The sequence below is a fragment of the Gavia stellata genome, chromosome 27 (assembly GCF_030936135.1).
Source record: "Gavia stellata isolate bGavSte3 chromosome 27, bGavSte3.hap2, whole genome shotgun sequence".
Classification (NCBI taxonomy): domain Eukaryota; kingdom Metazoa; phylum Chordata; class Aves; order Gaviiformes; family Gaviidae; genus Gavia; species Gavia stellata.
In genome coordinates, this window is record NC_082620.1 from 7,236,139 (window position 1) to 7,356,564 (window position 120,426).

The 120,426-nt window shown below is 39.1% G+C and overlaps 3 protein-coding genes across 3 annotated transcripts; 1 reads left to right on the forward strand and 2 right to left on the reverse strand.

Annotated features, from left to right (window-relative positions):
- Positions 1–16,605: 16,605 nt before the first annotated feature.
- Positions 16,606–22,605, reverse strand: TMEM52 (transmembrane protein 52). The gene is made up of 4 exons (XM_059829935.1): positions 22,447–22,605; positions 21,578–21,622; positions 19,437–19,606; positions 16,606–18,777 (listed from the first exon to the last, which is right to left on the reverse strand). Exons 2-4 carry the CDS (start codon positions 21,607–21,609, stop codon positions 18,458–18,460), a joined length of 522 nt encoding a protein of 173 aa, XP_059685918.1. The 5' UTR covers positions 21,610–21,622; positions 22,447–22,605; the 3' UTR covers positions 16,606–18,457.
- A 5,989-nt stretch (positions 22,606–28,594) lies between these two features.
- CFAP74 (cilia and flagella associated protein 74) lies at positions 28,595–77,145 on the reverse strand. Its single transcript, XM_059829974.1, has 38 exons — positions 77,002–77,145; positions 75,932–76,022; positions 74,397–74,543; positions 73,526–73,624; positions 71,557–71,661; positions 70,197–70,370; positions 69,529–69,639; positions 68,191–68,293; positions 67,289–67,446; positions 65,119–65,329; positions 64,026–64,208; positions 62,789–62,962; positions 61,529–61,647; positions 58,253–58,319; positions 57,702–57,791; positions 55,610–55,783; positions 53,537–53,711; positions 52,111–52,223; positions 51,154–51,276; positions 49,893–50,014; positions 45,815–45,943; positions 42,602–42,689; positions 41,853–42,026; positions 40,356–40,489; positions 39,458–39,734; positions 38,863–38,970; positions 37,999–38,153; positions 36,605–36,739; positions 36,102–36,211; positions 35,677–35,732; positions 34,828–34,947; positions 34,402–34,554; positions 33,395–33,524; positions 32,697–32,851; positions 31,502–31,640; positions 30,561–30,688; positions 29,923–30,057; positions 28,595–28,710 (listed from the first exon to the last, which is right to left on the reverse strand). Exons 1-38 carry the CDS (start codon positions 77,123–77,125, stop codon positions 28,597–28,599), a joined length of 5,103 nt encoding a protein of 1,700 aa, XP_059685957.1. The 5' UTR covers positions 77,126–77,145; the 3' UTR covers positions 28,595–28,596.
- A 9,905-nt stretch (positions 77,146–87,050) lies between these two features.
- GABRD (gamma-aminobutyric acid type A receptor subunit delta) lies at positions 87,051–105,220 on the forward strand. Its single transcript, XM_009808095.2, has 9 exons — positions 87,051–87,118; positions 96,557–96,669; positions 97,255–97,322; positions 98,224–98,444; positions 99,273–99,355; positions 101,646–101,783; positions 102,703–102,858; positions 103,459–103,670; positions 104,921–105,220. Exons 1-9 carry the CDS (start codon positions 87,051–87,053, stop codon positions 105,218–105,220), a joined length of 1,359 nt encoding a protein of 452 aa, XP_009806397.1.
- The last annotated feature ends 15,206 nt before the right edge of the window (positions 105,221–120,426 follow it).

Here is a 120,426-nt window from a genome sequence, read left to right on the forward strand (position 1 = left end):
AGTCCGTGCCATGATTTTATACTGTGATACAATCTTACAGTGTGATACAAGTATGTAATTTTGTATTCTATATTTATACTTGTTCAACAAAATAACAGAACTTCTCTGCTGGTAGTAAGCTCTGTTCTGAAGTTTTCTGCATGTTCATCTTCCAACCTCAAAACATATATGGGTGTCTTAAGGTTGGTCCAAACCTGTTTGTACACCTACCAACCACTTTCTCCTCTTTTTTTTTTAAATTCTATTCATACAACCCATTTTGAGAGAGCGAGAAGAATAGGTATGTGGTGCTTTTTTTCCTACAATCAAAATCATATCAGAGCTTTTTTTCATGTGCTGGGGGGGGATTGTACAACATCTTGTTCTGTTTTTCCTTCACATTCAAGTGTGTGTTACGTGTTTACTTTTTTTGCTGTACCTTTAAACTCGGCAAGCCATAGTTCAGTTTTTAAAAGTCCTTTGCTGCTCCTGGCAAAGAGGCTGCCCTACCTGGGCCAATGGATATTTTTTCAACATGATGAAATCCCTTAGTGGCATGGAACAAATATAGCTGGCTTTGCAGTGGCTTGAATCACAGCAAACATTGCTAGGAACAGGGGAGAATATAAAACAGGGCACAAACATCTTTTTCAAGATCTCATATCCTGTAGTGAGCGTAGGTTGTTCAGAGCTGAGGTGGAACTGAAGGAGTAAGTGTACAGATATTTAGAAGCAAGTAAATGGAAGTATGTTTTCCTGTGTGGACACCTATCCTGCAGCTATAATAGCAACAAAGGGCATTGTTATAATAATCTTAGAGATCACATTCTACAGTGGGTGTACATGTATATATAAATACACACGTGTGCACACAACCAACTGCACACCTGTAGGTCGTCCTTTGAGTAAGTAATCTTTTAAGTAACATTTCAGTTGCATGAATGCTGATTAAGCAGTTTGAGTAAAAGCTTAAAGCCTAATATTTCTGTATTTAAAGGGACTTTCCTCAAGGGGATCGCGGTCTTATTGAGCAACTAACAGAAAAACAACTAGTACCCTGGAGATGCTGAGAATTTAGAATACACATTGAGAATTCAGCATAGCTACTAAACTTTCCACGATGTCAGATGCATCAGACTTGCAGTGAAGTTTGCCTGCGAGAAATACCTCCAAATATAAGAAAGAATTTTTGCTTACCTAGCTATGTGTCAGATTCCTATAGAACATTCTTCCATCCTTGACATATCAGTTCCAGAAAGCAGACACAGGTGTGTCCTAGTGAAGTTACCAAACACTGGAATTAGTGATGAGAGCGCTGTTCTTTCAAAGAGCTTTACCTTATTTCATTGCTGCAGCTGCAGGAAAGCTTCAGTGCTGCTGCAGGTTCTAGAAAACAAAAACTGCATTCATAAAGTAAAAATACTTGGAGTAGCGGGACTTGTACCACTGTCCTTGGAGTATTTATGTTTAGTCAAAAAAAGCCTATTTTTGATACAGGAAAGGGATAAGGCATGCTTAGAAAGTCATTAATTTAATTGCAATAGGTAATAAAATGAGTAGAATCAATAATGGTTACATCCTATACTTCAAAAGTAACCATTTATTTGTGAAAGTGTGCTGGGACTGAGCAAAATACAGTGATGAAAGATAGGCTGAAAAATGAGTAGACTTCCATCATCCATATCAAGCTAAACTGGCAACTGAATTCAGCCCAACCACTCTGTTCTTGCTGTGGAAGAGAACTCAAAGAACGAAAAATGCATGCTGATCTTACTATTTCAGAAGCAGCTCCAGAAAAATCTGTGTGAATGTTATATAAGGGGTGTAGGGGTTAATCATAGACTGTATGACAATATAGGTTGTTGCTTAAGTGGCCCTAAGAGCTTTAGGGACTGAAGATACAAAATGGTTAAATGACACGGCTGGGCATGAAGTTGTGAGAGAAGCAAAAAGAATCACCGGTCATGGGGTCCCATGGTGTGTGGGTCTAATTTTGTGTACTCCCTGCTGTGCCGGTCTCAGACAGGAAAGCACTGCATGGAAAACTTAGAAGAGAAAATTGGTTTTAATGATACATTAAACCACAACCTGAGCAGGATAAATGATACAGTGATTGTGAGATAGACCTGTGTATTGCATTTCCTTACTCATTGCAGCAAAAGGAATTAGTATGAGAAATTCATGAAGATCATGGGAGGAGCAGAAGGGAGTAAGTTCCTTTCCAGAATTGAGCTGCAAAAACCCAAGCTAACGGAATCAAAGTGAGCATTCAGGACCCCCATCTACCTTGCTGTTCAGTTGCTGCTACGAATGAAGGAACTTGCAGCAAAGGTCTACGCTTATTGTGTGTCTAAAAATTCATGTTCTTTGAACAAGAGAGTGGGGTGAGTCTTCTAATTTACGAAAAGAGACCTTTCTTGTGACCTCTGGGATTCTTTTACAGTAAACATCCCAAATCTCAAACCACTTGTCAGCAAAGATCCCAATTCTGCAAAACCCTTTCTTGTGAGCACCTGTTAGAAAAAAAATGTGCTTATAAAATTCATGTTTCCAAGCAACAAAACAAAGCATAAAGTGAAACATCTCTCAAGCCACTACCCAAGGGAACTGACAGAGATAGTTGCCTAGTTAGTAGAGTCTGAGTTTCAGAGGCCGAGCAATACTATTCTAAGAGTTCAGACGAGATTTTTAAGTTACATGAATACATGATATGCAGGAGTTTTACCCCTGTCTTAACAGCCAGAATTTCACTATGCATGCTTGAATGCTTAACCTGGTTATAAAAAAAATAATACAAGAGCAAATACTGTCATGAACAGAGAGGTAAGCATACACTCCAGCCTAACTTCCCGTGAGCTGGGCAACTTCAGTTACTCAGCACTGAATAAAAAGGAACATGCATAGTTTCTCATAAATTTATTTCCAAATTTATAAAGTGGTTACATAACTTTCTCATTTCATTCCACCTTTTCCCCGATATCCACAAATTGGCTTGATACAAAATTCTGTGTTGAAATCCATAAAATGTACTTTTGTTTTTCAGGTGCTGGCTTGCATTTCGTAGGGAAATAACTCTCACTGACAACACTAGAAATAGGATGTGGGTAGTATTGTTTTTATATACAATATAGACCTTTCCATACTGTGCATTTCAAGTACTGTATCTTAGCATCTCCTTGGTGCTAACTATTGTTTATGAATATTGTCATTTACTTTAAAGGAAATCGAACTTCATTTTTCTTTTTATCCATGCTTTCACTATCGTTATAACTCTGACTCCCTCCAGGGGTGTCAATACATGGTTTGCTATCTTAGTTGGTTTTCTTGTTTAAAGAAAAAGCCGTTTACAGTTTATCCTGCCTGCAGAACAGTCTTGTTGACCAATAGCACAGAAGAAATGGGTTATGGCTGCTTCAAAAAGATGGGCTTGAAATTCCAGAGTGAGACTCTAATCTTTTGAATTTTATTCTTGGCTTAGCTGTGGAGGCTGATTTTGAATGAATTATTTAGCTCCTTTGCTTTATGTGTGCCAATGGGGAATGGACATAGTAATACACAGTGGTACTGCAAAACTTAATCCAGTAATGCTTTCTAAGTACTTCAAGATTCTTGAATTGGAAGAGATGAAAAAATTGTAAGTATTGTTGCTGCTGTTACTGAATTCTATTTCTCAGCTCTGGAAATAGGATTCAAAATTCATTGGCAGGGATATGGGATGAGAAAAGTTACAATCCTTCTCCTGTATTCTGCGAGATTTACATGTGGAAATATCTGTGTGTGTTTGAGCCAGTAGGAAGTTTCTCTCTTGGGAAGAATTAACATTTTAGTAAATAAACAGCAAGCAAAACTGAGTTTTTATACAAAGACAATTACATGTAATGGAAAAAAAGTAAGCCCCTCTACATGTATATTTTTGCTTAGTCAAGCCAAAATATTTATTGAAGAAATAATTTTGATGGGAAATATTTTGATAAACCTTAAAACACAAACAGATTTGTACTAAGAAGTTCTAAAGGGTCAAGGAATGCACTCAGAAATATAGATAGTCAAAGTAATATAAACCACCTCCTTTCCCCAGTGGTAACAGGTCTCCATGAACAAACACAAAACTAGGAGGAAAACCCATATGAAGAAACAGTGTTGTCCAAAAACCTTTAACTTTTAATTAACTGAACAAACTAGTTTCAGGACTGATAATAAATTCTATTCATAGGTGATTATTGTGTGTTGAGTTTTGATGCTTGATTAAAGACACTTTTACTTGAGAACTGTAAGGGCTGGAAACCAGGTTTTATATTATACTGTGACCAACATGCTGACAAATTTCTTACCTACAAAAGCTCAGCAACAGAGCTATAATATTGCCTATGTGTGTTAAGGCTGAGTTATGCTGTTACATTACTGATGTGTATTATGCTAATCTAATAAAACATAAAGACCGTTGTATCTCTTGTGAATTCTACCACACTGGTACCAGTAGGGATTTGCATTGGTAATACAACAGCAGCAGAACAATCTAGAGAATTTTTGATGCATCCTTTTTTGAGGTTATGGATCCTAGCCTGCAAGTAAGTAAAATTCCCCGCTAACTTCAGTGACTCCTGAAAGCTTTAGAACATCCTACAAAATATTCAGCATTATGAAGGACTGACATATCAATATGCTATTCAGCACTTAGTTGAAAAAATACAAAAAAAATATGGTGACAATTTCAAATAAGTGAACTTACTGCAGTACTTTGAACAGTTTAGATTACTGGATAGTACTTTAAAGAATAGTTTTGTTTCCTTTGGATTTAGTATTTCAATAGAGTAATCAAATGGTTTCATTTCTCCATGTTCCTACCTTTTATTTAAGTTTTTAGTCCTATGGATTATGGGCTACCATCATAATGTACCTATAGATAATTTAGCGTGCAAGGGATTTAAAAAGAACACATTAGAGAAAAAAATCATTGAAAAAAAAATCCTATCAGTAACACCTTATGGTATCAGAAATATAAGAAGTGAATGTACTTCTCACTATTTAAAATGTGAGTTTGAGTTTCATTTACTTTTATGATCAGATTAGTCAATTTGAATTTTTGCATCTCCCCGTAGTTCTATATTGGGGTTTAAATCCTCATAACAAATGTGATACGAATAAAGATGAATGACATTTTCAGTACTTTTAATAAAACCTCTTTCCACTGACAAAATTATGTTGGAGTCGAAGCTAAAAGCACTCTGTGGTTTACTAATATGCACTAGTCAGCAGATATGCATCTAGATACATCATTACCCTTTGGCATTTGTTATTGACGGTACTGCTATTTATTATTTATTAATCTCTGTTACTTTGAGCATCTGAATGTGTCTGAAACTCAATGATTATTTTTGTATTCTTTATTCGTCTACGAATAAGCAGGTGACGTGGTATGGGTTTTAAGCACTCACTGCTTCCCAAAGCAAGCAATTGCATTTGGCACTGAGGTGAGTCCCCTTTTTATGCTCTCAGATTTTGACTTTCTGCCAGCCTTGTGGTAGGCTGCACGTTAGTAACATGTGTCTCATAAGAAAGCTGTCAAATAGGATTTCAAGGGCAGTATTCTGCTCCATCTGTATGGGCTGCATTAGTTTCTTTTCAACACTGCACTTGCTCAACCTGTGCTACAGCTAAAACCAGATCTGTGTACTTCTGCCAGCACATGTATGGCAGTGAGAGAAGTGAGGGGAGATCTTAGGACAGAAAGATTCAATCTGGGGAGTGGTAAATGAGCTATAGCTCTCTGCCTGTCCTCCTCCTAGTATAACTACTCAGAATAGTCTGCATTCTGGATCACATGATGAACAATTGGCTGTTTGGGCCTCTGTCCCTCTCTTCACATTGCAGCTGTACGGATGTCTATTCTAGCTGTTCTGGTGAAAGGTACTGAAGCAGGTGCTGCTACTGTTCTTTTCCTCAGTATGGCATGTCCTGTTCTGGAGATAGGTTGGTGATGGAATAGACTATGCTTCGTAGAGCTTAGTCATACATGCTCTGCAAACACAGCATGCTGGTTTTGTTATACCAAGAGAGCATTCTTGTATAGAATATGTACACTGTACACTGAATCACTAGTAGCATAGCCACGCATCCCAGAGATAGCTCAACAGGCAAATTCCAGAACTGAAAGCATTATAATTGTTGTGTTGCCATACTTCAATTTAGCCCTGGGGTACAGCACTTCACTACCATGGCTGTATTGCTTCTGTGATCCTAGCGAGGATCTTTGCACATATACATATATACCACAAAGTACTGCCAGTTTCTACAGACCTAGCTCAGAGGACTTTAACATTGTGTCACACTTCAAACATCATCATTTTCCTAGCATACTTAACATGTACTTCTAGAGCTTAGTTATAATATAGTTTGCATTTTTTTCTACCTATTTCAGTTTGAGGCTCAAACTGGACAACTGGACTGACTGGCCCTCAGCCTGGAGTCTAACAAGTAGTTTTTAAAGGATGCTTAAGCCTAGATAAAAATCTAGGCAGTGAAATTATCCTATTAAAATTAGCGATAGCTTAGGCGTTGACTTTATCCGGGCCTGGTTTTCCATAGTTTTTCTTACTCTGCAATTGTGGCAGATTTACGTTAGAGCTAAATTCCCCACTGTCATCAATAAGAATTTTGCCTAATTCACTGTGGACATGAGATTGAATAAGAGTAAGAGTCACCAATATCACCAATTTTGATCATATTTGCTTTAGGGACTAGGTGCAGCTTAGTGTGCAGTTACAAAATGCAGCTCAACAGTTCAGGGTATTTTGGGGATTAAGTCTTGTCATTAAGAACTACTGTCTTCTGTGCTGCCTGTCTTGAACACTTCAGCTGAAGGTATTGGGTATAAACACAAACTGCTCTACAATCGTAAGAGCTTTCACTCAGCATAGGCAAGGCTTAAATATGTTCCCTGCTATTCTGCATATAAGGAGGTGGAGGAAGGAAATCTGGAGAGGAAGCTGAACTTCCTGTGCCAGAGATTTTACACTGGAGCCTTCCCTGAATTCAAGACAATGTAGCAACAGCTTAAGATATGAATCACTAGAACTGCAGACATGCGGGATTTGAAGAAAGACCCTTCTGCATCCACAACTGCAATTAGGGATTCATGTGTTTCTTCTAAATTCATAAAGAACAATCTGACTAATTTTTGGACCTAGCAGTTGCCTTTTCCATCCCCCACCCCATCAGACTGATAAGAAACTCCCTCTTTTTTTAGTTTCATTTCTCTGAATGTTGTTTCAGACTTGTGAAGTAACCAATTTGGGCATCTGGATTAATCATGGGTACATGGGCAAATGACTGCACAAACTGAGATAGAAAAGAAACAGGCACCAAATGGCCATCTTGAAGGACTAGGTCTAAGCAGACAAGCAGGCGAGGTGAGAAGTAAGAAGGGCTGTACGTAATAGAACTATCAACTGATTAGCCACATGTACACACTTGCAGTTTTATAGTTATAAACAGATGAAAAAGTCACCAAACCAGTCCCACAGATGCTCAAATTATCCTTATCCTGATTTTTTTTCTGTTGTTTAATTGAGTTAACATGTGTTACCTAGCATCTTGCACATTGATTAAAGCTTAGAGATTTGGGGGTTTTGTACCTACAATAGTGGAATATGTTAGGAAATAAAGAGGTAGGAATCGATCAGAAACTTTGGGTTTTCTTTATTATTATTATTAGCATAGCACTGAGCAGTGGGTTTACAGTATCACTAGCTACAGTTCACATAAGAAAACAAGGGCAAATATTTTTTGTCAATAACCAATCATTTTAATTGAAACGTGTGGGAGCAAGGGCATGTTCTGATGAAATACGGTTTTCTTGTTGGTGAGAATGAGATAAACTAGAGAAAGGAAATATCTCTTCCTTTTCTGGCCTGGAAGAGCATCATTACTTATGTTCTTTTTTTAATCCAGGCAATTTCCTGTGCTTCAAAAGCATGATCTCCCACAGGAGGGGTATTTATATAGCATCTTCCACCCAAAAGCACCATGCAAAGCAGCAGGAATATTGCATTTATTTTTCCTGCTTTCAAGCAGCTTATCCATTTCTGATTAAACAGTTCATGCAGATACATCTCCTCTCTCTCCTCTGCTCTTTGTCTGATTTCATCTTGCCAATTTTCTTACCATTGGGACACAAATCAGCAGCATACTGAGCTGACCGCTGTAATCACAAGCTTGTGTTGAACTCTCACTGTATGAGATGATGCAATGTCAGTCTAAGTAGTGCAATAAAAAACATTGCATAGGTAGCATCAGCAAAGCTTACAGCCTGCCAGCACAGTATGAGGAGGTAAACAGAGTGATTAGGTATCCGGCTCACGTGATATTTCCCATGGTCTGCTTTATGCAACTGTTTATTCTAGGCCCACATTCAGTAGAAATACACTAAAGATCACACCTAAATTCAGGTGAAATTCCTGAACGATTTAGACAAGTTGGACAAAAGATGAGATTAAATATTTTTATGATTAAGGGATTGAAGCATCTGACATATGATGAGAGGACGAGCAAGCTGGGATTCCTTGGTCTCAAGAAGAGATGGTTCAGGAGAGATCTTATCAATGTGTATAAATACCTGATAGGAAGGCGTAAAGAAGACATAGACAGACTTTTCTCAATGGGCACCAACTGACAGGGTGCAAAGCAGTGGGAGCAACCTGAAATATAGGAAATTCCACTCATTCAAAAAACTACTTTTACTCTAAGGGTGGTCAGACACTACAAGTTGCCCAGAGAGGCAGTAGCATCTCTTGGAGAATTCAAAGCCAGAGTGGAGAGGGCCCTGAGCAAGCTACTCTAGTTGACCCCCTAGTGAGCAGGGGGGTTGGACCAGATGATGTCCAAAGGTCCCTTCCAACCTCTGTCGTTCTACAATTGCTTGCCAATGGAAAATAGAGGCAAAAGACAGTGAAAGTGGTAGGTGTATAGATGCTCAGGATATCTGTGGTAGAGCTGGAGTCTATCACACTCCAGGGTGTTTCTTGATTAAAAGGTAGCCCATCTCATTATCACAGAATTTTTCTTGACTATTACAGTGAAAATAACAGAACATATGCTTTTTTACTTCCCATATGGCCCAAGTCAGTTGAATTTTGGTATTTTACAGCAGGTGTGGGGGACTTTTTATCAAGATGAAAAAGTCTACTCTATATGTGCAATTTTGAAGTAAGGAATAAAAGTGTAAAACGTTTTTTCCTCCAAATAATCTTCCCACAAAATTTAATTGACTTTGTGTGTGTGTTGCCTTCCAGCACCCGTGTCTGAAAAACCGACATTCACATAGGCCGCTTAGGCTCACTTATGCCATCTTGTGGAAAAAGGCAGTTTAGCCGGAATAACAGCAGCGGAGGGACGAGTTTTACAAATACACATGGTATATTTAGCTAGCCAACGAGAAGGCCATAAAAACAATCACAATTATATTGCCTTTAAAAAGAGCTGAAGTGACCTTATGTACAGTGCGGAACAGCTTCCTTCTGCCTTCTTCACAGAACACTGGTGTCTCTCTGACAACTGCCTTTTGACAAGAGATGCAGCCACTTGGCAAGTGCTGTCCGGGGGTAAAAAGGATAGCATTTCTTGCCCCATGGAGCTGAACAAACCTTCCTGCCTAGTCTGATCTGATAAGTGTGGGGAGGGTGGAAAGCAGACTACAGATACTTCTGAACTAGACCAAAAGATTACAGAACAAAGGCTGAGTTTCAGCAAGAGAGAAATCAAAGTTATAAAAATTAAGTGCTTGTACAAACAGACAAAGAAGTAGCATTCTTTTTCATGTTTACATCTGAGGTGGTATCTCTCAGGACATTTGATGCCCAACAGGTCAGCAATCTTGCAAGATAAGCTGCTGTCTCAAGAGTCCTACCGTCATCTCATCAGGCATCTCACACTGATCCTGGCCCTGTCTTTTAAACTTCTCTCCCCTCTGCTTCTTCCTCTGGTTAGGAATGTTGTAATGATGACTGGATTAGGCACCTGAAGTCCAGAGGCTATTTCTAAATCTCACACTGTTTGTTTTGCCTGAGTTTCTTCTCTAGATTCCACCCCTTGAGAGGGAGAGGGAGCAGGGAGTTTTTTTCCTGAGCTTCATGTCTCGCACAAAGTTCATCATGCTCTGACTGTGTATCTGTATTTCATTATGACAGCGCAGCCCACGCTCAACATATTCATCCTCAACATTCTTTACAAGATAAGATAGTGCTACAGTCCCTGTTCTACAGACCAGGAACAGTGGCCAGCAGAGACTAAGTGACTTTCCCAGTGTTATATGGGAAGTCTGTGGCAGAACAAGTAGCTGAGCTGGGTTTCCCAGGTCAATATTTCGACCTTGGGACTATACTTCCTTACTTGTGGGAAGGAAGTGGCTTTATGCCATAAACTGTTAGCATGGAAAGAGAAAAAACAATGCACACAGAGCTCAACATCAGGCTCTTACTTTTTGTTTACTTTTTGAGCTACTTGGGTAAAAATTAAGCACTTCAATGCAGATTCAGGCATTTCTAGATTTGAAATAGAAATTGATTTTCTCCTTTCTTCAAGTAGCCAAAGTGAGCTTTGTTATTCTCAAAAGATGTGAAATATCTTTGAAAGTGTGCATTCTTTTCTACAGCCCCCTTTTTCCCCCAGTAAGATAAGATCACCTCTGGCATTTTATAGTCCAAATTTTGACTGACCAGAACAAAATGTTTTCCCAATGATGTGGTTTTGCACTTAAGCTTTTTTTGTGCATTGGATTTAACCTTAGGATGTAATATTTCACAAAACATTTATTGTCTTCTCCATTTTTATAGAGCACAATTCCCCTATGATACTTTGTTTTCATAGTCTGCTCTGAATATGATTCAAAGGCTTCTCACAGTTTGAATTTTAGTTGCGGGTAAAGGAAAGAACCTCTGCTACTTGCAGCAAAATTAGTAAGTGTCTCCCTAAGCAGAAATCATTGCAACAGGTAAAGATGATTAGAATCAGAGCCAGGAGACAGCCAAGAGCAAGAATCTGGAAAGTGATTTTGTGAGAGCTATTTTATTCCATAAGTGAACAGGTTTTGCACAAGTGTCTAAGTGTCCCACTCATCAGTACTGGCAACAGCAGTGATTCTCTTCCCTCAAAAACTGCATCTGATCAAGTTGAAATACAGTTAGAAAACAAACCAACCAAACCTTCTTCCAAGCTATTTGGGGCAGCAAGGCAGACAAAGGCAACTGCATGGCAGAAAAAGAAACGTTTTTTTCCTCTGACTTTTACTGTATCCAGACCCTATTGATGCTTCACTCTGGATGCTGCAGTTTTACCACTTAATACTCTCCAAAGACTGTAATGCATCAATTATAAAAGCTATTATAGATGTAACACTCTACTTATATTGTTAACGAGCTTGGCTATAAAGGGATTTTCAACCTGAATTTCATGACAGAGCCAAGGTATCATTTGCTCTAGGCTATAAAGCCTATGAATTATTGAGGCAATTTACTTCCAAGTCTGCATTTTCTTTCTGAGCACAAGTGCTCATGATGAGTGCATGTGTGTGTGAGAGGAGAGAGACAGGACTGCAAGCTGCTGACAGTGATGTGAGCAGTACATCCCCCCATCATAGGCTCTTTCACCCAGCCAGCAAAGAACATCAGAAAATAACTGGCAAAACAATCATTTTGGACAAATGAAAGAAGAAAAATTGCATGCTGAACAGTGCCAAATGAACACCAAATTCAAATCACAATTAAAAATGCACTTTGGGTAATTACAGAGAGGGGCTTTTCCCTCAGAGATATCACAAAGCTTGTGTGGATATAATCAGACTTGAGTGGATCTAGTGATGATGAAAAACACTAGACTGACAAATGAGAATTCTTAGCTCCTCCATCCAGCTGAGCATATAACCTGCTGTGGGACCAAGCCTCCCGCTTGATGTTCTTTTTAAACGTGGTTTCTTATGGAAGTGAGGTTTTGTAATCACACTGTCCAATCTGTGTCCTTGTCTTCCCTCCTTCCACTCTCCACACCCAGCTAATAACTTCTGAATCAACTGACCAATTTCAAGCAAGGTGATAGAGAACTGGAGGTTTCAAAGACATGAAGCTTCTAAATGTTTCATGAAAACAGGAGCTGGGTAGAGAAAAGGGATCTTCTAATGCCCCCATTGCAAGAAAGACTCCAGCATAAGCTCACCCTTATCAGGCACTGGAGAATGCACACAAGGAAGATCTTATGCATGTCCTAACTACAAGGAAAGCTTCTATTGAAGGTTACATATTCTTAAATGTTAGGGAACTTTGTCATAAGATTGAGAAATCTAGAAAACCAGGCTCCGTTATTCCACTGCTCAAGGAATTCAAAGCAGTTTTGGAGAGGTTGTTTGTGGGTTTCAGGTTTTTTTCACCCTCCCCAACTGTGGGTAATATTTGAATATGGAGAAGATCCCTCTATGACCAGATTCCCACTATGGTAGGCACTGTGGGAGAATTTCCTGCACCAGAGAACATGTGTCTTAAACACCAGACTGACAGGCTGGGAAAAGAAACAGAGACATAAGAGAGGAAGTGACTTGATGGAGGTCACCTAACAGACTTCTAAACAGAACACATCTCAATAGCACATACACAGGCAGCTGCAGGCAGATTTCCTTAGCCAGGGAGCAGAAGCCTTCAGCATTATAAAGGGGAATCGCTTCAATAGCAATGTTGACAGGAGTTCACACTTTTCAGTGCCTTGCCACAACAGGTGAGAGCAACCTGATAAAACCAATAGTAAAACATAAGCACTTGCATCAACATGCTGTCAATGTAGCTCTAGGTAAGAAAGACGCTGCATTCAAAAATCACCAAGTTAACTGTGCTCCTCAGCAACCTGTCTAGATTATGGCTTCCAATACTGCTAGGATCATTGGAGCTGATTTAGTGTAAGCAATCCTGAGAAGAGTTTGTAGATTTCTTCAGTATAGACGAGACTAATGTTCGGTATGTTGTTGCAATAGGCCTTTTCTTACCCCTGCAAGTGGTAGAAGTACTTTTTATGCCAGCTGAGTACCAGGGGACAATCAGTATCATGAATGGATTATTTCTTATTACTCAAAAGGTTAAAGGAAAGGAAACATCCATCACATGTTTTCTCTTAATCTGACTTTCTGAAATTCCTAGCAAGTGTATCTATAATACTTATATTTTATAATACTTATCTTTTAAAATACGTGGTTTAGGAAGATGCATCCTTTGGACACGTTAGACATAGAGCTTGGCTGTGAGCTCCTGTCTCAAGCAGACAGTCAGAAGCAAGCCTTCCAAAAATAGGGCTCTTAGTCTGAAGCTCTTGAAGCCATAAAAAGTGTTCAAGAAACCCTGTCCCTAGATGACTAACCACCTAGCCCCCTTCTGCAATATGAGAGTTCATTTTCCATTTGGGGCCAGCACTTAGCAGTAGATTAGGGATCTTCTATCTGAGCAGTCTTCAAAGATACTGAGAACATGGCAAGTATATTGCCTTTTTTTGCTGTACCACACTGTAACACCTGCAGCTTCTTTATGTGCCTGTAATATTACATCTTTCATACAAATGGTGTGGGACTTGTATGAAAAATGTGTTGTGATACACTCTGTCAAAAACAAATTATTTCAGAGTAATCCTGAGCAGATCTAACAATGAGTGAAGTCCTGTTTATTTAACTGACTAATTTAAAATTATTTAGACATTCATTTAAAATTATTTAGACATGCTTGAATGACTACCTTATTAGAAAGTAATTGAATTTTTTTAATCTGTCCATTTAAATTCACTTCTCTGTTCTGGAAAACTTTTTTTAAAAAACTGTTTAATTATTAAAGCATTTTTGAGGGGGAAAAATGTACAGATGAATTCTTTATGAGTGGAAATATGCTGATCCTGGATATTCCAGAGAGGCTATTCTATACTACCACCAGGGATAGCACATTTCTCATGAAAGGCTTCTGGTTTAGACATTCACAGTTTAGATGACCATAGCACTAATAAAGAGTATCAGTTATAGTGTCTTGTTTTGAAGCTTCAGAGTACTTTAAAAACTGGCTATAAGAAATACATTCATAGAGATCACTTAATTTCTCACTGATATACACCCACCTCTGGATGCTATTTGATGGCTCTTAAAGTGCCTACAGCAACACTGTACAAGATTCTGACCAGAAGTTGAGACATGTCGTACCTGTTTGGAAATACAAGAGGGAAGGTATATATGGCTAAGAGGAATAAAACTGAATGTAAACTGGGCTCTTTTTCTGCAGCAGAATCTCATTTTGTTTACTCTGACTTTAATAGTGCAGAATCCAAATCTAAAGGCAAATGAATCATTTACATACCAAGTACTTTCACTGACAAAACCAGGGACCCAGTCATCATACCTGGTAAGAACAAGTAAAGTTTAAGAATAGTCCTATCCCCCCTTTCCCCTTTACACGCTCAATAGAATAAACACAGCAGAACACCACGTCTACCTAGGTTGGGAGCTTTTGAAAGCGTCCCACTTGCTGTTTGAGCCTCATTAAGAGCATCAACAACAAAACAGAGTTTTCTAGGATTGTAAAGTCAGATCCCACACTGAGACGTAAACAGAGCTTTTCAGAACACAAAGCAAAAGTCAAAAGAGAAACTTTTATGGAAAACAGCAATAGACATGAAGACAGCATTAATCTCCATTCCACAATTTTAGATTTGGTTAGTGAGTTTTAAAACATCAGTTAAAACAAAGAAGTTCATTTTAACCTACCATGCTGTAGGGTTAGAAGCTCATAGTGTCCTCTTCCTAGTCATATTGCAAAAATGCACATTGAGTGGAAGCTAGCTACTAGGCCTATTTTTATAGACATTAACAAGAAGAAAGTCTGTCTTTCTCTGACTTGTCCAATTAAACAGAAAAGACCCAGGTCTTTCAATGGACACTCTTCTATTCTACTTCCGGCTATTCAGCGTTATGTAAAGCATACGGGAGCAACATTTTCAAGCTGTTGCTTGTGTAGACCAGGATTCAGGAGACCACCCATTTAATTCTTTTTTCTGACATTAGTTCGTTAAGGGGTCATTTTCTCTCACTGTGTTCCTACATGCAACAGTGATTCTAACTGATGAACTGGACTTTCTACACAAATATAAACTGTTCTCAAGATGGGAAGAGAGCTCTTTCTTTGCTGCAGGAATTTAAATGGAATTTGTAAATCCCCTAGTCATGATCTTTCTGTCTGGAGGGATGTAACTTCTGCAATGCTGTTGAGTTGAGAAACCTGTGGAGATGTAAATAATGACCAGTTGTGGGGGTAATCTGCCTCCTCAAAGACAGAGGGCCAGGGACAGCTTTGATTATCAGCTTTCTGTGAGGAGTCAGATGATTTTGATAAAGGGCTGAGACATCACTATTAAAAACATTGTGAGGAGCAAACTGAGCTGCTTTTGATGTGCAAAGAAAATTCTGTGTTCCTGCAGGCCGATTAGGTCAGTAGCTTATGTTAACAAATCGTTTACGTTTGAATTAATGAATCATATTATAAGGCAAGAGCCTGGGCAAAACACAAGACTTTTCCTTAGGTGTCAGAAAGAAAACACCAGATTATGCCATTCTTCCTAGGAAGTCAGGGAGAAAACTAAGTGCTTTATTCACTATGCTGTGTCAAACAACACTTGCTTCCTACATACACACATGGAAACTCAGTTCCTGACGCGTTACTCTCTTTCTTTGCCTACTCTGTACTTTTGTAAAGAAGAGGCAAGTCCAGTTGTTTTCTTTTAGTCTGGGTAATGATTTGTGGAAGTATGCAATTAAGCAACAGATTACTGCAGGGCAATTCTCACTGGGCTAGATTGGCCACAGAGGTGCTCCAGGGTGAGACAGGTGTTTCTATTAATCCAGGTGGTAACGGAGTCAGATCTGCTTTGCCAGCACTGCATGGGCATTTAGGGTTTTGACTGGGGTCTTGCAGTTAGAACTATCCTCCCCCTTAACCAAATGGAAACAGATCTCCTTGCGGTTTGGTAGTCTGTCAGGTACTGCTGGCAACTCACAAGACAGAAGCGTTGCGTGAGCAAAAGCATGAAGGGAAGGGAAGTCAAACTGTTGTGATTATTCCCCCGTCCTCCTCAAGCAAGCTCAGTCCTTGCACTGCAGAGTAATTGCAGAAGAACTGAGCAAAGCCGAGCCTTAGGAGCACCCGAGCCTCTTTGCAACACCACAAGCTCGTCTCTTACAAAGCTGTTCACAGTGGTGGTATAATGCAATACGCTGAGAAGTGAAGGACTGCCCTCTTGTGTCAGTCACTATTTTTTCATTTGCCTGGTTTTACATTCTTGTTTCTATTAGTGAGTGAGCACTCAGCCATTTCCCTCGAACACATATTTCTTCTTTGGAAAGGCATAGGATTTGTTTCTGAGTACTACCCTGACGGAAAAGTTCAATAAATAAAAATACGTCTGTTGTATTTGTGACTTGGAGATGCCCAGGACTGGGCATATATTGCTCTTCCAGCTAGAGACATCCGAATAGCTACACTGGGTTATGCCTAGCCTCCATCTTGACATAGAAAAAGAAGGCAGAGGAGAGAATAAAACAGGAGAAGTATAATTAAGGACAGAGAAGAGACAGAAGGGAAGCAGATTTATTAAACCAATCTTTGCCTGCAACCCTCATAGTAAGCTATATGCAAGTTAAATATAGAACCAACACTCCTCTAGGGAGCTGGACTCATGAACAGCTCACACACCATGAATGTGTAGCAGAGATTCTAGTCTCAGTCCTGTTGGCTGGCAGAGAGGTCTTCATTTTTAAATCATTAGTGCTCATTTCCAGGGTAGTTCTTGCAGTAACGGTTATCAGAGATTCGTCTTCTAAAAGCTGGGCAAGATTTTGTGCCCACCACTTCTACTGCTTATTAATGACAGACATCTAAATATTTGCAGAAGGTAGCCCCTTTTCACAGCTACCAAAGCAACTTCAGCAAAAATGAAGACGATCAGTCATATTCTTGTTTGTAGGTCAGTCAACATTAACTCTGACCTAGCACTCCACACCGGATGTTACATTTGTTAATAGCACCTAGTGCTCATGCTTTCATCCCTGCTGTTATCCCGTAGATAATCCCATAGCAATGAACAATCCTGTAGATTTCTCATGTTCTTAAAGGTAGCAAAATTAGCACCTTGCTAAAGTGGATTCAAAGAAAATCAGTACTCAGGAGTGGACAAAATTCATACTATTTGGAATATGAGAAGGGCAGGAAAGGGAAAGAGCTGTCATTTAAAAAAAGGCCTCTCATAGCCCGTATTTTTGTTTCGGCTGAGACCGCTGTAATGAACTCCAAGCTCCCAGTTTTAAAATTATGCATAGCAGTTATCCTTGTTGTCAGTACTTCATGAAGAATCATCCCCAGAGAGTAACTTCTTTGGACTATTGCCCAGCCTGTACTATGGTATTTTGTATTTATAACTTATTCTAAATGGCATAGCTAGAGCATGCTTTGTTTCATCCTGCACATTACTAAGCTCATCTACGTACTAAACTGGCGAAAGCTGCCAGGAATCTTTGATTTTTTCTTTTCTGTACTGACTGAGACCCTGACACCTCAGCAGATAACAAAGTACAAAGGCATCTTTGAAATATTTGATGAATATTTGAAACACATTAGTAATACTTAACCATGTGTGCAAGAGTTTCTTTGAGACTAATTTGTACTTTAACTGGCAAAAGTAAGTAGTAAAAGGATCCCACCCACAAGTCAGCTCAGCTTTAAAATAGAAGTTTAAAGATTAAAAAAACCTCAAAAACAATCCCTTCAGCTCTCATGACCAACAAAAAAAGAAGTATCTTTTCTTATCTGTCTCATTTCTTGTCTCTAGTTGTGAAACATAACATAATGTATTTCCCTCCACACACTTTCCTGTCCTTGTTGGCAGTCTTCCTGCAGTTTAAGGAACGTGTGCCATTATGTAGCAATTTGCACTCCAGCAATTTGCTGGACAGTTAATGTTCTCAAAAGAAGAGACTCTACAAAGGCTATTCAGTGTGACTTGCTAGAATTCCCTTTCAACTCCAGCTTGGGAAGCTTCTGTTCCGGAACAACAACTTGCTGTTTGTACTGTTCCAACTCTTCGTGTGTGTTCCCAAGACGCCAAAATTCCCCTGACCTTTTTTATTGCCATATGCTGGACACAAGGAATATATTTTTTCTTTTTTAATCAGATGAACAAGCACTCATGTCCCACTTTTACAGGCATTTTTAAACTGCTGCCCTTCTACTTCATTTCATATCCTTGAAGAAGCTTTACCAGGAGATTACAGCAGTCACAGAAAACATTTCTTCTAACTGACAGATCATTACAAGGGCATGAGAGGAAACATCTTTCCATCATAACCTGCCTATAAAACCAAACTCTTCATGTCTTCTTTAACTCTTGCAGTCCTTCTCTTCCTTTATTCCCCATCTGAATTGAGTCAGAGCTGCGGCTGTTCTTGTGTTGCATCTTCTGAATTTTCTGAATTTGCCTGTGTTGCTGGATCTCTGTCGATTGTATCAGGTGAATACTGGATGGGACTCAGCCCGCCTGGTGTCACCTGTCCAGGGATGTCATTGAGTTTCTGGCTTATCCGTGCTACTTCAATGTATTGTTTACCCATTTGGACAGCTTCGTCATAAGAAGGTGGCAACTCCATTGCATAGAGACTGTAAGCTGGAGGGGACACAGTGTTCTTATCCATATCCACAAATATCGAATGAATAGGGGCGTTTAGAGGGTACTGCAACGAGCTATATGCTGTGAAGGAATAAAAAAAAAATTAAACATTTGCATAGAATGCTGATATATAAAGGGCTAATCTTGCTTTTCTCCAAGAAATTATGGGCTCATTTTTGTGGTGTCAGAACATATGCACTATATATTAAAAGCTATCGGTATAGAATTATCTGTGATGAAACTATACATTCTCCAACAGAAAGCAGTCAGAATAGAAAATGTCTCTGCGTATCACCATCCAGTAATTATTGTGAAATACCTGACATAGTACACGTATGTTGTAACAGAGGTAGTTTCAGTCAGGTTCATACATGAGAAGCTGTGAACAATTCCTCACATTAGAGATAACTTTGTCGGGAATAGTTGGACAGTGAGGTGGGCACAAAAGTTAAAAAAATAAGGGAATGATGATAAGAACAGATGTGGGAGATGACATGTAAGAGGTTAACCCACTACGGACTTTATTTTAACCTCTATAGTGTTAAATTCTACTTGTCTTCTGCACTCACTGTGTTGCCCTGATGACCTTCCTTTATCTCTCTTGACCGTCCTATGGGGCTGAAAGTTGTTCTGGGAGTACATCAGAAAGTCCCCGTTGCTGCACGGGCTAGACACAGAATTCTAGGCACACGTTCAATAGCAAAGCGCTGTTGAATAGTTGACTGCCAGAGGATACTTACAGGTCACTGTGCTATGGGCAGTGCTGTCACTGTCAATTGTGATAGCTGTCAAATCATAAGGGTGCCTAGAGAAGGTCTCCACTGGAGGCCTCTTCTTCCGGCAGCAGAATTTGATGCAGCTTGCTGTGATCCCACAGAGCAGGAGCAGGAACACGGTCAGCAAGATTAACCTTAGAGAAGGAGGGAGAATACCATAATTTCATTGCTTATGTTTTACTTCTTCCAGAACATAATTTCACTCTAAATGGGTGAAGACAGGCCAAACCTCCTCGGTTTAGTTCTGAATGGGTGCTGGATCCTGAATTAGAAAGCTGGATTACAAACACTTAATCATAAATTGAAGTACTGCTGGCTATTGCTACAATCCCTTCTGGCTCACAGAAACTGTGATGTTAATTATCTTTGTATTTTCAACTTTTATGCAGTGAGAATGGCTCCACTTTCAACAGTAAGAGTGGGTATGTACTTGGAGGGAAATACAAGTACAAACTTTCACAAGTCCAGGACCTATATTTATAAACGAGCACAGAAATGATATTTTGCAATATGTCCTGAAAACACAATTCTATCTCTAGCTATTGTTTAACCAAGTTTATTGTTTAACAATTCGTAGCATACCTAGGTCGACATGCTAGTGTTTCAGGTTCTCCTCTCAGTTGAAACTCTACCTTCCTGTCCCCCAGTTTCTCAAACGAATCCACTCTCCTCATGAGCAGTAAGACATGTCATGAGATGAGGTAATAAGAAATGCTTGGAAGTCCTGTAAAGAAGTAGGTCCAAGGACATTCATAGTGGCTTGACAGGAGTTACTGTGTGACACATCATCCTCCTGAATTTTTTGTTAGCATTATATTCCACCCTAAATATGTATACAAATGGCCTTGGTAGCATTCTGTTCTTTTTTCCAAACTGAAGGTAGTACTTGCCCGTAAGAATCATGATTCCAAAATAAAAATTTCTTTAATAACTGTTTTATTTAGTTTTAACAAGAGTATATTCCTGTTAGTATGAGGGTCAGATACACACAAAGACTACACTCAGTATAAAGGTTGGATTTGAGGGCCTCAAACGTCCACAAATTTAACGCATTTTCTTTGAAATTATTGTTTTAGAAAAACACTTTCAGGAAACTTAAAACCCTGTGTGAGAAGAACATGCTGCCCTGCTGGAACTTTGCAATGAAACATTCCTCCAGTGCGAGGAGTATTACCGCACCGCTAGCCAGGCAGCATTTCCTGACACTCCACGAGCTGCTTGCTAAGTGTGTTCTGTGAAACCATCATGCCTTCATGTGCTGCTGCCGCCCTCTGATGAAGGCAGAAATCACCTAGGTAAAGGCATCTCAGCAGTACGAATCGCAGCACTAGCTCCTTAGTTTTCATGATTTCAACGCTGCCTAATTACAGAAGCCTTCTTAAAATATTTCATGTAACTATGTATTTTTAATCAGTTCTATGTATCAGCATGTTCTAAGAAAGCAAAAATATCAACCAAAATTAGTCCAGACTGAACAACAGCTTAAAGTAATACACTCACTCTGCATGCTACCATCAAAGTTAATATATTGACAGAATGCAATCTATAAAAATAATGTTAGGATACCTCTATGTGTTAGGCAAGAGACGAATCCACTTGTGACAAGAGCTTACCCTTCTACATATCACTGGTTTCCCCCTTTCAGTCATGCAAACAGCCAGTAAACAGGTTTGTAATAAGCTTGAGTTTGAAATGAAAACGCAACACTATGAGCCAACAATCTCTGGTCCCACAAAAGGGAGAGAGCTGAGGACTGCGCATTAGGCAGCGCAGTGCCGAGCCCCGACAAGTCCATGCTGTGTAGCTGGCACTGTCTTCAGCAAAGTTGTCTATTTAGGAAGAACAAACAAGCCCTAAAGTTAAACTGCAGTGTGCTCAGAAAGGAAAGATGACATATCCCTAGACGAATGCTGTACCCTGCCTGACACCTTATCTCCCCTGTGGTCTCATCTGTAATACATTCCACTGGTAGCTTTCCTAAAACCGAGGAGAAACCCTTTCCTCCATCCTGTCTGAGCAAGGAGTGTTTCCATTACCTTACTACAATTACTGTTCATAACAACTTTGAAATTATTCTGTGTTAGTAAGATTAATAAAGAACTTACCAGACATACCACAGACTTGTCCAGTCAGACATGTTCCGAGGGCATCTGTGAAGGAAGGCAGATGATTCACTGATTTAAATATCTACAGTCAAACAGTGAACATATGACAGGGAATAAATTTCACATGATTTCTGAGGTGAAAAAGGGAAAGCAATCAGTGAGAGGGCGGAGCAAAAACCCTTTAGAGTTAGTTTCAGAGGACTGTTCTTTATAGTTGTAAAATTACTCCAGCTGAGAACATGCAAATAATCCCACTGTAAAAGCTGGCTTCTGAGTCAATAAGTGTTCTTCCAAAGTGGTACTTTACTGTTGCTTAGGAGAGAGAGCTACACATGCTGGATTCTCGAGAAACGTATCAAAGAGTTATTTAAAGTTATCAGAGGTGAGGTATCTAATACCACAGGCCTGTCTGACTAAGACAGCCGCCTATGTCCCCCAGTCATTTTTAAATTACTTTTTCATAGCTCCAATGCAACCAGAAATGTTTTTTTCAGATCTACTTACAGTACAAAAAAAGGAGAACAGCTTCTATTACATTTCAGGAGTGCAGCTGCCACAGCAGTATTGTATGTAGCGAACTGGATGCAATGGGTTTCATGTAACAGAACAATGCTTTTGGCCACAGAAGAGAATCTGCAAACCGACTTTTCAGAAGATGACACTTCAGAGTCATTTTGAAAGAGAGGATTGTTCACTTTAGTCTACAGCGCAAGGCCAGCCAAGTCCAATTTCTAAGTTGGTAATGATCTTAGAGATAAAAAAAGTAGCAGTAACGGATGGCCGCCACTAAGTCATCGTTCTGATAATGTCCCTCGATCACGACGGGAGCAGGTTTGGTAACAGACATTTGAAAATTTTTGATTACTCACTGATCAGAGTTCTTGCAGTTACTCTCAGAAGAACGGAGCGATGCCTAGGACAGGGGGAAAAAGAGACTCGGCGAAGCGGGCGGCCAACAGAGAAGCACCTCCTTCATCCGATGCATCTGCCTGGCAGGGTCCAGCGGCGCGGGGTCCCGTGACGGCGGCGGGCCGCAGCCGCCGGCGCTGCTGTAGGAAGTGCCAGCCGTGCCAGCCGGCCCCGCTGGAGCGGCGGGGGCGCAGCCACGCGGGTTTCTTCAAGGACGAGCGGCCGGAGCGCCCGAAGCGCCCGAGCCTGGCCAGGGGACACCCGAGTCCTGGGGGAGCCCGAGCGCCGCACCCCGCGCTCGGGGCCGCCTCCGGCGGAGGCAGCTGCATAAATAACCGTCGGTTATCACGCGGGGTGCCGTGACCGAGCAAGCGCTGCCCGAGCTCGTCCCACAGCGGCGGCGACGGAGGGGGAGGCGCGCCCCGGCGGGGGCGAGCGCCAGGCAGGGCCGCCCCGGGCCCCGCCGCAACCCGCGTCCGGCTCGGCTCGGCTCGGCTCGGCCCGGCCCCCCCGCCGGCCGTCCCGCCGCTCGGGAAGCAAAGCCGCCATCGGCGCGGCGCACGGCCGGCCCCGCCGGGGAACGGCGCTAAGCCGCCTGCCCCAGCGGCCGCTCCGAAGGGCCCGGCCCGCCCGGCGGGGGGTAGCGGGGCAGAGCCGCCGGGCTCCCCCGCCTCGGCCCCGCCTGGCAGCCAGCAGTGCCCCTCGCCCAGCCTGCCGGCGGCCGAGGAGTTAGGGAGGCGGTGCAAAGGGAGGCAGCATGGAGAGAATTCGGCTGTCAGAGGTCTCCCTGAAGCGGTTTGGGACTGCTGCTCAGTGCTCTTCTTAAGAGACGACAACCTGCCAGGTGTGCTGGCAGTTCAACACACCGATGCAGTGTCAGAGAGATTTTGAAGGGGAAATGAAAAAGGAATGAGAAACTAGGTATGGAAAATATTAGAAAGAAACAAAGGTTTGGAAAAGAAGATCATTTCCCTTCTTAAAAACAGTCTTGCTAAAACACCTGAAACATGAATGAAAAGTTACTGACTGCTCTCTGAAGATGGGGTTGCTCCAAAGTAATTTAACTATGATGTCCCACGTTTCAAATGCAGAAATTGAATTAAAATATCTGCATGTTGTTTTATGGTTATCTTGCACATCATTATCCTAAACCCCTGGTGCTGATACTCTTGGGTAGAAATTTCATGGAGAAATGTTTCACTGCTGTGATTATACGGATCATTATAGCAATTTGGCCCATCTGTAAGTGACAGCTTTCCTGCAGTTCTCTTCAGGGTGGAGTCAAGCTATTTTAAGAGGACTGTATGTAGCCCATAGTGTTAAAAAGCTCCCCAAACCCATTTAGCAGTTGGGACTTGCTATGAGTTACAGAAGTCTTGCTGTCACCAGGGAAGAACAAACATGTGCCAAAGGTCAACCGTATCCACCATATGAATGAGCAAGGATTATTTCTGCCTCAAAGTAGAAGGTGACTTAAAGGTTGGACAGCTTTGAAGCACTAATATAGCAGAGGTCAGCTACATGGCAAAAAAAAAGTTAGTCAGTATAAGAGATGATCAGAATCAGGGCAATCATGATACATGACTGGGTAAACAACAAACAGAAAGGCATCTAGAGCTGAAAAGCAGGGGTGATAATTAATGGATTATAAAGATTTCAGCTGGAGAAGAAAGGGGAGGATCAACTAAAAGAATGGCATTTTGACGTATCTGTCGAGGTCCCCGATATTCTCAGAGGTGTGTATGTGGGTGCATATATAAAAGCTCCTCCAGTAATGAGAATGGGACAAAATACAAGGTTGGTTTTTTTTTTTTTTTTTTTTTTTTTTTTGAGATTTTAATGCAACAGGAGGAGAATACATTTGGACTTGCGTTGCCAGAGGTTTCTTCTATAAGAAGCATGAATAAGCTCCAATACACTGGGGGCAATCATGCTCTTGGGAGCAACAATGGACACAATAGCTTGGAAGTATCGGGTTCGATAGACCGTTCTCCAGATGACATGCACTACTTTGCTCCGTAAGGCTCAAAACCAGTGTTTCACGGCTCCGTAATGGCGTGGGGCATACTGACTAAAGTATTTTCCTGCAGGACTGCTCAGGGTCATGGGACCGTTGCTCATCTACGAAAAGCTGCATTCGTAAGTGTGAAGCAATTGCTGAGGTCACTGGATAAGCAGAATATGTATTAATAAAGATGTGTATGACACTAGTGTTTATTCTCTCACTTCCTTTCTGGTTTAGAAATGAGCTAGATATAGCTTTTAAGGATTATAAAGATCATACACGGATGTGAATTCCTTGCTTATTAAACTAGAGCTGAATCAGAGCCAAGGAGTAGACGTTTGCATATAGACCCAAATCTGAAAGCACAAGAGTTTGTGTCCCGTGACCCAAGAGTGACCACAGTTGCAAAACTCAGTCTGAAAGCATAATGTTCAGGAGTGCAGTTGTAGCAGCAGAAAACTTAAGCTTCTGGGAAACTTAGATTTCTGAGGTTACATTTTCCATATTATCCTCACATTTGGGCTCCATCCCTATTGGAGTCCTATAATATGGAAACCAAAACAGCAGATTACTTGTTTAGAATGTTTAGAATCTCCTGGCAATTTTAATATCAAATATGCTATGATTGTTGTTGGAAGCACAGTACTGAGCAGGATTTTTTGTTTCTTCAAGAGATCAGCTCGCATGAAGGCTAGAGCTGCTGTGTTGAGCTGCTCCTGGTAGCTGTGAACTCGGCATTAAGCCGTGCAAGTAGAATGCAATAGCGCTCTCAGCTCTCAATTCCTCAAGAAATTACCTACAAACCCGTGATTTCTAGTTCAGCTTGATGTGTCTAGTTTAGCAGGAGAATTGTTTCCAGAAGTCAGTCATCTCAGTCAGTTTTATGTTTCCTGTATTGGAGAAAGATCAAGAAGCTATTTTTGTATACATTATACATAAAAATTGTTTAGGTAGAGGCATCCATCCACATAGAATTCCTAAATTTTCTGTAGACTGACAGTGCGCATCTTGGATCATTGCAAATTTGCATTGTGAAGATTCTAAAGAGGCTCAGCACCAATTAAAAATACAGCAAAAGTAACTATGTTAAGCTAAATGAAATTATTTTAGTTGTTTATGTTTTAGAAGTCAGATGTTTTATTGAATCCTTGGTTTGCTTGCTCAACATTAACACACATAAGCGAGAGGTTTTAGGCAAGTGAAGAGTCCCAGCATACAACTGTCACAGGGTTTAGGCACTGACTTTTCCACTTCAGTCAGCTTAGCCAAAGAAACAAGCTCTGTCAGATGTCTAGTAAGGGAAACCCATTTACTCCACTCTTCTATACATTTAAATGCTAAATCAAGCCCCAAAATTGAAGCAAATATATCAGAGGAGTAGTTGTTTCTTTCTGGAAAGGATCCCACTGTTTTCTATCCCTTGGTGAAATGTGATCATTCTTACTTGAATGATAGTGGAACATCCAAGGGCTACATTTTGCAGAAAAAGTAACTGTGCTTTTACTTTTTAAGTTTTAGTGGTGTTCCAGATGAAGAAGCGTAGTCTGCACACTTGTGTTAAGTTTTACAATGGATCTGCTTTCCCACGTCAGGCAATTTGTGTTTCCCTTTCACATCAGCTTGTCTCTCTCATTGCTCAAGTATTGCTTCACGCAAGAGCTGGGCACATTGAACTACGTATGCCAAAAGAACAAAACCAATCCAATAAGAAAGGAAAACCCAGTCCTGCAAGGATCAGCCATTATGCCCCCAAGAAGTCAAATACGATTACTTTCAAGGCCCGAGATAAAATAACAGGCTTTTCTCTCATGGAAGAGAATTTTAAAAGTTCAGATTTCCATAGTGCTTTACTGGATGTCAGCTGGTGTATTGCAAGCATAATTTTCTTTATTTTCAGTACTCCAGAAATAGCACCCTATTCTTATTATCATGGTTCACCACTCTCCCTGGAGAGAATGAATACACATTTAGCTTTAAGCATGGAAACTTTGACCAGTGAAACCCAGAACCTTACGCTCACTTCAAGTCTGTGAAATTATTTATGTAAGTTTTCAAGATCAAGTCCAAAGAATGCAGTTAAAAATGGATCACACTCTTTGCTTACCTTTTAAGCTATTCAGTGCAGACAATGACTTAAGCCAGTCAACGGCAGCTGCTCTTTATAACCACCTTAACCTTCTGAATGCACTAATGTGATGCTGTGTGCTTGACCCTCCAACTTCTACACCCAGAGGTCTCCGAAGTTATGACTCTTTCAGATATCGTTGTTTGGACCAGCTAGTCCTTCCATATACACCTTCTTTCTGCTTATTAAGCCGTCTTATTCTTGCAAGCAACCTCCACATTTTTTCAACATTGCCACAGCCTTTTAATCCTTTGGATGCTTTTTCACACTACCTGACCTCTACAAAGTGGAATATTCCTAAGACACGGGTGTTGTTTCCTGGTAGATAATTTTAAACTTATTTTCAGCACATTATATGGTTATGAGAGTCTGGAGACTAATTTTTTCTCAGCCATTACTTTTCAGTTTCCAAGAGTGAAAGCCAAAGGATACACACATAATGGATGCCCCCCAATTAACTGCCCTAAATAAAGCTTCCACTGCAACATGCTGTGCGCTTCCTTGCTTTCTGAAAAATTCCCTATTATTAGGTAACTGTCAACTGTGCAGTACTATTTGCAATAGTTTCATTTTATGTAGCGGTATTTAATCTCCCTCTTGGGGCTGCAAAGACTCTAAGAATCAGCACATAAACTTCATTGTCCTCAACTTCAACCCGACTGCCCCAGCTGTGCCAGCAGAAATACTCAGTGCTTCTCTGACGAAGGCAGAGCCGTCTCTGGCTAGCACTGCCACCCCCTCCCAGCTCCTGCCTCCTCCCATGGTGACTGTTTATTGCTTCAGCATCTGCAGTGCTTTAGACTGAAGAGTTAAGTAACTTCGCAGCCACTTGATCCATTATTAAATGAGAACAGATCTGAATGGATCAAACATACTGTCTTTGGAAAAACAAGGAACCCCTCTTCATCAGTTACATAAGCTTCCTCTATAAAAGGGGGAAACTAGTTAAAATATTTCTTGTGACAATTGCTTTACTTTTTCTTGCAGTCCAGCTAGCTTGACACATCTCACCTTAGGGATATTTACAAATAGTCTGTTTCCATTTTCTTACTGCATAATCTTAATAAGCAATTTTAACAGCCACACAGGGCCAAATAGCAACACACCTTTGGCGTGGTGGTGAGGGAATTTTGCCACAGACTTACTGTGATTCAAGAAAGAGTGTGGTATGAGATGTAAAAGATTATCTATGTTTCTAGATCTCTGCTAACCTCCTGGTCCCTTCATTCTCCGTAGTGTATTGCCTCTGTACTTTTCTCTTCCCTGAACTAGCTACTGCTTCCTGACAGAAGTTATACCTGCAGGACACTCCACCTTCCCCAGTAACAGGCAGAAATCTACTCTTATTCAGAATTCGGAGGAAAGCAAATGTAAAAATACCAAGTTCCTGGACAGCTACGATCTAGGGCAAGTGTCTAACCATATCCAGCGATTCAGTGAACAGCATGGTCACTATTTCCTCCTTGACCATGTGTCATCAGGAAGATTTCCCAGTGTATTGTAAAAATGACTGCCCAAACGATTTGGAGGAGACTTGAATAAGAAGCTTTATTCTGGTCTTAAGAGGGAAAAAGCCAAGGATTTTCCTAATCCATTAAAATGCATCTGAAATTAAAAAAAAGATACGTTGTCTGAAACTCACCCATTGAGATGTAAGAAAGATACTCCTCCTGAGGGAATGCCCACCTTTGGAAGACACTGTGATTAAAAGCAGATGTATCTACTTGGCCCCTCATTAATTCTTTCTTCTACCACAAGATTATTGTCACAGAGTCAGCTTGAAAATTAATCTAGTGGAACCAGAGTTTACATAGAGTTTTTTTTGGGGAAAAAGCAGAAATATATGTCACTTTCCTTCCTGCTTCCCTGCTCCCCTCACATATTTGCAACAACCTCAAAATCTTTCCATGTTTCAGCCAAGATCCACTGATTTCCCAGTGATACAAGCCTCCATCTTCCTTTCCATTTAGCTTGGGTCCCTCACTTAGTGGGAGCATATGCAGACACAACTTTTGCCATGAAGAGGATTCGGTAAGATTCCTTAATGTCACCTTTTAAGGTCAGGAGAGCTGTCACAAGCAGAGGGTCATCGGCCTACAAAAAAATCCACACATAAAACCAACCTATTGATTTTGTACATAGAACAGATCAGTTGATCAAGTTCTCAACCATGTATTTTACATCTCAGTTGTAAGATGTACCAGTTACAGCTATAGATTACCCCTCTGTGTTGGTTCTTTTATATTTTCATGCAATGCTCATACTGCAGTAAGTAAAGTAGCAATGACTAAGCATTCTATCTCCAGAGTGCTACAGATATTGTCACCACACTACAACCATGACAACTGGGCACAGCAGCAACAGAGTACGCTGCAGTGAGGGTTGGGAAAGAAATGGATTCTGTTAGCCATCAGTTAGTGTTAAAACTTGTGTAACAACCAGTGGTTACCAGGAGGCACGATGTCAACCTGATACATCATGCCAGGAACTCCACTTCCTTCTTTCTGCACGTGATAGCAGCAATCTTTTAATTTTGGAACAAGCTACTCATTCTACCATCCCACACAAACAGCTCACAACAAAAAGCTGGGGAGTAAATTTTTTCAGCCCCCACGAATGTCCAAGATGAATCAGGAAGGGCAATCACAGCCCTGTAGAGATGTTTGGACCTCATACCTAGACTCTGCAATACAAAAAGGCAGATGTAGCCAGAAAAACAGGGTTCATAAAGCAGTTCGTGAAGTGGAAAATCAAAAAGGCCCCACTGACTTCCAGGAATATACCAAAGGAAAGGCAGCCCACAGCCAAAAGAAATGTGAACGCTGTAGCAGAATTATCCATGTAAACTCAGTTGTGTGTCAGCAGGACTGCAGGTTTTCTTGCAGAGGGGGCATTAAAAAGCCCACTTGAGTGTGACCAAAGCTGTGCCTTTTAGTTAACAGCAGCAGCATTTTGGCCTATTGGTGCTATACAGTGCAGTGACCTGTTAGAAGTTATTCTAAGTTCTGTAAGATGCAAGTGACTAATGCTTACTCTTTTCATCATACAGATGAATGGAAGTCCACAGTAAGGTAGCAGGCCTCCAAAACATACATATTGTTCCTGGCTTTTATTTGCGTATCAGTGTTTATACCAGCCTATACTCCCTTTGGCAACTACATGTGTTCCGTCATCCTAAGGTGTCAGAGCAGCCTGTACTGCTGACATCTTCAAGATCAGGGTTTGTACTGCTCCTACAAGTCGGTGGAAACTGCTGCCACACGTTTCCAGTTTAAGCAGCAACATGCTGTAGCAGCTGCAACTTACAGGGACGTCAGCAGGTGGCACCCAAGAAACACCGATGCATTTCACTTGACCGGGCTCAATCGTTCCCCCCACAGACTCGAGAGCGAATCCCTTCTGCTGCAGGAGTGGCAGGCTATCGAAACTGAACTCCACGTTCTACGAGAGACACACACAACACACCCTCATTACAGCCAGTTCTGCTCCTTCAAGCACAATGACTGTTTATGAAAGGCTGCATTGCCAAGATGCTGTATGTGGGCCTGTTGCTTGCCAAATTGCTTCTGCCCTTTGAAACGACACGTATTTATCTTGTTCGTTGTATCGAGTTGTCACAAAGTACTATGCTAAAATAACACGATCAGACCCGTAATTCAGTTCTGTGCTCAGACTTCTGTATTTCAGAATTAGGGAAGCAAACTGCTAAATTAATTTTGTTGCTGACTTAACACGATAATGTTAATTCCTCATATTAACCTCTGAGAAATAACCTTTTCTTTTCAAACACTGATGCTTTTATACACTGAAGTTCATCAGAAACCCTGAAAGCTGTATTTTCTCATTTAGAGACTGAATTTTTGTTAGAAAGAACTAGTAGCCATTTGTACACTGTCAGTATTCCTTACAGTGTCTGACATAAAACAGCACTTTGTTTTCTTCACCTTCTTAGATGCAAACTGATCTGTCTGTATAGCTCCAACTTTCAGTTCTGCCATTGCTGGCACTGGAGAACTCTCTCCCTCGATGTACTCCAGAATGAGGAGAATGGACTTCACTGGTTCTCGCAGCTCTAAACAAATATGAATCAAGTAAACTTTGAGACAGTCAAAACTGAGTGATTATCAGTTTGGAACAAGCATAAATGACACTGGGATGGTTTAAAACAAAGTGGTGATGTGGCAAATTAATGAGTTGCAATAGATAAGGAGATCCACCTTACAGAGTTAGTGAAGAATTAAGCAAAAGGAGGTTTTGCATAATTTGCAATTGCAAACTCTAATTGTTAATTGTTTGTCAAGTTTCATGCTCGTTTTCTAGCCTCATGGCATATACATTTTGTAGACTATACTCCTACTTGTGCATGGTATGTGCTTGGATTTATTTCTAGCTCAGGAGCTAGGAGTTGCTTATATACTGTCTCTGAACACAGATCCTGTCCAAAGAAATTAAGGAAGGATAAACTCAAATCCCTGAAAGTGTGTTTGTTCCATAACAGTACAATCAGGAGAGCCCAGGATATATTATTATATATGAAATAATTTTATAAACATTTAATGCAAGTCAGAGAAGTGGCAGAAAGCAAATACATCTTAATACTTTGTAGTAGTATTAAATTATAATAATTTTACCTTTTGCAAGGTAAGTTGCAAAGATAGAAGATTGTCATTAAGATATAACTGCATTAAAATTAAGAGAAAAATCTTTCCTTAAGAGAAAGTTTCCTGCATTTTTTTGGTGTTACAAATATAGGCTATACCATAATACTTATTTGTTCTGATTCTGGAAAAGTTATCTTCAATTTACTTTTTCTTAAAGTATGAGGAACATGCCCATGTCTTATCACTCACTGTTTCATAATAAAGTGTAAGCGGTAGCACATTACCTCCTTTTCGTGCTTCCTGCGATGACACAGGTAATGTTACAGCCAAGGACTCAACGGGCACATCAAGTGGAATTCCCCCTTCCACAAACATCGGATGATTTCTTGCTGCACCCTTTAGGTGGATCACGTGGGCTATTTTCTATATGGGACAAGAATGCTTCAAATGCAGGTTACAGCTTAAGGACCGATGTAACTGCAATACTGACACAACAGCATCAGTTACATAGAAATTATTACATCATCTGCATATATAAATTCCAAGAGGCCCCGTCCTCTAATGCAAGAATCCTGCATCTTCCCCTTGGTGTGTTCACTCAGGCACTTCTGTTTTAAACAACCTTTCATTCTTGGGCAACGTGCCTCAGGAGGGGACTGGATAAACTGTTTATACTAAAGCCACTAAAAGAGGCAAAACGGATCTGCCGTCAAAGTCAGCTAAAGTTTGTGAACTAGTACCTGTCTCCGTTCACCTTCAGTTTATTCCAATTTGCATTCTTAACCGCAATTCCAGAGGTAATCTGGAGATAAAACTCGCAAGGAGAGAAACAGTACTTGCTCACTACCAGTTTCTGCTCTGTGTTTGTAGTGCCTGCTGATGGTCATTAGCTGGCACTCTTCATTAACTTTTGGTCACTCTGTTTTGGAACACGGCATAAAGCCACCTGCCGTGCCGCCAGCCTGTGTATCCTGACTTGGGCTCCATCTGAGCTCAGCTGCTGCTCTACAGATGGAAACCTCCTTCCTCATGCTGAGTGACTGCAGAAGCAGCTTCCTGGTGCTCAGTGTGCCTGCCAGTTTGCACTGTGCAGGTGTAGCTCCACTCTCCACTGCCATGAAATGCTACTTGCAGAGAACCCACTTGGAGCGATGCTCAGCAGTCTGGCAGCAACCTAGCTTCCATCACCTCTCATTTACACAGTGCGGACAGCTGGGCAGAAGATAGGACTGAATCCCAGGTCACTGTTGTTATGAATTAATAACTGAGTATTTAAAACCTGAAAAAAAATCAGTGGGCCCCAAACCTGCAATCTCCTATCTATATCACTTAATCTAATAAAGATAATAATTCTGCCTACAAGTCCTGTGCACTAGATATAATTATTTGAAACTCTTACTAAGACGCATGCTGATAAAAATCACTGTAGGTCATATTTAGACTTTGAATTCTTAATCCAGGTTATCTTGATTGTCTCACCTTGCCAAAGAGCACAACCTTGAGACGGTCAGAATAGTACAGACTTTCATGATCAGGACTGAAAGTGACAATAAATTCCTGACTCTTCCCAGCAACAATTTCTCCTTCTGTTGGAAAGATGCTGAACACACTTAAGCCATTATAGTTCTGTGTTCCTGGTAAATAAAAATGAGGATATGAGTAAGAAAGGAGGACAACTCTGTTTTACTACTTCTTATATTTTAAACCTATTTAATTTTTGTTGGAACAGCAAATAAAAAAGACCTGCTACATGGTTTTGCAGCAAAACAGGTTGTTAGAAATACCAGATAAATCCACCTATCAGTTTAATGCATTCTTCTCTACAGGAACTGAAGAAGCATCACCAAACTCTTCCTATATTCTAACACGTGGTTTTACAGAGATGGACATACCTAAATATAGTCTTTAATATACAATTACTGTGTGGGTTTATTTAGATTCAAACACTAGTATCTCCTTACTTGCGCATATTTGCTCAGGCTGCATAAATTTACAGCTACCCATATTGAAATAATTAGTACAGCTCCTACTGGGTAAACAAAATTATGTCTTTAATTTCAGTGATGTGATGCCCCAGGTTTTGACAGTTGTGTAGATCTAACAGGACAAAGTAATGCTGCTTTATACTTCATGAGTCCTTAACAAAAGAAAAAGAGAAAAGAAAAAAACAAGTTTACCAACAAACTCTGTTCTTTGCAAAGAAGATGTAATAAAGGATGGAAGTTTCTGCTGATCTTTGTCCCTTGTTGATGAAAGCGAATCTAGTTGTATGGAGTATCGCAGGGTCAGTGTGGAAGTGTTCTGTATCTGATGACATTAATTTACACAACAGCATTTTCATTAAGAAAATTTATTCTCAAGCCTGTAGGATCCATAGTTTGTGAACTGGCTGAATTTATTTTGCTGCATTACTGCACTGCTGTGTACCCAGATGCCACCGAAAGCATGCGTTATTGCTACCCATAACGTGCCATGTCAACCCCTGCCCCCCAACAACAGGGGCCAGGCTCCTTTTAGGAGCCTTGCAGCAAGTAATGTATTTTGGTGATTGACATACTTAGGCAAAATCCGAGAGGAAAAAAATTATGCCTAGATCTTGGCCTGTTTCTGAGTCTGTGGGTATTTGCAGTACATGAACGAGTGAATCGGTTAAACTTCCCTAGACTGTACCACGGCAGACCCTCACACGCTCTTTGTAGGACCAGTTTTGCATCTCACCCATGTACCTCTGTCACTGCTGTGTGTGGACACAGAGCAGCCTCAACTGTGATAGCAGTAATGGACAGAATAAAGAAAGAGGGCAGATATTTCTAACGTTGGTAAAAGCAAAGCCATTTCTGACTTCACATTCCTCTGTGTACTGGCTAGATCTACAGAGAAGATCATGCAGGCCATTTCTCTTTTTCTTTTATAGAAGATACTGGATTTCTGGGGTTTTTTTTTGTATAGGCTGCAGGCAGGCCAGAAGCAGCTAACCAGATCCTCCCCTGCACAGCTTTGTTACCTTTGGCCTGAAACTGTCTCAGCATCAAATCACTCCACCGGACGTGCTTTAAAGCTATGTTCTTTTGCCTACAGTTTGCCACTCAAGACTTCTGTTCTGCCGGACTATAAACTACAGAACTCCTCTTCCTCCCTACAAGAATTGCTGATGTGCTTTCCAGTTCAGCATAAAGAGATTTACCTTGAATGTGGAAGTCACCTTCTCTCTGGCTATGACATATCCCATATGGAGTACTTCTTCCACAGAGCAAACAATTGATGGCATCACCCCACGACCAGTGATACTTAGGGTTAGATTGTTTTTTGCCGTCCGGATGTCCAGCGTTTCAAAAAACTGCCAAGAGGATGTCTGTGTTAGCCCATTTGCTGAAGGAAAACATCCCCCACCCCTCCAGCTGAGCCCCCTCCCACAAAAGGGCCATTACTACAGAACTTCTGGATTTAGTGCATAGACAAAGATCCCGATGTTGGGAGGGGCTATGCACAGGCAACAAAATTTTTCCTATTATACAGATTCATCCCAGTCAGTAATATGTGTATATTACACAGCCCATTACATCTCTGTCTCTCCTCTTTTTCCCCATTACTGTTGTTATCTCTTACTCACCCATTTATTCTCATTTGGACAAAAAGAGATGATGAGGGTTTTATTTTCACCTGGCTCAAGCATTCCAACTGGTCTGACCAACAGGAAGGGACCATTGGGATTCAGGACTGAGAATCCTAGCTAAAATAGTGCAACTCAAGGAAAAAAGTTTATAAACAAAGATTGGGGGAAAAAGATATAAGAACAGCTTCTAAGTGTTGTTCAGACCAAAGATGTATAAACCAACTATCTATAAGCTTTTTCAGAGATCAATAACTAAGAGAAAAGAAGAAGTAATTCCATTTTTTTTTCTTCCACAGAATTCAAATATCTGCAAGACCCTTTTGCAGTTAGTAAGATCCCCATGTCACTCCATTTTCAGATTTTGCCTGGAATGGGTCATTAACACCCTAAGATCTGGGACATGCCTTCTCCTATATTATCCCACACAGCTTAACCCAGACAAGCCAGTGTAGCAGCCTCCTCTTACAAGGCATTCAGAAATTCAGAGAAGCATTCTGCAAAAATTTAGTTGTTAGTTCTGTTTCACACGTACGTCATACTGTACTGAAACTAGCTTTGTCATCAGTACCTTACACTCTAGAAAGTGGTTAAGTGCTTCTCAAGTTTGGTTCTATGCAGACTTATTTCCAGTTAAAAGAGTGGCATGGAATTAGCTTTCCAGTAGGTCACCTATGCTCGTCCAATATATTCTTCACATCACCTCCTGCCTCACTCCGAAAGATGTGTATTAAGTCTGAAATCTGCTACCTCCTCCTTGCTTTAGTGTCAAACAGTTTCTACAGATAAAGACTCAAATTAAACAGAAGCTGAATGGCAGATTAAGTTGCATGTTCCAAACAAGGATACTTCCAGCTTCTCTGGGGAGATATTTTGTATTGTAATCCGCTTAATCATTCTGTGGCCTGACAGGAACGAAAACATTTCAAAAAGTGATGATGCTCACTCACACACTACCATTCCTCCTTTTCACGCATGCTTCTACCTGGGCCAAACATTCATTCCTTTTCTATGGCTAATTCAAAACTCACCAAAACACTTTCAAATTTGTACAGTCACTTGTAGAGCTCCTGATTCCATGTTTTGGGATCAAGTCTGCTTTTTAAATGCCTCAGCTGGCCAGATAGGTACTTAGGTGGAAAATTAGGAGCCTATTACAGGGCTAATTTTTATACTGACTTTTGAAAATCAACTAAACCATGCAAAAGAAAATGCAAAACTATGCTCAGAACGTCAGACAGAAAATACTCAAAACTTGAATTCAAATTTCATACCTACTGCAACATCACCAAAATTTACTGTGTTTTTTCCATTATCTGAAGTGACCACAACAGATGGTGCTACAGCTGGACAGTGCAACTCCAAATACAAGGTGGTGTGAGGGCTAGAGAGATAGTAAAAGGATATTTGCTCTCGGATCATACAGAAATAAAAACTATCTGTTCTTATTCTGTTCATATCACAGGATATCATTAAATCGGTATTACAAAACAATACATAATTTTTGGTGGCTGGCTTTTTTGTGTATGCCTAAGCAGAAAGATGAAATACATCTGGCTTAATTTTTTCATACAATTATTCTTTAAGTGGCTTTGATATTCATGTGTTTGATTCTTATCCAACTAGTGGGTTGTAAGCATAAGTTTCTACCACTGACCTATGAAGTAATTAAGATCAGAAAACAAATTTCCTCCCCAAATGAATAAATTACCATGCCCACCATTTCCCCCTCATATTTCTGAACTATCATGAATTGCACATATCTAACTGCAAATACCTGCAGCTTAGGTTTTCAGAGCCTTTCTTTTCATCGATACCTCCACTTGCAACAAAGCACGGTATGATGTATTTTTCAAACCTCCCACTGAAATTCCTCATCAGGAAAGCCTGGGCTGCCATGTAAGCATCAGAACTAGAAAATCCAGAAATAAGAATCATCTTAGTCACAGAGAGAGCAACTAAAAAAAAAAAAAAAAAAAATCAAGGAGAATCTACTGAGCTATTTGTGTTTACTGTTTCTTAGTCACACATTCAAAATTGAACATAACAGTGAAAACTAAGTGACTGTCTTGATGCACAGTAATGGACCCACCCTACTAAGTGGTTTGCTTTTCATGCCAGAGAGAATAGAAATTATAAACCCAGATAATAGATGTTATACTAAAGATTGCAAAATCCTCAATAGGATTTCCTTATGTTGAATATGTTAAGTATTCCAGTGTCTTCCAGTACTTCCACATAATTTCAATGATATGAAAACACACATGATCACATTTCTGTACTGCAATATGCCAAGCAATACTTCATAATGGGAGTTTTCAAATATAAGTTTTATGTTTATGACCTGTACTGAAAGTATGTAAATATTATAATTAATGGATTGCAGTGAACATGGGATTTTAGTCAAAAATATGTAACATCCAGTACAGCCAAATGCCTGGTGTTTAGGCATGTACTTACTTCCAAACACTTCTAAATTCCTCAGATTAGGCAGAAGTGTGGTTCTAAAAAGTTGAATTATATGCTAAACAAGGAACCTCAAGTATCAGATTTTGCGTCTAAGTATCCAAATTTCTAGACAGCACATGCTATTAATGTTAATACTCACTGAGTGACACGTATTATAAAATGACTATTTAAAATGCACATTTTGCAGCATCATTACATTTCCAGGACTGAAGATGACCATGACGAATATGACGGACTATGTAAGCCCTCAAAAAAAAATAATTTACCCATAGCCTTGGATATGGGCCATCAGATGGTTTCCATCTGGGCTGAATGTATTCAGCTCTGTTAGACCTATTCAGAAAAGGTATATTATTAGTAGTTTCTTTTGGTAACTAAGTTCAGCTTTTTAATTGCCCTTTTAAATAATACCCTTGTTAGTTCAGCCAAATTTACCCACACAGCCGCATCTCTGCTTTCTGATATATTCTTTGAAGTCTTCAATCCCTCTGATGCATAAAGGGATTCTTTGCCTTACATGAGAGGGTACAGCTGTGTGGCTTAAAAGCAGTACTAATTTTGGAAACAGCCTTTGCAACATAGCTAAAGCTGTTTCTTCTCTACAGTTTGCTTTCTTGTCTACCTATAGATTTTAGTAGATTTATTAAACCACTTATAAGGAGAATGTTGTCTATGTAGTACAAGATGCTTTTGCTGACTTACTCAGGCTTTATCTCTTCGGATTTTGGTTGTTCAGAACTATATAGAGAAGTCAGGAATTTGCTGCCTTCATCCCTTACAAGCTGCCTGGAAGACTGCTGCCTGGTAATGGAAACGCTTAATTTCTTTCCCTCTCTCTTTTCATCTTTCTTCCTTTTCTGCAAGTACACACACACACACACAGACAGACATTATACAGTGAGGTTGATCACTGGTAATCCAATCAAGACATCAGTTTACAAATACAGTCCCTGGCCCAAGGATACAGAACCAAGAGGTTGCAGAGTGCATGAAACGAGATAACAGCAGTAGGATTAATTATGGTGACAAGCCATAGACACAGTAGTTGTTACATGCATTTCTAATAATGTAAAATTAAGTTGAAATGCACATATTCTACCCCATCTTACAAAAAAGAGTTCCCCCTATTGGAGCAGATGAGTAAAAGACTATCTCTCACGGGAATGTTACCTATTTATCTCATAATTAAAGACAACCATAGGTGCTCACATAAATTAACTGACCCACAGCACTGCATAAAAAGTCCATGTATGCTGTAAATCTGCAAGAAGTGTAGAAACTTTTTTTTTTTTTTTAAGAGTACTTGCAGTTAGCATTTGCAAGAAAATCCTATAGGAATGCTTTTGAAATTGTTAGCATGAAATTAAATTATTGCTCAGTGAACAGACTACACATTAAGTGCAACAGTACGGTCACACTCTTGTCCTTTATAGGCAGGTCTTACATGGATCATGAGTTTGGGCTTCATTAACATGCAAATAATTTTATGATAAAAATACCATCCAGAGACACAAATATCTGCAAGTAACAGACCAACAGCATGTGCTAGTTCTTAGCATTCCTTACTTGTATTTCTGCCCCTGTCACAGCTGCTCCGCAAAGCCTCCGAACTGCCTCTTCTCTGATTAGCTGATCTGACAACGCTGGTCTGAAGGACACTTGAATCAAGCTTTTCTGGAGCGTGAGAGCATACACAAGAACGACAGGCAAAATTCAGCCCTCATACATGTGTTATACCTACAAAGCTCAACAGGAGCATATACACAACAGCAAAAAATCAACAAATAAAATACATTTTTTTTTCCAAGTGAATAAGATGATCCTAAGCATAAGGTCACTTGCAGCTTTTCTGGAAGTCCACTGTGTTGTGTGGGCTGGTTTTACAAGACCAATATTTTTGATATTTAAACATTCTTCAAATAAATCATAATGACAACACTGGGGAAAGAACATTCAGGGTGAAAACTCCCATAAAGCATTAGCCAGACCTGATGGCTAACCCCACATGTCCAATTTAAAACCTTACTTCAAACAATGCAAAATATTCCAGCTATTCTAATATTAATTTACGTTTTGAGCTTCATTTACAAGAGACAGCATCTGTAGGTTTGTAGATGATCAAAACATTTGGCAGAACACTTGACGTTTAAAGTGAATTTACCTTCCCAGGCAACACAGTTCCAACAGAAGGTGTAATTGTCACCGGACAGTCTTCTGGCACACGGAATTCAAATGAAGTGGGTCCAACAGGGGCCACTTCCCCATTGCCAATTCTTGGGACAGCATGAGTAAAGTGGTTGACACTCACATGGGAATTCATTACATACAGTGTTGCTGTAGACACATCATTTAAAGCTGTTGCAGCAAACTGAACTAAGGAATGAGACAATTCAAGAGGTGGGTGGACTCCAACTGCTTTGCATGACAGCTTGAATTGTCTAAAAATAAACACATGATAAATTGTCTCAGCATAAAATAGTCTCTTAATCAGCCCGGAAAATAGGGAACTAATCCTGTAGTCCCTATTTAAGCAGAATTTCAAGCTTGCAGTAGGAATTTTGCCTCAAGATGAACAATAATACTATCTATTTTTAAGGCACAATTGGCTAGAGTCCCTACTTGAATTCTTCCTCTGTGAACTTCTGGAAATATATCCAGTCAAATCAAAGTTTATACCATCATTATTTTAGTAGCATTAGCTTAATGTATGAAGCATTTTTACCAAAAAAATCCTTCAGTAATTCTGCTGAAAAAGCAAGCAGAACATCATTGCAGGTTAAGATGACCTGGGGCAAAGTTGCAGCTTGGACATGTGACAAGGATAAATTTCAGGTGGGACAGGAAAAGTCATCTCAGTAAAGACAGGCACGTAAATGAAGGATGAAATGGCATTGACCATCTCTTGTCAACTGGAGAATTCCTATCTGCCTCACGTTTTTATCCCAGCCTTACCTCTTCAAAGTAGACAGGGATTTAATTTCTGAACTAGCTAAACAGTGGAAATCCAGTGTGATTTAGACTTCTAGATTACCTACTACTCAATCAGTTTCTTAACATACCTATTAATCTCTGACTTGCAGGTTAGTTCAAAGCTGTACTCTTTTGCCTTGTTAGCTTTAAAGATTATGTCCAATGTCAGGCTTTCAAGGGGAAGAAGAATTCCAAGTCCATCATTGGGTTGAATTTCAACAAACTTCAAAATGGCAGGATGAGAAATTATTGTTATGAAAATAAGAAATTATTAGTTAAATTATAAAATTATTAAATAAATTAAAATAAGACATTACTGGCAGGATAAGAAAATTTTGTTATTAAACGTACAAGTGTCAGGAAAAGGAAAACTTCTAGTGAGAAGCTTTCATTTCAGTTGGTGACTAGTGTCTGACTGACGTGCAGATTTCTAATCTCAAAGTAACCTGAAAGGCATTAAATTCATTAACTCAGACTTCAGTAGCATCTCTTCCCCAGCTTCTTATCATCTATGACAATCACCTTTCACTAATAATGTCTATTTACTCTTCATAGACAACTGAATGAAATAGGGTAAGAATCTCAACAGTTTCCCCTGTATCTTCTATGATACATCCTGTACGATGTGTAGATACCATAGTGACAAGTACCAGTTTAATATCGACAAAATGTGTATTAGTTTGTGTTTATGAGTTGATGATGATTCAAGAATGTCTCCCCATCACATTTTAAACTAATCATAAAGCTTTACTTCACAGCATGTGTTTCAACGAAGCTGAAGATTCCAATTTCTTTTAGCTAACTCCTTGATTTGCAGAGGTCTGCAAATCCCTAAAACAGCAGAGAAAGGGAGAATGCCTAATTAAATGTCAGGTTCTTCTAGCTCTGATTCCCGTATGCCAAACCATTTCACACTGTGATCATCATGCTATTATGAAGCTTGAACAGCTAACATTTTACAAAAAAAGACCCCAAACCCCAAACTAATTCAGTAAACCTAGCCCACACGAAACTGGCAGCTCCTGTGATTAATTCAGCTTCCACGTCAACTTACAGTCAGTCAGGAAATACCTAGGCATGGCTCAGGGGCTGATTCCCAATAAGCAGTTTGGACATGGCCATCCTGCTTTAAAGCAAAGTGTTTAGGCATTTGGATGCAAACTGTGTGACATTCCTCAGCCTCAAGGCCAAAGCAACATCTCTAAGCCTGTTTTATTTAGTATAAGCGACCTGTGAGTCTGAGAGAAAAGTGCACCAGGTACTCTGTTAGTAGATTTCTTGGTGTAAAAAAATAGGTATTCTAATAGGACGAAGTTACCTTAATAATGTTATGTAGGTGAGAATAGTAAAATCTCTGCGAAGATGTTTATACTGATTGGAAAATGCTTAGGGTATACCAAGATGAAATTTACACAAACCAGTACCAGAACTAATCTGTGTGTTTCCACAGTGCTGCAGGCAGAAGTATTTCCATGGGTTTGCAAGAACCAGTCATGATTTACTTACACTCACACTGAAACATGTTTGCATAATAATTAAATATATTTTGATACAAGAAGAGGTGTGTGTGTGTGATAACTACATACCTCTGGGAGTCCCACAAATCCAAACTCTTGTGGCAAGATGGATTTGTTTGTTAGCATGACGTTTGCTTGCACAGCTTCATAGATTGTGCAGTATCCAAAATTGATTCGTGCTGGACTGATTTCCAAATCAGAAGTAGTAACAATTGCATGGACAGTAAAATTAACTTTTTTAGCCTGAAACAAATGCAAGAGCACAGGATAAAACCCTCCATCTGTGGTATTGTAAGGACAGGATTTAAGTGAAATGTCATCCAAAAAGATAACTGCAAAAAAGTTACTCTACTCTATTCCTTGAGAATAACATATGTAAAGGTAACATATCTATCTTGAACTTCAGCCTCATTGTTCTCCAAAAATAAGCAATAGGAAATGTATCTGGTAAGCAAAATTAAAAAAGAATAAGATCTTTATCTCAAATTCCATATGCTAGAATGGAATCACACCTGCATCTCCAGGAAATGTAAACACTAAGAATATGCTACATCTGCAGTACAGATCAGAATAAAAAGATTGTGCTGTGTTATCTGATAACTTTGTGGTACAAAATAAACTCCTAGAGAATAGATGAGCACTGTCTAGAAAGGATTTAACTTTCTGTATTGCAAACATGCTGACAAGAAGAAACTGTCAAATCTAGGACTTCAACTAGTAAAGAACTAATCTAAGATTAGGTATCGTTAAATGAACATTCACTAAAATGATTTACATCTATTGTCAGTCTGATAACCAGCATAATAAAAATCACTAACCTTATCCACAATCAGTATTGTCACTGGAACTTCCAGAACTCTTGTCTCTTCATTAAAATAGCTCCCCGCATCTTCAGGAAGAGAGTGCCTAAATATCAAAAAGTACATTCAGTTTCATAAAAATATTTTGACTATTTTCTAGCTAAGGGGAATAATAAACTTTTGATGGAAGTATTTCTGAACAAAAAGAAAATCTGTTACTTAAAGTCTGAAAGTTTTATTACTCACAGCTTTTAATCTTAACACGGTATTTGTGCTCAAATAGGAGTATTAACAAATATAGTTGATGAAGCATCAACTCCAATGCTTCACTGAAGTGAAGTCTAACTAAAATCTTGTATGTAAGATATATGCAAGTATTAGGGAAAACGGTGGAAGAATGGTGGAAGAAAATGCCAATCAAAAATTAGTGACCTATGAAGTTCCACCTTCTGACCAAGAAGAAGAAGAAGAACATGCAGTCAGATCAGAAATGTTATGGACTTGTCACAGATTTCCTACAGAATGGCATACCTCCAGACAATCCGCTCTGAGCAGGTATGCATGGTTTGCAAGGGTATCTAGCAATGAAGTTAGAATAATTGACCTTGTAGGTTAATGTTGGATTTTTTATTTTTTAAAGACAGGATTTTGGACGCACAGGAATTTAAGGGAGTTATTTGCAGAGGTCTGCATCCATTTATCCTTTCTTAAAATGCCATCCAGTCATTTAAAATTCTGAAAAACTTAAAAGCTTACTTTATAATCAGAATATAAGCCCTCTGCATCTTTGCTGCAACCACAGCACATAACCAACCCAACCTAGGCAATCGCTTCCTTTTGACACTGATGTTAGTTAATTACCAGCCAGTCTGAGGCAGAACCAATTGTATCAGAAAGCACAGAGACATAAATCAAGTGAAACAAACTTGGAGACCAATAGTGTCTGATTATACACCAGATCAGTCATTTGTAAGAAATATGTGGGTTTTCTGTAGCTGAAGCATCTTGCTATCATAAGCTCAATTTCAGAGCTTCAAGCCAAGACAATACAAAAGCTCTAGCATTTTTAGCTCTGCTGGTCTATTTATAGTGCCTTATAGCATCAGAGTGAATTGCTTCCTGTTCTTAGGTCTCCACAGTGATAATGTTCCTAACTACTACTACTGGAATGACATGCAATTTTTTAATGTATTCTTAAAGAATAGTTAATGAATAAATAGTACCCGCTCAGTCACCATGGTGATCTGAAATCTTGCTGGCTGTTATTTTGCATGTCTCAAATGTGACTTTAGAAGGTGATCTTCAAAGGTATTGCTAACTTGTTTAAAGATAGGAACTGGAGTTAAATACAAGGTAGAAATAAAGTATCAGCTTTCACTTTGTCACAGGACATTAGACTAGCAGAAGAAATTCATGTATTACAAAATAATCCAGAGGGGAAAAAAATAATTGTACATAAACAGCGATGGACTCTCACTTAGCTGTTATGCCTCAAGGAAAAGATACTGAAATCCTTCAGATAGTTCTCTGAAAATGGCATTTTCATGCTTAAAAGCAATTAAAGAGAAATATAAAAGACAAATCAGATTTAGACTGCCAGCATCTGCAGGACTAGTTCCAAATGCAGAAAAACTAAAGTATGTGGTATTTGGGAATTCCGAACCTCAGCAGATTAGAAAATGTGCCTTCAAATGAACAGACAATGTCTGCTTCAAACACCCATAAAGTTATGAGTATTGTAACGTCTGACCAAGCATTTCAGTGCGCACAGAATCCTCGGGAGAGCTTCCCAGGCCTTCAGTCATCTATCTGCTCACTTAGTACTGCTGAATGAGTGTTTCTTTTTACTTTTGTGTTACTTTTAATATAGCTATTCTTCCTTCTGAGAAAACCAAGCTTATAATACTACGTCAATGAGGAGGCATTTACAGAAGTGTGTCACTAGCTCAGTACTTCACACCAGCTTGTAGCGAGCTCCTTTTTCTGTCATACACACACTCCCCCCCTGTGTTAGGTCTTTTAAAACTGACCTGTACACTGAAACAGCCAGATACTTATTTTGTGTGTCAGAAATGCCGTAATCTCATCAAATCTCCTTTCTGAAGCTTCCCCACTTTTCAAAGGAAGATTAATGCCCTAAATCCAAGCTATGCTTCTATCCACTCCACAAGTCTAACAGTGCTTTACAGCATCTGAAGTTCAGGAACTGAAAAATGTCATAATAATGGTTACTGTTGTTGTTGTAATCTGATAGGATTTGAGATGTTGGAAGAACTGTAAATACTTTTAGTTCTTTGAGTATTAACCTGGTGAAAATTTTGAAATCAGTGATTAGACTCTCAATTTAGAATGCAGAGATGCTGAGCACATCAGTGAAAATCCAAATATACTTACTCCAATGGGACAAGATAGCCTATATGAAAAAAGCAGCAGGTTTGCAGCAGCAATTAATGCAGAAGCTGCTGAAGTATTTGGCTGTACGCCAGAATGAAGATCTATTTAATTTAATTTATATTTGGAAAGTAATGTCCTGCTAAATTCTTTAGGATGGCAGTGATGAGGTAAATAAAATTAACAGTGGTCAACAAGAGCTCTTGAATTTAAATTTTTTAAAACTGGAATTCTTTGTTTCCTATAACTGAGTTATGCTTGTATATGTAGTTTTATCATGAAACGGAGAAGAGAAACTTGCTGGGGTAAGGCTTTTAGCATCTTAGAAGGTGTTCTATAAAATGCCACATGAAATTCAAGATCAATACATTCATATTTTGGAGAAATATGTACATAGGTAGGAGAGATATAAACAGGAAGCCCAACCATTCTTACCTTAATCAGCAAGCACAGGAGTTCTTGTCCAAAAATTATTTAATCACTGATCCATGAAGTAGCCACCTGCCTAGATAACATCTCACTTGTATAAGAATAGCTTCCCCACAGAAACGGGAGCAGCCTACCAGGAATGCAACTGCTAACATTTTCACACTACTGCTGTCACCACAGGAAAAGCATTTCCTCACAGGTATGTGATCCAAGTTAATTTCCTCCTTGAGCATCTGGCAACTTTTAAGGGGGAGAGAGGGGGGAGACTAGGACTGCATTGACACCAGCAGTGTCAAGTCCAGCCTACTACAGTGCGAGGGAATTAAAAACTTTGACCCGCTCAGGTTTTCTACTGACAGCCTCCTGGAGATATTGTCTTAAATACTGAAAACATTAATGTTGTTATGTTACCTGGGCAGAAACTTCAATTGCACAGTGAAGGATGACTGAGCTTGAATGTAACCTGTTTTTGGAAGCAGCTCCATGTGCTTACTCAATGCTTTGCATACTTCAAACTTCAAACGCAGCGTGGCTTTTGCTCTGCAAACAGATCAGAGGCACTCAGGTGGCTTCGAGGCTGCTGCCACTGCCAATCTCAGCAACATTTGCTCTTGGAGCTTGGTCCCCGCCCGCCCCCACCCTTGAGTCTCTACTCTAACATGACGATTACAACTATTCCAAGCTTCCTTTGAAAATGATGGGCATGTAAAACTGTTACAGCAAAATCACACAGTTGTATTCTCTTTTAAGATAAGTATAGAAAACAAGATTTTGGAAGTACTGTAAGTAAACCCAGCTGTATTTCAAGCAAGGTACACAGCTGATTGGAACATAATTATCAAAGTGCAGCACAGTGGTAAGTCAGGTCAGGAGAAAGGCAAAGCCAAAATATCAGCTAATTATTTGCTCCTAACAAACATTCCCTCTATCTGAATCAATAGGAACGACTCCCGTAATGTTTGAGAACCCACTCAAGATGGAAAAGGAGTAGTCCTCTTGTAATGCTGGATCTAGGTTATGTAAGAATTGGTGGTGGGTGGGATGCAACAAATAAAAACCTGTTATTCTGCCTGAAAAACAGAAAAATAAAGACCAGTGACCCCTAAGCAGGGCCAAGGATACCTAGATGCTGCTTAAGTGGCTAACAAGCACTTAATGTCCCAGCCTGTAGTCAGAAGAATCAAAAGACTGAACCTGAAAGAGCATGATACACCTAAAACATCAACATGTACCCAGTTTGTGAATTCCATTCATCCTCATTATCATAATAATTATCTCAAAACCTTCAATACCAAAAATTAAGCCTGTACAGGCAGGAAAAAACTCAAACTCAGAGGGAGCAGGGGGCTATCTTATGCCAGAAATGCACTGAGAGCACTGCTGCTTTTGGTTTTTCTCCCCAAAACCGTGGTGACTTCTTTTAAATAGATGTGAATTCACAGATGTCTTGTAACTTCTCCTCTAACAGCAGAGATTCTACAGGGCTAGAAGTCATAGTGTGGCTAAGGTGGTAATGCCAGTTCCTCCGCTAAAACTTGTGATCAGTTTGCCCTAAGAATGGCATATTGGAAGCTAGGAAACATCTCACTGTTTACTGAATTCTGGCCATATTATAATACGGCAATAGCCACAGACCATACCCTGCTTTGGAATTTTATGCCTATGTGCAAAATTGCCAAGCAATTTACAAATATTTCAGCTTGTCATTTTGCTTCTCTTGGACCGGTTTACAAGCTGTCAGTCCAGATGGTCTGCTCTAAATCAACCGCTATAGCATGTGGTACTGGGAGCCTGGAATGATGTCTGACTGTTGACAGTCTAAGAGAACTATATACTACTTCATCAAATCAGTGCAGATTATGACCTGCCAAAGAAATTACTTTTCAAAGTGATTTATACTGGATAGGATTCTGATAAGACACTTTCACCCTTTATGTTGCTTATTTATGCTTCCTTATTACTGTATTCTATATGATCAGAAAAAAAACCCACAACAAAATCCAAACCAAAACCAGTATTAATTAACATTTGCAATTCTACAGAGCTTGCTGGGGCACTTACATGCCAGAGCTGTCTAACTAACTTGAAAACTTGATCTTCTACTTATGTTATAGGCTAAAGTGTCATGGATTGCAGCAGCAATAAGATACAAAGTTCTTTCTGCTCTGCTTCTGCCAGATGTTTGTGTGTACTGGTGGTGAACGAAAGGCTATTATAACACATCATCTCCTGCAGGTCTGGGTCAGATTTTGCCCCGAAAATCTAAAGAATTCTCTCACGATAGTTTTAGGGTTTGTTGTTTTTTTTTTTTCTATAACTAGTTAGGGATTGGAGCAGAAACCTCTAAGAAAATTCCTGAATAGAAGGATTATTTAAGTATCTAATTAACATTTAATTAAAGGATCTGTGTCCTAGAAGTTATGCTAATAAGACCTCACATCTACTGGATCTGAACTTTAGTGCTCAGCAGCTAAGGTATTTCAGCAGTTGTTAGACAAGCAGCCTTTTCAGCGGGGCTGTGGTAACCCTACCTTTGGTCTCCTTTAGTTGCTATGAGCATTATTTCACAGACAGCACTGTAGTAACTCTTTAGCTGATATACAGTTCACACGTAAAGCCATTGTAACAAACTGCTATCCTTGTTTGTATGTTGACAGCAGTTTGGACGCTCCTTTGCTAGCCTGATAATTGTCCTTGGCTCTGGATACTCTGTTTGTGCATAGTTCCAGACCATAGACCTCAGCAAGACTACCTTTCCCCAGTTTTTCACTATTGCAATTAAAATATAGCTACTTACTAGTCAAACCTAAGAAATTGTTCTTGACTGATAGTAATTTATAGCTATTTTCAGCAGTTTAAATTCATTCTGTTTGAGAAGTGGTTTGACATGATACACGCTACAGAAAAATTTCAATAGCTGCTAGAGGAAGGAACTTCTCAGGCACCACAAATAACTGAATGATGAAATCTATTTACTTTTGCAGGATAAAAATTTCAGACATGATATTCCTGCACATGAAATACTTTGAATTTCAGCCCAAATGACTGTATAACAAAGACAATTTTTCCTAACTATGAAGAATTGGGTGATAAATCAAAGACTTGATTTGCCAGGGTACTAAGGACAGTATTAAGTGCTCTTAATTTAGAGAAACTTGGCAAAGGATCAGCAGGATCTTTCCCTCAGTTAAGAAGTTTTGCCGAAAGCAATTTGATAGCTTCTATCTTTGGGATCCCCTTGAAATCTTAAGTTTTCATTAGGAGAGTTATTCTGCTTCTATACTTATAAGTTTTATCCCTGGGTTATCCAGACCAAGTAAAATCACTTACATAACAACTTGTGCTTGTCATAGCTGTAAGCTGAATTTCTGAGATAACAGCTTTACTCATTTCTTTCCAACTGTGAAGAATCTCTGCAGTCTGTAATTCTGGTAAGAGGTTTAGAATGGATGCCTTCTACAGAACCAATCTCTCCCCCACCCTCCCACAAACCCACCCCAATCCTATTGAAATAAAATCCAAGAAATGCAAATTGTTAAAATAAGCATTCAGTAGTGACTGCATTAGGCAGAGGGAAGACACCCAGCACCTGAAGACAATTAAGAGAGTAAAAGTTCATGTAACCACTCTCTAATAGCACGAAATCTCTGGGAGCCGATAAGCTGTAATATTATCTTTATATTACAGCGCAAACAGAACCAGCCTTCAAACATTACTGACTTGGACTACAGAAACACCCAGATATTTTTTCCCCGGTAAATTGGTATTTGGTCACTATCTGTGTACTTACAAGGTGTCTGTCACTCCAGTGCACTGCTTAATGCCTATATGGGTTAGGAAAAGTTGTACCCTTCCCATTTTATAGTAAATGCAAAAGGACTGACATGAATTATCCAGCAACATATCCCAAGTCTGGGAAGACTGGTTATTGACCTTCTCAGTAAAGAACAGATGGCATGAGGCTGGCTTCCAGATCATAAGTCTCCCATGGACTTTAATTAAAGGTAAAATAGCTGAGAAATAACAAAATATTCTTTCATAAAATTTCCTGGCTGAATCAATTATACCTAATGTGCACTTAATTTTACACACATTTATCTCCCTAATGTTTAGTGTGCAATTCCACATGATGAAACTGTGGGGTTGTTATTACCTAGGGAGTTTACAGTTACACCACAGAACAGGTACCACACAGGCAATCTTGTAGGAGTGTAAAGGCATGTATTAACCCAGATACGTCATAGCTACAGCTGGTCTTGGAAGTCTGGGATAGTAGGATACCCAAGTCCAATTTCCACAGAAGTGTGGGACTCAGAGGGCTTGTAATCAGGATGTCCTCCTGAAATGCCAAGGAAAAAACCAAACAGATCTTCAGCTTCCTACGATGACAAGATGGGTCTGGCACAATGGAACCTCAAGACATCACCTAGTGACTTAAGATCTCATTATTTAGCTATAGAAGGCAGCTGATAATGAACGGGTAGCTCACCTGCTTTGAATGACAATGCAATCCTGATAAAGTTGGTCATACATACAGATCTTTAAATCAATGTTGGGATTGGGCACCCAAACTGGCACATCAACAGAAACTCCTATGGCACTAAAGCACAGCTGTTAATACATAAAACAAGAGTGTGATTACTTTTATTAGTCTCAAATTCTTACTGATCTAGACAGAGCACGAATTTCTGCTATAAACTACAACTGAGTAAAATATTTCATTATTTGTATTGCAACATGTTCTTTAATTAGGCAAAGCTACGAAAATAATTTGTAAGATAAAGCCTAGATGTTATGGTGTCCCAGCAGAAAAAAGAATTATACTTTGGTTTGGATTCTTTGACAGAGAACATAAAGGAATAGCATGCTGCCCATGATACTGAAAAGAAATATTTAAAGTGCACCTGGCTTAAGTGATTGTGCCATAATTCAGAAACTCAAGAGACTGCAGTTCGTTTAGCCAGTAAAGAAACACAGTAATGCCAGCACAGTGCTGAACTTCCTATAATGACCTTAGGTCTGACATCAGTGACCACATAGCTCAGACTTGGACAAAACGGTCCTGAAAGAGAGGGTACCCACAGGAGCCTGCAGCATGCACCTGCAGCTCCTTCTGTAGACTACTCCATCTGTAGACCCTGGGGAGAGCCAAGACTGGCCTACTGAGCTTCTTGGAAGTTTGTCTTCATTTTTTTGGCAAGCTTCTGTGAACTGTTCCCAGGCAGAATTTGGCTTCCAATAAAGTGTGGAATCAAAATATGCTGAAGTGGTAACTAAAGTTGTCATCTCTTCCAGCTTTCACACATCAGTTTCACTACCACGTCCTAAATAATTCCAATTCTGATATATCAGAAAGGAAATAAACTACGTAGGTTGGGAATAGAGAAAAATACTTTTGTATTTGTTTCCAAGACATTAGATGTTTTACAGCACCATGTCTGATAAAATGGGAATATCAGGATTATTTGCATAGAAATTTAAGAGAATCAACACGTTTAATAACCATACTGCATCAGAAAGAAGGGCCATGATTTGCAAAGCTACCTCCCATCTAACCACATAATACATAATCATATGGTACCTCATTGTTTTTTCTTACAATGTTCATAAACGTATCTTCCTCTACCTCCTTCTCCTGTTTCTAATACAGGCTCCTAAGCAATTTTAATTCTTGGGAAAAACAGAAGTAGGAGGATTTTAAACTCTTTTTCCACAGTGTTTTGAAGCAAGTCTTGCACAAAATCACTCACTGGTTTGCAGTCTGAGTTGTCAAACATGATCACAAACTCTGCCCGCACATCCCCAGGGACAGCTGGGACAAATATAATCTGAAGTTTGACTGAGCTGAAGGGTCCAATTTCACCTTCAGTAACCTAAACAAGAAGTAACATGTTTTTAATGAAAATCTGACTGTATTACTGTAGTTGGCTATAAATTGTAGGGAAATAAAGAAGCAGTATATACTCACACTATACAAACACTCTATTACACCTAGTTTGTAACTAGATTGAACACACTACGCAAGGGAAAAACCAGTATCAGTAGCTCCCTAAGAGGTTTAGTGTGGGGAAAAGACTTGGAACGACACATGGTTTCACAGCCAGGCATGGTCAGAATTTTACTGAGAGTCTCCTGCAAGACTCTGTATGACAGCTAGGTAAGGTGGTTCAAAGTGTACACGTAACTAAAACATGGATAAGCTGTCTTGTGCTACTATTTGAAGATCTGCTCTACTGATTTTTAGCATTAAGTCCACCTGTCTTTTGTATGCATAGGTAGAAGCCATAGATGCTAGTACGAACTAGTATCTGGACTCTCATACCCAGATTTCTTAATATGGCTGAAGTCTGACGTTTCCCAGACATTCTTCCTGCCCCATCTTTTGTGTTGTCACTGGATTGTATAACCACAGAACGACATAGCAGAAAAATCAGTTTGACAAAAAACCCCAGACAAAACAACAACAGTTAAATTATGGGGAACATAAATCTCTACAGAATCTTTCAGCTCAAGTAAGTCTTTATAGATCAAAAGAAAGGGCAAATATGTCATGTGATTTCATTTTAAGAATTAACGGTGATACAGTGAAGTCCAGTGGGCTTGAAATTGATCACGTACTTAAGCATTTCCCACCAGAGCCAAAGCAATTTATTTGATGTAGGCTTAGACTAGTGAAAATCTTGTCTGTATCTCAGGATATTCATTACCTTTCCAAGCATAATTTCGACTGGTGTTTCTTCAGGAGAAAGTTCCACTAAGTTATGTGCATTGTCTGTGTCTAGATCTGATCTGTAATTTAACACATCTTGACCAAGTTGTTCTGGGGAAAAAAAAAACAAACCACAAACAAAACCCCAGAAAATGCTGGATGTGTGCATCTATTCACTAAACAAAAATATCAAACAGAGCAGAAGTACATTGATTTTGGTCAATAGTTGCAAATCCAATAATGTATAGCAATGATGTGGAAATATAAATGTCTAGAAGGAAATTCCTGTTTGGCCATACATCTTTGCCCTAGTCCAAAAGTCCACCTTCGGCACCTGAGCCTTTTGCTACAGAATAACAACGTTAATGTTTCAGTAGGATAAAGTGTATGTCAGAGATTCTTACATCAATGAATTCAGCTGCAAGCCTGAACTGAACAATTTCAGGGGGACAAAGCAATGCAGTAAGGAGGACCTGCAAAGCAAGCGGAAGTGCTGCTTCACTTTATTTTCAAATCAACTGCAATAACAAGTAGCTTTTAATTTAACAGTCTCCCACCAGGGCTTCAAAGTGCCTTAAACTAATGCATCATGAGAGAGACGAAGCTAACTCTCAACTGTATGGCAGTAATCAACTGGCAGCCATATGCTTCACATTAACCAGGAAAAAGATCAAGGTGTCATGAGATATGTTAGTGTGCCAAAGCAATGGATTTTTTTTTTTTTTTTTAAGGTCTGAAAACATCTTTAAAGTATGTGTTCTGTGGAGACAGCTACCGTGATTTATGGAATCACTCTATTTCACAATACAGATCCTAGATTTTAAAAAAAAAAAAAACACCCACAACCTTTTCGTGGAACTTTTAGTTTCCTGCAATTGGAATGATCAATATCCAGAAGAAATATTAAAGAATACAGATAATAAAGAAATTAAGAAAGTCTTTCTTCTACAAGACTGGATTTTATTAAGCACATAGTAAACATTAGGAATGAGATGGAAAATGTCTGAGGAGGTTCATCTTTCTGCTTCCTTGTTCCTAGAATTACAGACTATAAAAATAAACCTGTCATGTGGATTTCTATTCTGAGAAGTGGGTATTCAGTTGCTGAGACAAGAATGATAACAATTTTGCAGTTTCTGTAAGCTAGTTGGTTTCTGTATTCTTCTGAGACTGAATCGTTGATCACTAATGAGAAGTGAGATTCTCTGCTGCTTTTGATGTAATGGTGTCAGTACATTATTTTTAGTCATTTTTTGTGAGGCAGCATACAAAGGAATATAACATTACTACTAGAATGATGAACTACTTAATTTACTGAGTAACTTTGCAAACTGAATTCCACAGTTCATTACAAAAAACTCTATAAATGGATAACGCTTAGCCTGGGAAACTGCACTGCCAATTTTCTAAAACAGTCACCTCACCTGTGGAACTACTGCTCAGGCTTGTCTCAGTCTTCCGCTCCTCCACCTGGGCTACGCAGTAGGTCATTTCTTCTCTATGGTCAGGAAAAATTCGATCCTTCTTTTCAACTACAAATGTCACAGGACTCTTGCTGCCTTTCTTTTCAGGGACACAATCACTGAAATGTTGAATAACCTATTAGAAAACACAGAAAAAACATTTTCTACTGGGACTTTTCGTCTAGCTTGCGCCAGCTCCAATTTTACCAAGCAGTTGCAAATCAGACTTGTGTTTTCTTGCAACTGTTCCATGGCATAAATGGAGAAATGTGTTGCACTTTCTGAAAACTGCACATTCTACTAGACCTTTATCGATGAGCAGATACAATTTTTGCTGGCTGCCCAAAACTGGTAAATAATGTAATGGGAGCAATACAATATAGCGTTAGTTATTTTACAACTAACAGAACTAACATTCTTCTACTGGAAATACAGGCAGTTCTATGTCAAAACTAAGTCTGCTAAACCTAGACTTCTGTTTACTGCACACCTACAAAAGACAGAATACAGAAGGAAAACCATGGATACAGACGGTGTTATTTCACAGATTCTTTATGTAAACCACAATTTTAATGTAAGGATAGTATGAGAGTTGAAAACCACGGCAAACAGCTCAGCAGTTTCACTGTACATACTATTTAATGTAGTGTTTCAAAAGAGAGGTCAACCCTTTTCTTAGAACTTAAAACTGGGTTAGATTATCAAGTACAGAATTTTGAAAACCATCCGAGCCAATTGCTCTTCAACAATTAAAGAAATTAAAGACTGCGCTGATGGAAGAAAGATGAAGTATCTGCACTGTGTTTGAAAGAACACGTAGGCACTTCAAAACAAAGATATGCAACCTAGTAGTGATATTCTCTCTGGTCAAGGACCTGTGAAAGCTATCTATTTATGGGTGCTACCTACGCAACACTTGAGGAAAAAGGAGCATTTATGATAATGATATTAACCGACACAGGAATTACAAGCATGAGTTCCTACCACAGTAGGTGGCTATTTGTTGGTTGGTTTTTTTTTTATCTGAAGGATTTCTCCACTTTAATTCCACAACTTATTTAAAAAAGGACCAAGTATGTCTTCAGACTTAAGCTGTTCAATCTTCTCAAAAATCTGCCCCACAGTACTGACATGCAAAGACGATTGTATGCATACTTTCTTTGTAAGTGTTTTTCACTTAAAATTACCTGCTACATGGAGGAGTACAGCTGTTAGGATTCCTCAGTTTTCCGTCAACTTTGAAACTGGTATACTGTAGGAGCAATCAATATCAGGTCTAACACCACACATTTTGTCAGGTCTGCACCAAGTGTCTGAGTTTTGGTACGTTTCTTCAACAGTCTCTGCTTCATTCCCACCCAGGACATTCCACAGGACACAATATTACAATCATTTCCATTCGTTTCACTATTGATTTGAGAGATCTTCCTTCAATGCTTTTAACACTATTTATTATTATAGTTTTCAGGCAACAGCTCTCAATGTAATTCTTAGTTTGACTAAGATGACTTTCTTCCCTTCTAGCAACACCTTGTCAATAACTGTGACTGTCCTTCTTTGACAGGAAATGTAAATGAACAGCTCTGGATTTTTAAAGGAAGATCACAGGCTAGCGCTCCCAGTTCTCATTACTTTATTGCTAGTTTTGCAACAGTTGGCATTTTTCTGAAGTCCAGGAGCTGCGATTTTAAATGACTCTGTCAGAATCTCCTCTTTTAACTAAAGTGGTTTTTCCTAATTTTCATTGATGTGAAGAAAATAAGAATCATTACATAAATGACTAAAATGTTAAAAAAAATTTTCATTGTTGGTTTCCCCCCTCTCCCCCAGAATAATTGTTTTAAAATTTGTCTTGTGGTATTTGGGGGTCTAACAGATTATATTAGTCTATGCCAACCCAAACATAAACAGACTGCTAAAGGTTGGACTGGATGATCTTCCAAAGTCCCTTCCAACCTGAGCTGCTCTGTGATTCTACCACACTTTGCAAAGCAGAATGTTTCTATCAATTTAGGGAGATGCTTTTGAACCTACCATTCCTCCAGGAGAAAATTTTGCTGTTGCTCTGCATGTACTACTGTCACCTGCTGACATCTGAACTTTGAATCTTGTTCCCAAAGCTCCACTATTTGTCAGGTTGATGGTCCGTGAAATTGTCTCCCCCACCACATGGCTGCCAAAGTCAATGAGCTCTTTATCCAGTGCCAGCTGTGAGAAGATAAACCATTAATTACTACTGTCCTAGATAGTCAGTAATGTCAATTGAGTAAGCATCCACCTCTTCAAGAATAGGACTTTAAAGTTCTTATTATCATTTCAAAGTTGGTACCAAATAACAACACGAGCTGTGGGTATCTTTCTGCCTTTTTGTAGAAGCCAACTCATTAAAACAATGTCTTGTTAAACTGAGCCGCTTCCATTTCAGTCCACTATATGACAATGGAAAAAACAGGTCCGATGCTGTTCATAGCAGTAGCTTGCATAAGTCTTCAGGTAGTTACTCTGGAAGCAGGTAATATTTACATACCAATTCAACATTGTTGCTCTCGTGTTACAGTAAAACGGTTGTACTAGCATCAAGCTGAGCAGCAAGCAGCATCTAACATCATATAGTGACTACACATCAGTTTGTAACACATCCAGTCTTGTTTCTTTGAGCTAGCATGGTTTACAACCAGTTTAAAAAGTAATACAGTACTTAATATAGAATTTTTAATGACTTTTTAACTGGGTATATGGTAACGAACGGCTTGTAATTCAAGCATCAAAAGGACGAAGACAACTTCGTTGCTTGCTAGTATCCTGCTTACAGCTGAACTCTTCCCACTTTCAGGGCATAAAGAACAGGAGTTCCTGCATGTAATTAGTGCACAATGATGGTATGAATTCTCTAGCTGCAAAATCCTGCTCTCTGATCAATGTGCTGGCTTTCCACCGCATTGTGCATTTTCATCTTCACGGTCTTTTAACTGAAAACCATCAGAGAGTCCTATACACTGTCAGATTTAAGTATGCAATATCAATGTGATATCATTCTAGCTTCCTACAAGTGCTTAAAATTAAGCACATCCTTAAATACTTCGCCAGCTTGCTAATGTAATAATTATAGTGCACTACCTTTCAGTTACTCTCCCTTCTATTTTCTGTGTAACAGACTATTCTTGATTCATTTCCCCACGCACAAACGTTTCAATGTACAGTCCAGTAAAGAAACTTCACATGCAACCTTATTCATACAATTTACTGAAATGTAGTATCACAAACTCCAGAAAGACATTCATATGTCTAAAGCTTTTTAAAAATTATTTTTTAGTTTTTGTGAAGTATGCTCCCAGTATATCTCAAATTTTGCATTTGCCAGTCTTGTTCTGATACTGGGTGTCTCCTTGCACAATCTTTTTCCTCTAGTATTGTATATTCTCATCTGTAATTTCTTTTGGCCTGTAAAGCCAAAGCTGCTCTTAGCTGTAATGTAAAAACAAAGTTGTTGCTTTTATCAAATACTTTCTTCAAGTTAGCTCACAGGAAGGTAAGGTATCTAAAAGTTAGTGCTGCCTGTATTTTCATCTCTTAATAGTAAGAAAATTATGTTCTTTGCTTAAAATTTGGTACAGAATTCTCAAAAAGATTTTGAGATGCTGAAAGAAAGCAGAGATCACATGCTTTTTACAGATGCCAGAAAAGACAGAAAGATATTGTGATATTTTGATTTTTGTCTATATAGAAAATAAAAGTTAGGAATAAACTACTGCAGGTCTGGGATGGAATTTCCAAAAATTACAAGGAGAAAAAGACAGCTCATTTCAGCCACTATTTCTCATCCCTCCATTCACAATGTAACAATTGTGTCATCAATTTCTAAATGGAACTACTTCAGCTAATTCCACTCTGAAGTTAAAGTTACAGTTCATAGTTAAGTAAATCCATCAAGATAATTTTATATAAATCTCAGTGTAATCTGGGAAACTAACGAATTAATCATTTTCTGGAAAGAGGCTCTCCTTTTAAAAGGAAAAAAAGAAATATAAAAACCTCTTGCTAAATATTTTTAAGAACGTTTATGCTAGCTCCCATTTTCTATTACTGTTGTTATACTGACTCTGAACACTTACAAAAAGTCACTTACAATGCATCTCTTGGTTGTACATTTCAATGGAACAGAAAAAGAACCTGTCTGTGCCATAAACATGACTTCTCCCTCCAGAGTTTCATTTATCTAGAAAACAAAACAACAAAAACAACCCAAACAAGTAATTTGCAAAGATGTAGCCTGTGTAGTCTGATGAAAAAATATTCTCACTCATTCTTTGAGTAACACATTAAAGTGTATCTCTACAGATTCTACCTTTCCGCTTTAAAACAGTCTTTGGTAACCTCCTGGCTAACTTTAGCTAGGCAATATTATAAATATTTTCCTTTGGAGCAAGTTTCAAACATACTCCAAGAACACTTAGTGACAGGCATTTTTCTAAAAGGTGCCCTTAGAACGTGCCTTGTTACTATTTAAGAGAGCTTGTACTTGGACAACTGTGTGCATCTTCAAGAGTACCTGTTCTAGAAATGTAGTTTGTTTCCTTGTTAACAGTTAAGAAATTAAATTAATGATGTTTTTAATAAGACCAGTGGATTATATTAGGATTGTCATCATTGCATAATTTAGCACTCAGGTGCACTTACCATTGGCTTAAATGTTACCACTATTTCACAGGACATTCCAGCAGACATTTTGCCAGGTGGGTCAAAACTATGGAGATAATTAACATAAAACTCCAAATTAAAGCTATGTATGAAACATCCAGCTCCTATTCTGGTAACAATGGCAGATTTTTTTATCCCCCCCCCCCCCCCCCACTTGGATTAATTACTTGGAAAAGTCAGAATGAATGACAGATTAATGAAAAACTACAGAACCCTGCTGCAATTGTAAAACTACAAAGGCTGATTCTTTATTGAGGTTTTACTCAGAAAGTCTTAAAGTGCTTTTAAAAGGCAAGAATTATTGCCTTCATGCTACAAAGAGACTATAGCCAGGTGAAGCTCAGGTGAAGCTGAGGCTCAATAATATAATCAAGAATAGGGTGGGCCAATCACCTATTCTAACAGCGAGGGAACAGTCTTCTCCCATTATCCGTTTTGAGTGTTGCTCTGTAACACCTCCCCCGTCCAAGCAGAAAATGAAGAGGGGGAAGAGAAAAAAAAAGGTAGCTGCAAATGATTAGAGAATGTGCTGCTTGCTGCAAGCTGTATCAAAATTATCTTGAATAGAAACTGCCACTTATTTCAATGCCTCATTTCATGGTCTCTGTGATGCAAGCAAAATGCCCATCAGAAGACAAGAAATCTCACAGCTGCACTCTAAACGAAATTATTAAGGCACTACTGGAGACCTATTCTGCCTGACAGAAACAGAAAGGAAGCTATACAAAATAGATAACTAAATGTTGTTAACCATGGGAATACCTAAGCAAACTGAAACACAGAACATACATGCTAATCACAATTTTATCAAAACAAAATTAAAACCAAACAAAAGCAAGACACAACTTTTTCAAACAGAAAAAGGAAACTGTTCAGAATTCAGGCGCTTAAAATGTGAATAGGGAAATAAGCATCTGTACACTGACCTTCAGAACAGATCACTAGCACTTTCTCCTGAGAAAGACTTTAAGGAATAGCTCCTTCTATTTCAAATGTTACCTTGATAAAATATTTATGATTTAGAGCATAGGCTGCCAAACACACACAGAACCACTATGCTAAGAACAGACTCCCATTGCATGGAGGTATAATAACGCTCATTTTAACCACTAGAATATAGCTTTTTATTAGCAAATATAGTGTCTGTCACTGATAAGAGTTCTCAAGCATTATGTCTGTAAATACCTGTGCAAGTGATTTAGAGGACAGCTGATACTGTGACAGTTTAGATGTACTGGGTATTTTCAAAATACTTGGTACAACTATTTTGTAACAAACAATTTATGTATGGTTCTACTTGAGAAGAGAGAAGCATTATACAGTAAGATCAGTGTCTACAAATCTGATCTGTGCTGTTCAAGTTGTTAATAATATGACAATGGATAATAAGATCTATATATTATTTTTGCTATCTATCTGGCAAATGTATGGGTAACCAATTTATTTGAAAAAATTGAATTAATTCATCAGACATCATTGAAAAATCACTGACTCATTCTATTCACAATACTTGATGTTTAATTTGTATTTGGAGAGTACTTTAAAAGGCAGTTATACCAAGAAAAGACTTAGGCCTTTCAGAAAGGGTTGTTTCATTTTTGGTCACAAGTCAGAGATGCCAATTTAAAATATGTAATTGTCCAACATACTAAATGAGAAGAGCAGAAAAAAAAAAAAAAATCAATCTCTGAGAGCAGAAAGAAAACTCACTTTGTCAGAAGATTAATAGCTTCAGACATTGTAACAGAAATTAAACATGTATTATAAGTGGGTCAAAATTAAATCCACATACATGATTTCAAAACAAGCAAAAAACTACATTCATATTCAGCTGAGCACGAGAGCAATTTTAAAAGCTTAAGTGCTCTGCTGTATTGCGGTCAATTATCCATCTCCATTAGTCTGTGACTAAAGCGCTAAACATCTTTACCAAGATCTTCTGCAGCAGCTGGATTCAGACTTTATAGCTCTCAAGTGATTACATTCAGTCAAGAACTGTAGTATGTTCACATTCCAATGTACTCTTAGAGGGACTAAGTGGGCAAGGAATGGCTTAACTATGCACCGTAATTTTTCTTATCAAGCTAGCTAGAAATTCCAAGTGCAATCTATCACTACGCAGTGGCAGTGGGTCGTGAGCTGTAAAATGATCTCTGGAGTATGAAATCAGATACTGCGGTAATACCACTTGTTTATTTCACTGGGGTATGATTAAACAGTAGCAGAAATGGTTTCTTCAGGTCAGTCAACCATAAGAGTTGAAACCTGAACTTTTTATGTAAGCCAAATGAATTTGCTCTGATGTCTCCTATTAGTCAATAAGCCTCACTTACACATAAACAAGAGCTTCAACATTTTTTCCACTTTTAGGCTAAACTACAATCATTTTTTGTGTGTTTCACAGAGTTCCAAGTAAATACATTATTTTCTTTACTTCATTTTTCAGATAAAGGCAAGTTGTGAGAAGCAGTCAGTATTCAGTATTTTTAAAGGCTTGAAAAATCTCCAGAGAGAGCTTGTCTCTGAATTATTCTTAAAAAGAAACATTTTGGGGATACTTCCATTTGTTTATTTACAAACAGTCAAATAAAATTATCAAGATAGTTCAACTGATATTAATTTGCAATCTCTCCCAACTGGACAGAGTACTTCATTATATAACCTGTCATCAGGATTATATGAATGCATTGATGGGAAAGACCACAGGATTTCAATTTAAGTGCTCTTTGCTCTGAGATTGGTTCCTTTATTACATCAGCTTCTTCACACTTAAAATTCAGCAGTAATCTGGAAATTAGTGTGAATCATGCCATGAAGGATGGCAGCTGCTGAAAGAGGTTTGCCTAGGTTTAAAGGCCTTTGTGGTGGCCTAGAAAGGACCTTCGGTCCTCTCCTACTTCTCTGTACCTACAAAGAGATCCTTTTCCCCTTCTTAAAAGGGTCTCACATTTTTGGAAAAAAGCTTTCTGCTAGTTCAGGGCTGGCAGTTACCACGGGTCTATATTGCTCTCCACAGATTAAGGACCGGTCCCTTGCTATCACCACTACAGAAACCAATGGCATGCAGCTCAGGCTCAGTAAACCTCTTGCTTCTCAGCTCTGAGACACAGTTCCTTTCCTCATCACACAAGAATGGAATATAATAATCTAGATGTATTTACTGAAATCTATTTAATTTGCTACAGAATTTGGTTACATCTCCTGCTGTGGTACAAACATAAAACAAGCAACGAGTCTACAGTTAAATTTACTTACTGAATACTGATGAAGTCCTTGAGCCATTCACTGATTCCCACTAGTCTGCAGAAATTAACGCTGTAGGATGCATTTATCAAAACGATCTTCTTTTTGTAGATTTGACCAACATCAAAATCCTTGGAACACCAAGAGTATCAGATGGTGTGAATTACAGGAAGTAGCATTTACACATGTAGTGACAAAACCAACTACTTTTACCACAGTTGTGCTCACAGTCCCTACTGGGATCGCAGGCCTGTGTGCCAGGTGTTGCATAGACCCATAAAGCATTGCCTTGCTCCAAACAAACCCTTTTAAAACATACAGCCTATAAAGCCAGAAACTCACACTTCACGGATGGGGCAACATTATCCGGGTTTGTGCACAGCTAATGCACCAAGCTGCTCTGTCTTTTCCTGCAGTGAATGTCAAAGACATTATGTCACGTTCACGGTCTAGTTGTTAGCAATTTAGACTGTGTGTGGCAAAGACAGTACAGATTTTTTGAACGCAGAGCTAGGCACCACTGTCTTCCAATGGAGGTCTGCTGTTTCTGTGCAAGGCACAGGCTCCCAGCTCCTCATGAAGCCAGAAGGCTGTGAAAGCTGCGTACCAGGGCACGTTCGTTAACACACAGACAAGAAGAGTCCTGCAGGCTGACTGGCAGCATGTTTCTCTGACACAGTTTTGACACTTGTCCGATGCGCCACACTAGCAACCTTCTCAAGTACAGAGAAGAACTAGGCATAGTGTTATACTTTCTCACAGTACACTTGTTAATTACAATGCAGAGATAATCTGCAGCCAAGTTTCCCCACAACCAGTACAATATGATGGTCACTTGCAAACTGAAATCTTAACTGGATTGTAGTCATGACTTCTTTAAGGACATTATTTTATAGTAACAATGTATGTACAAACAGTATGTAAGTAACAGTTACGCTGCCTTTTAGAAAGCATGGAACACAGTCTAACAAGATGTTTCATCATTTGCTCACCTTTCTGACAGTATTTAAATTCCCCTAAGTAAAGGAAGTATTTTATAATTTAGACTTAAGTAGTAAATCTAAGTAGTTTATTTAATCTGACTATAACTTACCTAAGAGATTGCTAGAGAAAAAGGCAAGTACTGTTTCAGGTTTGACTAAAGACCTATTAAAGACAACAGAATTTTTTTTTTTCTTCCCAGTGCAACAGAATTTTGATCAAGACATCAGTATATACATATAGGAGATACATACATCATCTTCATAGATCCTATGCACAATGGCCACTAACCTTGAAATGAATGCAGCTTGGTTTACTATAGAAAGTGCGTCCCTTACATTCACGACCAGACACTACTTGCTTGTGAAAAATTCCAGTTTGAAATTCCTCTGTTTTTTTCTCAAAAATGTCTTTTTTCTCTTCCCTTGTAGCCAGCTGCTTTGGATCCATTTCTTCTTTGGATATCTGATAAGGAACATCAGTAAAAAACACCATGACTGTAAGTAAGTGTGAACACAGAATCCATAACTCAAAGAAAAGTCTGCGAAAGGATTCTTTCGGTATCTGGCCAGCCTTTGTCTGTTTCTCTCCACATCAAACTCAGCCTCCCAACATCTATATGAAAAATTTAATTTATTCTCAGCTGACTGTTCTGTAGCTTATCATCATCCCACACAATGACATAATGTTTTTAATGGCAGTATTAGCTCTTCTGCACTTAACGGGTTTTTTCCCCCTCAACTTCTTAAACAAATACTCATTCAGAAAAAAAATCAGCTAACTTCATTGGAACATTTCTGTTATGGCCCAGTGCTTCTTTCATGCAAGTATATGAATATGTACTGACATTATTTCTTTTTGACTGATTATAAAGTTTGCTCTTAAAGGTCTTCTACATCTCAAAAAAACAGTACATACAAGTATACCTTGGAATAACTATACAATTCTACTCTATAAGAGCATATTATTTACTTCTGTTTAGAGTACAGAATACTATCACTTTGCTAGAAGATACGCTATTCTTTGCCTAGTATGATACAAAAAAAAGTTGTTTCCACACAAAGCAATCTGTGTTGCCAACTCAACAGAAAGTCATGTTTAGGTTTTTTAAATTCAGACAAGCGAACATGATGTGATGTATGTCTTCCCATATCTCTGAACTAAAATTGAAGTATTGTTTTCTCTTTAACAGAACAAACACTACAAGAATAGTGAGAATATCATCAGAGTAATTGCTGTTTGACACATCTGAATCTCTGCATCTATGTAATAAAGTCTGCATTTTAACTACAAAATAGATGATTATTGTTTTTAAGCAAGGTTCCTAAAACAGCACTTGCCAGTGTCATTACTTCAGATATACACAACTACTAGAGAGGCAAATGAAACTTATCTAATCCATTTAAATACTTTTATGGATACTATAAAAATTTTGTAAATACTAACTTTACAATGAGTCAATTACAAAAGGATCTCATCCACATTTTTTTCCTTTTCTATTTCTAATAACAGATATCACAACATTTACCTTGTGCAAGACACATTCCTGACTCCAAAGTCCCGGGAACTCTGGTTCTACTAGGGTCTTGTCCCTCTCTTTCTCATCTTCACCACTTTCACAGGGCACATCGTGGGGTATTTTTTCAGAAATCTCTTCTACAGAAGATGTTCTCTCACCAGCTGAGGAATAAGCTGTCGGAGAGCACCACGACTTTTGGGAAAGAACATAAGTTTTGAAGATACAATTAAAAATTACTAGAGGACAGTTAATTCAACAGTTAACAGTTTCTGATGAGGTCTTTTAAAACAAAAATGACAGGTCTATAAATCTCAGAGGCCAAAGATGACAACTTAGGACGATTCCTTCTTAAAACACTGAACACAGACAAAATCTTATGTTAAAAGCATCTATATGATGTTAACTGTGTACTATAGGAGGCTAGAAACTAGTCCTCAGGCACGAGAATACTAACTGTAGTTTCTGAATGCTTTGTGTATCACATGATAACCAAGAACTTTGTTGTTTTGCTGTATTATGACTATTTCTACCAGCACCTCTCCCCCACCCCTTTTCTTTTAAATACCTAAAGATTGCATGAAGCCACTAGTTTCATTAAGGAATTCAATTCACTCCACCTCCATTTTCCAGGCCAGTACTCCCTGGAATACCGTGCATATAAAAAACCCATCCAGGAAGCTTATGTCTAGAGAGAACCACTATCTCCTTTCTAATACAGTGGAAACATTTCTCTTGCGTTGACAAACTGATCTGAATCCTTACTCAGGGATGAAGGTAATTAAACAGGAAGTGAGAGTACTTTGCATGGCTTTTGAAGCCCATTGCGATTCATGTGTCTGAAAATCTACCTTTTCTTATAAATGCCCTAATGAAAAACCCCACACCAAACAGGACAATGTTTTCATTCATACAAGCATCAACAATCAAGAGAAGGGAGACTAACAGTCATTAAGAGATCTAATGGAGAAATTACTCTCCACTTGTTCTGTACTGTCTGGTATTTGGTTGTAGCCTGTGCTATTCACAGGCAAAAGAATTCACCGCCCTGCACCTTTGACAAAAAATAAATCTAAAGACAGTTAATTCTGAGGCCTTTGTTTACCTGTGATATTGCTCCAGCCGAATGTTTGCAGGTCTTCTCAATGTATCTCCATGTTTTCATTCTCCATCGTAAAGAATCCTCAAGTTTACCATCACCCTTAATTGCCTTAGTACAGGACTGGCTTTTTTTCTGCTTCTGAATAGAAGCTTTTTCTTGCAAAATTTGAGAGACAATCTCAATTTTTCTTGATTTTTGCTGTTGTCTCAAAGCTCTGTAATCCAATGTTGTAAGAAATATTAAACCAACCACGTTTTTTTTACTAATAATATTAACCACAGTCCAGTTTCTTTTGAGCCTTTAAGCTAAATAGCAAGTCTTTAAATTGAGTGCAGTGTTAATCTGTGTCAAGACACCAGGCGATTCAGAGGCTATTTATACATTTTTGTGGACTAAATATACTCAATTACAATGTTTTAGAAGTTGAGGAGTTGACAAAGCATACCAGTCATCGCTACTGAAAACAAAGTTTTAAAATAATTTTCCTAACCTAGTTAGCTATTTAAAGAAAACTGCCTATCTGAAATCCGGGGGGTTTAAAGGGAGGAAGAATGGTTAAAGGTAAAGACATAACTACTGAAGTTGGAAGATATGACTTTAAAGCTAAGTATGACTAAAAATTCCATGACACACTGGATAGCGTGACAAAAGTGACAGTAGGTAAATTTAATCTCCGTTTTAATACCAGCAGTTAAATACACAATTTTCTGCAACAAATATTGCCCACACTAATGATTGCTTTTAATATAGACTTTCACCTCTTCAACTAATCCATATAAATAATTACTGATTCTAAAGAGGAGCAAAGAAAATATCACCTCTCATTTAAATACAGGCTGCTGCCTACTGAAGCACTTTAATGTCTGAATTCAGCCTCATGATGCCCCATTGCAGCAGATAAATGACGTTGTATTTATAATGTATTTTGGGAAAATCACGGTCCAGAGAAATTAATCATGGTTACAAAGACGTAGGAATGTATACTAACTCCCAGTGCTATCTGCCTTCAGTATAAAGCCATCCTCTGTTCCTATGATCAGTTCTTGTCTTTATGAATCTTTTCATAGGTGATATACAAATTAATGACTAAAGAGTTATTTTCTTTTGCATATAATTCAAAAATATACATTCAGGCTGAAATATACTCAGAGAAAGCTGAGGATATCCCTTCACAGAAAAGGAGAAAGGCAGAGCCCTGGGAGAAATAACTAAGCAGTTCTTCAGCAGATTAGCAGGATGGTAGCTGAAATTAGAAGAGAACTGCTGTGAGAAACAGGACACAGCTAACATTAAGACTAACAAACTGTGATCTTGCTTGGCCTGCAAAGGAACAGTGAAAGAGAGAAAGCAAGCAAGGTGAAAAGGATTAAACTTAAATAGAGTTGGGTATTTCCAGCAGATCTCTACAAACTGATACAATTATTTTATTAACATGATTTTTAGAACATATTTAGGGATAGCAGAAGTGGTCTTACAAAGTTTCAGTCTTGATAGCTGCATTTAATAAAAACTGAAGACTTACTGAACCTTTACTTATGAAGTCTCTAACATTTGCTATAGGTTACTGCCTTTGTAGCAGAGGCAGCATGCAGAAACACATACCCCAGCCACCCTCTGTTTGGTATCTTAGGTCAAATTCATCTTCGTACGTGGTTAAAAACAATAATGAAGCTTTGCACTGGAGCAGATGAGATACAGGCACATTCCTATCAACTTTACTACAAAGGCAGAGGAGTAATGTCAATCAAAAGAAGCACAAAGGAGAGTACCTTGCTTCTGACCTTACTGCAGTGCAATCTTCCAGAGATTGTCTCTAAAAGCCCAAGAAAGCTATTCAATTTTTATAGGGACAGTGTTCAGGAAACGCAGAAATACAGTTACTTCAGGCATCCAGTTTAGGTTCACTGAATTCCTCTCCTGGAGTATTTTCGTCTTCTTTGCACTACTTACAGAACATGGGCTCCTAACTTTGGCTCTCTGATTAATACACCTAAGCTAGAAGTTCAAGTCACTTAAAACAGACTATACACACATACAGACTATAAGAACAAGTTCACTCCCTTGAGACAGCATCATAGATGTTATGTTTTCAGAATCTGATTAAGAGCTCTGATAGATTGCTGCATGAGCATCAGTAAGCAGCTGAGAGTTTGATATAGATAGGAATACTTACTGTTTCTCTTTTTCATGCTCTAGCAGTCGTTTATGGAGAAAAATTTCCTTGGCAACATTGCCTCCTTCTGCCAGGATAGCTTCCCTCATTTTCATCTCCTGCTTCTTTGCCTCAAAGGCCATTGCTTTGTTCCAAACCTGGAGAGTTTGGAGTTTTTCCTATGAAGCCATACAAACCACAGTTACATATGTGATTCACATATTAAAGAATCTAAAACAGAGAATCTAGTGTTGGTCCCCTTATCCAAGTATAAATTTGTGGTAGATTTCTCTGAAGTAGAACTTACTGGTTTTAATACACATAGTAGTCATGGTGCGCTGCGATGCAGAAAGCTCCAACTAGGTCAGGGCTACTTCTTTACCCTTCTAGCCTGTCCTTGAAATGCTACTCAATGAAGCAATGTGAAAAGAGTCCTAATCAAATTACTATTAAATTAAGATCATTCCCTCAGATTCTACAGAACATAAGTAGAAGAGCAAAGTAGCATAGCTCAGAAATTCTTAATTTACAATATTTAATTTCTTAAGTAACTGGTTTTCTTCCATATGTTTTCTCCATATGAAGTATTTCTGCACTGGGATCCAAAAAACTGGAAATACTTCTGGCTGAGTTTTCAGAGAACTTATTTGTAGTATGCATTATTTTCAAGAGAGTTACCCTACCACAACAACTAGATTGTTCACAGAATAAACTCCATAAGTACAAGTGTCAAAATCTGCCCATACAAATCTAACACCATTACTCCTGCAGTTAAATTCTCCCCAGTTTCAGAAGAGATTTGGTCGGTGATCTGACAGCATCACACAACACTTCTGCAACGAAAACTGAAATTACTTTCATTAAAACCTAGCAGTCTAACAAGTCAACTTCTTCATTCCCCATCTAAGCCACAGCAGCAGTACCCTATTGGAAGTTATGCTGTTTTTCAGGGAAAGCACAGCTTGTATCCTTCTCTCCATATGCTCCTGAGTTTTCACTTCTTCCTTTGCATTTTTTTCATGAATTCTGTAAGCAAAGTAAAATCTTTCAGGCTCATATCCTGGAAAGCTTTTAGTATTAGAATGTTTAACCTGACAAGTAGTAATTGTCAATGTCACCATTCTTCCTGTAAGCCTCTGTGTTTACTATGATACTGGGTGTGGGTAAAGTGGAACAGTTGGAAGACTCTTCCATATACGGTACCGCTGAAGTTACAAGTGCCAACAGGCTTTCAACTAGTTTGCTCAACAAGTGTTTTATTTTTTTTTCTTAATTTTGAATACGAAGAATGTGTTCCACATTATGAAATATGTCTAGTTGCTAAAATAAAGTAAGAATTCAGGTGTTGCTCATATAACTAAAATCTAAACAATTACGTAGTGAACGTTATACGAGCCAACCACTTGTACCCACACTAAAAATAAACCCTAGGAACTCTAAAAGCTAGAAATATGTGGGCATGAATCAAGTCTCAGAGTATTCCAGCTAATATAATGGTAAACTAGAAAAAAATTGGTAAGATCAATATATTTGATACATTACTCAGGGAAAAAACCTTATTTGGGTGTTTGTTTTTCTTAATTATTACAAATTTGCACATGCCATCTAATGAAAAATAAACCACACAGAAACAGTACAATTATTTCAATATTTTTTTCAATTAAGTCCTAATATATAAGTAAAAGTAAGCAACAAATGTTCACACTTTCTTTAGTAGCAAAATAATTCAACACCACAGTAATTATATAAACATAAACCTATGAAGAGAACATCTAATTTAACATCACGCAGAAAAGAACAGGAGCACAAAGAAATGGCCTATCAACCAATTTTACCAGACAATAAGAAAGCTTTTTTACCACATTTTACAGGGAATATAGAATGGCAGAGGGCAAGTTTCAAACCTGGAATTTAGTTATACCACTTCAAACTATCTCAGTTAATGACACACACATATATGAAATGTTTCAAATCATTATCAATGCCTACAAGTAGTCAGACCCCTCTGCATCTCATCAAAGAGACAGTCCCTTCAGCTACAGGGAATCTGAAGACCACACTAGGACAGTAACTGGATTTTCTTCTTTCCAAGTCCTTTTGTGCCATGTAAGATTTGAATGCTTCACAGCACTAGTAATGTGGCAGAAGGTTTCCAAGTGTAACAGAAGACACACCTAGCAGAAAAATGAATATTTTTCGAAGACTAAAGGATAATAAAGTATTGTACACCAGAGAATGACAGAAAAGGAGTGAACAATAACCTTGCCATGCTTTTTCTCAGGAAGCGTACTGCTTTTTCATGGTTCCTTTTGGCATCTTCAAGCATTTTTTTATGCCTTTCTTCATATTCTTTCTGGGCTTCCGCTTCTTTTCTGCAAAACACAGGCAAGCCAACAGTTGCAGCAGGACTAAGGAAACCTTGATTCCAACACAACGACATCTAAGGATGGGGTTGAAGAGCTTATTAATATGTGCTGAAATGAGGACATTAGTCTTCCCCGCCCCGCCACAGTCTCTTGTTTTCACAAAACCTACAGACAAATTGATAAACTGGTGTCCTCTTTCCCTCCAACAAATCTCCATGAACTTCATCGTAAGTTCAGAAGGTCCTGGTGGCCAACAACAATGCAGACACACATAGTTAGTCTGAGCTAATAGACTTCATTTCCTTAGACAAAACGTATTCACCGTTTTTGTCTTTAGCAAGTTTATTTTCATCTATCAGAAATCTTTACCTGCAAAACTGTAAGACTGTGGGCAGTTCTTATTTTAATTCCATTTCCTCATAAAATATTCCTGAAGCAACACCCAGCTAAGAAACACAGTACCACTGGTATTTGAATTAGCTAATCTTCTCAACATCAGAAACAGTGAATTGGCTAAAAATAACATGGAGAAAGGAAGCAGAGTCTGACTTATAGGCGCTTACTTTTCTCTAGATCGCTGATTTTCTTCTGCTTGCAGTGCTGCTATTTTTTCCTTCCAAATCCGCATTTTGGCTCGTTCTTGGTATTGCATCTCTAGCTCCTCCTCATCTTTTTTAAGTTGTTCATGGGAGATTTCATATTTTCCCTGCTCAGTTTCTATCTGCCACATCTCAAGCCTTTAAAACAAAGTGTGAGCTGTTTTCACTGAAATTCTGACATTCTTTCACTTAAGGCTATTGAGTAGGTAAGGCTCTATAGTGAAAATTAAAATCTAGCCATGCTTTATTTTATTTTTTTAAATTATATTGTAAATCATACCTTGTTACTGACACAGGTATTGCACCTTTCAGACTAAGGCTCATAGCTAATAGCATATCACATTTTAAAGGCTTCAGAAATATCAGTCAAAAAAAAAAGTAAAAAAAATAAAGCTCAAGGTTCTGTGTCTCAAATTCATGTTTACCCAGAAGAAAATATGAAACCCAAGAAAAATTAGAAAAATAGCTTTTTCTTCAACAGTAAATAACTTCAGGGACAGGCCATAGCTTTCACTTTTCTATGCTTTGCTGAAGGAATTCAGATACGATAGGGATACATATAAACAGGTTAATATAGTTATTGCTAATCACACAATAAACGAGTCAAGCGTTTTAAAGCTATTATACAACACTGCAGCAGAACATACTGTATTCTGGTTAATCACTTGGTTAATCACATCTATAAGTTCATGCTTGAGTTCTTCCTTTGATGTGGTGGCATTAGTAGTTGTAGCTCTGGTGCCAAAATATAAACACACTCACCTGTTGCCTTCTGCAAAAGACAGTTTTATTCTGTCTTACATAAATAAAAAATTTAGTATGTGTGAACAATCAATTACAAGCAGCAGTACTAGCTTAGCATAAAAATACACACTACCACTATGTCTCCATCATTCTCAATTTCAATCTTTCCCTTTATGTCCTATAAAAACCACTAAGAACCATAAATTAGAAGTGTTTATGCTCAGAGATCAGCATCACAGACAGGTCTACTACAGTCCAGCTTATTTTGCATTTAAAATGAGACCTGTTTAGGTCCATAATGTATGCACAACTCCAAATAAAATAAAAACTTCATTTATGTGTGCAAAACTAACTTGGGAGCTGAGCCACAGCAACCAATTTCCTAAGCAATGAACTGTCCAGGCTAAAAGTTGCTCTCAAGTTCCTTTGCCTTGCTGTCAACCTCACATGACCTCAGATTATGTAGTTCAGTATTTACAAGCACTTCTGTAGCGATTAACTTTTGAATCCATTAAACAGCATATGAAAACCATAATAAAAATTGACTCCCATCACACCATTTTCTCATTCCCTCACTTACATGTTTTCTTTTAGTGTCAAAGCAATTTTCAACTCAAAATCCTTCTCCTTCTCCAGTTCAGTGCACAGTCGTCTGTGCATTGCCTGAAGGCGGGACAAGGCTGCGCTGTTAACATTAAAAAGAAACAATGAGAAAGAAATTGGAACTAATAAAGGTTAACACTCACATCCACACCCCTGCAACAAGATCAGCAACAATAAAAAATAGCTTTGAGGCTGAGATTTACGTATTAGAATGCCACTAATTTATGCAATCTCTTATTTAGCCTTCTAAGTGTCTGTTCTTCATTCAAAGGCACAGCTTTCTTTAAACTATTACACACTGGTTGAAATTTACAGAGGAATGTTTATTTCAAAAGCACTGACCAGTAGCTTAACCTGACTATTCCTTTCTCAAGCCAATAAAAGTAGTATTATTAATGAAAGTAAGTTTAGGCAAATCTAGACTAATTTTGCTTTTTAAATGGCATTACAATATTCCATGTACTTTGCCTACAATGGCAGCGTTGCCACATAGTTGTTTATTTTCCTTGGTCTTCTCTACCCAGGAAAACTAGTAGACAGTATGCTACAGAATCAACTGACCGTGAACTGACTATATTCAACATAAACTCCCTTCCTCAAAATGAAAATTGGAAATGGATCTTCTACCTGCAGTTACAACTCTAACTTCAAAATTTTTGTATTGGGCATCAGTAATGCTAATGCTAGATAATATTTTCATTATTGCTAAAACATGATGCCTTTGAGCTTCACAAGCCAGAAATTCATTAAGTCTTCTTACTCCACTATTCGCTTGCTAAATATAATAGATTGTGAGAATTGCTACTTTTCTGCATATTGAGACCTCACAATTTGACCCGTCATAAGCATAAAAACTTCTACAATGCTTTTCTGTCTTTGTTGGGTTTTGTTCTTAAGACTGTCTCTTTGAGACCCTGGACAGGGAGTACTAGCACCCATCACAGGAGTCTCATTAGCATTCAACTCACCGTTTTTGTTCAAGCAGCTATTCTATTTTGGCAGTTAACCCACCTTTATCATTCTATCATTCATCAATAAACTAACTTGAAGATTAACACAGGTCATAAAATGCAGCTGCGAAGTTTGTTCACAATACACTGGTCCCTGGTACACAAGCCACCCACTTCTTTCTATTTAAACCAAATGTGAAGAGTACAGTAAATTGCCTCCCACTATAGCAAAAGTGTTTCAGAACAGCTCCTGTATGCAGGACTACTCCTGAAAGGCATTCATGCATTTTGCAACATAAGACAAACAAAAAAAGAAATGGCATATATGTATAAATCCTGATTGTAATAGTTGCCAGAAGCAAACCCATGACCTCTAAAACTGCCATAGCACATGGCAGTTGGTGCATCATGGTGCATAGCACGTGGTGTTGGTTCAGCATACTGAACAGAAGCGATTGAGACCCTGATAAACATAATTGACAGTAGTGGGCTGATTTAATAACCTGTTGTTTTTAAATATGAAATACATGCCTCTTTCCTATCCATTCCTAAGTTTCCACCTCTTTCTGCACTGATTCACCTAACAGAATATTACCTCTAGACCAGAAAGCATGGAGATCAATGATTCCCAAGCCAATGCATCATTATTCTTTATTTCAAAAGGAGGAATTATTGCTGAAAATACGTCAACCGGAAAGCGACTGCAACATCAGTGTTCACCAACATGGGAGCGAATGCATTGCTTTGCTCACTAGCTGAACGCGCAACACCCTTGTATCAAAATAGCCTTCCAAGCTAATGCAGTTACACCTTAACCTGAGAATGGCAATGGGTTTCATCACTGATCTATTAACATCTTTAATATGTGTGCTTAAAAATTCGATCAACTGTTCAACAACATGAAGAGATGAAAACAGGAAACTTTATCTCATTAGTTACACAGATAAACATAGTGGATGCCTGTAATCTTTGGTATCCAGAAAACACTCTACCTACACATTGCCAGCCTCCTCCTCTTTCTCTATTTCAATGTCTACACACTCCAGCTGCTTTGCTAGCATCTTGATCCGCAGCTGACAGGTACTCAGCTTGTCTCTGCAAGAAACAAACAGATTATTTATATTTTCTAAGTTCTCTACTCTTTCCCATGAAACTCTTCCTTAAGGAGGCAAGATTCACAGCTAGCATTTCTTCAACCCTCCCAACTCCCCACCACCATCCCACTTTTTCTTTTAAGATCTTGTTATGAGGTTCTTCAGAAGCCCTTGTTAATGTCAAGCATTTTCTCAAGAAAACCAGAAAAATGTAACAAGCGTTTATTCTGACTTTATCCAAAGTTCAGATATTATAAAAAATGACAATAGCATAAACGGATCTTTTTACATTAGCCTTCTTCAGATATATTTGCTGCTAAAGAACGTCTTTGTGACCTTAACATAGCAAAACACTCATAGCAGGTGCTTATCTTAAAGTATGTGAGTAACTTCACCGATTCTAACGTTTCCATCACAGTTCAGAAAATGTTTACAATTCATTTTCCACTTGGTGTTTCCAACTGACTGGTGAAACAGCAGGATTGTGTAGACATCACTGAAAGGAATTAGCATTTAATTCTCCCACACCAAACACCTCTTATTTAATGTTCATTATTGTGTTTCATTTTTTCAAGTATGTCATTAATTTTCATCCTTGATCCTTAATTCTTTACAAGGTTTGGGGATATTTTGAATATATTATATTAAAGAAGTGTTTGCATCATGTAACTTTCATGAAAAAATTCTATAAATGCTAATATTTGTAACAGATACAGTAACCCAGCACTTGATGGTGATTTATGCTGATGGATTATGTTCGCTTAAACACTAACCTGGCTTTTTGGACCCCAAGTTCCTTCTCTTTGGCTATGTCGTTGAACTCTTTTAGGTTCCTCTGTAAGGTTAATATGCAAATTCTATCTGTATACTTCATAGCCCGAATATTATTAATGTCGCCCAAATAGCATTCCAAGCTTTTCCTTTTAATTGAAACACACAATTAACAATGAAAACATAATGAGAAACTGAAAAGTTACATGAAGTTTGTACATCATCCAGCTATACATTTGTGGGTTAGTTGTTTTCCATTTTACTCTTATTCTAGCAGAACTGTTACAAATATGACCCGTAAAAATAAGGGAAAACAATGAACATAATCTGTACAAGAAGTTTACATGCATGTACTTAAGCCAAGATTTTTAGACTTGGGTATCTAACGTTGAACATTTATACCCACATTTAATGCATTAATTAGCTGTCTTTGTTTTGAAATGCCTGTGGCTCCTCTTCATTATACCTAGGGTTTGCAAATTCTGGTTTTCCTGAACAATAGTTTAAAACTTTACAGGGAACATTCTAAACTAGTTTGAAACATCTTACATACAGCTGATCAGTTTGTGGGGTGAGCTGATCTCTCCTATCATGTTGGTTTGCTTAAACATGTAGCAAGAAGAGGTCTGAAGGTTTGGCGTTTTGGGTTTTTTTTTTTTTTTAACTCATTTTGGTATATTTTGAGTTTCTCTGTTAATAATGGTAACACTGTCAACATTTACTGGCAGTAGGCATATGTGCTATGCAACTTCCCACATTCATATGTTAATAAACATTATTTAAGCTTTTCATCATGCCTTATAACCCTATGCCAGGTCATTCCAGGGCAGAGATTAACAGTCTTGTCAAAGTACGCCAAACTGTGCTTTTATCTTTGTGCAGAGAGCAGCAACTACTTAGGACGCATTCAAACCACCAAATTCCTTTTCATGCATGACCTCTGCTATACATAAATTTATTTCTTCAGGAATAAATCCACTGTACCACCTATTTGTAAAATCAACGTAGTACTAATCTATCATCGTACCAGTTCTGTGCTAATTGACTTTACACAGTGGTACAAAACTCTGTATATATTAAAAAAAATTAAAATCCAGCTCTAATATTCCTCAGCAGACAAACTTCTCTTTTTCCAACAGCTCCTGATGTTCTACAAGTACAGAGGGATAGAAACACAACACTAGACGTTACTACAAAGAGCTGGCTGGGTTTTATAAGACATGTACATTGGTTGGTGTAATGTTCCTTTAAGGAGAGCCAATCAGCCCACATGAATGTGGTGCAATCACTGTGTTATATGTACATACCTACAATGGCTTCAGATTAAAAAGTGTCCAGAGTCTGTCTTTATCTTACTCAGCTCATTGTTTTAACAGTAATAACCAATTTAATTTATTTTTTGTGGAAAGGTCTATATTGCCTATGACTAATTTGACAAAAAACGCATAGTTAAATTAACCAAACCTTCTCTTGAAAAGGTAAGTTAACACTATAAAGGGAATTACTGTTAGAACTGGTAACAAAACAAGTTATTTACATGCTAGAATCAGATTTGTCTTGAACTCCTTCAGAAGCGTCCTTGTTTCCCATCTTGCCACCACCAGCCAACTCTTCTTCAAGCTTGTATTCTAACAGATATTAAAACAACAATAGAGACTTTGAACTTTCAAATGCAAAGCTGTAATACACTTGCTGTCAAGTCAAAACATGGAGAATCAGAGATGACATTTTATAGCACTGCTGCAGCGTATATAAAAAAATTCACATGGCAAACCACATGGGACTACTATTGCACACCTGCAAACCAAAACAGGAAAATGCTCTCTGCCTTCGTTATGGACATGTCACCAACAATCCAATGTATGTGGAAAAAAGACCCCCAAAAACACGGCGGGGCAGGGGGGAAGCTAATGTATTGTCAGGTTTTGGCCAACAGTTTAATTTGTTTATCTTACACTACCTTATTCTACTGTACTGTGAAGATATAAAAATTTTGTTAAGTATTTATGCGATCAAGAAAATGACAATGAGAAAAGACTAGCCTAAGAACTCTTTTTAACACAAAGATCAGTATTCAGCACTACACCACACATGATAAGCTGTAAAATGGTAGATAAGTTGCCTCACATAATATATTGAAACATACTTTTGGACACAATTAGAGAAATTGGCTGCCTATTAAGAGGTACCTGGTGTCAGTTTAGATGCCTTAGGGTATCCAGCATCTTCAGAGCTGAATCTGTGGAAGACCTATGCCATTCTGGAGCCAGATGAGAGAGCCTAGAGCACTTCAAGTGGCACTAGATGCCAGTGTATGAGCAACTGAATCAAGTCCATACAGTCAAATACTAGATTTTTACCATCAATAACTCTGAATCAAAATGCCTTATGGAGGCAAAAAGTAGAGAATTTACTGCTACAGAAATAATGGGCTAGATCTGGATGAGTTACAGCTGTGTAGCGTAATGCTAAAGAACACCTACTGGAATCATTGCATTTACTTGGAGTATCATTCTACCCTAGAACTGTACTGTTCTCATCTACTAAATTAGAAGACACATCAATGTTAGTTTTTTGTAAGTTACCAAAACAATTAATCATTTTCACCTTCCCAGTGTTCTTTCACATTAAAGAACTGACCAGCTTTGTCTTCTTTTTCTTCCTCTTCCAGAAATGGTAGAAGACATTTTTGCCCTTCTTCATCACTATAACTGATCTTGTTATCTTCCATATTGACAGTTCTTTCAAAACAACCAGGCTAAGGAAGAGAAGAGTGCATGTTTTATATAAATTATCTCCAAGAACTTGCAGTAGTGGTGACTATATCTTGAGATTAATTAAGAGCATTCAGTAAATACTTAATGCATGTGAAATAACTGGATACAATCACACACCTTTAAGTATAAAGTCACATATTTTGAGTATCAACTTTAATAAATCTCTTCCAGAGAGGACACTGCCAATTTTTTTGGGGGGGTTTTTTAATAACAATCAGTTCAGTAAAAAAAACAAACCTTCCGAATGTATTTTATCCACTTAGGCAACTACTTTACCCAGAATGATGAGGGAACAACTCCAACAAACGCTACTTGCTCTTGCATCTTATGCAGTTCTCCAGTGTTAGTAAACTGTTCTCAAATGTTGATACAATTTATTAGTATTCAGCAAATTCTATACGTCAAATAGAATGAGTTACTTCCACATGGTTGGGCGTTTCATCAAGATCTTACTCATACAGACATTTGCACGTGATTAATTTTAATGAAGCTGGTGGCTCAGCGTTGAGTGCATTTATGTAAATCCTTTTGCAGAATTCAAAAACATATAGAAGAGAGTATCTATTTTCTCCAGATAAGGAACAGAGAAAATACACCACGGAATTTGAAGCACGGAATAGACCAAAGTGTAAGAACCACCTTAAAACTAAGACAGAATTCATACAGCGGGCTATGGTTGATTTAAGGGCATTAGTGGCACTAAAAAGCAACACAAACATCAATCGAGCTGCCAATGGACCAGTAGTAGCCTGAATACTTTCTGCTAAGCATTGTCAGGTAGTGCAACTCCAACTCAACACAGCTTTGGGTAAAGTAGGCCAAAATTAGCGTGGCAGAAGGCCCAAAGGCCTTCCCTAAGGAAACCACAGGCCGGGCGGTGAAAGCCACACTGCTTCCACGAATGGCCACGTTACAGAGCACCACGGGGCACCCGGACCTCGCGTTGTCAGAACACCCTCTCGACACCGGCTCACGCCGTATCCCAGCCGTACCACGCGCAACCACACGCCACAGAGCCCCCCTGTGCGGCCGCGCCCCAGCAAACCGCCGGAAAGCCGCCCCGGGGCCGGCACCGGGCCGGCGGCAACACCCCCCGCCCCGCAGCGGCCCTCTGGTGACAGCCGCCCCAAGGGTCAGCCCGCCCGAGGCCGGACCGGGGCAGGGGCCAGCCCCGCGGCCCAGAGCGGGGCCGGGGCGACGAGACGCCGCCGCGGGGCCGGCGACACCTCCCTCCCGCGGAGGCGGGCAGGGCAGGGCAGGGCAGGGCAGGGCAGGGCAGGGCAGGGCAGGGCAGGGCAGGGCAGGGCAGGGGGGCCGCTCCCGCGACCCCCGTCCCTCCGGGCGGCGCGGCCCAGCCCACAGCCTCACCGCCTCCCATCTCCGCGGCTGCGCCCGGCGGCCGTTGGGTCCGCTGCCACGGCAACGGAGCGAACCACCGCGATGGCGCGGCAGGGGCGCCGGAGAGAGGCCGGGCCCGCCGGAGCCGCCGAAAGAGGCCGGCGCTGCTCGCGCGGCTGGCCGCGCCCCCCCCCGCCCCGCGAGATGGTGCGTGCCGGGCGGGCGGCGCGGCGGGCCCTGGCCAGGCGGCGGCCTGCACCGCCAAACGCCGCGGGAAGCGATCGTGAGCGCCTTCCTCGTCCTAAATTCTCGCTTCTAAATTTGCACTAAGTACGCAGAATTACAAGATGTAGGGCGGATGTGCATGGGTTTAGTGAAGCCAATGAATCACAGAGAGTTGAACCAGCTGAGCAGTTGATCAGGTCTTTTTTCCTGCTTGACGGCTGTTTTATTTTTAGTAGTGTAGGTGAAAATATGAACTACTATGACAGGCGACGGCTTTCCGGGGTTGGTTAGCGAGGGTTTTTATACAGTTTTGTGAACTTTTGACACGTTCTCTAATACCGAAAAGGATGACTGATGCTTTGAAAATACGGTGGCATTAACGCTTGCATTGCATTAATCACAGGATCACAGAATCACAAAGGTTGAAAAAGACCTGTAAGACCATCAAGTCCAACCACCACCCCAACCCCACCATGCCCACTAAACCATGTCCCGCAGTGCCACGGCCACACGTTCCCTGAACCCCTCCAGTGATGGTGACCCCACCACCTCCCTGGGCAGCCTCTGCCAGTGCTTCACCACTCTCTCAGGAAAGACATTTTTCCTAATATCCAGCCTGAACCTCTCCTGGTGCAACTTGAGGCCATTCCCTCTCGTCCCGTCACTCGTCACTTGGGAGAAGAGACCAACACCCCCCTCCCCACAACCCCCTTTCAGGCAGTTGTAGAGAGCGATGAGGTCTCCCCTCAGCCCCCTCTTCTCCAGACTGAACACCCCCAGCTCCCTCAGCCGCTCCTCATCAGACTTGTGCTCCAGACCCCTCACCAGCTCCGTCGCCCTTCTCTGGACACACTCCAGCACCTCAATGTCCTTCTTGTAGTGAGTAATCACACAGGCAAGAGTACCCGTGGCACCTGCTTCACCCGTCTTGGGCGTCTAGTTCGGGTGATTTCAGGTAACTGCAATCAGAGAAATTTTCAGTGAACTTTCCGCTTAGTATTTATTCTACAGCCATTTATAGATTTTAAGCAAGTTGGTGGCATTATGATTAAACCCAATCTTTTTAGTGAATTCACATGACTTTCTGCAATGCAGAAGGCATATAGATTTGAGGTTGGAGCACACACATTGTAGAATACTGCAGATTTCCAAGCTTCAATTCAGAGTGAAGCTGTCTTAAATGTCTTTTCAGAAACAAGCCTGTACTATTCTGACAATAGGATTTCACCATCAGTTACTAATTAAAGGTTATTACAGCAAAAACCATGTGTACTGATCATGCTGCCCATTTATAATGTCACATTCTGAATGCTTTCTCTAGCTTCAGCAGAAACTGCAGGTTTTGGGGTTCCTTGTAACGCTTTAATAATGGTTACAAGTATGCACAAAATCACTAAATGAAAAGGTATTTAGATGATATTTCAATAATTTACATTGTGAAGCAAAATGTCTGTGTGCATAAAATGTGTCTCGGTTGAAATACTCCATTCGTCAGAGGAATCTTCTGAACCTGCGTGTTTACTACCATGCGTTCCCTTACCAGACTTTAGCTCTTAATAGGTAATTAGCTAGGTTTCCTTTCTATTCTATTCCATATATCACCTTGACAAGTTAAGGAACAGTGCAGTTCGATTCACGGAAAAGCAGGCTCTTGTCCCCGTATTCTTGGCACTAGGCCTAAATGACATTCTGGAGAAATTCAGCTATTCAAAGATTCAAAGCGATTCAGTTATTAAAATATTGGGACATCATTCTTTAAGTGGAAGTCTATACCAAAATACACGCTGATCTGTACATAGAGATGGAAGGCATTCTCAGTTTTATTTAACTGAAAATGTTCCTCAATTGTAAGCAATATTTCTGTGTTTTTTTTATAGTTGCTATGAGAAGTAAGGTCTGTTTCTTTGATACCATGCATGTAAGCACATGCTGCTAATCTAAGTATTTATTTCCACTGGCACACGCAGTATAAAGTATATATTTCTCACAGTGACCAATTCAGTGTCCTACACTTATGCTATAGGTCCTCATTCTTCAGAAATACATGGACATTCTTAGCTCTATGGGTGGTGGAATCTTGATTTTATGGCATCTATTCATATTACATAAAACAAATTACATACAGACATTTGCAGGATTAAAGCTACAAGATGTAGGCTAAAAATATGCAGTGATTAACTGTATAGCTCTCTCTGCAGATCTAGAATAGACAGAACTTGTTAACTCTGAACCTGCCAGTTCTCACACTCGTATAGTCAGGATGTAAAAGATTCAAGCCTGTTTTTCCCCCTCAAGAAAACACTTGTAAGAACACCTGGTAATATCACTGATTTTCAGTTTCTTGTGATATTTTTGTTCAGGGTTTTTATTCAGTCCCAGTTTACAACTGTTTGGTCTATTTTCATAATAACAACAAAAATGGTAACTGTGGTTTTAGCCATAAATAAAAACGAGTTTAACCTCTAAGTTTCCTAAAAACCTAACCAGCACTTGAGTCAAAAAAGAATAGCTGATTTGTAATTTTGCTGTAAACCATAATGGATTATAACCACTGCTGCAGCCAGAGACATGGCATTCAGAGATGGTTAGAAACGGAACTGTCATTCCGTAGGAAATGTTGACGTAGTATTCACTCTGAACTGGAACAGAGTTCAACTTGCTAATCCAACTTAATACAGAAATACCAGATGTTTTGTCATTAAAGTTTTACAACAGCCCCCTTCCGATCAGCACCAGTCGTTTCAGAGTGCACACTACCCGTTACATCTGACTGCATGATTTCATGGTCAATGGTCATGATTTTGTGTCAGGTGAATAATTTGTCACTAGGGAAAGGCAATCTAGATGTTTCTCTCCCATATAGATGTGAGAAGAGAGAATATATCTGCAGTTCCTCTGAAGGTGCTAAATTACGGCTCCTCAGACAAGTTCATATCTCCCAATCCACAATTTACGTCTATCAACTTAAAGTTAGTGAATCTATTCCAGCTTTAAGCTCTAAGAGGTTTACGAAAAGGCACTGGTTGATGCTATTCTTCTAGATTTTGTGGGCGCTGACCACCAGTGACACATCTCTGAGAAACTGGGTAATGGAGTGAGCATGTTTGAATTAAAATCCTGCTGTTTTCTTACCGTGAAGTTAAATTTAGAGGCATTTCAGTGAAGTTACTTTAGTGCGACCTCATGATCAATTTGAAACTTAGTAGAAGTGGACGATTCAGTTTGCTGTATGGCTACGTACTGTGCTTCTACAGGCGGCTGTTTTTTCTTTGCTGAACGTTTCCAAGGTGACAGTAGCTCATATATGGAGCGTTCTAGCTTTTAGGCAGGGAGACATGCCAATAACGGAATCTTAATTTTTGCAGCGTGGTTCATATCAGATTACATAAAACAACGTCTCTGCCCCTATTCTGTGATACGGATCAACGTCAGATGGTAAACAATGGCAAAACATTGATAAGCATCTTACCAACGAGTCACCCTTACAGATGTGGTAAGAAAGAATGAGAGGAGCATTTGCTATCAGAGCACTCCACAGAGGAATGACCCGGGATGACATCAGCTGGGAGCGCACCATTGAGAGCGACACGTCTGGAGTAAGACAGTCATCTCCAGTCTTGGAATTAGCCCTGGCTCGGGAGCAAAGTGGGGAATTTCATCCCATATCTGTTGCACAGAGAAGAGAAAAAGAGGGCAAAGTGTGTGGCCGCACCGCGCTTCATGATTATCAAAAAAGTCTATGCAGACTGGGGGAGGAACTGGATGTTCTACAGAACATTTGGAAACGGATAAAAACTAGATTTCTCATTCAGCGCTTTAGGTGAAAGGAAAATTAATGTTGTGGTTATGCTAATATTTATTAAATACAGACACACTTGTGTTGGGCCCACGGGACATTCATACAGTGCAAGTACAGTACAACCTCTGAAATGAGCTAAATATTCCCACCACGCAATTGCTACTGATATTCCCAAATCTCATTTATAAAAATAGACATATGCGTGTAATTTATATATCTAGAGACATTTGGCGACATTGCCACAACAGTCTTTCATGAGCTGTTTCTGTGGAATCGTGGGACAGTGAAACTCATTAACCGTGTGGTACATTTTTGCCTCTAAAAATTAGATGTGACACTATGACATCTTTACTTTGCTGGCAGTAAAACCACCTGTCCTGTTTAGAAAATTATCTATTAAGAATATCAGGTAATGCAGTGCAACTGTAAAATAAATCTGAATAATGTCCTTTTGATATAGTCTCAAAATCTTGCGGTAATAAAGGGATATGAAAACTTGTTACTTGGCCCAAATCCCTGAGCATATTTCTCCTCAGTCCCATCAAATTATGCTCTCCAAAAAATTATTTTACGGTAACAGTTACAAAAGTATGGATGACCATAATCAGAAAAAAGTCACACCTATGACATGTTCTAGAAGAAAAATACTTGACAGCTTTTGAAATGTGGGTTTCTGGTTATAATTGTAATAAAACAGTACTTCAAAGTTGTGGCCTTTGCTTACCACTTGAGAAAGGGTAAATACTTCAAAAATTAGTAATTTTAAATATAGTAATAATAACAACTGATTATTTAATAAATAATAAATTTGACTTATATTTGTAAAATTGTCCCGATGTGGCTGAGCCCATCAACTTTTCATAGCCTGACGTGGTCAGATGGTACAGAAATCCTGACCTGAGCATCACGTTGGTCATTGCTACGTTGCTTTGCCAGATCTGCTGTAGCTTTATGTGTACAGCAGCAAAGACGGACGTTTGTTCCAAACCGTGGAACTCTGACCTGACAACCTGGTCGTGTTGGAGCACGGTTTAATCCCTGCAGTCGCTGATGATCCATCTGAGCTCCATATGGAAGGTCAGATCACAGGATGGGTGTTTTCATAAAAGCTAGTGCCTGCAGCCATACGGATTGAGGAGAGGTAGTAATCTAGTAGAGTGACAAAAAGGCTTAAGAGAAATTTAGTATCATGGGCCATCTTTTTAATAATATTTGACAGTTCCAAGCCAGCAGCTAAAGGAAAGCTTTAATTATTTTCAAGAGGATTAGATGAGAAAGATTTGGGGAGCTTATTTATTTTGTTTTGTTTTGATGTTTTAATAGCAATTTAAATTGGTTTTTAATCTATCTCTGGAGCAATTTTAATCTGTTATTGACTGTAAAGAGTTTGAGATATTCTGCTAGAATTGTAGGAGATTAAATATATTGTTGATCATTATTATTTTATCCCCTCTCTTCCCTTTGGCTAATAGGAATTATTAATTTTGAGTGGGGGTGTACATATGTGTGTATATATATGTAACAGCCTATTTTGCTTAAATATGTATTTGTATGCAGAATCAACTAAAACCAAGGCTGAATGACATAGCATTTGTCCTTCTTCTATATAATATACACGATATAATTAAGTCCCGTATACGTCAAACGTAACGTATTTATTTGAGAGAAGTTACACATTTATTTTAGGATTCTGTGGGAATGGATCTGAGAACATCTCTTTTTCTGAAGTACAGACACAAAGTGGTAGCTAAATCAGTCCTGTGAAAATAACATGGGATTTTGTTAAACCCAGGCACTATTATGGTGGTGACAGAAGACTCCCTGGACGTACTTCTTTCATTCATGATGACCTTATTAATCCAAATCCATAGTATAAAACCTTGATCATTCAAAATGATTTCAGCAATTAGATAACTCTCCCTATGCAATGCCCGGTGAAATGAATGGGACAGTTAATTTTTCCCAGGGATAATCAGAACCCTGATAATATACCTTGATTACCAGATTTTTTCAGAAAAATTATTAAAGTCCTGAAGCTAAACACATTCCCATTACAATTGCATTGAAGATTTTGTGGGCAGCCACCTTACTGGTTTTGGCTGTAGAGCTGCTGAAAAAGCACCCAGTGGTAGAAGAAGTAAGAAAGAGAACTAGCTTAATGAGTTTAGAGAAAATATGTAGGTGATACTCTTCCTCTGTTTCTCTTTTGCAGTATCAGAACCCCTGAGAGAAAAGAACTTTTTCATGGGATCTAAGTAAGTGCTGAAAGTGCAGTTGCTGTAGAAACACAATTCTTTTGGCAATGATTCTTTTAAAGGATTGCCATTGTATTTTTAAGTGGTTTAATGGTCAAATTTGTAGCAACATTTCTCCCTTTAGAGCATAAGTTGCCGTGATGTACGTACACCAACTCACGAATACACACACTCACACACTTATGTATGTGTTATACACATATGAAATAGATACATACACGCACTGGTTCTGAACGTACAAATTGCTTCCCCTGAGTTTTGCTATTTTTACACATGTATGCTGAAGACATAGAAAACTTTTTTCTAGTAAATTAGACGACAGGTATTTAGCCAGATAAAAACAATACCAAGGAATTCTCAGAGTAGGTACATAGCTCATTGGAACGCCAACCTTAAGAGTAGGAAAAATATGAAAAAATGAAAAAATATGAAAACCTGGAAATATCCTGAAAGGTGTAAATCTGTTCTGTTATACATAGAGACAAAATCATTCTGTTCTGTATGTCATCCTGTAAATTCCATTAAAAATCTTTTGGTTTCCCTCCTCCAAAACAACAGTTTTCATGCAACAATCCAACTACTTGAGTTTAAATTTTGGTCTTTTTCTCCTTAGCGTGCACTAAGCATGACCACTGAAATGTGCAGAGGAAGGTAAAGATCGGAAAGAAAATAACCCCCCGCATCATTCTTACACATTTATGACATACGATCGCACATGTGCGTGTATGCACGTTTGTGTATGCATTGTAGGAGATTAAATATATTGTTGATCATTATTATTGTATCCCCTCTCTTCCCTTTGGCTAAGAGGAATTATTAATTTTGAGGGGGGGTGTACATATGTGTGTATATATATGTAACAGCCTATTTTGCTTAAATATGTATTTGTACATCTGTTCTCCTCCTGGATCCCACGGGGCTGTTATTCCCCTCACCCCCCCTTGGTTGCCACTTGAAGTATTGGTATTAAATAATGACGCAAAATTGAGCGTACAAAAAGACAACTCGAACGCTTCACCCCAGGTGCGCCCCTTCATTTGATTAAGGTACCTGCACATTCATTTTTGCTTTACGATATCATTTCTTTCAAACGTCGCCTTCGCGGCGTTCCCTTTGTGGGTTGGTTTTAAAATTGTCATTCTGGATCGAACAGCACCGAAAAGCGGCGGAGGCGGAGGGAAGAAAAGAGCGAATATGGAGGAGGAAATCGAGTTTGACCTGCAGGTAGAGAGGAAAGCGGAGTCCCGCAAAGCCGCCTGGCCGCCCCTCCCGCGCTCAGCCCCCCTCCCCGCGGCGAGCGGCGGCCCCGCGGGCGCAGGGGCGGGACAGGTGCGCGGCGCTGCCGAGCGCGGGCAGCCCCGCGGGGCGGGGGCCGGAGCGCTGCCTGCGCGGCTCGGCGGGCGCTGCTCGCCCGAGTGAGCCGAAGCGTTTCGCTCTGGAGAAGCCCCTCAGGGGCCCGGGAGCGCGGAGGCAGAAGTTTGTAAGACCTCGGCTCCGCCTCCCTCGGCTCCGTGCCGCGGGGCTGGGGCAGCTCTTCGGAAGCGAAGGGGCGGCAGCCCCCGCCGCCCCCCGTTTGTGCTCCCCTTGGAAGGCGGCTCGAAGCCGGGCTGCCGCCGCGCTCGCCCCGGAGCCGTGCCGCCGGGGTTTGCACAGGGAGGGGAGGGGAGGGGAGGGGCGGGGGGAGGCGGCGGCGTGCCTCCAGCACACAACGGCACCCAGTTCCTGCGGCTCGCGTGCCCCCCCCGCGCCGGGCGAACCTGCTCCTCGCCCCCCCCGGGCTCTGTGGCCACCCCGCTTCTGCCCGCAGCGCGGGCTGCGTCTCCCTGCGGCTATTGGCACAGGACATGTCTAGTACCTCCGGAGCACTTTTAGTTTGCCCCCCCCGGCGCTCGGTGGGATTAATCTGTCATTTTGGAGGTTATTTTCGGCAAGCAGCCCTGCACCCGGGAAGACCGGCCGGAGGAAGAGCGAGGCGCTCCTGAGAGCGGCGGCACGGCGGGGCCGGGGGGAGCGAGGCGGCGGAGCGCGGCCGAGGGGCCGCCCCGCGGGGGAGGAGAGCTGCCCCGCTACCTGCTCCCCGATTCTGGCCGCCCGCGTGGCTCCCGGCCGCTGCGGGGACTGGGGGGGCTGCTGCTGCTGAGCAACAATACAGTGCTTTAAACTCAGCCTCAACTTCTCAGAGCGAGCAAGGATGGCAACGCTGCCGGAGCTTCGGAGCTGCCCAGAGCGCCAGGGAACCACTGTCTAATAAATGGGAGTAAAATGGAATTTCTTACCTGGGTTTTTCCTGCCTTGGTTCTACTGTGCACCCAACAGCACAGGTGTATCAGGTAAGAAAACGCCTTCTCTTCCTGTCTTAGACTGGCCTTAGGCAGCCGTTCTTTCGGTGGGGCTGGGGTGGAAAATGCCGGGTCTGGCTGTAGCTCCCGCTTTTGCCCGGGGATGCTCTCCGTTTAAGGGCTACGACTGCTTGAGTGCGGGTTCAGTGGCAAGAGGGGTCTCGACTGAAGAGTTTCCTCAGTGTGCCCCATCTTTTTTTTCTTCTTCTTCTTTTTCTAGCAGAGGATGCTCTTTGCCAATTGAGCAGCAGGTTCTTGGGTTAATCAAGGGGTGTGTTTTTAACAGGATGTCTGTGGAAGCCTCTTCCCGAGGGGACTTACTCTAAATTGGGGGCAATCACTTTTTGCAATGGCACTGCACATCCCGGCGCAGCCTCGTCCCCCTGAACAGCTCTGTAGGGGGCCTGCTTGAACATGAAACTCTTCCATAAAACCCTGCACAAGCAGTGGGGCACTAACTGAACATCCTTGCTTAGGGCCTCCACAGGCACAATTAAAACCCCCAAAATACAGACATTCCTTTCTAACGGGTTCATTAAGTCTCCTGAATTGGAGATAAGAGGAAGAGACTGGCAGAGATCTTAGAAAAAACGTTTGAAGAACACCAACCATTTCTTAAAATAATACATTGTAAAGATATATGTTTGCAATTCTCACTCGCATTTATTCAGGTGTTAGCTAGGCAACCAGCTATGTTCTCTGTATATTCTCGACAAATCTGGAGGCTGTATGTGGAGAAAGCTTGCCATGATTATGCAATGAAAATAGGAGGGGGAGTAAAAAAGAACTTGCTGCATGTAAAAACATGCCTACATCATCCAGACCAGAGATGGCTGTGGGGCATTAAAGGGGTCTTCCTACTTCTACTTTATTATTAATAGCTTCAGAGGAGTACAAGAAACAAAGTGATAACTGTAGTAATACATAACATTGCTGTTACAGTTTTTGGATTTAATTAAAGAGATCTGGTTGTTTTTTTCACTGGGAAAGGATCTTGCATTAGAGGAAGTGTCAAGTCAACTGCTCTTATTCAGGGCTGACATAATGATTTATCCTATGACCTTGAATCTGTTATCCAGGGTCAGATCCTGACACCCTCATGCTCTGAAGCAATCCAGTATTACAGTGAAGGCAGAGAAAATACCAGTTATGACCTAAGGGCATCAAGATCTTCACCATAATTTCAATGATCCTGTTTCTCTCTCTGCGCTTGGGCTAGCATTATGTATTTTGCTTGAAAAGTGGTGTTTGAGTACAAAATAGGAAAAAAATAATTTTAAGGAAGAGTCAGCCTTCTCAGCCTGTCTTCAAGGTCTGTTTCTAGGCACAGCAACTGCCAGGATATGTGCAACCTCTAATCTGTTGGATAAATTATTTTATATTTGGATTAACTACCTAATTACTTGACTTTCTTCCTTCAGTTACACAATAGTAATGAGTTGTTTGTTAGAAATATATATACTCGTGGCAGGGAGTAAGGCAAGGCAAATTCTAGCTTGTGAAATTCCAGCTGTTCAGTTTGTAGTAGTTTTTCAAATATGCCAAAGTGTAAGACATTCGACGGTCAAAGAAAACTGCTCTGTTTAGTACAACAGTTTTCTGAAGATTCAGGATTTAGCATGGCTATGGCAGAACATTGTTTAATCTTGTAAAAAGTGAGTAACCTTGCTTACATGTGTACTTTTGATGAGTTAAACAAAACAAAATTATATCCTTGTGTCAGTAAAATTACTCGCACATAGACGACCTGTGAAGTAATTCCCCTTGTAAGGGCCCAAGAAGCACATTAACTTCCTTATTCTTCTTCCTTGAAGTCCTGTAATGTGTTATTACATATAATGATTTTTGGTAAGAGACGCTTTTATGAAAAGCAGTATTTTATTTTGGTGGTTGGACTTGATGATCTTACAGGTCTTTTCCAACCTTAGTGATTCTGTGATTCTGTGATTAATACTGTGGGTTTATAAATGGGCAAAACTGCCCATAGCTACTTTTTATTGCTCTGATTTTGTTTTCTAGACATAATGTGGTACATGGTTATGATGATAGAGGCCATCCAAACCCACTAAGTTCTCTGCTTGTGAGTTCTACGGACTGTATATTGACAGGTGTAAGCAAAAACATATTCAAAAAAGGAAGAAAATTTCAGCGAGTTCTGAACTCAGTGGTAGGACGTGAGACTTCTCAAAGGCAAAACTACCTATTAAAATAATGTTAAGGTTTGGCAGAGGAGGGAAGTGGGGAATACCTGTGGCCTGCTTCCTCACAGCATTTTTGAATATCCTTTCGGGGTGCTTTAGAGGGCTGTATTTGAAGGAATTTCTCTGTCACGTGTGCTATTTGACTGAAGTGAAGGAGCCAAAGTCAGCACATCCTACTTATGCCACTGCTGTTTTCAGGTAAACATTTTTAAAAAGTAGTATTTGTTGGTCTGCTTGAGGCAGTGATTAGAGGCAAGAAATTTGGAATTTATACGATTGACAGCTCTTTGGGGCAAAGACTGTAGCTTCCATTATTTTATCGGAGTTTGATATGCTGTGGATGCTGCAATAATAAATGTGTCATAGTGAATGAGATCACCTGCTGAAATACACTTAGTGAAATATTTCTTCATTTGCACAGGGAAAGAGTACTATTGATAGGAGTTTTGGGGTGTATGTCCATACTTTGTAATTCTTTACCAAAAGAGATTTTAATTCTCTAATTAAAAATAGGTGTATCTTTTGTATTTAAGATTCTACTATGTTAAATGACTTTTATATATTTGCATAGAATTGTCCTTCTGTTGCGTGTCTCCCTCAGCCTCTTACTCCTATTCATGGAAACTGAGCAGCTTTAACACGTGAATATATGCAAAGAGTGGTCCATTTTCAGTAGCTTAAAACTCACAGAGAGGAAGTTTGATGTTCAAAAGATTTCCATGAATTAAGCCTAATGCTTTTTCAATTACATTTCAAAATACAAAACATATTTACAGTGAGCTTCACTTAGAGTCAGGAATGGCAGATGGGAAGGATACACATACTGCTCTGGATAATCCTAGAGTTTGAGAGAGGCCAGATTGTTCACTGACCTTGCAGGATATCCCTTGTCTTTTTCTCAAGAAAGTTTTCTTGACTGGCAATGACATCTGGGACATTTGTCCCCAAAAGATTATCTCAAAGAAAATGAAATGTACTCCATTCCAGTCATCAGTATCAGTCAAACCGGTCTTCCCATCTACCAGGTTAAAGATTCATATAACAACTATGTCACAGTCCCCAAAAGAATCAGGTTAGCAGATTTAAAGAAGAAACAGGAGATGCAAAAAGTGATTTTCCACATCTTACTGCTATACATGTTTGTCAAAAGGTTAGTGCGCTCTCCCTACAAGCGTGACCTAAAATCAGCATGTCATTGGCCACTGACTTGAAAATGTTGCCGAGCTTTTTGCATTGCTGTGCAAAAATAGCATTACTAATGTTATCTCTTGTTCAGCTGCTGTAGTGCACTCATTCACCCAGAACATACAGATTGCCTCTTTCCTTGGTGTAATTTAAATACTCACCAGATTTTTTCTAGTAATACTGATAAATTTCTAGCAACCGTTTTCAAGCAGTGTTCTGGAAGATAGTGAAGACAGGCTAATACCTCACTTGCCTGACAAGGCTTTGAAGACATGCCGTCCAAGTTGATTGATGCTTCTCCTCCAGATCACTCCACATTAGTGGAATGCAATGGTCCTGCAACGGCTGGGAGAAAGATGTCAGCTGGCATAGAAAGGATTTTGGGATATATGTTCTTTTTATTCTAGAACTGATAGTACTTAGCTCTGAAAGAGATGCATTTCTTTGTCATTTGAGAGTCATTGCTTGGAGCTGCTTTCCCTAACATGTGTCAAAGACAGTTTTGTTAGGCAAAGAACTTCATAGTTTTGCCAGGTTTATCAATGGTGATTTCCTCTCCCCTTTGTCTAGTGTGCAAGAGAACTATTATTTTCATAGTTTAAACAGCAGTAATCTGTTTTCTACTGCTAACAACAAGCTCTCTTGAAGTTCTCACAATGCTTAAACTCCAGATATGGACAGATGCAAATATATTCTCCAGAATATCTGCTTGAAATGAGATGTGTACAGAGTCAGAGTGTGGATGAAAAATCATTTTCTTCAGCTTTAGATTTGGGAATGACTTCCAGAGTGATATTCGTACACATGACTATATTGCCATTCAGTCAACTAGGCACTCCATTCTGGCCTGGTGCAAAGTAAAGATAAGCTTTTTGATGAGCTGTTATGCCCCTTGAATTTTACAAATCAATAGCTTAATTTTACAAAGTCCTTTTCTTACTAATGCAAGCTTTACAGCAGCTTACGTCAGGAAGTGGAGCTGCCAAATCAACTAATAGTAGTTTCCTTTCTTTTCATCTTTACTGCTTACACTATGAAAAGTTAATCCCTTCCAATGTGTCTTTTCTATGCTGGTCTTCCTTTTTCAGGTAAAATAAATGAATAATATTTTACGCCATATATAATCCCAAGTGCTTATCAAGGATGAATGAAATTCTCCCACCGCCCTTCATGTAACTTTAAAGCACTGGATCTGATGTACAGAAGTCTAGAGGAATGGCTCAAAGGAGTTCCAACAAACTGGCCTGTAAAGTGCCATGAAAATAAAGGTCTGCTTTCCAAAGTCACCATTTTTGACTGAGGACAGCTATACTGTCTGCTAATATTCACACTTTTGTCTTCACCAGATAAAAAAGAAATGAAAACATTACAGGTAGAATAATATTCTTGAGTTTATTATTCTTCCTCTTCTTCAATATTCTTGAGGAACAAAAAAGAGGGGAATGGGAGATTTCTACTATGCTGGAGGACCTGGGATGACTTTAGACCTAAAGAGCACCTATCAGACTGACACAAGCAGAACTTGGACTCATTTACACCATGCTGAATCATACACCCAAGCACAGAGCCCCTGCTACATTAGTGCTTATGTCTGTATTATTTCCTTTGCTCCATCACCCTCCATGTCAGTCTGACAAAACGTAATTTGAAGAATATGGCTATTTAAAGTGATTACTGGGTAGTTTAAAGGTGCAATATAGGTTCACAGAATGGTTGAGGTTGGAAAGGACCTCTGGAGGTCACCTGGTCCACCCCCCTGCTCAAGCAGGGCCACCCAGAGCCAGTTGCCCAGGACCGTGTTCATGTGGCATTTAAATATTGCTACGGAGGGAGACCACAACCTCTCTCAGCAACCTGTCCCAGTGCTCAGCCACCCTCACAGTGAAAAAGTGTTTCCTGATGTTCAAGCAGAACCTCCTGTGATTCAGTTTGTGCCTGTGGCCTCTGGTCCTGTCACTGGGCTCCACGGCAAAGAGCCTGGCTCTGCCTTCTTTACACCCTCCCTTCACGTATTTATATACATTGATAAGATCCCCCCTGAGCCTTCTCTTCTCCAGGCTAAACAGTCCCAGCTTTTCTACGTATGAGAGAGACTCTAGTCCCTTAATCATCTGCATGAAAGAAGCCTAATAGCAAAAGCTTTTGGTAACTCGGTGATAACTGTTTGTAAATGAAACTGTAGGTTATTCTGATTCACATATTCTCTTCGAGTATCTAGAAGCCATTCTGTGAGCACCATGCTAGTGTGTGAGAATGGCAGTAACTGAGTAATTTTGTTGCCCATTTCAAAGAAATTTAAAAATGAACCAGTAGTATAAACATCAACAAAGTAAATCTAGCCATAAAATTATTTCAGATGTAATACTTTAATAACCCCCACTGGTATTAAGTGCATATAGCTCCACTAACTTCAACGCATTTGTTACACTGATGATCTGACCCTAAGGCTTTATTAATAATAGAAACAGGATTCTTTTTAATTGTGTCATGGATATTTAAGTAAAACTCCCTCTAGATTATAATCTGTTTAAAACACATGGCAAGCTACAGCCCACAGTTTTTAACCCAACTCTCGTCATTTTAACTTTCTTTTAGCTCTATGGCTCTCCTTAATGCCATTAAAATAGAATGCTGACACAGGATAAGTGCTGCATACTATAAATGCTTTTTCAAAAAAGATGAGGCTCCTAGCAGTTCTTACAGTGACATTACTTCTTTTATAGCAAGTGACTGATTATAAGTCAGTTACCTGGGGATCAATACCTATTGTGAAAGGGGGGCAGCAAAATTTGTTTTTATTATTTTTCTCAGGTTGAGTACTCATAAATATACATGGTATTCTAATTTTACAATGACTTGCACCTAGCACTTTTGTACTGTTGTGTAGGTAGGAAGTATAAGCTAGATTCTCCCATCCGCACAGATCAGGCACACAAGATAGGTCACTACGGTGTAGTCACCTTTTGACTTGAGTATTGTTTTCAAAACACTTTACAGAATTTGGCTGCAGTTTTAGCCATAGGAGTCAAAAAGCACCATCTTCTACTGAAAAGGCAAAGAGATTTTAGGCAGATACATTCATTCAAGCACATTCTAGTTATTTACTCTAATCATGGAAAGACTTCATTCTTTACCTATAAAAGGAGCTCAGATACTTTACTGATTAGGAATACCATTACATATCTATGGCTGAGGCTTACAAGTTACAAATAAGTACATTTTTAAAAAAATACTTTCATCATAGTCTCATATTCTCTAATCTGCCAAGGCCTTAATTTAAAAAGTTATTTGTTTTCTGTATTAACTGATAGCCTTAGTATTTCCAGAAATAGGGCAGTGAATGTAAAAGAAAATAAATTAAAGAATTTCTGAACTGGAGTTTTTGATGATATTGCAGAAGAATGCCAGACCTTAGCATGTGGATCTTGCCAAGTATTATGAAACTATAATTTCATTAAGTAAACACTGACAGTTGGATGATTGAAAGACCGGCACACAGGAAAAAAGCAGCCTAATAGAGAGAAGTGTTTATATAGTTGATGAGACCCAATAAAGAAGGAAAAAACTCTGTCAACATCTGTTATAAATCTTCAAAGCCCTTGTCTAAATCAATTATGTTATTCCAATTTATGGAGCTGAAAATATGGCTCTGAGTCTTCCGAGATCCTTACTCAGAAGAGATGTAGGAACCTGAGAAATACCTGAGATAGATAGCCATTTGAGATGAACATACAGCAGTGTGCTCACGGCAAGGAAATGTAAATGCAGTTTAATATATATCCCCCATTTTAACGTTTTGCCGTGAACTAATGAAGTTTCACTTTGGAGCAGCATCTCTATGCTTTAAGGTCACTTAAGCTTTGACAACTCTGTTAATGCAAGTTTTCAGTGTCTCTGTTGCTCAGAACTTACATTTATACATCGTAATCCCGGAATTCCTTCCTTATATCATTGACTCCATACATGTGGGGCAAGAATTTTATGACCAGGGCAATCAAAGATTTTTTTTTCAGTCTCCTGTGAGAAGAGTTGATTATTGTAGGATGCTCGGCTACTGTGCTAGCAGTAACTGCATGTGCTGAGCTGAACGCCCAGACTGGCATATTTTGGAGAGAAAAACCATGTGCTTTATGTGGGTCAATGTCACATGAACACTCTAAGAAAGTTATGTAAGTGCCAAGGCAGAATATGTTTATGGTATATTACTCTGCAGCCTTTCATCGATGTTTAACGAGTTTCTCTTGTTACTAGGGATATATATCTCTCAAATGCCATATTTATTGCTGGACTCAGTGGAAGATGCTAAAACGGTGCTCAGTTTTGATATGGTACTTGCATTCAGATACAGGCCCTCTCAAACCACTGGCAATTTTTCTCTTAGCAAATAGTTGTGGTAGACGTTGTCACTGTCCTTCATTTATCTGTTCTTGTTATGTCAGTCACAGTGCTGGCAAGAGGAATTGTGTGAGCAGGCATAGATCTGCTTCAAATGAAGTCTGCCAGCTCAGTTTAAATGGTTAATGAAGACAATATAAGCTTGCCTTTGTTTATAAGAGATTATGGAATATCCACATAACTGCTTGTACCAGGAGGGTTGAGGGGCTGGCATCTGCCAGGTGGTGGAAAGCGGCAACAAGAAACGGTGCTAATGTCTTCAAGGAGCATCACTGGATCAGAAAGAAGCATATCCCTGGCACCTGAGAGATGGAGCCTTATTTCTGGGAGGGGGACTGTGGCACGCTGCACAAATCTGACGGCAACACATTACCTCCCAAACAAAACCTACTGCGTGTTTCGTGGCTCACTCGGGTACCAAGAGTCACTACAAAAGGATGCGTGCATTATGGCATCCCACACTCCTGACCTGAGGACAGATGGCCAAACACCCACACTGCCTGACGCTGGCAAGTGCAAAACAGCACAAGGAGGTGAGCTGGGGCCCTCCCAGCTTGATGGAACCATCCCTATATGCCCAAACCTCTGGGGCACCTGTGGGAAGGTGGAGTGGGAAGAGACATTTCAGTGCTATGGATACCTCACTCACTGCTCAAGACCATGGACAGGAGTGGCCCCAAATCCAGAACCATAGTCAGGGCTCTTGCCCCTGCATTTCTAGGATCATGAAGCACATCTCAGGTTCCAGGACAATGGCCAAATCCTTCAAGCTTACCACTATGGGCAGCTCCTTGCACTGCAGAACCATGGGCCCCTCTCGAGGTTTTGGGAGGCTCCTGAGTCACCTGGACTGTAGGCAGCCACCTCTTTGGCTCAGAATGAGGGAGAACTACTGGGGCTTTTGGGTGCCATGGACAGCACCTCCTGAGTTCCAGGGCCACAGCCTGCTCCCGCTGAGGTTTGGGTCCGGCGCACAGGCAGTTTCGTGCTGGGTCGGGGCTGTGGGGATGCCCCCTTCGGTGCTTCCGTGCTTTCAGCTGTTCACTTTTTAAGCAATCTTTGCAGTTTTCAGCTGTTTGTACGCCTTCTATTAGCATTGCTTTTCATATTTCTGAGGCCCAATGGTACTTTTCACGGTACTGAAGATGTTAAATCCTAATCCCAGCTCTGTAATTTTTACTGTTTTCCCGTCACATTTGACAATATACCAGCCTTCTTGATCTCAGCTGTTCCATAGTGGTACTAGGAGCTGTCACAGTTGCTCTGTCCTGCTACCCAGATAGCTGCATTTCAGCATCCACCAATGCATTTTATGCAGTATACAAAGTATCTTGGTTTCCCTCATGCTTCCTTTACATTTCTAAATCTTTTTTTTTTACTTTTTTTTAAAAGAAAAAACCTTAAAAAAGTATGTGCTTGTATTTCAGAAAGAGGCCATAGTCTTGCCTGAAATATGTTTTGATTTAAACAGAAATACCTGAAACCATGTTCCTATCTATATACAGTATTTTTCCGCTAAATTACCAATATAGCTGATTATACTGCAGGTGGTCTCTGGTGTAAAAGAAGTCAATGTCTTCCATTTTCTGTTATTTTTCTGTTTGTAAACATGGCCAAGTTTTAAAAGACACTTATTCTCTTTACCTAGAGCTATGAATGACATCGGAGATTACATAGGTTCCAACATCGAAATATCCTGGTTACCCAACCTGGATGATTTAATGAAAGGGTACGCACGTAATTTCAGGCCTGGGATTGGAGGTGAGACTTTGAGAATAATGTCTCTTTTTTTTCTTACAATTCTTCTACTCTCTGATGTTTATGTGAACTTTGACCTCTACATGAATAAAAGGTTGTGATTATCTATTACTTGGATACCGGAAATAATAACAATCAACGGTTTGCTTGATCTTGAAAAAAGACAGACTGTACAACAGAATTAGCAACTCGGTCTTCTTGCTGATACAGTTCTTAAATCACTGATATATAAGTTGAAGCAATTTTGGACTACATTAAATGGTGATAATTTTTGCATTTGCTTGAAGTCATGCTGTCTTAAACTAGATGATGTGGTTTCCAGAAAGGATTCCATAATTTTCAGTACTTGTGATTACATCTCATGTCCTTTATCACTGAAGCGAAGTGTTCATTGGAAATTGAGGATGCAACCTGTAAAAGATGTAAATCTCTTGCTTTAAGGTAGATTTTACTTGGAAAGTGTACTTTATGAAGGAAAACACTTTTATGAATTCACTCTGTATGAAAGAATTAACAGTCTTGGGTTTTCTATATTTTTATAGGTACTATGATGATGTAAATCACCCCATTCAAACATTTTTTCCTCAGGTCCTCCTGTTAATGTTGCTCTTGCAATTGAAGTAGCCAGCATTGACCACATCTCAGAAGTGAACATGGTATGTTATCAGTTAAACCTACCAAGTTGTGAACGTATGTACAGCAATGTCAGAAATTGTAGAAAACTAACTAAATAGAGAGACAGTTAATTCCCAACATGTTTGGAGCGGAGAAGTTACCACAAGAAGATACTGCAAAGAACAAACATTGTCTTTTAAGACACAGACAGTCTCTTCTGGCAGACACTGGCAATTAGAAGAATCTAGCTATGTATAAGTCACTGAGATTTCTTACTACAGTTAGCAAGGTCGGATCTGTGCAGCACTTACTAACAGAAAGCCTAATTTTAAGCATTAACGCCAACTTCTGTTCAAATTCCTTTTCACCACAGATACTCCCAAAAAGAAGCTAAGGGAACAATTGGTTGTGAGATGCTCCTCTTTTTTGTGTAAAGACCTTCCAATAAAGCAGTGGAGTATAACAACTTACAAGTCACATAAACAAGCATAGGCATGGATTAACTGCAGTTCTGAAACACAATAGATTTAATTTTAAACCCAAAACTTTGACTTTCCCTCCATCCTTTCCCTTCATTACAGATGCATAACTTCACCTGATTTTTTAGTTTTGCTTTAAAAAAACTTCAAAAACAAAAGTTGTACCTGTGGAGATACATAAACTGATTTTCTTCATTAGGACACATGCAGCTCTTGCAACATGTTATATATAACACTGACATTAAATCACTTTTTGATATCTTGGGTTTATCCGTGGTAGAAGCATATGAAAGAAATTAAAATGCTTGGGCAGCTCTGTCGTTGAGTGAGTATAAAAATACTTATTTGCACTGGAAGCAGTTAATACATTTCTAGGCTAATACAATGATTCTAACCAAGTCCCAAGACATTATCATTGTGTTTGTTTAGCATCACTTTTTAATTGGGATTTCTCTTGTCATAGGAATATACCATGACGGTATTTTTGCACCAGAGCTGGCGAGATGACCGTCTGTCGTACAATCACACCAATGAAACTTTGGGCTTAGACAGCCGGTTTGTGGACAAGCTCTGGTTGCCAGATACATTCATAGTAAATGCCAAGTCTGCTTGGTTCCATGATGTGACTGTGGAAAACAAACTTATCAGGCTCCAGCCAGATGGAGTAATTTTATACAGCATCAGGTGAGTGAAAAAGAGAGCAAATGTACTCTATCATCTATTAATTTTTTGAACAGACTATAAAGTAATCCCTCAGTTTTCCTAGGATGATTTCCTAAAATAATTATTAATTTAAACCAGAAGAAAGTACTGGTGACTCCTATCAGAGACCCCTTTGCTTTACAAGGATTACACTGCCAGGAAGGTATCTTTGGCAACACTAACACATTTTCCGCTTCATGATCACTGATCACTTTCAGAATGTTCTTAATGGGAGATAAGCATCTCATAACTACTTGGTCACCAGGCAAGGACATGCTGAATACAGAGCAAAGATTCTGTTCTCCACTCTCTCACTACTTTCCAAGGGAACTATGAGCCTGATTTGGGCCCAATTTCCCCATCTTTCAAATAGAGAAAGTAGTATTTCCTCACTTTAGAAGAGTGTTCTTGCTAGAACTCAGTAACTATATTTAAAGTTAATTGTGTAATGTTCTAAAAAACAGTGAGTGTGCACCTTTGAAGTTGTAAGTCCAAAGTCACCCCTAAAGTATTGGTAGTGATCTTGGGGACAGTGGAAGGGAGGAGATTTGACTCAGAAAAGTCCTTTTTGTCATCCGAAGTAGCTGAAGTGTCTGTCCTCTGACATTAGACAAGTCATTTGACCTTTCTTCAATTTCCCCCTGCCTTTGGGTTTCCCACAGACTTAGTAAAGGCAATAGTCATCAGGATTTTGCAAATAGTTTCCTGTATTAGTATTAAGGTTTCAAAGTTTTCCGTTTAGGCTTTTGAGTTCTGAGGAAAAGACTCAATCTGAATGCAACTAACTGGTCTTTCCCCTGCTTGGAACAGGATTACCTCAACAGTGGCCTGTGACATGGACCTTTCCAAGTATCCAATGGATGAGCAAGAATGCATGTTGGATTTGGAGAGCTGTAAGGGCTGAGTACAGTGTTCCATATAATCTGTATTTTGTTTAAAGCCTGTATATATGGTACTTAGCTTGTTGGCGTTTCCTGGAATGATTCTGCTTTAGTCAATGAAATGTAAGGCATGCCTTAGGATTTAGAAATAAAGGGTACAAACATGAATCCCTTCATTCTCTCTGTTGGGCATTAGACTATGGACTTTTCAATACCAGTTCAGCTCTGATCCAATTCAAAACTATAGGATTTAATTTAGTGAAGATGAACAACCTACAGTGCTGCTGACAAATGTCTGAAACTTCATGCTTGATGTGAAATGTAGTGCGATTGTGACAGTCACTAGCATTACTGAGGTTTGCATCAAATCCAGTGAGAATAAGTAGAGAAGCCCACAGGCAAAATTTGAAGTGCTATTTTTCCTTTGTGAGAAAACAGGAAAAAGAAAGAATTCTCTGCTTTTAATGAATGCCTTTGTGACTAACCCTTACATAGCTGTTTATCTTGCCTAGCATTTCTGTATCTGTTACACAGAAATCAATCAGAATACTGCATGGATTGGCTTAAATTCATTTGTATTCACAAAGGAGGGTGAAGAATGAATTTATACCTTGTCCAACTTGTGTTTTATTTATGACCAGCGTGTAACTCCCATGTGCATTAATACTTTTGAATGAAATTCACCACTGACACAAGCAGGGGCCAGCCAATCAATGGCAATGAATCTGGCCTTTTGTGGGTTTTATATCAAGGAGTCTACAGGTCCTGAGGGTTCCAGAGTTTTGTGAACAGCAGTTTCTGAGCAGATCCACTGGCCTATTGATGCAAATTTCTCTTTTTCTTTTTTAGCACTGACTTTGTTTTCTAGGCAATTAACCACAATACCATTTTATCCTGTCAAAAATAGCAATCTACAGTTTTACTTATGTAATCACCAAATGCAGAGGCAGCAGACAGTGAACCAGCAATCAAGTCTCTCTCCCAGCAAGTTCTGCAGGGAGTTTTGGTGGTGGTTGAGTTTTTTAATTGAATTTGAGGGTTTTGATTTCAGTGAAACAAACATGTAGAAATAAAGCCTTTTTAAACAAATGAATGGTTTAGTAGCAAGTTGTCCATTAACAGCAAAACTAGCAAAGATTGATTTCCTATGGATTTGCATATTACATCAATCCCCTCATACATATCCCCCCCTTCTCTCTTGTCCCTGGTGCCCTGCACCTCTCCCTAGCAGTTATCTTCCAGCTGCCACCCATGCCAAACTGCAGTCATTAATAGGCTGAGATACATGGTGATTGTCAAGCTACTGGTGCATCTCAGAATGGATGTGGGTCTGAGTTATACTGCTGTTCTCTAATTGGATGCACAGATTTGATCTTCTGTTCTCTATACACCATTTCTTACAAAAATTTCAAGAATCTAGAATATCAAGAATGAAGAATATGAAACATTTACCGTTTTGTCATTTTGGTTTGAAAATATTAAGGAAGTTCAAAAGCAATACCTTTTGAAGGAGGAGAACTGACAGAAAAAGAATGCATAGGCAGTTTGCATAGACATGGTTTTCTTTTTAAACTACTTTAAGCCTGGGGGAGGCCCTAACAGTTGTTTCCAAGAGTGGGGATTCAGATGAACAATTCGGCTGTATACTTTGCTTTCATGCAGTGTCCACTTGTAAAAGCACTGTAGGGCTCGCAAGGGGAGATATAGAGCCAACTGGACTCATACTTTTTGAGGACACTGGGGGAATCCCTGACAAAGGAAATCTGTTTCCCCAACACTGCCTGACTGGTACAGTACCTATCTCATAAAATCAATGTGTGAACTTGGAAATAGACTTGCAGTACAGAATTACACTCTGATCTGTCTTCAGTAGGATAGGCATAGATAGATTAGATTTAGTAGTTATTTTCTTCTACAATCAGAAATTTCTGTGACTCTGAGATCCAAGCACAGTGCAGGGGTAAGTAGGCTCGTTTGAGTGCTACGGTAACAGTTACTCTACTTTAAGTGAGGGATAATTTGAATATTTCTCATGACACTGAAGTGCATTGTGCCATACCACATATTGCTAGTCAGTGTGAATCCACTTGGATTATTCTCCCTGTAGGAAAGCTACCCCAGTGGGACACTGGAAACATTGATGTTGCCAGGACAGTGAATTATCCAGACTGAATCACAGCACGTTTGCAATGGGACCGATGAAAATCAGCATAGCAGAGGAATTAGAGGACTTCCATTCTGAGTCCTCTAAGTTCTTAATTTCTTCCTCAAACTTTGTGTTTATTCAGCTTTCTTTTGGCAGATGGCTACTCTTCAGAGGACATCGTCTATCACTGGTCAGAAAACCAGGAGGAGATCCATGGGCTGGATAAGCTGCAGCTTGCTCAGTTCACAATTACCAATTACCAGTTCACAACAGAAATGATGAACTTCAAATCTGGTAACAGGATCTGTCTTCAATTCAGGGACAGTATCTGACTTTTTCCTGGATAGGGAAACCTCCTATACCTAGAATAGAAACCCCCTCTTCTTAAATAACTAATTTAAGAACCTGTCAGGTTTCTGATAAGAGTTTTCTTTAGCTTACACTTGCAAAAAATGGCAACCTTTGCTGAGTCTTCAGGTAGTCACTGTAGCATATTATGTCCTTTAGCTCTGTATGTTTGACAAAATACTGCATGGAGTAGCCAGACAGCGCTTGATAAAAAGACTTGAGGTATAGCTCACATTTCCTTGACCTAATTTGCAACTTCGGATAAAGAAAATTTTCCATTAGCCCTGATGTTATGAGGCTTATGACGTACAGTCAGATCATTCTAATTCTACCCAGTAGAAGTCAGTGGTGTGTATGCGTATCACTGGGTTTATTGCAATGTTTGTGAAAGATTGGAGTCATTTCTTTCCTGCTGATTTTTCATCCTCTTTCATGTATTCAGATTCTTATTTATGCTGCACATCTCCTCTAAGCTCTTTTTTGAGTTTGAAATTAACTTGGCCTTTTAAAAAATCTAAATTTAGTATCTGGAGGACTTTCTACAGCAGATGATAAGACAGTACACATTTTGAAGCAATAATGTTATTCGAGAAGACTCATGATTTTATTTTCAGATCTGGCATTGATATGACCTGAGACAAATCATTTGACCTATTCTTAGCTAACAGTGCTGATGAGAACTGCAGTACCTCGTGCAGGGTTTATGAAGACTAATTGAACAACATTCAAAAATGCTTTTTGTGATCCTTGTCCAAAAGACGTTTAAGAACATAGATCTGTGTCATTATAGGAAATGTTATTTTCAGTATCAGTTTAAATGTAATTCACACAGTCAGCATCTTTCTTTGTCTGCTCTTTTTTCCAGCAGGTCAGTTTCCCAGGCTCAGTCTCCACTTTCACCTTCGGCGAAATCGAGGCGTTTACATCATTCAGTCTTATGTTCCTTCTATCTTACTAGTGGCCATGTCGTGGGTATCCTTCTGGATCAGTCAGTCAGCTGTGCCTGCCAGAGTGTCATTAGGTAAAACAATAGTTTGGGGAACTAACAGGGAAGGGTATGATGAAGTTGTAATTATGCTCTCTAGAAGTCCTCATTTTCCATGAAGGTGCATTTCTGAACACTATGTTTACATTTGCAGAAAAGAGGGTCCTTTAAAAGATTTCCCTCGTGTTTTAATTTCTGTCATGCTATCAGAGCAGCTGCCTCAGTAAAGAACAGAAAATAACCATCTAAAGATGGTTAAAAGCAATAATGAACGTGAGGCAGATGTATGAAAGAATTGATTTGAAGGAACTGGGACAGTGACAAAAAAACGTTCCTAGAGCTTGTGGATCTGTTTGCCTGAGTAAGGGTTGCAAGTCTGGATACAAAAGTTTTTGAGGGTTAAGTGTTCTGGTTTTGTTTGTCCTGATCTAGAACAAAACCAAGGATAACATGGTCAAAGCTGCCTTAGCTGTACAAACACACCGTTTTTTACAGGCTCCCCTGTTTTGAAAATCAGAAGCCACACTATTAAGGGGCTTCTACTGTGAAAATGTTCCTCAGCGTCAGATTAGTAAATACACCTATTATCGTGCATACTATGAAACCTAAAGTAAATTTTCTCACACTACACTGCAGGTATAACTACTGTTCTTACTATGACTACACTGATGGTCAGTGCCCGATCTTCGCTTCCACGAGCATCCGCCATCAAGGCACTTGACGTTTACTTCTGGATTTGCTATGTGTTTGTCTTCGCTGCACTGGTAGAATATGCATTTGCACATTTCAATGCTGACTACATGAAAAAGCAAAAGAACAAGATAAAGGCGAGAAGGCAGAGTGGAGAGGTCAGTAAGCGTAATAGTGTGAATAACTTTGCAAAAGCAATCACCCTGCATTATGACCTTTTTCTACTGCAGAAGCAAATTCTTCTACCCCTTTTGGAAAAAAAATAAAATTTCCTGGTTAATTCTTTTGTCACATTATTAGAAATGCTAATTTCTCCTTGCAGCATGGTTAGCACTAAAGACAACATATTTTTACATGGTTTGTTGCTGTATTTAAGATAGGAAATGGAGAATAAGAGAGAATGAGTAAGAAGAGAGGCAAAGTATGTCTTGAGCCAGATTTGTAGATCTCTCACTTTGAGAATACATTTAGACCCTTTGATATTTGTCCAGTCCTCAGCATAAGTTACAGTAACCTTGAGTTGCTTCTGTAGGGTCAGGGCAAAGTCATTATGGCAGTATTACACGAGATGGGGAAGAAAGGCCTTTTCTCAGAAGGTATTCTTTAGTAGCTGCTTCTGCTTAGACTCTTTTAGCTCTGCTACAGCATAATAAAATGCTGTCAGCAAAACAAAACCTAGGCCTGTAGCCCTGAATGTTGTCCCCTGGAGATTACATTTTTTACACCTAAACTGCATAAGGTAAATACAGATATAATCAACATGGATGTAAGTTATGTAGATACAAAGCCCAGTGAAATTGAACAAAGGAGTCCGTAGATGAAATTTCTTCCAGGAACTCCAGACGGATTTGCTGCTTTCTTCATGTACATACATGCATGTTAGTGACGAAGCACAGTGAATTGATTAAGGAACTTTTTTTTTGACAAGTCACAGTTTGTAGTCCAGGCCTACATATTTTTGAACTCTCTGGCACCTTGGGTATTATTTATGGTTATTATTACTTCATTTTATTAAGCTGTAGCGGATACAACTGATCCATTTTAATTTTCTGTCCCACTTCCACGTTCTCTCAGCTTTGACGAGAGCCTGAGAACTGCCTATTGGCTTTGGCCACACAATGGGATAACTGCCTCCTTAAAGTCAGGCATTAATTTTCAGCCAGGAGGGCCTAAGCATGCTATCTGAATGGTGCCTCAGTAATTCAGAGCACGTAAAATTATAACCGGAATTTAGACATGGTAGCAGAGTCTTTCAGCAGTGCTTCTGCCAAAGCAAGTGATAAATACCATTCAGCACTTATGGATCTCATAGGTATTTCACCATGTCCGTATCATGGCTATCTTGGATGAAGTACACTACCTGTGCCCTATAAAATTGCTATTATAGGTTCTCCTCTTTCCTTTGCAGATAAACGTGAAGAATGCCATTGTTCTGTTTTCCCTTTCCATAGCTGGTGTGAACCAGGAACTGGCCATTTCCAATAGGCAGCACCGAATTCCCAGAAGCCTGCCTGGATCGTATGGCACAATAGAAATAGAAACTGGCGAGACAAAACAGCAGCAAGTCATGAAACTGGATAAAAAGAGTGGTCTGAAATCCCTCTTTAAGCCCATTGATGCTGATACCATTGATATATACGCCAGAGCCGTGTTCCCAGCAGCCTTTGCAGCAGTCAATGTTATATACTGGGTTGCATACACAATGTAAAAGAAAAAAAAGAAAATTAATATGAAGACCTACAAATTGAACAGTACCTACAGACTAAAAAGCCCTTGCTAAAACTGTGTTGATCCATCTCTTCTCAAAATATTTTCCAATGAGCTTGAGACATTTCTAAAGTCAAGAAAGTCCTGCAATCAATTCCTACTAAAAGCAGCAATTTATTACCAATCTGATTTGATACAGTAACAACTGTACTCTGCCAAACAATCCCAGTTCCTTATTTCCTGTATTACCATGAGACAATTTTTCATATGTACATATTCGCAGCAAAAGTTTAAATACTAAATTACCATGGTTTTCCTCCACTTTAAGGGTTGAACAGTAATGAAGTTTTGGCTTTTCACACTCAGATCATTTCCTTTTTTGTAATGGAAGAGCTAATTCCTCACTTCCACATATGAGTGATTTTCTGCCTCTGGCCTTCTGTGGGATGGTCTAGGTTTAACAGTAGTGGTAAAGTTGGAGTTTTTAATCATAAAAATCTCATTAACAAAGTAAAAGGGAATAGAGGGGAGTGGAGGCTTTTTCTTAAATTATTATTTGTCTTGCATAAAGTATTGAAAACATTTCAATGCTCTTAGTCACAGCATGAAATAAAATATACTACATAAAGTTCTACTGAATTGTTAATAATGACTGTATTACATTTCAGATCTAAGCTAATGAAAGTTTACACACTTAAATACAGTAATGTTTATTAGTTTAATAGGCCCAAAAATAGACAAAAGTGATTTAGAAACACAGGGAAAGCTCAGGCATTCTATGTTGGATTGGGAACAATTTTAAAGGTGCTTGATAATGAAGGAACTCAGACTCCATTTTCAGGAAGGACTTTAGAATTCGTTCTGTTGATTTTCGGTGAGAGTCTACCATGTGTGCCTCTGAAAATATCCTTTTTGCATCTGTCCCTAAATAGCTGAGTGAAGTAAAAAAATGTCATAAATGGCTTTAAGTTACTCAGTTGCTTTGGATATTTTTGCCATTTTTATTCAGAGGCTGATCTAATATGTTAGGCATCTTCACTTCCATTATTTGACAAAATTTGTGGGTACTCAAACACACTCCTTAATTCAGGACTAGATCCTCTCACCCAACTCATGCAAAATAATACTTTGTTCTGTAAATAATTCCAGTGAACTCAGCAAACAAACGCAGTATTTACAACAAATACAAGTTTCGTAATTAATCTCTAAAAAACTCCACAGCAAATGTATTGGGATATGGATTAAAACAACTGAAATATTGTTAGTTTAGGAAACTAATGTGAGACACTTCAAAAGGGAAAAATTTTTTGAGGATTTTGTTGCCTTGAAAGGGAGAGGTTGTTTCAAATATAGAGACTGACACAAGAGAAAATATGAAATGAGAGAGGGAGGGAAAGAAGGAAGCAAAGCAAGTGGGTGAAAGCTATGACGGAAGGGAGCATGGGGAGGTGCAAGATTAAACAAGCCGAAAGATGTAGATAAGAGTCGCGCTGGTCTTTGAAGATGGGGATCTTGAATATAGTGGCTGATGATTAATAGTTGCAATTGCAATAAGGATGAAACAAGCATTTAATCACAGTGGAGTGTGCACACATTCCTCCTGCCTTACTTATCTGTGACATATGGTTTGATTGCATATGACCAGCACTGAAAGATAGAGCATTTTAACACAGGTTTATAACTTAAAATAAGATTTGTTCAATATCACTGAAGTAAGAGAATGCTCTGAAGAAAAAATAACGATCCTGAACTGAGCTATAATAGAAAATATGCTCCCATCGTAAGTCAGGCTTAGGTTCACCTCAATCTTTAGTTTCTGTCATAATGGAAAAACTATTTGCCAACAGTGTGCTGGAAAGCACAAACTGAGATCAAGCTATAATTGTTCCACAAAGTTCTCACCAGTCCAGCCCTGGACCGACACACCTGGGTTCTGCTCCAAGATCTTGCCACTGACTTGTTGGGGAGTCTTAGTTAAGTCATTTCACTGCATCATCTGCAAAATTGATACAATGACACTGATTTCTTTCCTATATCTTTGAGTTTTACAGAAGAAAAACCCTTCAGGAGAGACAGAAACTCTTATCCTCCAACTAGGTAAGTGCATCCAACTAGTACTTATGTGGTGCTATTTACCATAGTTTCTGAGGCTCTCACATACTGAATAAAAGCAAAGCATCACCCAACTTTCACCTTATCCAGAAAGCTAATGAAATTCTGTATCTCCTTCAATACATGCAGGTAATCAGGCTTCTCTTTTTCCTTCTGCGTCTCCTCTTTCTATTTTATTTTCTTGGTGTTTGTTCCTGATGTCAGTGAAATGCTACGTTACAGAAATACACCGGGTTTTTTTTCTAAGTGTGTTTTTGGTCATAATCACCTTCTCCCAAAGGAAGTTCAACCCCTCCTTCTCTCTTCTGAATCATTCTTACTGTTTTATATAATGATTAAGTGCAGAGTGAAATAAAAACAGCAGAAGCATGACTTTACAATGCCTTTTCCTTACTAAGTTGTTGCTTTTTCCATGATCCTGTGTAAGGTCCTTGACATATCTTAACTCCCCTTTCTACTTCTCCTTTCAGCTTAAAACTGAGCTTTTTCAATTTACACCTGATCTAGTTCTTGTCTGGCCTCAGAAGCATTGGAAGTTTAAATGTAACTCTTGGATGATGCACTTTCATAGGCAAGGCAAGATGGTAGGCAAGTCTGAAATACACTGCTCAGCACTTCGAACAGTACTACACCCTTTAGAGAGGCCATAGTGCCTTATTCTTTTCTGTTACACTTGCATATATCAGAAATAATCTTTGTTTTAAAATCAGTAGATTAATTACTGCTATGAAAGCAGAGTCTAACCTATTTGTATACTCCTGGTTTCTCTAGCTATTAGTTTATTACATTGCCTGTCAGGGTCAGTATCTACTGCTAAGAGCGAAATTACTGACTAAATCCAGCTGAAGAAATGCTAACAGCAAGTTCCTGTGGAGTATAAATCATAAGAAAATAATGCATGATTTTGGAATTGAAGTTATTAAAGAGCAGAGAACAAAGCACTGAACTAGTCCCTCTAGTGTGCAGTGGCTGGTTATTTAGAGTAATTAGCAAGAAGGTGGCTGCAGATATTATAAAGGCAGTGTCTAATCTAATTACTTCAGCAGTAATAGTTTGTAACTGTGCACCTGACATAACTCCTTACACTGAAGCCAACTGAGCAATCACATGGTGTTACTGGACAAAATTAGTTGCTTCTCCATCTGGGAGGCAGTCATAGGCTGCATGCCCTGCTGACTTCTTCAAAAGATTTATTCAAATAATTTTTCTGTAGTTTGACTGCAGATCTTCAAGGTGCACAGCTCAGTTGTGATTGCTCAAAGTAAAAGGTGGCAGCAATCTTTTCCGCAAAAAACCCCAAAGCCAGAATGCTAGACTATCACAATGTTGTAGACAGAAGCATAAATAAAGGGGGGAAAAAAAAAGTCTCAAAACATTGCAGGCAGTCAGAAATGTGCACTGTGAGCATACATATGGCAGTTGTGTCCATTCCAGGAAGGAGATGACTCAGAGGGGAGAACAGGTGTTTCAGCTACTGTTACTGCACTTGCATGAGTAGCACAAGACAGAACACCTCCATCATGAAGAGTGGGATTCTCTTAAATCTGTTTCCAGAGCCCAAAATAGAAAAGTCAGATGCCATTCAAACTCTTAAGGAGAAAATTCACTACAGGAGTATGGTGTAATGATTGGAGTTTTGCATAAATTTGAATTTTCTGTACTTTTGGGTGTGCTTTCCTTTTTTTTTCATTTAAACTCATCATACTTAAAAATCATCAGACATTAATACTTTAGACGTATTAATGTCTAAAGTAAATGCCCTATTCAACTCTAATTTCATGATGGCCTTAATAAACAGAAATAAACTAAATTTAATGTCAGTTGAATGCTGACTTTGGATGGGTTGTACTAGCATCAAGGAGAGGCCAAAAAAAAAAAAAAAGTCTGTGACAGATCAGAAGGCACTTTTTCTGTGCTGTACCTGAAAGCATTTGTATTCCTTTCAGCAATTTAGAGAACTGCTCTATGGACTGGCATCTGTGAGAAAAAGAGTGGGATATGTGTTAATGTAATCATTCTAAATGTGAAGTGTTAATAAAATGTAGATATACAGAAATTGGAGCTTCTATAAAGGAACAAAATAGACATTCCAACTATTGAACTGGAAGATAAAATGCATTAGAAGGAAAAATCAAAAAAACCTCAGAGATTTCATCCTGTAATGAAATCCTGCCTATTCAGTGCCCAAGGGCTTGTAAAACTCTACTTTGGCCTTGAGAACAGAAGAGAAAATACCATTCTGTATTCACAAGTGCTTTCTGGGGGGCACTTATGCAGACTACCGTATTTATGTTAAAAAATAGCTGCCTCAAGAGGTTGAAAAGAATCAGAAAGCACAAGATGAAGAAGAGCAATATACTGCATGATTTGTTTCAAAGTAATGCTGGCAGTGACAGCACTGTTAAGAGGTTAATGTACAGAAATGTCTGTCCTGTTTCTGGGTAAAAATGAAAGCATTTATCCGAGTTAAAGTAAAAGCTCTCACATCAGTTCTTAACCAGTTTGCTAATCCAACAGATAATGTAGCGAAACCAATTTAACTCAATGAGGCTTCTACTGTTGGTACAACAAAACACTTAAAACGATTGCTCTGATTTTAAATACTCAGAGTCATTAACCTAAGAAAGCACTTCACATTAGGAGGAAAACAGCACTGCTGCATATTTGTCTATGAAGCAGAATAGGTAACAAAAAGCTTATTGAAAGTTACTGAGGATATTTTCATTAAAATAATCTGAAACAACTCCCTCATGCTTTCTTTGTTATAGCAGCTTAAAACACTTGCAATGGTTGAAAGCTTGTTTGATGTTATAATAATACTGCGTGCAAGGTATGTTACAAACATATATAGCTAATTCTTCTTAATGAAAACGGAATAAAAATTTGGCAATATACACGTCTATTTGGAAGGATTTGGTAGCTGAAATGAGGACGGCACTGTCTCTTTCTGCCTTTATAGCTTGTGTCTTAAATGAAATGAATTTGAGAATCTAAGCCCATTGTTACATAATGCATTAGGGATCTGTTCTCTCCTTATACCAGCTTTATGTCATGGCTACTCCTTTTACTAAGTCCTGCAGAGTAAAAACAAATCTGAGAAGACAGTCAAGCCCAGGCTGTCAGAAAATATAGCACCAATAGAACTAATCAGATGTTATTGGGAGTTTACTGTTCCGCAAAAGATTGGTCCAAAAAAAGAAAATAAATCCAAATATCCCTCATTCCAGAGGTATCTGAAACATCTAGATTCACTCTAGATCACTCTAGATTTAGGACCAACCAACACATAGCACTAATTCCGCTGAACAAAAGATCCCTCTAGCCCAGTGTCCAGTCTCCACCTTTTGGTATAAAGTCTGTCACGGAGTTGCTGAGTATGGGCATCTTTTACTGAGATCAGTAATGCTCAGCACTTACAATCATTGTTCTTTGTGTGCTCAAGTAGGGCAAAGACAAACCATATTACAAACCAAAGAAAAGTGCTTTTATACTTGTAGGTCTCATCTACACAAAAAAAGTTGTACTGATTTAACCAAATTAGTTTCAGAAGCTCCTTGTGTCAGTACTGTCATTTCAGCTCACACAGCAAAGACCACCCAAGCTAATGGTAGAACTTCCTTGTGTAGACAAAGCCTATGAAATTTCCAGGAGGGGATTTACCAAAAATATTTTAACTTACCTTTTCAGAACTGTTTAAACGCTTAATTGGAATACTTCAAGACAGTAAGGAGAAAGGTGCTCAAAAAGGTAAAGAATATTTGAAATAGGTAACAAATATTTTTCAGGCCTTGAAACTAAGTTGTTCAATAACAATTAGCCCTGCAACTAGTCCAGATTTCAACTGACAAGAAGAGGATTTCTGATAGTGTCCTACAGATGCATTAAGGGACAGGGGATGTAAACAAATATTTATATTATGAAACGGAGTGGGCATTCTTTATTTCCTGATTGCTTTTAAACAGTTTCTATATTCCTGTAGTAGTCATAGAACATTAACCAATACAGAACAATTATCTTCTGGTTAAGGTAAGAAGATTCCTCATACAGCTTGTGCTCCTTGGGAACTTTCATAAACAAAATATTGCGTTCTATTCCTTCTTTGCATTAGGATGCAGTATTTATTAAATAGAAACTTAAGTCTACAGTTACATTCCTTAATTTGTTGGTTCAGTTTACTTTATTGCAAGCAGATTGGGGGCTCGCTGTTTTTATTTTTTTTTTAAACTTTTTTTTTACTTGATGTAAGAAGGTATAAAGGTAAGGAAAACCAGTCTTTCAAGATCTGAGGGTCACAAGCTCCAATGTTCATGTTCACAGGATCCATAACAACTTCAGTGGTAAGCCTAGCACTTAAAAAGCCAGTGGGATCAGGCTCCTACCATGTAACTAATAATGAATAACACAATTATTTATTACAAAAGGTCCCAACTAATATTACAGTTCCTAGCTTACTGGGATTTTAAAGATAGGTTTGAGAGAGAATACTTATCCCAACAACATTAAAAACTCAACTGGCAAAGGAGTAGCAGAAATAAATTGCATCTCTCTGCTGTGTAAGTAAGGAGGAGACACTGTAGCAAGTTGGTCAGACAGAGTTGAATCAAGAGTAGCTTTGGAAATTTAACAGCTGTGAAAGGAATCCAACCTCTGGAAATGTATCCTTTTTTTAATTCTTGCAATACTTCTATTTCGCTTGATACTCGGTTATCTTTCCCTTTTTTTCACTTAAAAAGTATTTCACACTTTGGAAAAAAGAAGAAATTTTCTCTCTTTGGCACTAGAATGTATGAGGCAAAACTAATATAATTTCATCACATAGGTATGAAAAACAGCAAAACTAAAAGTCTCAGTTTACAAACCTTTGTACCTTCCAATGGGTATTACACAAAAGGCAAGAAACTCAACCCTGTGATCACTTCATAAGTTAACCAGCACACTCCACACGAACACACTCTTTCTCCCCCGTTCCTTTCTCTTGCACCACACGCTGGTAACCCAATATATGCAACAGAGAGAAAAAGGTAGTTTAAGGCATTCCTCAAATTCTCCACACTCTTCAACAGACTCTTCTGAAGGTCATAATTTTGGCCTAAACACCTTTAACATAGTCACTGGGTAATGTAAGTTACTTACAAATACAGGTTTGCATCAGTTGCTTATTGGGTAAGTAATATGAACGAGAGCACTGGCAATTACCTTTGCTAGCATGAATACCACAAAACTCTCAATTTTCATGCACTGGGTTACCAGATGGGGTAAGCAGGACATTTTTCTTTATATAGAAATAAATAATTGGCCAGCTTTAAGGGGTAGGTATGTGGAACAGGCATAGCTGTAAGTAGCAAAATAATATATAGGCCATTGAGCTATTCCAGTATTACAATTACTACAGTCTTAAGATTAAATAAAGATTGAGTGATGAAATACAGAGTAATCTGTAAAACATCTGGTGTAATAGTCCATCCAGACTGTTCTTCCTTTATTGCTACATTTCTTTCAGAGTTAGACAAACACAACAAAGATCTATTTCTGTACATCTTAAACTTACCGCATCTTTATAGACAATTTAAGATTACCCTACCCTCATCTTTCCAGGTTGTGTGTGCAACTTTTACATATACAAGCTCATATGCGTGTATATATATAAAAGACAGGAGGATTTGAGATACTGTTTATAAACTATAGTGCATATAGTATTTTAAAATTGAACCTGTACTTTATAAAGAAGAAACATTTAATATGTCAACTATGATTATTTTCAGATTGCCCACAATGGTGGTTCTGTGCATGCTTATTGAAGGATCCATCAGACACTTCTTGGATTTGGAATATTTCGAACTAAGAATGCCTGTCTTTCAATCAAACTGAATGCTGGCTGGACCAATAATGAGAACTGAGCACAGTTAAGTCTAGTCCAGGGAAAGCTATAAAAAGAGGATTCTTGAGGAACCAAGGTGAAAATTTGATCCTCAGGGTTAAGTACTTTGTGTTTAAAATTTTCACCATATTCTTCCATCCTCTGAAATAACAATTGTATGTCTTCAATGGTAGAAGCATCCATTTTCTTTCTTCCATAGTTTCTTTCACTGCTTTCTTTCAGAAGAGAGATAATTGCTTTCTAAAGGATTAGGACCAGGTTACGCAGCAAGAAGAAAGGAGCCCCTCTGATTTACAGTGTATTGTGTGCTGGTGAACACATACAAAAGGAAAGCGGGCAAAAACTGTGTTTCTACAGAGAGAGGTTGTTTAAATATCCTGAAAAAGCAAATACAGAAGCATACAGGTTTGGTTTTATTTGCTTTTAAACATATGCAGCTTGGGCTACCCATAGAATTCTTTATTCTCCTGGCTAATGTGGTGTCAACAAAAGCGAGTTAGCTTCTGGGTGCTTCTGTCTTATATAAGAACGACCAGTAAGGGAGGTTGACTTAAAATAGTCTTGAAACATTATTCATTTTGTCTATTTTAACATGGGCTAGAAAAACAGTAATATTCAATTCAGCAAGAAAATCTGCAAAGAATTACCATGGTGATTTCTTATGTTATGTAGGATATATGCTTTACTCCAGTTTATGTTCAAATATATTAATGCTTTGCCTTATAATTTTTATCCAAACTTACTGGCATTTGTCCAAATTCATTCCCACTGGATTCAGTGATTTCACTGACACTGATGTCAACAGAAACAATAGCTTGACTCTTGCTTGGCAAAAAAAGAGTAAGTAGGCCTGCATGTCTGCACATGTTGCTGGTTTGATCTGCTAAAGAAGGCATTCTACGGGGAGGCATTTTCATTCCAGAGTGACACAGAACTGGTTACTCACATTTCATGTCTATTTGAAGACAGTAGCCGTCTCTCTCCATTTATCTGTTGTTTAGGTCGTAGTCTCATATCATCACTCTAATCCCTACTAAATCTTTAAAACCTTGGAAAGTTGACAGGTCCTAATATAGCTGAAGATCTTAAGTCACTAATTCAAGTAATAACAGGGATACCTGTCTTCTCCTTCTACTGAGGTAAAACAAGTACTGATTGCCCCTTTTTCTTCAACAATTGTCTTTAAGAACTAGTTGTCATAATGATGTCTTAACTGAAGCATTTAGGAGGGAGAAAAGGAGAAGGATTTTTTTGGTCAAGATTGTCAGAAACATACAACTACTTTGTAGATAGAGCAGTTAAAAAAAGAAAAAGTAATTTCAGCAAAGAAAAGGTAAAAAAATCTGGAAGTCCTGCCACCCAGTTATCAGGCTTAAAAACTTACAACTCTATATCTTTTTCTCTAAATTTGTAAGAGGAACTTTGTTCATAATCTATTCTGTGAGGAGTCCATATAGTGCAATGATTCTTCAACAACCTTCAGCAGTAGGAACATTCCCAATAGTTTCAGTCATTTAAGCAATGAAGGCCCTAGCTGAGTCACTTGCTAATTAATTACACAACTTTATGTGTTCATTGAACTATCAAAATTAAAACAGAGAGCTTTTCCTCGCTGTTTCTTATACCAGTGGAAAGGGGAGAGGTAAACATCAATATAGCGACAATAGCTCCCAAACTACAAGGACAGTCTTCATCTCTGCTGAATTCCTCACTTGTGAAATAAAATGAACCATAACAAACATGTATCCTTTGATCTTCGTTTCCAAAGAGATTTATTTCTTTCAAAGGAAAGCCTTTTGTAAGCCAGAGATAGTGCTCTGGAGATGAGACAGATCAACTGGCAGCAATAGTGAGCTAAGAGCCTCCTAGCTGTGATTGATAATTCATGTTACGCTTTCAGTCTAATAGTGACTTTGCCTCCCACCCACATCTTAGCCAGCAGACCTGGAGTGTTTCTCTCAGTAATATGCAATTCTCCTACTCCTGGAATGAGTGCTAAGCAATAGCACCTTAAACATTAAACTCAGTAGTCCTCACTGCGTTAAATAGCAGAGCTTTTTCCCTTTAGGATCTGGGATACGTGATGATAACAGTTATCTGACAGACTTTCTAAACTAATGTATAGTTAAGTCTTAAAGCTGAAGACAAAGCCTTCAACATGAAAATCGCAAAACAACAAGCAATCTATGAACGTGCCTGTTTTAGTCAAACACTGATCATCTGATGGTACATTGGCAAAACTAACTTTGAACTAACTTGAGACACTCTAGCAGATTTTTACGTGTATCATTAAGTTTCCTTGAAAAATTCTCTTTTATTGCCGTAACAGTTCCTTAGAGAGTGTAAGTATCCCTTTCAGTCAGGATCCTTTGGTTCCTCAAACCTTGGGATTCAAGAGTATCATTCAAAAACAATTTCGTGATCTGAGCTACAGAAAAAATAAACCTTACTAGTCAATAAATTTCTTTTGTGGTATGATTCTCAATTATTATTTATGTGATATCTTGTTTCAGACCATTCTTCATCTGATTTTATAACCCTTTCTCCATTAAATAAACATTTTAATATGGTAAATATCCTAATGCCAATGTTGCATAAGTGCTTCATAAATACTTGAAGAGTTGCCCCACTTGTGACTTGTTTTAACCAAAAGTATTGTTCACAAGAGTAAGCCACCATATTTGTTTTCTAACCCAACTGCATGAACTTCATATTCTGAAATACAAAATATGCCTTACCATATTCTATTAAGCAAAAACATTCTTTTTAATGGCTATAAATTGGCTAAGTTTTTTTTATGCAACAAAAACACCCAGCACCATCTTTAAATCTCTTTCCCATTGTTTGTAGCCTAGATTCACAGACTGACTTTTTTTGGATTTGTACTTGTCTTTACAATACCAACTTGTACAAGTGGAAGCACATCGTATGAATGGGTAAGCTTTAGGATACTCCTTTTTTTCTTTCTTTCTGCAGCAGCTGTTGCTGGCAGAGTAACAATAGGTTAATATAAAGCACAAGCACTCAAACAGATCTGTACATCAAAATGTGAAAAAAGAACTGCTGAGATTATTTGCAAAGGGAGGTTGGAGCTATTTGGAAAAGTTAAAATGCTTTTCCATTAGACAAACGCATCTGTCAGTAGATCAGAAAGAGGCAAATGCACAGTGGAAACAATAGGCACAAGAGTTAAAACACAATAAAATTCAATACACACAATCAGTTTCAGATGCAGTAGGTACCTTCCAAAAACAGGCATTACTTACGGATTTTAAGCAGGATGAGTAAAGATGACAAGATAAAATTTGTTTCTGTCTCTTGGTTATGCTGAAGTCCAGCTTGAAGAGAAAATGGTTCCCTCTGACCTAAAAACAAACAAAAAAATCTTACGTTATTAGTTTTTTCTCCTATTTTTGTAGATATTTGTGCCAAAATACTAGTTACAAGTACTACATCTGCGATATCAAATTATTTTTACAGTATTCACAAAGCTAGATAACTTTTTCAATCCAGAAATATTCTTGTTTCCTCCTGGGTGTAGTGTATAATATGATATTTGGCAATTAGTTGTTTATTTTGAGTGATGCGTGTAGAGAAAATGGTCTGAGAGATTTTGGAATATTATTCCTTTCACTGAGGAGGTTAAAAGACACTACTTTCTTCATGTGAAGCCTGGAATAAATTATTTTGGTTTCATTCTGTGGATTCAGTGAGGTATTTAGGTGCTTCATTTTTTTAAGCATGCAGGACAAATTGTTCTCTGAATGATGGCCCAAGACAGCAAGGAATGTATGTCCCTACAACACAGTTTTCCTATGCAACCACAGCCTGTTTCTTTCAAGACAACAACCAAAAGAGGAGATAAAGCAGCTTACTATATTCTTGTCAGGGGCACTAAACCAGTTGTACTGGGTAGTCCAAGAGTTTCCATTAAGTAGCATTAGTAGCATTAAGTAGCAAATGTTTTTTAGAATTTTAAAAATGAAAATACAGCTAAAAAAACCTTGCACTGGAGTGAGATTAATAGACATTAATACAAATATCTGACACCTGAAGCAGTACTTTGTATTACTGCTATCATTAACCCCAAATATTTTTTTTTTCCTTTAAACTGATTTTTAAAGAACAGTTCTCAACAGCCTGTAGCATTAAAATAAAGAACTAGTGCTTCTAAGCATTGTATATACAGCTGTGTTTCTCAGAGAGTTGCCTAGGAATATCTTGCCATCTGCTGGAAACGCGCAGATATACACGCTTAAATAAATACCGGCTTCAAAGTTTCTGTCAGAGACAATAGTACGATGAAATAGCAAAGGAGACATTAAGTTTGGAAACCAACACTCTGGATGTTCCTAACTTTTAGTCAAAATGACAATTCAGTAATGAGGTAACATCAGACTAGTAGGCTGCAGTAGTTGAAATACCAACATTAGATTCCTTAGCAAAGCAGTGTTCTCCACTGCCACTATAAATCCGTGGCACAGTTGGACGCTGGGGTTGAACGTAGCATTATGTGTGAAGCCAGATGATCACCATGGCCATATCTGTATAAAACAGGAGTAGCTCCACTGTAGATGATTTCATGGGATAATAACACAAGCTAACACAGAACCTGAGATCCTGACACATTTCACTTAGAATTCTCTGCAAATTAAGTATGTCCGCCTTAAGGTAACTTACACTAGACTTCAGCAGCTCCTGGTTAGTATTGGCTGCTATTCATCCTGGTTGCTAATAAGCCACACCGACTTTTAAAAAAACAAAACAGAAAGGCAGATCTGCATGGCTATTTCCAGCAGGAGGGAACTCTTCCTTCTTTTTTATGGAACTTAATTACCAATACTGGTAAGGAAGTCACTATTATCCCACTTCTTAAAAAAATTCTTTTAGGCCATGTGACAGAGATTTGTGACTTGCCAAAGCTCATCATATAAAGAAAGGAATGCAAGAATGGGAAACTCTCATTTTGCTGTGTGGGATGGGATAGGACTTATTTTCAAAACAGAACTGAAATATTTGAAAAAACCTCTTTTTAAGCTTTCTCTTTCTCAAACAGATCAGTTCATAGTCTGCTCTTCAGAGTAAAAGATCTGATATCAAGAGATAATAATAATTAAAAGAAGAACTAAAATTTTAGACGCAATAAATATCTCATTTAAACCTGGAATAAAATGAAATTAAATTACCTGTAGGAGCTTGTCAGCTTTTCAAATCTAGGTGTAGTAGACAGCAATATTGCAACTTTCTATCAAGCTGAGGATAGTTTGGTAGAAGATAAAAGCGCAATGCCCTGCCATCTGGAAAAAAAAAAAAAGGGCAAAAAAAAAAGCTCAGGAATACAATCAGGATTTACCGCTCTAGGACAACAGAAGTCGATTGTGTTTCAAAACCAATATGCCAGAAACAATGATCGTACAACATGTTGCATTTTCAAACCAGTTACACCCTTGTTAGCTAATGCACAGAGCTAAGCTGACATCCTCTCCAAAAAATGCCATCTGCCCAGAAGTGGGAAGTGTCTATTAAGAAATTCCAGTGATTAAACAGTCTTGTAATATAAGAAAACACAAACCAACTCAAAATAAGGCTTCTAAAATAACAGCATTAATACTAAATGATCAACTACAAAACACCTCTGCAAGATGTAAAAATATTACTGTTGATATTTTCTTTAAGCACTGAAAATGTACCTAATCTTTTGTCCTCAGTAAATTGTGGTAGGAAAAAATGACAACAATAAACCACACAAAACAAAAATCATAGTTCTGAAGAACTGCACTACCTTTTATCTCCCAAATCAACAACTCAAGGAGCTGAAGTCATCTAACTGACATGACAAGGAGAACAAAGTCTAGCTTGCTGTGAAAGAATTATGTTTGTAGACATATCTTACATAATGTTTTCCATTTTAAGCAGAGGAAATGTGGAACACATGAAGACAGAAGGGCCCATTTTGAAACTATATTGACAGTTCCCGCTAAGATAAAATTAACAGTGAATACACGAATAATTCAGATTAAAGACTAATACATTAAACCATTTGGTGCATCTCCTCGGTGTCAGAGAAAACATCCAGACTGATGGGAATAAGTTTTGCCACTTTACTACTATGTAAACTAGCATTAACTATTATTTATTTGTATTTTGGAAGATTGTAGAAACGCCAGAAGAAGGCTCAGGGCTACACTGATGCAAACTCACCAATGCATACCCACCCACAAAGCCCCATAAAGATACTATGAAAGTGCTAAACAGTGTCTAAAAAGAACTAGATGTAGGTGTACACAAGGTAATAGCAGGAGACTAAGGATTGATTTGTTTTCTCCATTTCAAAATACAGATTATAACTGCCCAACTCCAGGTAGCAAAAAAATCTAATAGCCGTGACACCTTGGTTTGGTTTATTTTTCAGATTCGGTGGGTTACTGTTGCCCAGTGGCAGATATCAATAAATCAACAAGAGCCCCAAGGCAAACCTTGTGCTTGGATAGCTTATTTGCTTGGAAAATCGTTTTAAGATGCACAAGGAAAATAGCTGTTTGGCCATTATAAGCAGCATTTCCACTTGGGGACTCTGTGAGTTAATATCCCAGGCCTTCATCTGAAGAAGAGGCAGAGCCCCCATCTCCTCCTTTACACAGGAGGGGCTTTGCTTCCGTCACAGCTGATTCACTTTGAAATCAGAAGATCAAAGTATCCTAGGGAAAAAAAAACACCAAACACAACCAAACCCAACTTTACCAAGCTAAGGGCATTAACCATTTCACAGACTTGCTCTTGGGAACTTGTGGTTAATTCAAGAACACTGCTACAACGTATTCCGGTGGTTTTCTCTCTCCCCTCCGCTCTGGCCACTCAGAAGTCTAATGTTGTTTATCTTTGTTATCTTATCTCCTCTTCATTATCTCGGCCGCGGTTTTCCCGCTTTAACAGTTTTGAATGAAACCTCCTAAGGTTGGACGCTCCGTTTACGCCCGTGGGAGACGATACTCCTGTGCAGGGAGTTTTCCCGGGAGGCAGTCCTGACAGGCCACCGGGCGGGGGGTGCTGCCAGGGCACATGCTTTGAGGGGAGGGCTTTATTTTTTTTGTTTGAGGGTGGGATTCTCTGCAGAGGGACCGCTGTGCCTGTGGACCACCACGGGCAAGACCCCCCCCCCCCCCCCCCGCCGGGCCGCCCCGCAGGACTCCCCGCGCGGCCGCCGCCGCCGCTCCCGG

Excerpts from the sequence above, each read along its gene's own strand:
- GABRD (XM_009808095.2), top strand. The coding sequence starts at position 87,051 with ATGGAATTTCTTACCTGGGTTTTTCCTGCCTTGGTTCTACTGTGCACC. Across the intron at positions 101,784-102,702 it reads AATGATGAACTTCAAATCTG|CAGGTCAGTTTCCCAGGCTC; the intron begins GTAACAGGATCT and ends TCTTTTTTCCAG. Across the intron at positions 102,859-103,458 it reads GCCTGCCAGAGTGTCATTAG|GTATAACTACTGTTCTTACT; the intron begins GTAAAACAATAG and ends ACTACACTGCAG.
- CFAP74 (XM_059829974.1), bottom strand. The coding sequence starts at position 77,125 with ATGGAAGATAACAAGATCAGTTATAGTGATGAAGAAGGGCAAAAATGT. Across the intron at positions 76,023-77,001 it reads TGTGAAAGAACACTGGGAAG|AATACAAGCTTGAAGAAGAG; the intron begins GTGAAAATGATT and ends AATATCTGTTAG. Across the intron at positions 74,544-75,931 it reads GACAAATCTGATTCTAGCAT|GAAAAGCTTGGAATGCTATT; the intron begins GTAAATAACTTG and ends TTCAATTAAAAG.
- TMEM52 (XM_059829935.1), bottom strand. The coding sequence starts at position 21,609 with ATGTCTGACTGGACAAGTCTGTGGTATGTCTG. Across the intron at positions 19,607-21,577 it reads ACAAGTCTGTGGTATGTCTG|GTTAATCTTGCTGACCGTGT; the intron begins GTAAGTTCTTTA and ends TCCTTCTCTAAG. Across the intron at positions 18,778-19,436 it reads TGCCCATAGCACAGTGACCT|CATATAGCTCGTTGCAGTAC; the intron begins GTAAGTATCCTC and ends ATTCCTTCACAG.